The sequence below is a fragment of the Natator depressus genome, chromosome 8 (genome assembly GCF_965152275.1).
Source record: "Natator depressus isolate rNatDep1 chromosome 8, rNatDep2.hap1, whole genome shotgun sequence".
In the NCBI taxonomy this organism is placed as follows: Eukaryota; Metazoa; Chordata; order Testudines; family Cheloniidae; genus Natator; species Natator depressus.
The window spans coordinates 1689102-1805175 of NC_134241.1; the positions used below are offsets into that span (position 1 = coordinate 1689102).

Here is a 116074-nt window from a genome sequence, read left to right on the forward strand (position 1 = left end):
TGGCCCCGGGGGGGGGGGGGAGAGGGGAGGAGACTGCTCCCCGTGGGAACCTGGCCCCGGGGGGGGGGAGAGGGGAGGAGACTGCTCTCCGTGGGAACGTGGCCCCGGGGGGGGGGGGGGAGAGGGGAGGAGACTGCTCCCCGTGGGAACGTGGCCCCGGGGGGGGGGGGGAGAGGGGAGGAGACTGCTCCCCGTGGGAACGTGGCCCCGGGGGGGGGAGGGGAGGAGACTGCTCCCGTGGGAACGTGGCCCCGGGGGGGGGGAGGGGAGGAGACTGCTCCCCGTGGGAACGTGGCCCCGGGGGGGGGGAGGGGAGGAGACTGCTCCCCGTGGGAACGTGGCCCCGGGGGGGGGGAGGGGAGGAGACTGCTCCCCGTGTGAACGTGGCCCCGGGGGGGGGAGAGGGGAGGAGACTGCTCCCCGTGGGAACGTGGCCCCGGGGGGGGGAGGGGAGGAGACTGCTCCCCGTGGGAACGTGGCCCCGGGGGGGGGAGAGGGGAGGAGACTGCTCCCCGTGGGAACGTGGCCCCGGGGGGGGGGAGAGGGGAGGAGACTGCTCCCCGTGGGAACGTGGCCCTGGGGGGGGGGAGGGGAGGAGACTGCTCCCCGTGGGAACGTGGCCCCGGGGGGGGAGGGGAGGAGACTGCCCCCCGACGGGGGGACCGGGCTGTCCTCAACGGGCAGACACCGGGAAGGGCAAGGCGAAGGGCAGTGGCTCCAGCAGATGTTACTGAGCATGCTCAGTTCCTGTGCGCATGCGCAGCACACCCCGCCGAGCGCATCCCCGCGGCGAGCCGCTGCCTGCACTGCGCGGCCGGGCCGCCGGGGCGCTCGGAGGGCGGCGGGGTCCCCCGAGGCGGGCGGTCCGGAGCTGACCCCTCCCGGCCGCCATCCCCTCGTCCCGCCCGCGGCCGGAAGCGCCGCCATCTTCGCGCCCGCCCGGCCGGCCGGGTAATGGGGCTCGCGGTGACTCACCGCGAGTCCCGGCCGGCCGCGCTGGGGCCGCCGCCGCCTCTTCCGGCGGGGCGGGGAGCGGCCCCCCTCCGAGCCCGAGTCGCTGACGAGGATGACGCCCTCGGCCATTGCCTGCTCCCCAGGCTCCGCCCCCGCCGGGCCGATGGGCGGGGCCCGCGCTCGCTCCTCCCTCCGCGCGCGCCCCCGGCGGCTGGGGCCCCTCGGGCGCGCGCCTGCCCCGGCAGCGAGCCGCGGGCGCGCGGCCCAGGGCTGTGTGAAGGAGACACCGGGGTTCCTGCACGGGGGGGGGGGGCACCACGCTCAGCTGTTTGCAGTGGGGCACTTTGGGGTCGTCCCCCCGCTAAACACACCCCGCGCCTGGGGCTTCAGCCCTGCAAGCGCCGGGCGTGCACAGGCCGAAGGGGCGTGCGCGGGGGTAGGGACAGGGCTGGGACACCCTGGCCAGGCCCTCTGCCTCCTTTCCTCTGCTGACCACCGCAGCCCCCCGGCTCCCTGGCTGGGGCAGACCGGGCATGCGTGTTTCGGTACCTCTTCCAGCCCAGCAATGCTAACCCGCTCCCTGGGACCCGCACCAGTGAGCCGTGGGTGGCTGGCTGCCGAATGCTTCTCCGGATCCCTTGTCATACGGCCCCTGGGAGCAATCCCCTTGAGCGTCCCCCCATCGCTTCGGATTGCACCTCGGAGCCTTCTGCATGCCTGCCTTTCCCCCTGGGCCCCCTCAGGGAGTCCACGCACTCTCTGGCCCCCCGGGACCGCCACAACCAGCGGGAACAATGCAAACCCAATCTCCAGACTGCACGGACTCTCAGCCAGTGTCAAACAGAAGGGTTTACTGAGTGTCTGATCCTAGCACAGGACGGCTTTAGGGCCCTCAAGCCTGGACTGTCCCAGTCCCCGTGGGCTCAGGCTGCTCTCTCTCCCCAGTCCAGCAGCCCCCTCCTTCCAGCTGATCATCCTATATAGACTCACAGGGACTGGAAGGGACCTCAAGAGGTCTTCTAGTCCAGTCCCCTGCACTCCTGGCAGGACGGATTATCTAGCCCGTCCCTAGCAGGTGTTTGTCTAACCTGCTCTTAAAAATCTCCAACAATGGAGATTCCACCACCTCCCTAGGCAATTTATTGCAGTGCTTAACCACCCTGACAGTTTGGAAATTTTTCCTAATCTCCAACCTAAACCTCTCTTGCTGCAGTTTTAGACCATTGCTTCTTGTCCTGTCCTCACAGTTTAAGCAAAACAATTTTTCTTCCTCCGCCTTGTAACAACCCTTTACATACTTGAAAACGTTTATGTCCCCCCTCCGTCTTCTCTTTTCCAGACGAAAGAAACCCAGTTTTTTTATCTTCCCCCAGAAGGTCCTGTTTTCTAGATCTTTCATCATTTTTTATTGCTCTTCTCTGGACTCGCTCTCCAATTTGTCCATATCGTTCCTGAAATATTGCGCCCAGACCTGTACACAATACGCCAGTTGAGGCCTAATCAGAGCAGACTAGAGCAGAAGAACTACTCCTCTGGCTAGGAGCAACTAGCCTTAGTAAAAACAAACCAGCTTTCTGACCTGGAGACTCATGCCAGGCAGCAAACCATGTGCTGGCACCATCCTGAATCTCCTTTGGCTACCAGGGCTGTTGGTATCTGCAGCTGTGTGACCTTTTCTGTAGCTACTTTTCAGGTGTATTCAATTAACAGCGAGTCCAGTGACTCCTCGGTTTCTTCCTTGTCCCCCCCCAGACGGCCCTGGCACCGTGAGGCTGCAGCAGGAAATCGGGGGCTGCAGGCTGGTGGCAGAAACACCGGGGTGGGGCCCTGCACCCCTCCGGGGGGCTGCCTACGCGGGTCTCGGCAGGCACCAGCCGCCCTCTGCGCTTGAAGAGGGGGCTGAATGCCGTGCGGCGCTTCGGCCGGTCCCGGTCCCGGAGCTGGGGGCTGGAGCCCGAACACAGGCCGGAGTCGGTCCTGGTGCGGAGCTGCGGCCGCCCCCGGGAGCCCCGCGCCCCGGGGCGCAGGCGCCAGCACGGGCGGGGGTGGGGCCTAGCGCCGGAGACGGGCGGGGCCCGCGGGCACCTCTGCCAGCCGCCGGCCCCGCCCCCGCGCCGGGAGCGCGCCGCCGCCTCCGTCCCTTCCGGCCCGTGAGCCTGGCCCCGGACGCGCGCAGCGCCCGAGGCGCCCCGGAAGCGGAAGGCGTGGCCCGCGGCCGCTGCCCCGGAAGCGGTTGCCGGGCGCCCGGTTGCCATGGCGCTCTCCCCGTACGTGCTCGCCATGCAGGAGCTGTTCCGGGCGAACACGCGCAGCCGCGAGTTCCCGGCGCACGGGGCCAAGGTGCACTCGGTGGCCTGGAGCTGCTGCGGCCGCCGGCTCGCCTCGGGCTCCTTCGACAAGACGGCGAGCGTCTTCGTGCTGGAGAAGGACCGGCTGGTGAGCGGGCCGGGGCCGGGGCGTTCAATCGGGCTGGGCACAGCGCCGCGGGGGGGTCCCCGTCCCCTGCCCAGGGGAAGCCGCCCCCCGCGCTCGGCCCGGCGAGCCCAGGCCGGGGCTCGGGCGCTGGGAGCGGGGGGATCCCTTCGCTGCGGCTGGGACAGGTCTGCGAGCCGCCGAGCACCCCTCAGAGAGGCCCCCGGGGTTCAAGTGCTAGTCTGGGGCGCGGGAGGGGGGCGTTGGCTTTCCTGATCCCCCGTAGACTCGTGTGCGATCTTGGGCAAGTCGCTTAGTCTCCGTCGGTCTCGGGTCCCCCTCTGTAAAATGGGGACCGTAGTCTTTGTTTAGCTCAGGGGGGCAGTTCTAACACGCCCGTTTCCTGAGTGAGTGGGGCAGCATCCGTACAGGCCTGGTTGTCTGATGGCTTGGGCGGTCATCTCCCTCTAGGTGAAGGAGAACAATTACCGCGGCCACGGGGACAGCGTGGATCAGCTGTGCTGGCACCCGAGTAACCCAGACCTCTTCGTCACTGCATCTGGAGACAAGACCATCCGTATTTGGGATGTCCGCACCACTAAGTGCATTGCTACCGTGAACACCAAAGGTGGGTGATAACATGAGGCGATAAGAGGGACCAGAGTATCTCAGGACAGCTATAAACACTGCTCGCTTTGCACACGCATCCTGCTCCCAACGTGGACTGGAAGCAAATTCAGGAAACCCTGAGACCTCTACGTGTGACAGTTGCATCTTTCTGGCTTTTGCTAGCCAATTGTAAACATACATGACACTACCTCCGGTGAGAATTTGTATCTGTACCTAGCATTAGTCAAGCTCTGAGCTGTGTTAGGTGAAACAGTGTTAAACACCTGAACCCATCTACGTTACCACTGGCACTGTCAGAAACTCTCACTAGCATGCGTGGCTGTAGGGAGAAGGGATAGAGGTTAGGGAGAGAAGTTGAGTCTCCATCACCCATTTCTATTTTTGGTGCACCTTTTCTTCCCAGGTTTAGTTGTCAGTACATAGGTGCAGGAACCAGGGGTGCACTAGCACCTCCTGGCTTGAAGTGTTTTTTATCATATACAAGGTTTACAGTTTGGTTCAATGGCTCTCAGCACCCCCCCACACTTTTCCAGCACCCCTGTGTCAGTACTATGTAAAGATTTGTTGAATGATCTATGTAGCATGGAGCAATGGCTTTGCAGAGAGATTTGGACTGGGAAGAGGCATGCAACAGGAGTAATTGTGATTCTCTGTTTTGAGGCCACAGTTCTGTTGGAGTTAATTTCCCTTAAAACTTGCATAGTTGTGGCACAGCTGGTCAAGCAAAGCTAGGCTGTTAAAATTTAAACTTGGTCATGTCATTGGCCTTCGCCACTTAAGGCAGAGGGTTAGCAGAGCAGACCTGGGGCTTGGGTTAAAAATACAAAAGTCCATCTGTGGCACCTGAGTGATTCTCTTGCCCCTGTTAATGGTGCTGAGGGATGGTAGGATGTGATGCCTTGTCGTCCCTTCCAGGAGAGAACATTAATATCTGCTGGAGTCCTGATGGCCAGACCATTGCGGTGGGGAATAAGGATGATGTGGTCACCTTCATTGATGCCAAAACACATCGCTCCAAAGCCGAGGAGCAGTTTAAATTTGAGGTGAATGAGATTTCCTGGAACAATGATAACAACATGTTCTTCCTCACCAATGGCAACGGCTGCATCAACATCCTCAGGTATGTCCCGGCATGGTCTCCAGTGGCAGGGATGGGATAGGCAGGCTGGCTGCCTCTTACATCTCCTCCCCTGCACCCTCGCTCTGACTCTCTGCACTCAGTTGTGTTTCCTTCGCATGGCTCTTGTGACAGACTGAGAGCCTTGCCAGTAGCTGAGGTTATAGTGTGGTCTGTTTTGGAGCTATGTGCTGAGACAAGTTTCCTGGTAGGCGAGGCTGAGAGCTTCCTAATGATGCTCTATTCTGCTGTCCTGTGATCCCTAACCCCTTTAGGGTCCCTTGATGAGGGGAAGGGGCTAACTCGGGAGAACAGGGAGTTAAAAGCCAGCTCCAAAGTGACTAGAAGAGCTGGCGAACAGGGGAGTTTAGAGAGGCAGATATACCTAACAGTACTCCTAAACCGAAAACCCCGCAAGAGTAAAAATAATGCAGGCAAAGTCCAGCAGTCGAGTGGGGGCTGTCCAGTTTATTGCAATGACTGCACCATGTATGCTTACTGGCCTTGTGGGCAGGTGTGTGCGTGCGTGCACTGAGTTCAAGCAACTCAGGGCCCTCAGAGACCAAGTACGGGCTCTTAAGAGCAGGGTGGCTGAACTGGAGGAGCTAAGGGGGACATGAGGTACCCAGAGGAGACTTTCAGGGATACAGTAGAGTGGTCTGACCGCCTCTGTGCTGCTGAGGAGGAGGAAAGTCTCAGGGAAGAAGAACATCAAGCTCGACCAGAGGGAAACATTCCCATAGTTGGGACCTTCCCTCCAGATGATGATGTGGTGCTCCTCCAGGGCCCCAGTTATTAGGAAGAGACAGGTAACAATAATGGGGGATTTGATCATTAGAAATATAGCTAGTTGGGTTTGTGATGACCAGGAGAACCACATGGTGAATTGCCTGCCAGGTGCAAAGGTTGCAGATCTCTCTAGACTTATGTGCAGTGCTGGGGAGGAGCCGGTGGTCATGGTACAGGTAGGTACCAATGACATAGGAAGGACAGGAGAGAGGTCCTGGAAGCCAAATTTAGGCTGCTAGGTAAGAGATTAAAGTCCAGGACCTCCATGGTAGCATTCTCTGAAATGCTTCCAGTTTCACGCTCCGGGCCAGGGAGATTGGCAGAACTGCAGGGTCTCAATGCGTGGATGAGACGATGGTGTAGGGAGGAGGGGTTTGGGAAAGGAGGAACCTATATAGGAAGGTTAGGCTCCACCTAAACCAAACTGGTACCAGATTGCTTGTGTAATGTTAAAAGGTGGTAGAGAAGTTTTGAAACTAACGGCTGGGAGAAGCCGACAGGTACGGAGGAGCACATGGTTCAGACAGAGACATCCCTTAGGGGAGGATCTCTGAACAGGGATTCTCTATATCCTAGTAAAGGGGAGAGGATAGAAGTTGATAAAGTACAGGTGAATCTCATCTTACGCGCATTTAACATGTGTGAATTCAGCTTTGTGCGGTCGGCAAAAACAAAAACAAAAAAAAGAGAGAAAGATAACAATTTAAATACTGTACCTGTAGTGTGGGCGATTCCGCCCGCCATTACACTCAATGTAATTTTGACTATATGTGATTTTCGCTTTACACGCTGACTGCGGAACGTAACCCCAGTGTAAGAGGAGACTCGCCTGTATAGGTAGGAACTGAGGAGAAACAGTCAAATGAAAAAAGAAAAAAGAAAAGGAGTACTTGTGGCACCTTAGAGACTAACCAGTTTATTTGAGCATGAGCTTTCGTGAGCTACAGCTCACTTCAAATGAAAGAGTCCCATTCAGTTACCTCACATGAAGCAGACAACTAAATCCTGATAACTATAGACATGATAGAAGTGTAAATACTAAGATGCGTGAACTCGAGTGCTTGGTATTAAATGAGGACATTGACATAGTCGGCATCACAGAAACTTGGTGGAATGATGATAATCAATGGGGCACGGTAATACCAGGGTACAAACTATATAGGAATGACAGAGTAGATCGCACTGGTGGGGGAAGTGGCACTGTCTGTGAAAGAAAGCGTGGAGTCAAATATAGAACAAATCTTAAATGAATCAAACTGTCCCATAGAATCTCTCTGGATAGAAATTCCAGGCTTGACTGACAAGAGTATAGCAGCAAGGATATACTACTGACCAGGGTGGTGACGATGATTGTGAAATGCTCCGGGAGAGTAGAGAGGCTACAAAGACAGAAAATAATGGGGGATTTCGACTGTCCCTATATTGACTGCGTACATGTCCCCTCAGGATGGGATGCAGAGATAACATTTCTAGACACCATTAGTGACTGCTTCTTGGAGCAGCTAGTCCTGGAACTCACAAGAGAAGAGGCAATTCTTGATTTAGTCCTCTGTGGAGGACAGGATTTGGTCCAAGAGGTGAATATAATGTAAACGCTTGGCAATAGCAACCATAATGTAATTAAATTCAACATCCTTGTAGGGGGGAAAACGCCAAAGAAACCCACCGCAGTAGCATTTAACTTCACAAAGGGGAACTACACAAAAATGAGGAGGCTAGTGAAACAGAAATGAAAAGAAACGCAAGAGTGAAATGCCTCAAGCTGCATGGAAGATATTTAAAAACACCATAACAGAGGCTCAAACTAAATGTGCACCCCAAATAAAAAAAATAGAAGACCAAAAAGAAAAATACCACTGTGGCTAAACAGCAGAGTATAAGAGGTGGTTAGAAGCAAAAAGGCATTCTTTAAAAATTGGAAGTCAACTCCTGCTGAGGAAAATAGCAAGGAGCATAAACTCTGGCGAGTCAAGTGTAAAAGGATAGTTAGGCAGGCCAAAGAATTTGAAGAGCAGCTAGCAAAAGACAAAAACTAATAGCAAAAAGTTTTTAAGTATATCAGAAGCAGAAAGCCTGCAAAATAGTCAGTGGGGCCACTGGATGATCAAGGTGCTAAAGGAGCACTCAAAGAAGATAAGGCCATTGCAGAGTAGCTAAATGAATTCTTTGCATCAGTCTTCACTGCAGAAGATGTGGGGGAGATTCCCACACTTGAGCCATTCTTTTTAGGTGACAAATCTGAGGAACTGTTCTAGATCGAGGTGTCATTAGAGGAGGTTTTGGAACAAACTGATAAACAGTAATAAGTCATCAGGACCGAAGGTATCACCCAAGAGTTCTGAAGGGACTCAAATGTGAAATTGCTTAATTACCAGCTGTGGCATGTAACCTATGGCTTAAATCAGCTTCTGTACCCGATGGCTGGAGGACAGCTATTGTAAAGCCAATATTTTTTTAAAAGGCTCCAGATATGAGCCTGGCAACTAAAGGCCAGTAAGCCTGACTTCAGTATCAGGCAAACAATAGTAAAGAACAGAATTATCAGACACCTAGATGAACATGGTACGTTGGGAAAGAATCAACATGGCTTTTGTAAAGGGAAGTCATGCCTCGCCAATGTATTAGAATTCTTTGAGGGTTTTAATAAGCATGTGGACAAGGGGTGGTCTAATGGATATAGTGTACTTGAACTTTCAGAAAGCCTTTGACAAGGTCCCTCACCAAAGACTCTTAAGCAAAGTAAACAGTCTTGGGATATGAGGGAAGGTTCTCTCATGGATCCGTAACTGGTTAAAAGATGGGAAACAAAAGGTAGGAATAAATGGTCAACTTTACAATGGAAAGTGGTAAATGGCAGGGTTCCCCAAGGATCTGTACTGGGACCTGTGCTGTTCAGCATCTTCATGAATGACTGGGGGAAAGGGGGTAAACAGTGAGGTGGTGAAGTTTGGAGGTGATACAAAATTACTCAAGATAGTTAAGTCCAAAGCAGACTGGGAAGAGTTACAAAGGGATCTCACAAAACTGGGTGACTGGGCAACGAAATGGCAGATAAAATTCAATGTTGATAAAGGCAAAGTAATGCACATTGGGATGCATCCCAGCGATACATACAAAATGATGGGTCTGAATTAGCTGTTACCACTCAGGAAAGAGATCTTGTGGATAGTTCTCTGAAACATCCACTCAATGTGCAGGGCAGTCAAAAAAGCTAATGGAAGGTTAGCAAATATTAGGACTGGGGTAGATAATAAGACAGAAAATATCATAATGCCACTATATAAATCCATGGTACGCCCACATCTTGAATACTGCGTGCAGATGTGGTTGCCCTATCTCAAAAAAAAAAAAAAAAAAATTAGCCTAGGGAAAGGTACAGACAGAGGCACCAAAAATGATGAGAGGTCTGGAACGTCCGTGTGAGCAGAAATTAATAAGACTGGGACTGCTCAGCTTGGAAAAGAGAGGACTCGGGGAGATGAGAGAGGTCTATAAATCATGGCTGGTGCGAAGAAAGTGACTAGGGATGTGTTATTTACCCCTTCACGTAACACAAGAATCAGGGGTCATCCAAGGAAATTAATAGGCAGCAGGTTTAAAACAAACATAAGGAAGTACTTCATAGATCGCACAGTCAACCTGTGGAACTCACTGCCAGGGGATGTTGTGAAGGCCAAAACTATAACTATGTTTAAAGAATTAGATACGTTCCTGGAGGATAGGTCCATCAATGGCTGTTACATGGTCAGGGATGCAACCCCGTGCTCTGGTGTCTCTAACTTCTGACTGCCAGAAGCTGGGACTGGACAACAGGATGGATCACTCAATAATTGCTCTGTTCTGCTCATTCCCTCTGAAGCACCTGGCATTGGCCACCGTCAGAAGATAGGATACTGGGCTAGATGGACCTTTGGTCTGACTCAGTCTGGCCGTTCTTATGTTGCCGCACTGTTCTGGGCCAGACACCCTCAGAAGCGATCCAGCTGCTGTAGCCCACTTAAACTGATGCTAGGTGCATGAGGTCTTGGATCTCTGCAGCCCAGCTGCATGCGGATGTGTTGGTCAGGGCACACGGCGTCCCTCTGTAGCGGGCACTTGGACCCTGCAGTGTTGGTGAATTGGCTCTTTCACCCGCTCTGCTCTCTCCCATCTGTCTGCAGCTACCCGGAGCTGAAGCCCATCCAGTCTATCAATGCTCACCCTTCAAACTGCATCTGCATCAAGTTTGACCCCATGGGGAAGTACTTTGCCACGGGAAGCGCAGATGCTCTGGTCAGCCTGTGGGATGTGGACGAGCTGGTGTGTGTGAGGTGCTTCTCCAGGTAGGTGACCCTACCCCGTGTGCAGTTCCCACCCCCGGCACTGAGACAGGAAATCCCTCACTGTGTCCTCGCCCTGTGCTGCAGGCTGGACTGGCCCGTGAGAACCTTGAGTTTTAGCCATGATGGGAAGATGCTGGCGTCCGCGTCTGAGGATCACTTCATCGACATTGCCGAGGTGGAGACAGGTAACTGCTCATGCCCATGGCTCAGGGGTTCAGTGGCCCGAGGAGGAATGGTGGGTGTGGGCTGTGGCTCTGGATGGAGGGGCAGTGGCAGGACTGTGGGGGGGGTGTAGGTTGGGAGGGAGGGGTAGTGAGCGGTGTGCCGGGGAGCTCAGGACTGGAGCAGCAGGGGCGGGCCACAGGAGAGATTCTGGCGATTGCATCTATTTTAGGAATCTGTACAGTGTCTCTCGCCTTGTCTCGGAGCACTGAACGAAAGGAGCATGAAAGGTGGTGTTCTCGCTCCTCCTGCACAGGGTGGAGGGAGGGGGGCATTCCCTCAGTCTCTCCCCCTGCAGCTGCTTCTGGGCCTGGCTCATCTGATGCTGTCTTTCCTGCAGGGGAGAAGCTGTGGGAGGTGCAGTGTGAGTCCCCCACCTTCACGGTGGCCTGGCACCCAAAGAGACCTTTGCTGGCCTTCGCCTGTGATGACAAAGACGGCAAATATGACAGCAGCCGGGAGGCAGGCACCGTCAAGCTCTTCGGCCTCCCCAATGACGCATAACGGGCTCCCAGTGGGCCCTGGGCTAGGGCCTGGGAAGGGGCAGGGAGGTGGGGCTCCTCCCCAGCCATGTTGTGCACTGCCAAAGTACTTCCCTTGTCCTCTGGCGATAGGGAAGCTCCGTCCTGCTGGCCACTCCCTGGGCTGGGCTTCCTCGCTCCTGGCAGTGCTGTGACCCTCAGCTCAGCTGCCAGCGGCCCCTGCCCTTGGGAGCTTTTGTACCCAGCAGCTGCTGGCCTAGCAAGAACACGGGGGCTGCCACCGGAGTCCCTCCACCCATCTCAGGGCTGCCTTTCTCCCTCATTGCAAGGAGGCGGGTGGCTGTGTTCAGAAGTCTGGTGGCCAGAGAGGAGCAGTCACCAGAATCTGACCACTCAGGATGGCCTCTCTGGGGGAAGGAGCCCTGCCCTGCGGCCATCCCGGTAGGACTCAGCTCGAGGCTGCTGTTGAGCCTCCTGCTGCTAGAACTGTTTGTTGATAAGCTGCATGGTTGTCCCCCCCACCCCCCCACCCCCAGTGGTGTGGCCAACTCCTGGCAGGCTGGGAATTGCCTGGAGGCCCCAGCACATCCCTCCCCTTTGGAAAAGGGTTTTGCGTTAGGCTGTCACCTGCCCAGGCCAGGTGGGCGGCTGTCCCTTGTCCCTTTGCTGCGTGTGCCAGTGGGCAGAGGTGCACCTTCTTGGGCAGGGGTGTGAATTGGGCAGGGAGGCTCTTTTTGTATGACTTTTTGTAATTTTGATAAGTCTCTGTCAGTAAAGGAAGTAAGGCCTGGTTGTCGGGGAGTCTCTGCAGCACATGGTGTGCATGGAGGCAGACGCTGACTGCTCTGCAGGGTGGCTGCACTGCACCCGCAGGGGCGGGTGACTGCTCTGTGTCGGGGTGGGGATGCAGATGGGCTCCTAGAGCTGGCAGAGACCTCACTCCTTTCTAGCCCGTGCCTGCTAGGCTCCGACTGGAGGGGCTGTCAGACTCCTGCTCGGCGCACCCGCCACCTCATTCACCAGCCCTGGACATGCCTCCTCACGTTGGCAGACGGCCTCTCACTGGCTTCCATGGGCAGTTCTGTGCAGGCGGTGCTGAATGGATGTGGAGGAGCTGGAAACGAGGGGGAGAGCCGGCCCCGAGTGCCTGCGGGGGACCTCTGTAGCCCCCCAGCAAGTGCTGCATGAACTGCGGGCCTAACTCTGCTCAGTGGCCTCCCAGTGAATCTCAAAGCACTTCACAAACAGCAAGGACCTGCTGATCAGAGGTGCCGAGCCAGCGGGCGGGGGTGTGCTCAGAACCTGGCCATGACTCTTAACCCCCGCCGTGAGGTAGGTCAGCGTTATCCCCTTCTCCAGAGGCAGGCCTGGACCGCTCACCGTCCCGGAGCTGGGTGTGGACACTGGCTCATGGGTCCATCTCCAACTCCCCCATACCCCCAGCCTGCACAGTCTGAGCCTAGTGCTGGCTGCCTGAGTCTGGGTTGGGCCAAAGCAAACTTGGCCCCTTTCTTCCCCCAGGAATAAACACCCGCTGGGGGAAAGCCTCTTCCCCCACCCCCAAAGGTCAAAACCCAGGCTGCCTGGCTTCCTGGTGCCTTGCACAGGCCTGTCCCGGTGCCGTGTTTCCACCAGAGGGCAGTGTGCCCCCAGCCGTGCTCTCTGTGCCGGCTGGCCTCCCTGTCCCTATTGCATGGCTGGCTGGTGGCCAGTCTCCCCAGCCTTGTTCGCTCCTAACGAGGAGCATGTCCCTGGGTCGTCTGCTTCAGGCCCTCTTCCAGAGCAGCGCATTTCCCTTGGGCCAGAGCCGGGAGCGCAGGTGGCTGTGTCCTGCAGGGGCAGGGGGCAGAGACACAGCGGCTAATGGCAGTGCTGTTGGAAGGCTAACAAGCCGTGGGCCTTGTCCCTGTGGGTCCCTGCAGCATCTGAGCAGCAAAGCTAGAGCTTAAACTCTCCAGGCCTTCGCTCCAGTCAGGCCCCTCTGCCGCCATCCTTCCCCAGCTCCCCTGCTCAGAGCAGCTGGGCTGTGTGCACTGCCTCCTGTACTGCGCTCGTCGCTGGCCAGGGCTTCCAGCAGCTCTGTTCATAGCACCCAGGGGACCCCCGTGGGAGTGGGGAGGGGCAGTACTGCAGCCAGCTGTGCAGCCACCCTTGTTCAGGGGCCTGTCCCCTACAGACTGCCCTCCCCACTGGCTGAGTGGTCAGCTGCCCTGGGTGGGCAGCGCTGGCACCGATCTCTGTGGCCCCCTGTGCCAAGAGCTACCAATGGGCAGGAGCTGGGCCGCTGGCCAAGGGCCAGACAAGCAGCACCTCTGGGGGATGTGTTCTGTTCTTCCAGCCCAGCTCCATGCTGCCCCATCCAGCGCACTTGCCATCTGCAGCATCCCTCCCTGCTGCTGTCACAGGCTCAGGGGCAGGAGTGCCGGGAGCTCCCAGGCACTTGGCAGCTCGCAGCAGCCTGCTGGATGCCCTGGGCCTTTCCCTCTAGCCTTGGGGGTTAAATGCTCTGGAGCCTCAGCTATTGTTAGAGCTGAGCGGGGCTGAGGCCGCTCCTAGCGAGTGGAACTGCAGCCTGGGTGAGGAGTGACAGCAGCTGCATTTCTCTGAATGCTAATGGCCCCGAGCCCCGCGTACCCGGCAGCCGCCTCCACCCACCCCCCCACCCACGCTGCCCTCTGCAGCAGCGGGCACCTGCTGCCAGCAGTGACAAGTGAGTGGCAGTGCCGCTCCCACAGTTGTCCCTACCCCACCCTGCGTCCTGGAAACAAGCACTGCCTGGTTGTCATGGTTCCCAAGGAAGGTGGCTTGTCTCTGGCCCTCCACCCGCGAGGAGAGCGTGGCTGGGGTGGGCCGGAGTCCAGCAGCCACCGCTGGTGGGGCCCTCTGCCCAGGCCTATTTGCAGCAGCTGCCCCAGAGAAAAGTCGGAAGCCAGTGAGGCTGCAGGAGCTTGTCCCTGGGGCAGCGAACGCTTGCAGTGCAGGGACAGAGGCTGGGACACCTCCCCCAGGCGGCACTCCTGCCCCGCTCACCACAGTGCCCCCTGCCAGGGGACGCAGGCTGCTGGGAGTGGGGCGAGGCCAGGCAGGCCTCTGGGGGGAAGCCCCAGTGTAGGAGCGAGGAGCAGCAGCGCTGGCCACCCTACTGCCTACCCAGGGTTTGGCCCCCACAGCCCCTCCCTGGGAGGAGCTGCAGCCCCTGTGCACCAGGTCACAGCACCACTCGCTTCGTTGGGGTCCCACTGCTCCCCAGGCCCACGCAGGATTTGCAAGTGCAGGGGGCAGCATGCTCCCAGCAGTCATGGCCATGCCAGCCTGGAACTCGTGGCTCTGAGTAGGATGGTGCCATCACAGTGCAGCCTGCCACTGCCCTCGGGGTAAGTACAAGCCCTGAAAACCACAGCTTCCAGCATGCAATGCTCCGTATCTACCCCCAGCCTGGCCACTGAAGTCTGTAGTCACCCCGGCCGTGCCCCTAGCAGCGGGAAGCTGCTAGGCCTTGTCCCAGGCCTGGTGAGCAGCCAACAGCCCTGGGCCCTGGCAGGCTCGGTAATTGCAGTGGGAGCAGGATTGCTGGGCACGGATCTCACTGCACTGGTACCTGTCCTGGACCCCGGGGAGGGGAGCGTAATTCGGTTTGTGCTTAAAGGCCTGGGGAGCAGGTGAGGGGCTTGCAGCCCTCTGGGGCCTCTCGATACAGTTAATAATAAACTGGAAGGGAGCAGGCCTAGAGGTCGGTGGCGGGGGGGGGAGGAGTGGGATCTGCAAGCCAGGAAACCAGGGGTCTGGTCCTGGCTCTGCCACTTAGTGTGTGACCTCAGGAGAGTGGCTTTGCTGCTCTGTGCCTCAGTTTCCCCTCTGCCCATTGGGTTGAGGGGCCACTGAAGATTTGTACAGTGCTTTGGCTGCCTGGGATGGAGGGGATGGGGATGGGCACAATGCAATTGGAAACAGCTAGCCAAGCGGCGTGCCAGCTGGCTTGTTTTTAGAAGCTGGGCTGGGCTGGATTTGCGTGTGTTGCACCTGGGTGCCGTGTCCCTGCGTGTGAGATACAGTGCGTGTGCATGTCACACCTGCCTGTGCCCTTGCGGCCGTGTGTGTACTGGCCCAGCGCGCTGCAGAGGCAGCCGTGACAGCGGCACGTGCGGTGGCCATGCGTGTTCCTGGAACACCAGCTATTCCAGCACTTCCAGGAACGCCGTGACCCTGCCCCACTGATGGGACTGTGTGCGAGGTCATGCCGTACAGGGGCGTGACATTTTGAAGAGTCCTGCCCTGTCCATCTCCCTCCCGCCCCCATGCATGGTGCAAGGTCATGCCAGCAGGGGGGAGCGTTGCACTTTTCAAAATAGCGTCCCCCCATCTGATACCGGACAAAACCACATCCCGTTTTGGCTCAGTTCCAGCCAGGGGATGAGCCTGGACGAGTGGCGGTAACACTGAGCGGTGGCCAGAAGTGGCAGAGGTGTTGGCAGGATAGCTCTCGCCTCCCTGAGGCCCACCCCCCATCTGCGAGGGCTGGAGGTGAAACCCCCTGAGTGCACCCTGGACACTGGGACTTTGCTGACCACGGGCAGTGGGGGCCGTGGAGGAAAAGGGTGCATGTGGGGGGGTGTTAAAAGGACATTTGTCTGTTGGACTGTGGGAAACTGAGGCAGGGGACCCTGCCCAGATATTGAGGGGTGGGTGGTTGCTTTTGAGCCATTGCTGCGGTGTTTTCCCACATTGATGCTGAGTTCCCTTCCCTGGGTTTTGTCAGTGCTGGGAGGGGGTTGAGTGCTGGGAGGGCAAAGAGCTGTTGGAGCTAGAGGTCCGTGCAGGCCCCAGGCCAAATGGGTGTAAAGTGGCCCTGAGGCCAGGCTGGAAATGAGGAGAAGGAGTCTAGCCAGCAGAGGGGTGAGGCTCAGGACCAGCCGCCCCACAGGAGCAGCGGGGGCTAGAAACCTGCCTGGTGTTAACCTGGAGCTTGCTGGGTTTCTGAAGGGGCTGGGGTGCCGGGGGTGCCGTGACAGCAGGCTCTGGACTCCGACCCAGGAGGTCCTTCCAGTCCTGTGTGCCTATGTTCAGGGGCCATTCCCTCAGGGTGCTCCCGCCCTGTGCCTGGGGCAGGAGTCGGCTGCGGGGCCTGGCTGGAGGGGGAGTTCCCTGGGGGGTGAGGGAGGGCATCCTCAGCTCCGCTGGAGACATTCCCTGGCACTCATCGGGCTGGAAGTTCTTGCTGGAGCCCTCCCTGGGCCTTGTGCCTGGAAAGGCTCCTGCCCGGCTGTCGGCCATGTGGAGCTGCATCCAGACACGCTGACAGAGGCCCCAGGCTCCTTATCACAGCTCCCACCCCGAGGTCACAGCAGTCAATTTAATGCACTAAATAGCTTCGTATCGCGCCTGTCAGCCGCGCTGCCGGGCACCGCCAGAGCCACTCGGGCTCCTTCCCTCTCCCGTGCACGGAGGGCTGTCGCTGTGCCGCCTCTGTACTGGGCAGGGCACGATCTCCCCAAGGCGAGGGAGATAGAGAGTCACAAGGGGAAATGAGCTGCTCTGGCTCCTGCAGGGAGGGGAGAAAACGCTGCAAGCCAGGCCCTTGCCTGGGCGTGCTGCAGCCTGGCGTGGGACACTCAGGCACACCATGGCCTGGCCTCCGCCACTCACCTGTGCACGCGGCGCCCAGATGCTCATGGCTTTATTGAGAGCCCTCAGCGGAGGACAGGTGCTGGGCGCAGCCTCCCCTCTGCACAGGGCCCCAGCCTCTTTTGGACAGGAGACCAAGGGTGGGTCAGCCACTGAGCCAGCTGGGTGGGGGCTGGGAGGAGGTGATGGGGAAATTCCCAGAGGGGCAATGCCAAGATCCAAGAGGCGACGGCCAGGATTTGTGCCAGCATCCAGCTGCACCCCGCTTTCCCCTTCACTGGGCCCTGGGCCCCGGTGGGATTTGGTGCAGTTTCTTCCCCAGGGGCTGGCGAGGCAGGGCCCGAGCTGAGCTGTGCCCAGAAGCTAGCAGACAGGCATGAGCCCCAGCCAACGCCCCCAGTTTCTGGGGACTGCATGGCAGGTGCAGAGCCAGCTCCGTGCTTGTCTGCAGCCTCTGCCCAGGGGGGAGTGCAGGCGCAGGGAGGGGCCAGGTGAGCGCTCGTCCCTGGCCGTTGGATGGAGACCTCGCGGGCTGGATCTCTATCATATTCCCAGCTGGATATTTTCTTCCAACAAATGGCTTTTCTTGGTGATTGCTCTGCCATTACCGCATGGATTTTGGCTGGCAGTCAAGCCGAGCTCTGCAGCGAAAGGAGGGCGGATCAATGGGAGGTCTCAGGCCAGCTCACTGGCGGAGAAGCCCATTTGAGGCTGGCAGCCTCCAATCACCGTTAAAGTGACAGTGCTCCCCTGCCCTCCAGCACCCTGCGGGTGGGGCTCACGGGAAGGGGGCTATGCCCAGTGGTCCCCAGGATAGGGGCAGGGGCCTGAATTCCCTGCACTCAGAGACGGGGGGCCTGCTTGTGGGAGGGGGAGGTTTGGGAGTGTCCCTAGTCTCAGGCTCGCCCCCTCCTTCCAGCAACAGGCCAGACAGCCCCGTGGCTGCCCACTGCCCGCCGCCCTCCTAGAGCCCAGACGAGGGCAGCAGGCTCCTTCTGTGTGGTTGGACTCGGGCACCTCATCCTGCCCCAGGGCAGAGGTCATGGTTAGCTCCCATTTCTCTGGTCCTGTGCGGTCTCTGCTCTCGCCTTCCTCCGTGCACTGCGGGCTTGACCAACTCTCTGCTACCCAGGGGGGCTAAGGGCCTGGTTCCCCAGGAGGACAGCTCAGATCTTGGGGTGCCGAGCCCTCCCCGGCCCGGCTCCGGCTCGAACTCGCGGGAGCTGGTAACAGCAAGAGTCGGGGAAGGGGAGTGGTCGCTACGGCTTGCCTGGCATATCTGCCCAGCTCCTTGGCCCCAGCCCCAGGGGCACAACCAGAGGTTTCCAAAGGAGGGGCTGAGAGGTGCATGGGTCCCCCCCTTGGCATTGCTGCGATCTCCCCTCCCACCAGAGAGACCTTGACTGCTGTGACTTCTCACCCCTCCCCTCCCTGTCTATAGCCAAGGAGCAGGGCTGGGCCCTGGCCCCTCCTCGTTGAACCCCTGCCTGACCCTTTGCCCCATCTCAGTGCTAGTCACAGTGCCGACTGGCCGCGCTCGCTCTCTGGACACCCCCCAAAGCCAGTGCATCGCCGTCCCTCCAATAGGCCCCCCAGGCCTTTTCCCTCTCCACGCAGGGATCTGGGGGGAGAGGCCGCAGAGACACCAACAGCCTGGGCCCGGTGCGGGTCACCTACAGTCCCACCCGCCTGGCTGGCGGGACTTGGGAACATTCGATTTTTATTTTCTTGTAATTTTGACAGATAAAATCACTGTTTGTTTGTAAGCCTTGTTTTAACCGGTACCGGTTTTAAATGTTCACAGTTGTGGGAAATTATGGGCAGGGGTGGGGTGGGGGGAAGAGGGGTCATGGCCCTCTCACTTTTGAAAGTGGATGGGCCCAGCCTGGCCCTGCCCCTCCTCTCCCCCTGAGGCCCCACTCCCTGGCCAGGGCAGAAGCTGGAGCCTGGCCCAGGTAAGAGCCACGCAGGCCGTTGTGGGGAGCCAGGGACCTTCCACCGGCTCTGCGCAGGGGGCCCAAGGGGTGGGGACACAGGCCGGGGGCTGCTCTTGACCCCCCCATCCCAGCAGGTGGGGGTTCCACAGCTCCCAGCCTGACTCTGGCTTCTGGCTTGGCCAGGGGGCAGGGCCTTGGGGGCAGAGGAGGGGCAGGGGTGGAGCCACAGAGGGGGCGGAGCCCTGTGGCACCCCCCCACCACTATTAAGAAGAAGCTGTCGCCCCTGATTATAGGGGGAGGTCGGACAATGGGGGGGTCAGACAATAATTATTAAATGACAATAGATGTTGAGATTCAAGAAGTGAAAGCTTTATAGCACTTCATAGAATATCAGGGCTGGAAGGGACCTCATCTAGTCCCACCCCCTGCTCAAAGCAGGACCGATCCCCAATTTTTGCGCTGATCCCTAAATGGCCCCCTCAAGGATTGAACTCACAACCCGGGGTTTAGCAGGCCAACACTCAAACCACTGAGCTATCCATCCCCAAACACAAACTGTTAACATCACGTGTCAAAACATCCCAAGTAAATCTCCTTAACGCCGCCGTTCTCAAGCCGGGTCTGACGCTCGGTGCCTCTCTGCACATTTCACTGTGAGCGATGGAAGGCTTTGCTCCTTGCTTTGCGTGCGTGTGGGGTGCAGGCAGACCAGCAGTGCCTGAGCCGCGGTCTCTGCCCCAAGTGGGCAGACACAGAGCAGCACCCGCCCCACGGCCCAGCGGGCGGAGGGAGCTGAAGGCAGCTGCCCAGCAATGGCAGGCTGAGCCGAGGGCTGTGGTCGAATCCAAGCAGCTCCCAAGGGCCGAGGCCGGGGATGCTCTGTGGCTAGCTCTGCCAGTGTTACTGATTATGGCTATTATGTTAATTTCATTAGGTGAAGGACTAGGCCCTCCAGCCTGGAGAGCTACTATTATCCCCACCCCCATCTAATTGCCGCCTTGGGCTTGCTCGCCTTCGCAGCAGTCAGCAGCGATTGTCTCCGGCTGGTGCCAGCGCGCCCCAGGGATGGGCAGCCAAGCGCTAAGGCAGGATGTCTCGGGTGTCTCCTCCGGATCCTGGGGCAAAGGGCCTGGCTGTCTGGGGTGTACCCGTGGGAGGAGCTGGGGTAGATGCACTCGCTTGGCTCCAAACCTGCCCTTGGGGTTTGGGGGATGCTTCATGCCCGTCGTGGCTCCAGGTCTCAGTGTCTGGCCAGGCTGGGCTGCGATGCTGCCAGGAAAACCTGGGGCTCCCACAGTTCAGTCTCCCCCAAGCTCTGTGCTGCAAACAACAGTGTCCAAACAACGCAACTGAGGCCACTGTGGTCAGGCTGACAGTGCAGGCAGGGGCCTTCCGGAAGAACATGAGAACCGCCAGACTGGGTCAGCCCAATGGCCCACCCAGCCCAGTGTCCTGTCTGCCGCCAGCGGCCCGTGCCAGGTGCTTCAGAGGGAGCGAACAGAACAGGGCAGTTATCGAGTGATCCGTCCCCTGACCTCTGGTCCAAGTTTCTGGCAGTCAGAGGCTTAGGGAAACCTGGAGCATGGGGTTGTGTCCCTGCCCATCCTGGCTAACAGCCATTGATGGACCTGTCCTCCAGGAACTTACCTAGTTCTTTTTTCAACCCTGGTATAGTTTTGGTCTTCACAACATCCCCTGGCAACGAGTTCCGCAGGTTGACTGTGCGTTGTGTGAAGAAACACTTCCTTTGGTTTGCTTGAAACCTGCTGCCTCTTAATTTCCTTGGGTGACCCCTGGTTCTTCTGTTATGGGAAGTGGTAAATAGCACGTCCCTAGTCACTCTCTCCACATCAGCCATGATTTATGGACCTCTCTCATCTCCCCCTGAGTCGTCTCTTTTCCAAGCTGAGCAGTCCCAGGCTTAGTAATCTCTCCTCATACGGAAGCCGTTCCAGACCCCTCATCATTCGTGTTGCTCTTGTCTGCAGCTTTCCCAATTTGAATGTATCTTTTTTTAGATGGGGCAACGAGAACTACACGCAGTATTCAAGGGGTGGGCAGACCATGGATTAACGTCGTGGCAGAATGATATTTTCTGTCCTATTATCTATCCCTTTTCTAACGGTTCCTAATACTCTTTGCTGTTTTGATGGCAGCTGCACGTTGAGTGGATGTTTTCAGAGAACTAGCCACAATGACTCCAAGATCTCTTGCTTGAGTGGTAACAGCCAATTCAGACCCATCATTTTATATACATAGTTGGGATGAAGTTTTCCAATGTGCATTGCTTTGCATTTATCAACGTTGAATTTCATCTGCCATTCTGTTGCCCAGTCACCCAGTTTTGTGAGATCCCTTGTAGCTCTTCGCAGTCTGCCTTGGGATGAACTATCTTGAGTAATTCTGTATCATCTGCAAACTTTGCCACCTCCCTGTTTAGCCCTTTTCCCAGATCATTTATGAATACATTGAACAGCACAGGTCCCAGTACAGATCCTCGGGGGACTCTGCTGTTTACCTCTCTGCACTGTGATAAAGGGGGAACGCCAGCTCCAGCCTTCTCCATCCGTCGGGGGGCAAGTCCCGGGTGATGGGTTAGTGCAGGGGTGGCCAACCTGAGCCTGAGAAAGGAGCCAGAATTTACCAATGTACATTGCTAAAGAGCCCCAGTAATAGGTCAGCAGCCCCCGCATCAGCTCCTGCCCCTGCTCCCAGCGCCTCCCACCCGCTGGCAGCCCCACTGATCAGCACCTCCCCTTCCCTCCCCACGCCTCCCGATCAGCTGTTTCGTGGCGTGCAGGAGGCTGAGGAGGGGGGAGGAGCGAGGGCATGGCAGGCTCAGGGGAGGGCATGGGAAGGGGTGGAGTGGGGGCAGGGCCTGGGGCAGAGCCAGGGGTTGAGCAGGGAGCACCCCCCGGCACATTGGAAAGTTGGTGCCTGTAGCTCCAGCCCCGGAGTTGGTGCCTCGACAGGGAGCTGCATGTTAACGTCTGAGGAGCCGCGTGTGGCTCCGGAGCCCCAGGCTGGGCACCCCTGGGTTAGTGGGCACAGTGCCGGGAGGTGGCCGGGGCCGTGCTGCAGTCAGCACCTGCTCACGGGGAGCACCCCCGCGGGCCGGGTAACTGCTCCATGGGGAGGTGCTGGCAAAGCGAAGGATGCTGAAGGGAGCTGCTTGCCTGGGAGCTCCATGACAATCCTGGAGCCAGGCTGGTGTGCTCCTGGAGCCTGGCTAAGCTTCCTGGTGCAGAATGTCTCTGTGGCTGGAGTGACACGGTTTTAATGAGGAGCTAGTGCTGTCCCCGGCAGGCTCCAGTCCAGGAGGCACAGAAATGCAGGTCCCTTTGGATGCAGGGCAGCAGCGGGGAACCCCGACGTCCTGCTCCCACACAGCTTCCTGGGCAGGGTGAGCCTGGCAATGGCTTGCAGGGATGGAGAATGCCAGGAGCAGCTTGTTGGCACAATGTTGCCGTGCCGGTGCTGAGCACTGGCAGGTTGTGCTCCGCTTGGCCGAATTCACTGAGCTGAGCAGCCCAGGATGCTGGGAACCATCTGCTCTCGAAGAGCCTGCGGGGGCAGCAGGTCGCAGCTCCTGAGCAGAGCTACAAGCCCCACCACGCTGCTTGGCAACGGGTCCCGGTACGTCAGAGCGAGTACAAATGGGGGACTGTGCTGGGGTGGGGGCAGGAGGGAATCCCCCCGGGGGCCCGCCCTCACAGGCCCTGTCTACCCCGCAGTTAAACACCTGCAGCTGGCTTGGCTTGGGCTGCAGATTTGGGGCCTGTGAAACTCGGCCTGCATGAGCCTCATGGGTCGCGGGTCGCAACACTGCGTGCTCTGGGAGTTAGGGGCAATGGCCGAGTCGGGAGAGGCCAGCTGACGTCCATGCACCTGATGGTGTGTGCAGAGTGCTTGGGGCAGGTCTGCAATGGTATTTAGGTGCCTAATGATGCAGCTGGCAGGATTTTCAGAAGTGTCTGGGTGCCTAACTCCCAATGGAAACTCTGCCAGCTCCTCTCCTCTCCCTCCTCTTTCCCCCGCTGGGAGTTGGGCTCCTGGGCATCTAGTGACAGTTTTCAGAAGGGCCTAGCCCCTAGCTGCCATCCCGGGAGTCACGCACCCAGCTTGGGGCGCTAGCTGTCCTGCACCACTAGGCACCTAAACACCTTTAACAGTCTGTCCCTTTGTGCCTACCTGGGTCCATTCACTGCAGGGCACCAGCTGCCAGCTGCAGTCCAAGGGGCTGCTTTTTAAGGCTCCAGCCCTAACAAATGGTGATTTGCACCTCACGTGTGCTGGGGCCGGGCTAGAGTCGCCCTGTATTGCAGATGGAGAAAGGGAGACCAGAGGTGACTTGCTCAAGGTCACGGGGGAGGTGTTTGCGGAGCCAGGAGCACAGCTCCGGAGTCCCTGGCTGCCTGCCCTCTGTGCAGGCCAATAGCTCACAGCTCTAACGACATCAGTTTAAAGGAGATGGGACTGCATGTCCCAGCAGCTGGTCAGCCGATGGGTGCACTGCAGGGCGCGGCGGGCGGCTGTCCCAGAGCCCTGGGCAGCAGTGCCAACGCCCCCTGCCACTTCCCCAGACTGTCAGTTTATGGCAGAAAAGAGCAGGTCGTGTTGATAGAAAAGGCTGCAAAGTTTTCCCTCTCTGGCCAGCCCCTCTGCCCCGCCTCACTGTCCCAGTCCCTCCAGCTGGGTGTCATGGAGATGCAGTCCCCTTCCCCAGGGCCTCCCTAGGTGGAGCCCTGTGATGAGAGCGCAGGCGTCAGCCACCACCTGCCTCCTCCCGCCTCAGCCCTGTAATCGGCCCTTCGTCCCCCACCCCCAGTCCCACCCGTGCTGGAGCTGCTCAGGCTGGAGTCTCTCCCTGACCCCCAGCTCTGCTTTGCTCCCTGTCCTGCTGCCCTACCTTGTGGCCCCTTCGGAAAGGCAGCTCCCCTCTGGATCCGGGTCAGGCCCAAGAACGCTGGGAGCCCTTGGCGCCCCCGGCAGTGCAGACACTGGCCGTACTGATCTGTGCTGAGCCCACCTGGGGGGTGGGGGGGCTGTCCCAGCTTGGGGGCCGCAGCGCACTCAGGGTGGACACAGGGCAATGTACAAATTCCTTTATTTTATTATTTCATCGAAGACTAGTTGGAGTGGGATGGTCACCGCATGGCTGGCAAGGGACCCCTGCCTGGGCCGGCCCCTGCCCCAAGAGCACTTCTCAGGTGGGTGTGAGCACCAGGAGATCAGGGGGCAGGGAAAGGTCAGGGCCCTTCTGTGCCCCATGAGTTTCTGCAGAGAAGCTGGTGGCTGAGGGGGGGTTGGTGGATCAGGAGGGGGTGTATTCTGTGGGTTGGGGGGTCAGTGCAGGGTCACACATCCATCAACTGAAGGAACCCTCCTCCCTGGTGCTCTAGGGTGCTCCCCGGAGCTCTCCCCATCTGGGGGGCCTGTCCCCCTCCTTATGTGGGATGCCAGCCCCCAGGGTGGGTGGGGGGCTGAGCTGGGTTCCGGGGCGCGCTGGGCAGCACTATCAGGGCAGTGCTGTGGCTGTGGAAAGCCCAGGGGGCTGGGCAGGGAAGAATGGATCCAGCAGTCTGATGGGACTTTACATTCCCCATATCGAGCAAGCGAGCTTGGCTCAGCCCCAGGGCTGGTATCGCTGCCAGCAGGTGAGAGCCGCAGCCGCCTTGGGCGAGCACGTGGCTAGCTGGGGGCGCTGGGATGCCCCTGGAGGCTCTGGCGACGCTCTGCCGGCCAGCCGTCCCCAGGGCATGGGCGGGAACACAAGCAAAGCGTGCGCATGCATACACCCACCCACAGGCGCACCTCCAGCTGTGCACACGCACGCGCGCACACACACACTGTCACGCCTACTGTCCCCTTGCTCAGGTGCAAACAGCACACGGTTCGGTGCGCACGCATGCGCTAATGCGCCAAGACAGCCGTATTTGTACACTCATTTGCACACGCACTCAAAGCCACAAACACGCGAGCCACCTCTCTCTCTCTCACACACACACACACAAGATTGGCGCTTCTCTCCTGTCAGTTTCCAGGTGGGGAGGAAAAGCCTGTGACAAGAATCGAGCCCCTTTGAAACGCCCTTGGGCACAGCCAGGAGAAACCCTGCTGCTGTGTCCTGGGCCTGCAGCCCCTTTGGGGAGCGGGGGGGTCCTCACGTACCCACCCTAGCTGCAGGGACTTGGCCTTGTGAGCTGCTGGCCGGCCCCCCGTCTCACCAAGCCGTGAAGTACAGCTGCTTAGGCCAGCAGGACCCCGGGGCAGCCAGATGTGCGGCCGGCTCCAGTCGCCCTCCTCTGCAGAGGGTCGCAGGCCTCTCGGTCTAGTGGTAAAAGTATAAACCAAACGCAGGCCACCCCAGGGGGAGCCCGGGTCTGGCGGATCAGCCCTTTGCCCCATGGTAGAGTTTGTGTTTATTGCAGGTTGCAGACACCAGCCATTCAGCCGTGGGAGCGTCAGACAATGGAAGCAGCTGAAACGAGCTGGGGGGAGCCCTGGGCAGCGCAGCAGGTGACCCCCACCCTCCCTCCTTGCGGGCACGTGGGGAAAATGCACAGCAGCGGTGCTGCAGTGCTCGGTGCTTCGCTGCCCAACACGTGATGGGCAGGCCCATCACACGACATGGGGGGAGGGGGGGTCCTGGAACCACATGGTCACTGCAGCCCCACCCCCTCCCGGTTCACTTTATTTACACAGATGTTACATACATTGTGTGAGTCCCCCCGCCTGGCCTCAGGCCCCCAGCCCAATTGTCCCCCCATTCCCCTGCTCTTGTCAGCCCTGGCTGCGGGTGCCAAAGGGCCAGTGCCATCGCCCCGCGCAGTGCCCTCCCCTCCTAGTCCTGGGCCCCTGGCGCCCCCCCCGTTGCCCCTCCCGGCACTGGGGTCCCTTGGGCCATGTGGTGACCATCTGGTGCAGTGACTAGCAGACAGGATGAGAGGGTTGGGGTGAGTTTACCCTGTTACACAAACACTAATGTGGAAACACATATGGGCCAACGGTGGCCTGAGACGTGGACGCTGGGGGTCGGGGGGTCCCGCCTGGTTCTGCTCCTTTGCACAGGCTTGGAGCGTGGCGGTGCGGCTCGCTGGCATGCGTTGAAGTATTGCAGTCTAACTGATATGGCTTTAACTATCGGAGAAGGACACAGATGCGGAGGGAGACTTTGTGGCTTCTCTCAAACTCAACCCACACGCAAAAACAAAACCCCTGGAAAAGGGAAACCCTGGGATGCAATTGGGAACTCCCACCCCAAGCAAAGAAACCCCTTTGGGAAACAGGAGAAAAGTCCCGGGCCTCTGAACCCGCCTCAGGGCATGGTGGGGACTGTCTCTGCTGGTGAGAGCTAGGGCGGGCAGCTCTCGGCCGCTTCGCTCTGCCTGGCTCGGCACTGCTGCAGCTGGGCAATGAGCTTGCAGCCTGGGCTAGGCGCAGGAGAGGCTGCCTGTGTCCCTGGGCGGGCTGGTGCTGCCGTGGAGGGAAGAGCCAGGGCAGGTTTGCTCTGGTGATGGGGGGAGCTCCCTGTAGCCATGCAGGGGCGGATTGGAGCCCAGAGGCGGGAGCCATGAGCCAGAGATACCAGGAGGGGCCGAGCGTGGCAGAAGGACGGGTCCCTCCAGCCAGGGCTCGGTGTATGTCAGTGGGCATGGGTGCCCAGATACCACAGTGATGGGCAGAGCAGGAATGTGGGCGAGGGCCAGGGTGCGAAGTGTGCTGAGTGGGACCCCCCCGGAGGCTGCTCAGCCTTGCCACGGGCTGCCCGCAGCCAGCTCAGGGCAGCACTGGGGAGACAGGTGCTGGCAGCCTTGCCATAATGGGAATCGCTGGGTAGGGGGCACCCAGAGGGCTAAGTGCTGCGTCCGCCCTCTGGGCTCCAGCCTCGCAACATGCCAGGATCGTCCCCAGACCCAAGACCTCACACACACACTCCTTGTGCTGCGGGACTGGGAGCGGAGGCGGGAACCCCCAGTTCCTTGGGCCCAACTCCGGCCCTTGTTTTTTTATAAATCTCCTCCCCAACCATTTGCCCTAATGGGCAGGGTCTTCAATATGGCAAAGGGTGCTCGGCTTGACCCCCCAAGGGCTGAGCTCGGCCAGGGACGCCCATGCGGGCTGGGCTTGGCTGGAGACAGGCGGGGGACGTGACTCCCAGGGCACAGGCATGGCTGGGGTCGCTCCTGGGCCTGCGGAGGGGTTGGGGGCAGAGGCAGAGTGGTGAGGAAGGCTTCATCTTTCCTTCCGGCCCCCCCAGTCCCACCAACTGCCCTGCTGCCCCAGGGCAGGGTTATCTGGGGAGTCCACGTGCCCCCCTGTGTACCACGGCCCCTGCTCCAGGGCTCTCCCCGGTGCTTGCTGCGGCAGGCGAGGGGCAGCGTGTGGCTGCCCAGCACCAGTGGAGCGGACCCAACAGCCCCTTCCTGAAGCCCAAACAAAATGCAACAGAAATGGGCACAGCAGCGGGGGGGGGGGGGTGGAGAGCTGTGGGGCGGCGCCGCTGGGAGCCAGCCGTGTAGCCCACCATGTCCCCTCCGCGCCAGCCCCCAGGATGGCCCCTGGAACCTGGCCCGGCAGGACATCTACAGCCGCCAGCTGGAGAGCTGGAGCGGGCCAGGGTTGCTTTGCTCCATGGGCTGATTCCAGGCAGGGCCGGGGTTGTGGGGGGCACAGCCGCCAGCCTGCGGGTGCTCTCCTGATGCCAGCACATCCCTAACCCCTGGCAGTAGGCAGGCAGTGTGGGATTGAGGAATGTCTGAAGTTAGTGAAGGGCAGGGAGGGGGCATGGAGAGCGGGCAGAGCCGTGCCTTTCCCTGCCGTCTGCCCCACCCTCCGCCCGACATGAGGTTACTGCAGTGAATTTGGTCCCAGTTCGCCCCCCACGCCCGGGGGGATTTGCCAAGCAACCGGCTGGCACTTTGGCACAACAGAACTCTGACTCCGTATGGCTGAGGGGTGAGGGAGGAAGGCGGAGCCCTGGGCTCCTGGCAGTGCCCGGCCTGGGGCTCTGGCTGCCCGGAGCTCAGCAGGCGGGGGGTGGGTTTTGGTCTGGTTGCCTCGTCCGCCCCACTGGAGCAGCGAGGGGTTCTGGGCACAGGGGACACATCTGGGATCTTCCCTTCGAAACTGAGTTGGAACAAAAACCAAATGAAATAAAAGAAATGAAAATCCCCCCCCCCCCGTCCAGTGCGCCCCAGTGTGTGGGGGTGGGCCCGGGCGGGCGGGTGGCGCGGGGCTGTTACTTCTTGAACATGTCCTGGAGGGGCCCGGGCAGGTACTTGAGCACCGTGTCCAGGATGCTCTCCTCCTCCTCCTCCTCCTCGTCCCCGCAGCCCGCCGGGATGGCTTTCTTGGGGCGCGTCAGGCTGCCCTCGCACGGCTGCTCCATCGCCGCCTTCTCCTCTGCCTCCTTCTCCTCTTTCTTCTTCAGGCCGTACTGTGGGGCAGAGACAGACTGGGCCTCTGAGTGCCTGGGGCGCCCCTCTCCTCTGGGGCCAGGTCTGCAGCCACTGGCCTGCCCCAGCATGTGCAGTGCTGTGAGTGTGCAGACACGTGTGCAAATGCACGCACACCTCTCTGCGGGTCTGAACACATGCCAGCCCAGCAGAGAGCAGCCTTCCCGTCCATTGCTGATACCCTCAGCGAGCCCCTCCCTGTGAGCCCGCGGCGGGTAACAGCCAGAGCCTAGCACAGCAAGGGGGGCTGGCACTGCCATGATGCCAGCCTTGGGCATGTGTCTGGTCAGGCCCACGTTCCTTCACCATCCAGCCAACTACCCTGCCTGCCTCTCTGGGGCAGGCTGGGGGATGCGCTTTGGTCTTTCATGTTTCTAATGTCCACCACTGTGGCATCTAGGTGCTGCTGTCTCCATAAGAAAAAAGCCCATGAGCAGCGATGCCCAGAGCGTTGCCCGGGCCGTGCAGGCCGCCTGCCAGGCTCCCGGGGTGAGTGTGGGCCGAAGCCCATCACAGCCACTCATCCTTTCCTCATTTTCCTCCCACAGGCGAGACCGGGGCAGACGGCCAGGCCCAGCTTGCAAAGCGACCAGGCTCCCCGTCCCCAGCTGCCCTGGGGCGCCTCCGGCCACGCGAAGGACACGGTGCAGCTCCCCCCACTCCCGCACGGCCTAAAGGAGGAACCGGCTGGCCGAGCCCCGCTGCCTGAAATCGCCTGTTCCCATCTGTCTCGGCTCACAGGATATTGGAGGCATCTGTGATTAGAGTCAGGCTTCCCCAGCGTCTGGGCCGAGGCAGCTCCTGGCGCGATGCGGCCACGTTATCTGCTCCTCAGCGGGTTATTAAAGATGGCAGATAGCGAGCGACAATTCCAGGCTGTCATGCGGCCGCTTGCAGCAGGCGGGGGGGATAAGGACTCCCCCCCGTTCCAAGCTAATCCCCTGCTGCGGCGGCAGGAGGGGCGCGTAGCGAGGGTGGGGCAGAGTTTCGGAGCGGTTGCGAAGGGGGAGAATCTCTGGGGCAGCGTTTCCCCAGTCAGGCCTTGCTGCCACTCACAGTGTCACCAGTGAGAAAGGGGCCAAGCCTCGGCTGTGTCCAAATCCAGGCTCAAGGGCAGCAGCGCCCAGGGCTCCTGCTCCAAGGGCTGGCCAGGCCAGGGAGGGGGCCATGGGCAGGTGGGTTTTGTGTGTGCCAGAGGGGCTCTGTGGGAGCAAGTGTGTAGCTGTGTGCGCAGCAGCGGGTGTGTCACAGACACAGCAGCTCTGGGTGTGAGAAGGTGCGGGGGGCACTCTGGGGATGCGTACGGAGGGGTGTGTGAGACCCTGGATGTGCCAAGGGGTGTGTGCGCTGGAGCAGGGTCCCGCTCCATGCAGAGGAGGGCAGGGGTGTTACACCAGGGCGGGTAACACGTGCACTGTGCCTGCCCCAGGGAACTGTCATTAATTTACCAGCATTTCACTGCCGCTCAGGTGCTTTGGGCCAGGGACATGCTCTGCATGCGGCTCCCACGGGCCCGGGTTTGACGGGCTCTAGGACGCCAGAGCCCCAGCTCCGCCCTGCTCCCCGCAGCGAGCTCAGCAAGGGCCTCCCCTGCCGTGCAGAGAACAGGCCCAGGGAGGTCAGTGGCTCGCTTCTCCCAGCCCGAGACGGGAACTGTGTCTCCATGGCCTAGTCTGTCCTCCCCCTCTCTGCTCAGGCTGCCACTTAATGCCAATGGGGATGTGGCTCTTCAGTGATGGGGACCCTGTCCTACTAAGCACCAGGCTAAGACCCACCAAGCTCATTGCATACATGGGCCACCCATGGGAGTAACACTCCCTGCCCACCTGGGGCAGGTTGGATCCCGCAGCATAGAGGGGAAATGACCCATTTGACCTCCCCCGCCCGAGTCCCCAGCCTCCTCCCCTTCCTGACTTCCCAGAAGAGGAGCTGTGCAGAGCTCCCCCCCACGCCCGGAGCAATGCTGGAGAATGTGCGGCTTGTCGCCAGGGCACCTGCCCTGGCTGCAGCCAGCTGAGAAACCATGCAAGAATCCCTAGGCCTGGACATTGGCCATGGCACAGAGACCCCAACCCTAAACCTGGGCAGTGTGCCCGGCACAGGGATCCGTGGCAGCGAGCACAGGACAGGACACTGACCTCCCCTTGGAGCTCAGCACACTGGCGAAGAGACGAGCCGGGATCAGGCAGGCCCCCGGGCAGGGAGTCAGTGGTCCAGTGCACAGAACTCTGCACCCCACGGCCTCCCCGATGCCGTGTGTGCAGGACACACCGTCTCCTTCATTGACATGGGACCTGCTGCCCTTCTCGTTACAGGTGGAAGTCGCGGCCCTTGGGACGCAGAGGGCTGGCGGTTGCATGGGAGCTACGCAGTCAGAGAGCGGTCAGATGAAATCCCTGCAGCCACAAGCCCTCCCCTCTGTGCCTATTGAAAAACGCTATTGCTCCCACCCCGTCCGGCGGGGCAGAGCACCAGGTGCCTGGGGGCCAGTTCTGCCCCACCCCACAGAGCTCAGAGAGCAGTTCCTTTGCTTTTTGCACTTCGAAACTAGCCTGGTCAGTTCCCCTGCCTGGCTCCGGGCTCAGTTCCACTCGCTGGTGGAGCCCAGATGCCCTAAACCACCACCCTCTGCACCACAAGCCTACCGGTCTCAGAGCCCAGGAGGACGGGGAGGCAGAACAGGGCCAGGAGCAGCGTGGGCAGCATGCTCAGCACAGGGCCAGGAGGGGCGAACGAGGCGAGCAGCGTTCAGGGGTGTCGTATGGGAGGTTCCTGCAGAACTGCTGCATGTCTGGCTGAGCCGGAGTCACTCGAGCCCCGCCCCATGGGGCTGTCCAGAGTCTGGCACTGGGAGGGGGCAGAGGGGTGCTGAGCCAGCTCCGGGGTGTTTGCAGCGGCGGAAGGGAGCAGCAGCTGCCGGGGTGGCCCCGTGACTGCCCAGAGCAGGGAGTCCCTCTCTACTCAGCCCTGCTATGGCCCCAGCTTGAGCACAGCTCCAGCCCCCCAGCCATCTCCGCACAGGGCTCCCCCCACTCCCGCATGGGCCCATCAGGCTGTGGCTGGGCACCGTCTGTGTGACACAGCCACACTCCAGCCCCGCCGCCCCGCCTCACCCACCTTATCCCGGATCTGTTGCCGAACCTTCTCCCTCTCGGCTTCCATCCTGGCATGCTTGGCCTTCCGCTCCTCTTCCTGCTGGCGAAGGGCTTCTTGCCGCTCCTCCTCCTTCTTCTGAGCATCGGGATCCTTCTCTTCCTCTCCACCCAGCATCTTCCCCATGTCCTTGGTGGCCCCTGCACAGGACACACCAGGCAGCATGGGAAGGGGAGCAAGGCTGCGGCCGGGGCTCGGGGCTCCCCAAGCAGATGCCCCCCTCCAATAGCTGCCTGGCGCCATCCCCTGCCGCCCCCCGCCTGGCCGCAGCCAGGAGGGGCAGAACTGGGCGAGGCAGGAAGGCGACTAGGGAATGAGATGCGGCTGCAGCTCACCAGCGGCCTGGGGCTGCCCTGCCCCCCCTCCAGTGCAGTCATTTACACCAGTGCGAGTGAGCGTGTCACAGGCGGGACTGACGTATCTCCCTGTCTGTCCCTCTTTCCTGTCTGCCCAACAGCCGCACTGTATTTCTCCCACAATGCCCCTGGGGGCCAGGCAGGGCTGTACCCCATCCAGCAGCTGGGGCAGGGAGGCCCAGAGAACAGGATCTACCCAGGGCGTCTGGGGCTGGGTCTCCCTGCACTCACGGGGCCTGGCCTGGAGACCAGCAGGAGCCCTGACTCGTAGCTGGACTGTCAGGACCCCGCATACTGGCACCCGAGGGGCTTGGGGCACAGAGTAACCCTGGAGTGAGCCTGGGAAGTGCCAGCTAAGGCTGCGTGCCCAGCACCGGGGCCAGGCATTCAGCAGCGCAGGCTGGTGGGCTGGGAACCCAGATCTCTCCTGTCATTGAGGCGCAGCTGCAGGGCGGCGGGGTGCCAGCGAGGCTCCCAAGACAGCGTCTCGGGGAATCCCCCTCTGCTACGCAGGGGGCAGTGCCTGCACCCGGCGCCTGCTGATTGGTTTCCAAACTGGCTGCAGCATGGCTCTGAACAAAGAGCCCTGCTCCGCGGCAGAGCCAGGCTGCGGGACGGACGGGGCTCTGCGCCAGGCTGGGTCTGGCCCTTGCCCTTCAGCCAAGGAATTACAGGCGCGTCAATGGAGGGAGGGAGGCTCCGCCAAGAGCAGGAGGGCAGGCAAGGGTGACACAGAGCCTGGAAAGGCCGGGAAGATCCGTGGGGGATTCTGCACAGGCCTCTGCCCCTGAGACATCCCAAGGCCGCAGCCTGCCACACAGACACCCCCTCCCCTGGGAAGCAGTAGCCAGGAGAAAGGACTCGGGGGCGATTGTGGGCAGCACGTTCGCTGGCTCCCGGGTTGCAATGAGCCCTGGCAGGGCACCCAGCCGGTGCAGTTTGGGGGCTGCATGGGCAGGGGGGGGCTGTGTGCAGGCCTCGGCTGGGACCACCCCTTCCTAGCTGGGCTCCCCTTCGAGGAGCTGAACTGGGGACACGATTGCAAAGCAGCCCCCACGTGCAGACACAGCCCGTTTGGCGGGGGGCGGGGAGCCTCAGGGCCTGGCAAAGGCAGTCCAGCCTGGACAAACGGTAAGGAAATGTCCAGGAGGGAACAGTCTTACCCTGGGCAGGGCTAGAGGGGCTCCCTCGGGGTGCGTCCCACAGCCTCGGAGCTGGGCAGGGCCAGCGAGGAGGCAGCCAGACGTGGGTGATGGCAAAGGGACAACGTGGCCAAGCATCAGTGGCAGCTAATGCCAAAGGAGCGGGGATGCAGGGAGCCGGGCCGGGGGCAGCCAGAGGGGAGGGGCAGCCAGGCTGTGGCCCAAGGAGCAGCTCCCCTCGCCCCTCCCTGCTCTGATGGGAGGCAGATTGATGTGTTTTGGCAGCGGAGACGGCGAGTTTACAGGTTAGCAATGGGAGCAGCGAGCAAACAGGCGACCCACGGCTCAGCTCAAGCGCCTTCTCCCGGGAGGGGCCGCGGCAGGTCTGGCCCGGTGCCGGGCAGAGACGTGAGCCACAGAGCTGTGCAAGTCACTCAGCATGGAACCCCGGAGCCGCAGGTCACGAGTGGAGACCCCCCAGGTGGGGAGAGACCCCCCACACCTCTCTGGATGGGAACGTGGACCCCCCCGGGAGCTTCTGGGTGGGCGCCCAGGTGCACTGCCAGACCCTCCCTGCAAAGCCCACGGAGCTGGTGGTGAAGTTTTGTCCCCCACGAATGCAAAGGCAAGAACCTGAGCAGACCAGTCGTGAGCTAGCGAGATGCCGAGGCAGACGGGTCCCCGGACGCGCAGCCAGATCCCTGTCCTGGGCCCAGCACGGCCTCAGAGCGAGCAGGCCCCCTGGGGCCTTTCCTGCCACCTTCTATGCCAGGGCCAGGCTGCGGGGCTCCCCCTTCCACAGTGGAGCTGCCCAGCGGCTGCAGATGCCAGGCTCCCCTGGACCCAGCCAGTGAGGACCAGCACAGAGACCGCTGGGGGGCTACTGCCCGCAGTGCTGGGCAAGGGGGCGAGGCTGTGCTGCAGACCCACAGTGCGGCGTGGGGCGTACCTGGGAGAGGGCAGGCCCAGGGCCCAGCGGGAGGTGGGGCAGCCAGTGCCCGTGCCGGGGAGTGCCCGGGGGCACCAGGCTGGAAGCAGCAGCAGAAGGCTGGGGTGTGACCATGTCTCGCGAGGCCCCATCAGGCTAGGCAACCCTGGCAACATGCCACCCACTGCTGATACAGAGCTGCCCCGCCCCCCTCCGGCCCCACACACATACAGCATCAGGCCTGGGGCTGGGGAGCAGACAGAGCGGAGCTGGGGCACCCCCTGTGATGAAGTGGGACTGTTCTTAATGTTTCCTCTGAATAGTGTGGGGGTGCCTCAGTTTCCCCTAGGCAGTTCTTAAGTATCTAGGTGGTGGGGTAAGGGTGTATGATCATTGCAGAGCCCTAGAGGGCAGGTGTGTGCAGGGGTCTGGACACAGACAGTGGCCGACACCCTGTTTCCTGGCAACTGATGGCCTGGGCCCTTCCCCCCTGCAAGGTGAGAGCTGAAGGGCTGGAGAACAAAGGAATCCGGTGACCTCCTGGCCCGGGAAAGGGACAAAGCCCAGAGGAGGAGGGGCTGGAGGGAGTTTCAGTTTGGGGCTGGCTGGGACATGGAGTGAAGGGCAGACGTGGTTGTCTGGCTCACTGCCCCCTCAAAATGGACCCAGCTGAGGGGTCCTGTTCTCTGCACCTGCAAACTCTGTTTTAGACCATGTCCCTGTCGTCTAATAAACCTTCTGTTTTACTGGCTGGCTGAGAGTCACATCTGTCTGCGAAGTTGGGGTGCAGGACCCTCTGGCTTCCCCAGGACCCCGCCTGGGCGGACTCGCTGGGGGAAGCGCACGGAGGGGCAGAGGAGGCTGAATGCTCCGAGGTCAGACCCAGGAAGGTGGAAGCTGAGTGAGCTGTGTGTCCTGCAGACAGTCTGCTCACAGAAAGGAGACTTCCCCAGAGTCCTGACTGGCTATGTAGGGAGCAGTTCCAGAGCATCGCCCGGGGACTCCGTGGACAGGCTCCCACTCCTGACCCCAACCTATATGTCTGTGTGGAGTTTCCTTGGGCCAGGCCCCTGCACACACCTGCCCTCTAGGGCTCTGCAATGATCATACCCCCTTACCCCACCACCTAGATACTTAAGAACTGCCTAGGGCAAACTGAGGCACCCCCACACTATTCAGAGGAAACATTAAGAACAGTCCCGCTTCGTCACAACCCCCGCAGAGAGGGCGAGCCCTCGGAGCACCGTGAGCACCCAGCCTGGTGCCCAGCAATCCCTGGTGCAGTGTGCTGGTCCCTGCCTAGCAGCCTCCCCATGCAGGGACCAGCTCTCCCAGCTGGAGCTGCTCCCGGCTGGCCCCTCGGCCAGGACTGAGGCCAGTGGTGCAGCCTAGAGCCAGGAGGGCAGCGCGTGGCAGCGGCCTGGGGGCTGGGCTGGGGCTGAGCTCGCTGTGGGGAGAACAGCAGAGATGCCATGGAGGAAGGTGCTGGGTTCCGGGTGTTCCAGTTCTGCCGGTCCTAGGGAGCTGGGTCTCTGGACTGCCGGCAGGGGGCTTTCCCCGTGGGGCAGGGCAGCAGCGTGGCCGTCTCCTCTCAGACACCCGCGGCCCACCGTCATGACCTGTGGCTCTGCTCTGCCCCTCGGCCGATGCGCCGGGCCGTGCTTGCAGCCCCAGCCCCATTGGCTGCTCTCTCTGCTGTGTCCTGCCCCTCCCCGGCCTCCCCTGTCACTGCACTCTCCTTCAGTGCCAGGTGCCCTGCTGTTCCCCCGGAGAATCCAGGGGGGTTGGGTTATTCTTACATAGCTGCTGCGCTGTCCCCGTGTCGCTGACCATGCCAGGCCCCTGGGCTCTGCGAACCGCCCAGTTTAGTGTCTCCTGTGACTCCACGGGGAAGGGAGCTGCCTCCCCAGGGCCCTTCACATCGCTGTAAAGCTACCATGGCTCAGCCAGACAGCGATTCCCGATCAGCCAGGGGCTGCTCAGGGGAGGGCAGCCCAGTGGGACTGAGGCCAAGTCTCAGCTCTGCCACAAGTCTGTTCAATGGGAATCAAAGCCCCGGCCTGTCTTTCCAGGGGGCTGGGCGGGTCAATCCGTTACAGACTGGGAGGGGCTCAGATACAAGAGTCACGGGGCCAGGCAAGTCCCTTCGCTACGACCCCAACACAAACCAACTCCACTAGCCAGAGTGACAAGGGAAAACGCCAGCCAGTCAGCGAGGCTGGTGGCCCAGGGAACCCTTGTGGCTAACGGCCCCACCTGGCAGCAGGAAAATCAGAACCCCACCGGGTGTTCCCCTCAGTGTGTGATGCCAGAGCTCTGAGTATGAAACAGTTCAGGGATTAAAACAGCTGCCACCTCTGTCCTGCTACAGCTGTTCTCAGCCTGTCGTTATCTAGCCCTTCCGTGTGGCTAGCACCCACCCCCGGCTGCCAGCCTGGGGCTCGCCGGTGAGTTATACCGGGGACTTCCCAGGGTCTCAAAGCTGCGGGCTCCATTCCCAGCAGAGTCGAGCTGCCGGACCCCCAGGCTGAGTGAGCGGGGCTATTGCTGAAGCGGGGGCGGGCTGGGTTGGAGGGTTTGTCAGCTCTCCAGGTATTCCAGGCACTTCCTGGCCCGCCAGCCTGATGCCAGGGGTACAGGATCCCTGCTGCTTCTGGCTCTTTCACGGGACGGGACGCGAGGAAATAGCAGCACCGCCGTTAGAGAGAGACTGGGGAGCTGGTGCATGGGACCACAGCTGGGCTCGGCTCCCCTGGGAGAACTCCCTACACCTGGCTCCTGGCACCCGGGTGGCACGTAGACAGAGAGAAACAATCCACATGGGTCTCCCCCTTTAGCAGCAGCCTTTGAGACAGTCCTAGGCCAAGCTCTCCTCAGTGTGGGGCCCTTTCTCAGACACCCAGCCGGGAGGGCGTGGGGCAGGCAGGCAGGCACGATCCAAATATGAAGAACAGACTTACCCCCTAACGCTTGCTTCATTACAAAGTCCATGCTGCCGGGCTGGATCAGTGCGCTCTAGACCACAGCAGAATTCTCATCCAGTGCTGTGGGGCCGGACTCCTAGGATCAGGTGCCACCTGGCCGGGAAGGAGAGACACAGTGAGATGGGCTGAGAGCCAATGCAGAGGCCTTTGTGATGAAGTGGGACTGTTCTTAATGTTTCCTCTGAATAGTGTGGGGGTGCCTCAGTTTCCCCTAGGCAGTTCTTAAGTATCTAGGGGGTGGGGTAAGGGTGTATGATCGTTGCAGAGCCCTAGAGGGCAGGTGTGTGCAGGGGTGTGGACACAGAGGATGGCTGACACCCTGTTTCCTGGCAACTGATGGCCTGGGCCCTTCCCCCCTGCAAGGTGAGAGCTAAAGGGTTGGAGAACAAAGGAATCAGGTGACCTCCTGGCCCGGGAAAGGAACAAAGCCCAGAGGAGGAGGGGCTGGAGGGAGTTTCAGTTTGGGACTGGCTGGGACATGGAGTGAAGTGCAGACGTGGTTGTCTGGCTCACTGCCCCCCAAAATGGACCCGGCTGAGGGGTCCTGTTCTCTGCACCTACAAGCTCTGTGTTAGACCATGGTCCTGTCGTCTAATAAACCACCTGTTTTACTGGCTGGCTGAGAGTCACGTCTGACTGCAGAGTTGGGGGGCAGGACCCTCTGGCTTCCCCAGGAGCCCCGCCTGAGCGGACTCGCTGTGGGAAGCACACGGAGGGGCAGAGGATGCTGAATGCTCCGAGGTCAGAGCCAGGAAGGTGGAGCCGGGGGAGCTGTGTGTCCTGCAGACAGGCTGCTCCCAGAGAGGAGACTTCCCCAGAATCCTGCCTGGCTTTGTAGGGAGCAGTTCCAGAGCATCGCCCAGGGACTCCTTGACAGCCTTACCCAGCGCCTGGGGCAAGGAGCGTTGGGGTAACCTTGCTCTTGTGATTAGCCCTAGTCTTTGCTGGTGCAGTCAGGCGCGAAAGGGAACCATGTCACACTCACCAGAGGCGGTGATAGGGCGGGGGAAAGGAATTGCTATTGAGATGCAAATCATGGGCCAGATTCTGCTCTCACTTGCACTGCTGTAAATCAGGATTAACTCCACTGACATCACTTTCAGGCCCCAATCTCCCTGCACAATCCCCACGGAAGCCTATGGCGCATACGATGACGGGGTGAGCTTGTCTCCGGGGCCAAAGGGAGATGACTGTAGGGATGAAGTGCAGCAGGCCACGTGGGACTGTGCGGGACACTCCAGTTTGACCCAGATGGATACAGGCCAACACATGCAGAATCCCTGGCAGCCAGAACCAAAAGTGGGTGCCCAGGGCTGTGTTCCTGGCCCCCGCTCACCAGCTGCCTTTGCAGGATTAGTCATGGATCCACTCAGGGAAATAATTAGACTGATAAATACAAGCCGGCTCTTTCTCTCTCCTGCACCTCCCGCACACCTAGTCTACTTCTCACACGCTCACCCCACGCTCAGTGTGCGACTGTGCACACACACACACACACTTTACACCACAGCAGCTTCAGACAGACTTACAACCATCCTGCTTCCCACTTGCTAGAAGGATCCAGGGCTCCTGTCTGCCAACTGCTGGCCAGACAGCCAGAGGGGACAAAGCCAGCTGGCAGCTCGCCCCAGCCTGGCTGGAATAGCCGCATGACACACCGTGGCCACCACCCAGCCACGGTAGAAAAGCCCCCCCATACAATGGAGCCCTGGATGGAACTAAGCTCTTTTCAGTTGGCAGCTGTACAGAGACGTGTGGCTGCTTTTCTGCCTCAGGGACCCACGTGGGGTCTGGGAGGGATACTGGAGTGACCCTGTGTTTGGCTGCTGTGGGTCCATGGTACAATGAGCTGACTGGACTGTGCGGGCACCTCTGCTAACTGGCGGGGGAGCAGATCTGCTCTGGTGCTGCTAAACAGATTTGCTAGGTGCCAGGAAAGAAGCTACAAGCCCAGCTACCACTTAGCAAAGCTGCAGCTTTCAGCCCGGAGGTTTCCTGCTTCACACCTGTCTGCCATTATCACAGTGAGCCACTGGTGCCCCTGCGAGGTCAGGCCGTGCTAGTAGGGTCCTTTTATGGGTGAGGAGCTGAGGCACTAAGTGCCTTGCCCCAAGTTAGTTGGGGAGTCTGTGGCAGGGCAGGTTATTGAGCCCAGGTCTCCTGGGTCCTAGGCCAGTGCCCTGACCACTAGGCCATCCTGCCTCTCCAACCCCAGCTGGGGACAGATTCCCCTCAAACAGCTGAAAGGTGGCTTCCCCTCTCCTTACGCTGTTTCCATTGGAGCATCCTCACTTCCTGTCAATCCCCTGTCCTCTTCTTGTAGTAACCTGACATTGCTCTTTGCATCAGTACTACCTGGGGTACCTTGCTGTAGTGCCTAGGAGCCTAGTCATGGCCTAGGACCCCATCGTGCTAGGTGCTGTACAAGCATAGAGTCCCTGCTCTATCTGAACCAAAACTCCACCTGTGCAAACAGAGCCCCCCAGGACATTGATAAACCTCCGACGCCTCCCTACTGCAGAAGTAGTGCAGAATATTCCCGACAGTCTGCAACTACGGGATGGGTGCAAACCCCACGGAGGGTGTGGCTAGGAGTCACAGGCCCAAAGTGAGAATGGGAACTTTGAGCACTGCTTTAGGCTGCTGCACCCTCTCCCCAGGGCACGGGTGCAAATCCCATCGCTTGGGACATTTAACCCTTGGCTGACTGAAGCACCAGCTGCACTGGTCCCTGGGAGACAGTTCTTGAGGCTCTGCTCCTGCACATCAAGTGGCAGCCTATTGGAGTGGCTGCATTTCCAGATGGGGCTTTACAACAGTGAAAGGCACAAGCTTGACTGGAGGCCCTTCCAGAGATTGCTCATTGCACCCTGCCTTTCTGGAGGACGCCCTCTGGGAGCACCTCGTTCTCGGCTGTGGGGTTAAGTGACTGGAAACAAGCAGGGATTTGATCCTTCGCGGGCCAGCGGAATGTGCCCAGAACCATTTGACGTGAGGGCAGGCAGCACGGCCGTGATGCCAATGACTCATGCACGACCGATCTAACATGCAGATCAGCGCCTTCCTTTCCCTTTCAGAAGGGTTCCGTGTTCCTAACTCCTCTTTGCATATCTCCAGAACCATGCAGGAGACCCCTGGAAGAGCTCCAGCCCATTCCATCCAGTGATGATGGGCAGGTCCTAGACTTAAGGTTGCCTGACATGTCCCATCATAAGACCCAGTATTCAGCTGCTTATAAATTTGACAAAGTTTAACCATTTGGGGCTTTTCTGAATGTTTCAGCAAAAATGATTCAGCCACTTCTCACAAGGAGATCGGGAGTAGCACCCTGGTGTCAGGAACGTGCCTTTTGTCTTCCCCAGGGAAATCTGCCCAAGTTTGGAACTGCTGGAAACGGCTGTTCACACGAGCTCGGTAAAACCTTTTTACGGTTCAGCAGCCAACTTCTCTGCAGAGTCTGTCTGCACTGAGCATGCTGCATCCCCTCGCAGCGTCTACATGCCAACAGGACTGCCCGTGCTCTGTCCCCACAGAGCGACTGCGCATGCTCCCTCCCAGGGCTGAGCAGCTGCCAGGGAACCCTGCTGGCTGCCTGGACGGGGTGGAGCACGGTATGCCCTGGCCAGACAATGGGCCAAATTCAGCCCTCACGTAAATGGAGACCACTCCTATGAGAGTCCGTGGCGAGTGCCCCTGCTTATGCCCAGCTCCTTATTTGCCCCAGTGTATGAATCGATGGCCCCTCATCCCTCCCGCTCTGCAGCAGGAGGCAGCCGGCAGAGGAGACTGCCCTCAGCTGGGTTCTCAGAAGGCTGTTTCCATCGTAATGTGGAAGCCAGCTCAGCATTTTTCATTTCCTTGGGCCCCCTGTGAGCCCCTGGATACAGAGGCCAAGTCTACACGATAGCTTTTGCCAGCTTAGCCGTGTCAGCCAGGGGTGTGTGATGAGGTGTGATCCCTGCTGGCAAAAGCTCCTTGTGTAGACACAGCTATAGCTGCAAAACGGCATTTTTGCCACTACAGAGTATTTTGCTTGAGGGGCTGACACAAGCCCTGCTCGCACAAACCAGGGAATCAGCTGCATCCAGGCTGGAGTGCTTTGCTGGTGTAACGTGCCTGGATAGCTAACCTGGCAGAGTGCTCCGAGTATAGTCCTGGCCAGCACATGTGGAGAACAGAGGGACTCCCTTCGGTACCAAGCCCTAGGCCTACACTCGCTCGTTGAACCGGAGGGCCAGCTCTGAGGTAAACACTGGAGGGCAGCACGGCCCCATTAGCCCTGCTGCTCTGGGATAGGGGTTATTGCAGTTCCACCCAATTTCTGTTCTACACGGGAACATCTGAAGCTGGAATGAAGCCTGCAGCTTTGGGGAGTGTCCAGGGAGGTTTGTCTCAAGCGGTGCTTCCAGCAGCCGAGGGAGCGGGTGTTACGGTTGCAGTCACACATTTGCACTCTTACCATGGCCTGGCCTGGGCCCTGGGGCCTGGCCGCTGGAAGGTTTGGGGAACTCCTGGGGTCTACACACACCGATTCCCTGCTTAGTCCTGCTGGCCTTGCAGCCAATTTAATAGCTGATTAAAGCAGAAACAGTTCGATCCGTCCCCACTCTCCGACAGCAGGATCTCCCAGCCGGCCCTGCTTCTGGGAGTGAGTGGAGCAGGTGGGGATTGGTACCCAGAGGGCCATGCGAATGAAATGGATTCAGACGGTGGGCCACCTCAGCATGGCTTAAACCGGTCAATTACAAACGGCTCACGTCTCTAGTGGAGACGCAGCCTGGATTTAGATTAGAGCTTGCTTCCCAAGCCAGGCACTTGCCGGCTGAACACTGCTGCCTTAGATCCCCTGCACCTGTATCATCATTCACTAGCATCAGTCCCTGGCCTGTGGCTGCTGGAGGGCAGAGGGGGAGACCCCTTCAACCACATTGCTTCAAACACAAACACAGGTCGGCCACTACAAACCGCAGCAAGCCCCATGTCGAGGGGATGAGGGTTCTCCTGCTGCTCCCGGGGAAGCAGGCAGCCTCCCCACTCAATTGATTTTAGCCCTGCCTCATATGAATTAGCCACTGTAGGTTCTTGATAATTAAGTTCATTTTTGCAAGGCAGAGAACGCTTCTCGGTCGAGGTCGTGGGAGCTAATGGCTCGTTAGCAGGATGCAGGCAGGCTCTCAACTCAGCACTTAGCACCAGTCTGTCCCTCCCCACCGGGCCGGGCCGGCTGCTGACGGAGCATTTGTAGTCATTTTGCATCCTCCCCTCAGCTTTGATTTAATGCTTTGATACGGCATCATCATCAGGAAGACGATTCCTTTTGCGAGCGCTGCGGCTAATACTTGGGAGAGTGGCTCTCCCCTCTCACGTCTCATGCCACCCCCCCCCCCCAGGCGAACCCGGCCTTCTGGGTCTGGAATTGGGGAGCAGAAAATTAAGTAGCATAATTTGGGGGTGGGATGGGGCTTCTGGGAGGGCTGTTCTCCATAAAGGCCACACATGGGGGGACGGGGACAGGACGCCAGCTCCCTGGGGGAAGCAGGAGGTTCTGAATGAACGAGGTTTGGACAAGTGAGGCTGTTGGCAAGTCGCCATAGAGCCACAAGGAAGAGAAATCTTAGCAATAATCATAAATAACAGAATCACAGCTGCTAGAGAGAGGAAAGACCTATGACATCACCCAGGCAGTCTCCCTGCCAATGCAGGATTGATCTGGGCTGGCCATTTCCTGGAATAGGGTCCAATCTAGGTGTAAACCCCCCAGGCAATCGGACGTCTGCCACGGCCCCCAGGAAACGGTTCTGTTGCCTAACCCAGCGCTGCCAGTCATCGCGCCAGCAGCGCCCGCGCTGGGGAGGATGGGACGGTGGCGTATTTACACAGTGCTGTGAACTCAGCCAGCCCTGCCCCTGCCCCCCTGTCAGCGCTGCGCCATGTAGGGGGGCCGGGCAGGGAAGAGGTTTCAGACAAACACGGATTTTTGCACACGAGCTGCAGCTCCTCACCGATTGCAAGGCCAGAAGGGATCGCTGTGATTGTCTAGTCTGACCTCCTGCATAACACAGGACAGAGACCTGCCGCAGGCGAATTCCTAGAGCAGAGCAGTTAGAAAAACCTCCCCTCTGGATTTAACGATGTTAAGTGATGGAGGATCCACCAGGACCCTGGGGAAGTTCTTCCACTGATTCATCACCCTCACGGTTAAAAAGTTACACCTTATTTCCAGTCTGGTGCATGCAGCCCCTAGTCTGGGATCAGAGCCAGCCCAGAACAATCCCAGCAAGCACACCCATCCACTCAGCCCGGACTGTGTCCCCGACCCTTCCTGAACCCTGAGGGCTCTGCCCGCTCCCTGGGCTCACAGAGTCACCTTGCGCCTGGCCTGGCTGTTGCAGGACCTTGGGGCTTGGAGGGAACCTGGCTCTGGAGCCTCAGTGTATCACAAGGGGAGCAGGGTGCGGGGCAGGAGCTGGACTGCAGGGGCGACCCACAGCCTCCAGGCTGCCCCTTCTAGCTCTGGGCCCCTTGGGGAGCCCTTGACCCCCCCATTGCTCCTGCAGAAAAAAGTCACCAAGGAAGACTCTGCTCAGCCCAGTCAGGGCCTGCATCACTGCTCCAGGCCCGAGGTGGTGGGGATGGGCATGGCCATGCTCTCCCTATGGCCAGTGCCCAGCTGGAGTTGGCCACAGGGACTTCCCATGGGGCAGTGTGGGAGGAGAGCCTGGGGCCTGGAGTGCAGGGTGGGCACTGAGCTCTGAGACATAGACAGCCCCCAGTGTAACAGGATCATGATGGTCTCACAGAGCCCCTCCGCCCCTGCACGACAGGACACCTGCTCCACCTGATTGTCTCCCTTGTTCGCAGCTGCTGAGGGTGAGGAGTTGTGAGCCCACAAGGATGGACAGATCTGGAGAGATGGACGCGCTGTCCAGCCCCCCAGAGCCCCTTCCCAGCACTGCCCCAGGAACAGGTCTCACGCCAATTCTGGCTGGCATCTCTGCATGTGAAGGGAGGCACAGGCGAGGTGCCTGCTGTGTACAATGTGCCGTGGGGTGTACGTGCCATGTCGGGGGGTGGGCGAGGTGCCCGGGGCGTACAGTGTGCCGTGGGGTGTACGTGCCGTGTCGGCGGGCGGGCGAGGTGCCCGGGGCGTACAATGTGCCGTGGGGTGTACGTGCCGTGTTGGCGGGTGGGCGAGGTGCCTGGGGCGTACAATGTGCCGTGGGGTGTACGTGCCATGTCGGGGGGTGGGCGAGGTGCCCGGGGCGTACAATGTGCGGTGGGGTGTACGTGCCGTATCGGCGGGTGGGCGAGGTGCCCGGGGCGTACAATGTGCGGTGGGGTGTACGTGCCGTGTCGGGGGCTGGGCGAGGTGCCCGGGGCGTACAATGTGCGGTGGGGTGTACGTGCCGTGTCGGGGGCTGGGCGAGGTGCCCGGGGCGTACAATGTGCCGTGGGGTGTACGTGCCGTGTCGGGGGGTGGGCGAGGTGCCCGGGGCGTACAATGTGCCGTGGGGTGTACGTGCCGTGTCGGCGGGTGGGCGAGGTGCCCGGGGCGTACAATGTGCCGTGGGGTGTACGTGCCGTGTCGGGGGGTGGGCGAGGTGCCCGGGGCGTACAATGTGCCGTGGGGTGTACGTGCCGTGTCGGCGGGTGGGCGAGGTGCCCGGGGCGTACAATGTGCCGTGGGGTGTACGTGCCGTGTCGGGGGGTGGGCGAGGTGCCCGGGGCGTACAATGTGCCGTGGGGTGTACGTGCCGTGTCGGCGGGTGGGCGAGGTGCCCGGGGCGTACAATGTGCCGTGGGGTGTACGTGCCGTGTCGGGGGGTGGGCGAGGTGCCCGGGGCGTACAATGTGCCGTGGGGTGTACGTGCCGTGTCGGGGGGTGGGCGAGGTGCCCGGGGCGTACAATGTGCCGTGGGGTGTACGTGCCGTGTCGGCGGGTGGGCGAGGTGCCCGGGATGTACAATGTGCCGTGGGGTGTACGTGCCGTGTCGGGGGCTGGGCGAGGTGCCTGGGGCGTACAATGTGCCGTGGGGTGTACGTGCCGTGTCGGGGGCTGGGCGAGGTGCCCGGGGCGTACAATGTGCCGTGGGGTGTACGTGCCGTGTCGGGGGCTGGGCGAGGTGCCCGGGGTGTCTTTGCTGTTGCAGGGCGTGTCTGTGAATACACCCCGGGGGGGTTTCCCGAGCAGGGAATGTGCAGGGGCTCTAGCTGTGGGGTGCCAGCTTGCTGCGCTGCCTGCAAGGTCCGGTTGTGGGGAGATGTGGCGTGCAGGGGGCGCCGGTGCCTTTCCCGGGACAGCGCTGACAGGGGATCCGAGCAGAGCTGGGGGATGTGCCCGGAGCGCCCGGCCATGGCCAGGGGCAGGCAAGCGGCAGGCGGGGGGGGGGGGGGAGCCCCGAGCCGCCCAGGGAGGGACGCATTAGCGGGGCAGAGGGTCCAGCAGGCAGCCCGCCCCCCTCCCCCGGCGGTTTTCTTGTGATTCTGGCACATGCAGAGGACAGGAGACCCCCAAGGCAAATGCCGCCTGGCGCAGCGGGTCTGCAGCCCGGAGCCCCAGCTCCCCTCGCCGCTCCGGGGTGCAAACACAGGCTCTGCCCAGCTGCCCCCCGCGCGGCGGAGCTGGGGCGTCCTTCTGCCGGGGCTCGGCCGCGGGCAGCCGCTGGGGAACGTGTCCCGGATCTGTCTCCAGCCCGGGCAGGCGGGCTGGGCTGTGCGGGGCTCCGGGCACTGGGAGCTGAGCCCCGCTGGCTGCAGGGAGAGGGGGCGGGTCGCCAGCCCAGGATGGGGCTCCCGAGGGGCTCTGCGGCTCCCTAGTTCTGGCTGAGCCCCGCGTGCCCTGTCCCAGCCCCGCACCCGCAGGAGAGGCACGTTCCCCGGCTCGGCCCCAGCGCCTCGCGTGTGTCCCGGCCGCTGGCCGCAGCCGCGAGGGGACGGTGAGGGGCCGGCCTCGCTTCCCTGCTGTAGTGGGCAGGGGCCGGAGCAGCGCAGCGGGGACACACAGCGGGAGTTGCACGGGCGCAGCTTGGCCCGGAGTAACCCGAGTGCGCCAGGCGGGCGAGCGGCTGCGGGGATCAGGGGGATCCCGGACTCGCTTTGCCAATAGCCCGGGGCGCTGCCGGCGGGTCCATGCGCCCGGAGGCAGCGCCCAGCGCCGTGCACAACCCAACGGGGCACGCAGGGACCCCGGCACCCCCATCCCCACCACCAGGGGCACCTGCCGGGCCGAGGAGCCCCGCACCGGCCGCTCGGCTCCTGCCTGAGCCCGAGCCCGGACAGACGGGGCCCCCGGGGCAGCCTCTGGCTTTGCGGGGTGGGGGGAAGGGGGAGGATCGGAGCGCCCCGGTTTGCTCCCCCCGCGCCGGGACGCGAACCCGCGCTTCCTCTGCGCAAAAGTTCCTTCCCCTGCCAACAGCGACCGGCGGTCGGGTGCGGGGGGCTGCGGGACGCGCCGGGCGCCTCGCCCCCCGGACCCGGAGCCCTGGATGGGGCCTGTCCCCATGCGCCCCCATCTTCCAGCAGGCCCGGGGCGGGTGTGCTGCGCGCCCGGACCCATGCGCCAGGGCCGCGGTGCCAAGCCCCGTCCCCTCCCGCTCCCGCTCCGGGGCTGCCCGCGGGACCCACTCACCCGGGACGCTCCAGCAGCCCGTGGCCGGCGGGGAGTGAGCGCTCCCCAGCCCTGCGCGCAGAGCCCGCCTCCCTCCGCTCCGCAGCCTGCCGGTGCCTCCCCCCAGCCCCTGACGCGCCTGCCTCTCTCCTCCCCGAGCGAGTGGGCAGCTGCCGGCTCCCCCCGCCAGCCCGGGGCGCCTCTGCCCAGCCCCGGGGCCGGCTCGCTCCGCTGCGCCCCGCCTGCCAGCGGCCCCAGCGCGGCCACGGGGCCGCCCGGGGGGCAGGGGGCCGGAGCCCTGCGGGGCTGCTCCGTCCTCAGCACCCTGGTTAGCGCCCTGCCTGCCCGCCAGCCGGGTCATCCGCCGCCTCCCGGCGCCTGCTGGTAGCCAAGGGGGCCCCGCGCCCTTCTCCAGCGCCCAGCCAGAGCCCTGAACACCGCGGTGGGGGCCGGGGCTGGATCTTGCGCGGCCTCCGGCCGGCGGGGCTGCAGGATGGAAGGGGCGGGGAGGGGTCTGACTGCTCCAGCTCACACTGGGTGAATCCGGAGTAACTCCACGGAAGTCACCGCTGAGGTGACAGCAGGATCGGGACCCGCCGGTTTCCGCGCTTTAGCGCTGACCCCAGCGCAGCGCCCTGTAAACACGAGGGAGAGACACACACAGCAGCCGGGTAATTATTCTGGGCTGCCGGTTTGGAGAGCGGGTCTGGCTCCTACTCCCTTCTCTTCCGCTCCAAACCGAAGCAGACAACCCCCTCCCCGCCCCCCAGCCCATGAATTAACCGACCCCCCCCTCCTTTCACTTGGCCTTTCCCCTTTTCTTTTACATTTCCAGCTCTGCTGATCCCACTGAAAACACACAGCTGGAGTTTACACGGCAATCCGGCCTCACACCCGACCCAGCAGAGAGTCCGGACAAGGCCAGATCCACGTGCTTAGAAATGATTTATAGCCAATATCCCCGCCTTTGCTGCGTGTTTGCTAGCGGGACTAAGTGAGGGCTGGCTGGGGGGCCCCTACCTCTGCGCCTGTCATGAGCCGTGGCTGGGGCCGAGAGCTCATCGGGGAAGCTAAGGGCAGTGGTTTGTGTGCGGCTCTGAGAAAAAACAACGTGGAAAGAATTAAAATGTCAAAGGAGGAAAATCTGTTGACAAGTGGGGATTTCCTTTACACTCCCCGGCTGTGTCTCCATCTGCCAAGTAAGGTGCTATCCTCGAAAGAGATCAAATGCTTCGGGAGGCAGCCAAGGTGAGGGGGGGACCTGTGCGCTGGTATCGAAGAGCGAGCAAGTGGGCCCTGCAACCCAGGGGCCTGGTGGCGCAAGGCCTGGCCGTGGGCGTAGCTGTGTTTGCATTTCCGTAGCCAGGCATGTGGGCGCCTCTGCACGTGTGCCTGTCCCTGCGGGGCACACCTCTGTGCACGCCTGTGTCCTGGGGGGTGTGGGCACGTCTCTGGGTGTCCGCGTGCCCAGGGTTAGAACGCAGGGCTCCGGGCGTGCATCTGTGCATATTGGCAGGCATCTGCGTGTGTGTGCGTGTGTTCCCCGCTACGATAATAACTTCCCCCACATGCTTTTTTCAAACCCCAGGGGCCCAGCCGTGCAAAACGGGCATGAACATTTATCAGCTCAAGCACCACATCTACTCACCCGCCCTTTGTCATGACTGAGGGTAATGGGGGGAAACAGATATTTCACTCCCCCGTGAAAAGATGTCTGGACTCAGCAAGTGGGTGACCAGAGCCCGGCAGTCACCTTTCCCGGGAGTTCCCAGGGAGGGGTAGCGAAGGGCTGTATGGACACTCGGTAGACAGTGTGGCAATGCGTGTGTGTTCGGGGGGGATGAATGGTAACGTGTACTGAGTGCTAGGTGTGCCCATCAATCTGTATGGTGTGGAGGTGTCACGATACTCATGTTGGTGCATGTGGGTGTGAGAGAGATTTCCAGGGATTTATCCATGGCAGAGAGATGGTGGTGCCTTGAGTGTACATGGGACAGTGAGAGGGTGTCATTGGGTGACATCCCTGGGAGTGGTGGTTTCCTACACCAGGGACAAATTTGGCCCCAGGAGTGTTGAAGACTGAGCTAGCTGGAATTAAATAAGGGCGGGAGGTGTCCCCTCTTTGATACCCTCTTGTGAAGTGCTTCTTCTGTGACACTTCCCTTCCCCTCCCTGCCTCCCCGGGTGGAAGTGACCTACCCACGCTGGCTCTAGAATCCACACACAATGTAGTCGGAACTGTCTTTGTTCAGCGTTAACAACACAGTCGTGAAGGACAGAGCAGAGTTCACCTAGGAACTCTTCCCCTGGCTTGGCTGTCCCTGGGGCTCCTCGCTCAGCACTGCTCAGCCCACACCCAACATCCTCTTTCTGAGCCACCTGCCTCACTGACCCCGCAGAGCCCCTATGATTAATTATGATCAGACCAGGGCCTTGTCGTACTAGGTGCCTCACAAACACGCCATAAGGAGAGAATTCCCTCCCAGTGGAGTTTCCTTCAGTGGGGTCAACCCTGAAGACACTGGTGGCCTGTCACACGCTCTGACACACCCAGAGCACACCCCGATCGAGGCCAGTTACACCATACTACCACGTACACCTGCTTTCCTCCCCTTGTTAGGTCACTGATGAATTTAGCCCAGAGACTCCACGGGGACCTGCTCCCCCTTTTTCCAGGCTGCATTTGGCCCTTGCAGCTCGGAGTGACGGTGCTGAGACGGTGGGGCACCTGCTACTCATCATTTCATTTCTTAGAGGAGGCGAACAGAGGTGTGGACCCCTCTCCCCCACCATGGGGTCTGGCTTGGTGCAGCAGCTCTACACCTGTGTCCCAGCAGCGGGTCCCAGGTCACTGTAGGGATCTAAACTGCACCTGTGCAGTGGCCCCCTCGCTCCCAGCAAGCCAGGTCAACCCCCCTCCCTCACTGCAAAACAACAGACATGCTGCCACGCTTGGCTAGACACACTGCTCACAACCCACTGCCTTACCCTGCCAGCCAGGTGTGGCAGCATGCAAGTGCCCGTGGCCAGTGTGAGGACCAGAGGTGCCCAGCCCAGGACCAGTGGCAGGGGATGAGGGTGAGGGAGGAAGGGTTGGCGCAGTTACTCGGTACCCAGTGCGGGCCGGAGGATGGCTGGAGGTGGGTAAGTCTGCCAGGCCTTTTGCTCAGCTCCCGATGCACACAGCAGTCACACGAGCGACAGCTCAGTGCAAGCGTCTCCCCCAAGGGGCACCCAGGAAACCCCAGGCGAGGGCTGGAGCTGTACCCTCCGGAGCTATTGGAAATGACAGGATTGCTAAAGCGGGGGAGGGACTTCATGAGGTGCCACCTCCGAGCCTCACTGAGCCGGGGCTAAGTACCTGGGCTCCCAGCACAGCCCAGCTGACCAGTCGGAAAGCGTCAGCTTAACGAAGGCTCAGGTCCTGTGAACGAGTGAATGGGGGTCAGCCCACCGAGCGCGCAAAGGGAACCGGAGCTGCTAGGAGCGAGAGCAGGGGGAGGGCTGCATCCATTCTGCAGGCACGGAGGAGTCCAGGAATCGCTCGTCGTGGGTCGGAGTGGGTGCTGGCCTTGCAATGGCCTCCTCGCAGATTCCTAGGCACTTTGGGGGCTTGACAGAAGTGGCACCCCCAATGCATGGAGGGATCCCAGCTTTTCCTGCTTCCTCTCCCTCCTCTGTCCCCGCCACGGGCTCCTCCTGCCGATTGCTTTGCCCGGGGAAGATGCCCTGGGCGAGCTGGAGGCCAGTCGCCCAGGGCAGGAGGGAGCAGGGAGGGCTACCTTGCTTGTTGCCGCAGTGCTCTCCAGGGCAGGGGCTGTGCCCAGGACCCAGGCCAGCGGGGCCCCGACCCACCATCCTCTGGTGCAGAGAGCCACTGCCTGTGGGGACTTCCAGGCCCCATGAGGCCACTTGGCCAGGTGGCTCAAGTGAAGACAGAGCATGGCATGCTGGGACCTGCAGTTTCTTCCAGCTAGCTGTGGCCTGCAGAAGCATAGCAAGCTGCCAACGGAGCCCTGGGCTGGACAAAGCCCAGTTTGCCTCTGATCTACTTGCGCCATTGTGACGGCTCGAGCCGGTGCAATTTTAACCCCAGAGGACGGAGAGAGCGCCCGCTGGAGGGAACATTTCTAAGCAGTGCTCAGCCAGCCAGAACCACGAACGCACAGGGAGAGATGCGACGAAATAGTGGATTTACGCATATCACGAGAAGTAATGACCTTAGAGGCATCAAAACCGACTGAAGAGTAGTAGAGCACCAGGCCCTGGTAGGAGAGGTGCTGAAATGCCGAGGAAGGGCTGTGAATGACATGGCACATTGTACAGAATGGTCTAGGAAAGGGAGATCTGTCCTGAGGAGCAGAGAAGAGGAGTTATCTGCAAAATCCCCGCAAAGGGGGACCAGGTTATTTGTGATAATTGCAGAGGCGGGACACTCCTGTCTACTTGAAAAAGTGTTTTACATTAGCATTTGAACAGGATGAAAAGTGCTTTTGATAAAGTTCCTAGGGAAGAACAGGCTGGATTTTGATTTGGTAGGTCGTGTTCAGACCAGAATTTTGCCTGGAGGAGACTTATTGAGACAGGCTTAGAATACAAGCAGGAGATAGTTTTTAACTTCCTTGATTGTACGAACGCTGTGTCTGCAGAGAAGCCCTGTGGAAGATCCTGGGGCACTCTGGAATTCCAGAACAGACTGTTCACCAGCGCAGGGGCTGAAGAGTGACCATTTCAGGAGCCGTTTGGCAACCATCCGTTGGCCTGTTCCTGCCCGGCGGACGAGTCACTGCCTCAACTTTTTGTTTCAGCCCAAATGCTTCTAAAAGGAGCAAAGTTCCCACCTTTGGGCTTGTTGGTGCATGAAGGGCGATCTTAGTGACTAGACACGATGGTGATGGGCACACTAGAAACTTCTGCAATAGAGCGAGAGCTGCAGGAGCATTTTCCCCCCCGGTGCTCGGCGGCAGGCATAGACCCCAGTGCTTTATCCCAGGGCCTGGGATTGTGGGGGCTTGAGTAACTCGACGCACGTGTGCAAGGTGTGTGTGCGTGTGCACATACAGCTGTGTGCATTGGCAAACACCCCTCCCCCCAGTACATGTGCATGGGAGGCTTGGCAGGCCTAGGCCATGACCCGGCCTCTGGCCTGTGCCTTCCAGGAGCTGACCTCTGGGGCTCTCTTTTCAGCAAACGGCCTGAGTTGGTTCCAAGTGTGTTTTTCATTCAGGTGTATAAGAGTCCTTCACACCCAGCTCCAGACCTTTAGGGGCCCAAAGTCTGAAGGTCTCCGGGCTGGAGCACCAGGCTTGGACAGCTTTTAAGGATGAGCTTCCTGGCCGATTGCTGACCTGTCCAGCAGACAGCCCGGCCTCCTCTCCTGTCAGGGGAGTCCCTAAACTCGACGCTAGTGGGCCTGTCACGGAGTGTGGGGGAGTCCAGGCCCTGCACCCCTCTTCCTGGGATTCACTGAGACTCTCAGCCAGCCAGTAAAACAGAAGGTTTATTGGACAACAGGAACACAGTCCAAAACAGAGCTTGTGGGTACACCCAGGACCCCTCAGTGAAGTCCTTCTGGGGGAGCAGGGAGCTTAGACCCCAGCCCTGGGGTTCCCTGTGTTCCTCCACCCAGCCCCAAACTGAAACTAAACCCACCGAGCAGGTTCCCTGCTGCAGCCTCCGTCCACATTCCTGGGCAGAGGTGTCACCTCCCCCTCCCCCTCCTGGCTCAGGTGACAGGCTCTCAGGTCTCCCGTCCCCAGGGCACATTCCCAGGTCAACACTCCCCCCTCCCTGCTGCGTCACATCGTCACAGGGCCACATTCATCCCTGCGGTCCACAGAACGAGGCCAGGGAGGGATCCGGTGCCGGGCCCCAGACGGCTGCAGAGCAGAGAGCTGCGCGCCGGCAGAGACTGCCTGTCTGTTTTTCTGGGTTCAGTGCCCTGTGCCGGGGTAACGGCCCCTCGGGGGCCAGCAGCGTCTGCCCCATGAAGCAGTTTCATTAGAAACACACAGAATAAATACCATTAAGTAAATTCAGATGCTGAACTAATTCCAGCTGCCAGGCCTCCTGAGGAGCATAACGGCTAATTGACTCTGGCGGAGGACGCCTCCCTCCCCAGCTCCATTCTGCCCCGTGCCATGTGTGGTGCTCGCCAGGCAGTGGTACAGCGCTCAGGCCCAGCTGGGTGGTGCCCCTGGGGCTAACGGGTCATGGGCGCGCCGCGGGTGCCAGCCGCATGCTTTAGTGAGGCGCCCCGGGACGGCCAAGAGAGAATGCCGTCGCTTTATTCCTGCCCGGGTGCCGTAGCACGGTGTCTCCCACGCAGGCGGAGCAAAGCCAGGGAGCGAAGCGTGGAGTGGAATGAGGAGAGATGCCCCTCCTCCCCCCACAAGCGCTCCCCAGGTGGGGGTTTCGGGAGGAGCATGGAGTTTAAGGTTAAAAACCTTCTTTTCCTAGCACATGGGGGAAAACCCCTCAACAGCGACCCACTCCAACAGTGGCAACCCCATGCTTGTAACCCATCCCTCCGATCACGGTGCTTGGGTGACCCCGCCTGTCTGCCCAGCCCTGGATCTGTCCTGCCTAGGAAGATGTCAGGGCCTGGCTCTGCAGAGCTACTGCCGTTTATCCAGCCCATGTCTCACCGCACTCAGCCCAATGGCTCTGTGCTCTCCAGCTGGTTCCAAGGCAAGACTGTGGTCCACACACTGAATAATCGAAATGCCAACATCCACTGGCTCCAAGCCCTGAGCCACACCAAGGTGCCAGTCAGCCTGGGAGGGTGCTGAGCCCGCTCAGCCATATGCCAGTTACAGCCCCATGCCGCTGAGCCAGTAGCAGCTTCTCACTGTTTCATGCCCAGAGAGATCGCAAGGTGCCAGGGACCCCAGTGCACCAGGGCAGCTACGCATCTGTCTTCTCCTCCAGCTCTGCTGGCTCCACGCTGTCCCGCTGCCTGGCAGAAACAGGCAACGGGCGTAGGGCATTTGTCTCGGACTGCGCAGGAAAGGCAGGGATGTGCCGGTGGGAAGGGCGCCCAGAGAGCGCCCCACGGATGGCCGTGCTCCACAGTGACTGTGGCTGGAAGGACACAGCCTGAGTCTGGGGGGCAGAGGAGGGGGCAGCCCCAAGGGGTGGAGTTCGGCTACTTCTGCCTGGAGGAGTCCGAGGAGAAGCCCTGGGACGTTTCACTCCAATGCAGCGGCCGGCAGAATGGACAAGCTCCACGGGAAAGCCCAGGAGAGATGCCCCAGGGCTTCCGGTGTCCGGGGCCAGGGCTGCAGCATGCACCCAGCGTAACAGCAGATCCCCTATGCCTCTGTGCCCTGCCCCCCAGCTCTGCCATGCCCCCTCATGCCTCTGTGCCCTGCCCCCTGGCTCTACATCCTACCCCCCAGCTCTGCCCTGCTCCTGGCTCTACCCTGCCCTGCTCCCCATCCCTCTGTGCCCTGCCCCCCAGCTTTACCCTGCCCCCTCATGCCTCTGTGCCCTGCCCCTGGCTGTGCCCTGCTCCGCCCCCGGGGCCGTGCCCTGCAGTCAGGCGGGGGTTTCCCTCTCCCCCTTGGAGCATGGGAGCTACAGAGCACTGTCCCATGTTCTAAAGGTGCTAAAAACTGGGCCGTGCCTCACTCTGTGCCCAGGCTCCCTTCTGCGCACTAGCGTGAGCGACACAGGCCTCCGGCGGGGGAAGGGAGCACTCCCCGCGGCACTGCTGGGCAGGGGGAAGCTGCCAGCTTGGCCTGCATGGGAGCAGCCACCGTCACACCATGTGGCACCTGCGCTCTCCGGTTTCGGGGCCTGAGCCGCCCTGCCCCGGGTTAGGGGGCCCGGCCTGCCCCTTTGCCCAGGGATTCCAAATGGCCCCCAGGGGATTCTGGTGCCTTCCTCTGTGCAGAGGGGCCTGTGGCTTCCCCCAGGGCAGCAGCGCCATCCCCACCTGGTGCTTTCCCCACCCCCTGGGGCAGGCAGCCCGTCTCCCCAGCAGGGGGCGCCCCGGCACAGCCAGGCAGCCCCCCCCCCCGTGTCACAGCCGCGCTGCCAAGGGCTGCACCGGCGGCCAGGCTTCCTGGCTATGATAATTATTGTTGTTCTCCCCACTCGGCTGCTTGTTGGGTGGGAAATTACAGGCCTCTTCTCATCTGGTGCAGCGAGGCTCCCTTCCCGCACCAACCGCTTCCTTCCCCTTCTCCCCAGGGGGGCCAATGAGCGGTGGGGGGGACAGACACCCCCTAACTTACAGGCTGTGCGGTGGTGCAGAGCTTCAAAGGCAGGGCCAGCCCCATGCAGCACAGTCCCCTCCACCCCCCAGGGCTGCCGGTGCTGGCATCGCTCCCAGCTACCTGCCTTTCTGCTGAAAAATGCACTTTGTTCCCCCCACTTACTCCCCCCCCGCCATGCAGAGATCTCAGCGATGGGCAGACAGGCCTGGGCACCTCCCCGTCCCCTCCCCCCAGACGTGGAGAGATATCACCATTCCTATTTTACAAATGAAGAAACTGAGGCACGAGGGAGGAGGGATTTTTTCTCAAGGTCATGCAGTGAGGAGTCAGTGGTGGGGCAGGTAACAGGACCCAGGAGTCCTGACCCCCAGTCCACTGCCCTGAGCAGTATGTCGAGCCTCCTTCCAGGGCCAGGCGTAGAGCCGGAGAGTCCTGGTCCCCCGTTCTCTGGTGATGGGTAACAGCTCCCCCTCCCTGAAGGCCCTGGCCAGCGGGGTCCCGCAGGGATCCAGACTCTCCTCACTTCCCCTCAATAGCTACCCGAGACCACTGCAGGGAGAGGGAGACACCACAGGCTTGGCTGCCAGGCCACGCACCCGTCTCAGTCTCAACCAACCCAACCACTGGCCCTACCAAACGGCCAGGCAGCCGTGGCCGGCAGGAGAGCAGCTCCTGGAGGGAGAGCAGCTAGTGCCCGCCGAACCCAGCCAAGACCAAAGCAGTGCTGGTCGGAGAGGGGGCATGCGCGTCTCTGCCTTCCATCAGGGCTCACGGCCCCGGTCATCAGGTGGCACGAAGCCGCGGGGGCCCACTGGACTCCTCGCTAAGCTTGGATGACCAGGCTGCATCAGTTTCCAAAAATGTCTTTCGCCTCTAGCTCGCCAGGGAGGGTCATCCCTTCCTCCTGGGTGAGCATGTGGCCACAGGGATCCCTGCGCTCCTCTGAGAGTGGGCAGAGCCCAAATGCAGGATGGAGCGCGAGAGCCGGGGACAAAGCTGCCTCTCCCCAGGGAGCCGGCTGGGGGACGATTTTCCAGCCGTGGCCAGGGGAACCCTGAAGCTGGCCAGCTTCAGGAAATGTTGCAAAAACCTTCCCCTTTGGAAATGCCTTTCTACCATGGATAACACTGGCACTAGGAACCCCCCTTTGAGTCCTACACCCCGCTCACCCCCCAAAACAAAACACCAATGAGCCAACTGAAAAAACCCAACAACCCTAGCCCAAGCTGACAAGGGAGATGTGCCAGAGACTCCAGGAAGTCCACTAGGTTTCTGATTGTACATGGAAGGCCCGCAGATACCATGGGGGTGGGAGCAGCATAAAGCCCCAAGACAGATGGCTCGAGTGTCCCCTCCCCACCGCTCACTCTGCTCTCCTGGCAGCTTGGCGTTCCCTTAGATTCCCTGTGTTTCTGGTTGCCAGACGCTGATAGCCACCCCCAACACCTTTCCGGAACCAGCTCGTTTGCTTCCTTTACACGGCACTGCCAGTAGAGGGAGCTCACGAGTGCCACGCACTGTTTTTGTGTAGGTCCTGCACAAATGTATTGTTCTCAGCAATGGCAGCCCTTCTGGACGAGGGGGGAAATTCAGGTCTGTTGTGAGTGGGAGAACGGGAGGAAAGGAGGTCAAGGAACCCCCTGCCCCTGTGCACCCACACTGGATCAGAGCGGATCTGGGAGCCAGTGCTCCCACAGATACTAGCCGGGGGCTGGTCTAATGCATTAGGTGGCCCTCCATGGCCCAAGTCGGACGGGGGTATGGTTAAGTCCCTTTGGAAGCACATGGCGGGAGGAGTGCCGCTGTCTCCAGGTGACCCCCCCACACTTCCTCCCAGCACGGTCAGCATTTGGCCAGGCTCTGTTTAGAGTCTAGGTGGGGTTTGCTTCAACCCCCTCCTGATTCTTCAGGGCTGAAAGGAGAAAACTGTGCAGTTTGGTCTCGGCACAGAGCCTGCCTGGGGCTGAAGGGTGCCTGGTTAGAAGTTACCTCGACAATGGCTCCAATTAGCAGCCGCCACTGATTGCCATCCCCACTCCCTGCTGCGGCCAGTGTTCTGTTCCTGTTTTAATTCTAATCAGCAGGAGAAATGGATTTAAAAGAAGGGGCCATTTAATCGGCATGTAGCAGCTGTGTGCACGCCAGCTGGAGAGGGGCCTCCGCAACACCGGCAGGTTGTTCCTGAAAGCCACCTGCCTTTGCCGGGCATGGGGTGTGCATGGGGCCGCCTTTGTGCTGCTGTGTGGTGAGGGCTTTGTGTGTGCGCACGCCTCTCCCACGTGTGTGCGCATGCCTCGCCTGTACGTGTGTGTGCGCACGCCTCTCCCACACATGTGCACACCTCTCCCTGGGTGTGTGTGTGTGTGTGCCTACGCCTCTCCTTGCATGCGTGAGCGAGTGTGCTCACACCTCTCCCGCGTGCGCGTGTCTGACAAGGCTACAGCCGACTAACCTGGGGTGGTTGGAGGAAGCTGGAATTCAGCCCCGGCTCCGTAATGGGGTGGGGGAAGAGAGCAGCAGCTCAGTCTGCGAGACGGGATGAGGGCCAAGGGGGCTGGAGCAGAGGGTGGGACAGGGGCACCCAGCCCATAGACCCCGTGCTCTGTGGCTCCCCCCGCCCCGCCTGGCTGCCCAGTGGGAGCCACGCCCAGGGCCCAGCCCCAGGCAACCTATAGGGCTCGGCAGCCTGAGGCAGCCCGGCTCTTCCTGTGCCCCTGGGGCTGGCTCCAGATGCCAGATCCTTTCAGCACGAAGCTGCCCCGCCCACCCTTTCACCTCAAACGGATCCATCTCCGGACCCCTCCCTGGTCCTGGGGGCTCCTCCCCCCGCTGCCTGCTGGCTTCTCGCTCACGTGCTGCTCAGCATTCGCCGCGCTGACACTTAGCAACTGAACGAGGCATTCGCTTGCCTGCCCGGCGTGGCCCCCTGCAGTGCTTCCTCCACGCGGTGCCCAGGGCGGCAGGGCGGGGCGCAGGCTGCAGAGCTAAGGACCCCCCAGGAGGGACCGGCCGTGCCCCCAGAGAGCCCCAGGCTCAGCTCTGCACAGGAGCAGGGCAGAGCCCACGGATGGGTCCCTCCGGGGCCAGCCAGAGCAGGGAAGTCACGGCCCGGCCTTCAGCTGCCCCCAAGACCAGCTGGGTTACTCCCAGCAGACGCTCGGACACTCGCCCGTGACCCGGGCACTCCCACCTACGTGTGCACACACAGGTGTGCTCCCAGCCCCCTGCTCGCAGAGTCTCCTACCCCCTGGACACACCCCAGCCCCTTGCACTGCACTCTGCTGCTCCCCAGCGGCTCCCGCTCCTGCTGCGAGCTTGGCCCCCGCATGGTGCTGCGTGACCAGCACATCGCTTCCTGGGACACGGGGCGCAGACAGCTGGTTAGGTCAGTGCTGATCCGGTCCCAGCACTTATGGGGCTCCAAAGGCAGAGGCAGGGAACCGAGGTGTGAGTGCTCTGGGGGGCAGAGGGGGGCTCCAGCAGCCAGCACTCCGGGAGTGGCGGGGTAAGTGGGGGTGCAGGGTGTTGCAGGGGCCTCGGCTGGCTAAGGAGCCAGGAGGGGAGCGATGAGGCTTTGCCATTCATCGGCCTGGGCTCAGCACTGAGGACTCGTTGGCTGAGGATGGATGGGCGCCCCCCATCCCGGCACTGGGCAAGGAGAGCGACAAGGCAGGTTGGGTGGCTGGATGAAGGAAGAGTCAAGGATTTTGGTTTCTTCATTCCCCCCTCACCTGGCATACACCTGTCTGCTGCCCCCCTTTGCCTGGTATATATGTGAATGGCAGCCCCTTACTGAACCCCTGCCTGGAATATACCTGTCTGCCAGCTCCCCTTCCCCCGCCTGGCATACACCTGCCTGCCAGTCCCTTCCTGAGCCCCTGCCTGCAATACACCTGTCTGCCAGCTCCCCTTCCCCTGCCTGGCATACACCTGCCTGCCAGCCCCTTCCTGAGCCCCTGCCTGGAATACACCTGTCTGCCAGCTCCCTTGCCCTGGCCTCTCCCCCCTGCCACCTGAGCATCATGCTCTGTTTTCCATGTGCTTTATTTTGGGCCAATGCTTTGGAGCATGAATCTGTAGTCCCAGGCTGAGCCCCGATACCCAACGCATTTGGGGGACCTCCCCCGCAGGGCACCCTCCTGTGTTGGGGCAATGCCCTGACCAGGAGATCAGCATGAGGGGACAATGGGGACGACTCCTGGTCCCAGCTCCCCACAACCCCTGCCCAGCGTCGGGCAGAACCTGCCCAGGAAGGCAATGGCTGGGAGTGCCAGCAGCACTGCTCAGGCCGTGTGATCACTGGATCTCTTGGGCTCCTCTGGACTGTTCTGCCCCAAGGCCAGGGCAGGACCCGGAGCACGAGCCAATCCCATGTCCTCTGCACAGCACAGCTTGCTCCTCCTGGCACCCAACCCAGAACACACCTCTCTGGGGAGCCTTCCCTGACGCCACGGGGCACGGGGCTGAGCTGGCTCCAGGGGCGTCTGCAATGGACTCTGAAACAAGTCCCCTTGCTGAGCCCCTGGAGACTTGCTGGCACAGGTGGGCCCATGCCAAGGGCCCTTTCCATCCCCTCCAAGGCAAGTCACAGTGCGGAGGGAGCAGGATTGGCGCTGTGATGCCCTGTCTCTGCCAGCAGCCGGGGCGGGCCGGGGGGCGGCTGGCACCAGCCCTCTTCACAGCTCCCTTCCTACTTCCCAGGCCAGACAAACGGCGCCTTCTCCTCCATGCACGAGGAAGCAGATGAAGTCAGATGCCAACATGCACAGCCTCTGCCCCTCGCCCTGCACAGCAGCCGCCTTCCCTCGCCAGACGGCTGCCGCTGGTGCCCAGGGACTGTGTCCTGTCTCACTGTAGCATGCCCGGATGCACCATGCCCCTGGCAAACTACACCCTGGTTGCACCAGCAGCCTCTGCCTCGTCTCCAGCCTGCATGGCCTCATGCAGGGCCCCGTCACTGACTCATCAGCGCTGCTCCGCTGGCCGCTCAGGAGCTTTCCCAGAGAAAGAGCTAACGGGCACGAAGGCGTCTGCATGCTCCGGGGCTGAAGGCTTGGTCAGCAGTGTCGGGCACTTACTGGGCTGGGCACCTGACCCTCCCATGCACAGGTGCTCAGGGGCGCTGGAGCCTGTAAGCACCCAAATCACCTAGGCCAAGCATGCCTGGAAAGTCACCTGCAACGTACTACCTCCCCCGTTTCCCCTCTTTTCAATGCCACAGCTTCTCTAGGAACACGAGGGCTGCATCTCAGCCGCTCCGCAGAGGCGCGGGACATAGGGGTGCAGGGGTGCTGCAGCCCCCCCCGGTTTTATATGGGGCTGCCGGCCCCACGCCCAGGGCTCCAGTCCCTGGCTTCAGTCTCAGGGGCTGGCCCTGCACCCCAGCTGCTGGCTCTGCGCCTGGGTCTTTGCTCCTGGCCCTCTGCCTGGGGCTCCGCGGCCACTGGTCCTGCGCCCCGCACTCCGCTCCCCAACCCCGCATGTGGGGCTCGGGACCTGGCCGCTGGCCCCACACCCCTGCTGCTGGTCCTGTGCCCCGGGCCCATGCCGAGAGCCCCACTCCCAGCCCCTGGACTCGCTCCAGAGAGCTGCTGTGAGAAGACAGGTGCTGGAGCCTGAAGGTCCAGTCTTGGAGTGGGCAGGAGGGGGAGTCACCCTTGTGAAAAAGTGGGGTCCTTTGGGGTCTGGCACACTGAAGGGGTTACTCCTGGGAGCCTGTTTAAAGGCCAGGGCATCGCACGGACCCTGTAGATCCTCCGCAGAGCAGCACGACTCTCAGGAACTTTGCCCTCAACCTGCCTCCAGCGAGCGGAGCGGAGCCCTGGTATGAAGACATGTCCCTGTGTGTGCACGAGCCAGGAGAGGCCCGTCCAGTGTGACAGCCAGGCAGAAAGCGCAGCTTGCCAGGCCTCCACAGAGAGCTCCCAATTTGGAGCAAGAGCCTGGTTTGCTTTGCTGGCCCCAGATTGGAAAAGAGAGAACAGACTAACCCCTCCCCCACCTCCTGGCAACACGCCAAGCCCCAGGTCTCTGGTGTCTTGTCCCGGTGCCCTCAGGGGAAGGCAGGGGCTGGTGAGAGTGAGCGGCGATACCCCCAGGGCACGGGTCCTTCATTTCATCTGCCAAACTGCTCAAAGGACAGGAACAGGTGGGCTCAAAACTGGGTGACGGACCCAGGAGGGTTTTTCTGCTTTTGATCCCCCTCTTTATTGCTCAGAACATTACTCCCCCACCCCCGACTCCCCCCAGCATAAACCACAAAGTGCTTCATCTGTTGGAATGGGAGGCCAAACTGTGCCCAGCCCTTGTGAAAGCGATAGTGTGCCAGGACCAGTGCACCAGTACGCTCCCCAGGAGTCACGTGGCGCTCTCAAGACTCGTACCACCCCAGGGTGACAAACACCTACCCGGGTGGCCGGTAGGTTACCCTGCCTGGTAACTGGGCTGGGCCCTGCCTTAGCCGCTCCCAGCGTCAGTCCTGACCTTTCACTTGGAAGCAAAGAGCTTCTTTCTGCCATTCAACATTCGTTGGGCCAGATCCTCAGCAGGCGTAACCCGGCAGTTCTGTTAAATGGAGCGACAGTGATTGACGCCCAATGGGGAACCTGGCCCTTGCTTTCCATTTTCTCATAGTCTGCCTCCAGATCTGGTCATCGGTGCATCCCAGGTGTGACATCTTGAGTCCCTGGAGACTTTCCCTGGCCGTCACAGCTTTAGGGAGTATGTAGGTATTTGGCAATGTCAAGCACTTTACGTCCTCCCCATACTTTACATCCTCCCCTCTGTGTGCACACAGGGTTGGCACTAGGGTGTCTTACGTACATTACCATGTTCTCCGTATAGACATGGGGCCAGATCCAAAGCCACGGAAGTCACTGGGTTTGTCTACTGACTTCACTGGGCTTTGGGTCAGGTCCCCAGAACTAAGAGACAGATTCACTGGCTAGTCACTCGACTCTAGTTCTACAAAGTAGTGTGAATCTGGTCCAGTGACGGCAGTAACTGTGCTCCCCGAGCAGCAATCTACCCACCAGCTCACTAACGGGAATGAAATGATTCCAGCAACCTACTGTTAGAAAAACAGCTTCCAGGTCTGTTCTAGCCACTCTTTGTAATGGGTGCCAGGCTGCTTTAGGGCTTCGTCCTTTCCCATTTGGCAAACACCGAGAGCTTCAAATGGGGTCCCGTCCCGTGGAAAAAAACACTAGGTGATTGTGTAATGAAAGACTCTCATAATGCATACACACTGGGGGGCATGTGTTCAGATTGCACAGGGAACTTTAATGGTGGCATTTCCTAACTTCTGAGTGCTTGACTTTGTAAACTTAATCTTTTAATTTGTTTTTTTGCATGTTTTACACAAAACATTATAGATTCAAGCCCTCGTGGATGGAAAGAAAAACTTGAAAAGGTGACCCAAGCGTAACTGATGCCTACCATGGCCTGAAACAACAGCTCCAGAAGGTGGAAAAAGCTACATTCATCTTAACTCTGAAACAAACTACCACCCAAATGGGGGAGGGGATACAGTGTGGGTCAGGCCCAATGGGAACCCCAAGAATGCTTTAATTCAGCCCTACTTGCATGACTAGGGACCCAAACCCAGCAGCACTCAACTAGTGAACCATGAATGGGAAGTGAAATTGACTATAAACAGGATGTGAAACTGACCAGTCCAAGTTCCATGTTCCTAAGATAAGTGAAGTGTAAAGCACAAACAAACTGCCTGGGGGGTGAAAAGTATGAATGGATTTTCATCTTCTTGCTTGTTTAATGAGCTGAGGGGTCCTCTGAAAGCCAGAAGAGGAACTGAGAGGATTGAGGATTTTTCTCTTGACATTGTCCCTTTAACTTTTATGTTCTGCCAGAATATTTGTCCCTGCCAGGAGCATTGCTGAGGAGTCAGAGAAACTCCAGGGGCTAGAATGTGCATTGAACCCATCAAAGCCAAGGGGGCGCCATGGCTATACATCAGGAGTCAGTGCCAGATGGGGAGGGGGAATCTCCTATGTCAGAGCCAGGTGGGGAGGGGGGAATCTTGGGCCAAATTTGTAACAATTCCAGGGAAACTAATGGAGTTACACCATTGTCCCTATGTGTTTATATAGAGCCTACACAGTTAAATTCAATTCACTAAATTGGGGCTCAAGGTTTTTAAAAACATATTAACATTTTCTGGCCAGGGGTGAGCGGCTTGTCAAGAGTGGAACTTGGAGGACCTTCCTCATCAGCCTGCCATGACTTTAATGTGAGGCCCGTTCAGGCTCTGAAATCCAGACGCTCCTCCCCTGGGTGGACAAGCAGGATGGGGCTCAAAGCTAGCAGCCCACAGCACAGACCAGGCTGGGCCAGCAGAGAGAACAGCCCTTGACCTCCCCGGCTAATGTTACACTTGAGCGTGTGTGGATGCAGGAGGGAGAAACCATGAGACACAAACGTCCTGCTGACTACAAATTAAACTCAAGGCTCTTTTATGCCTTTCTGGAGCTTATCGGAGCATTTTAAGGCTCCAGCAGTGTTCTCAGAAGGTATTAACGTGATTGCTTTCAGCGCACACAATTAGGGTTCTGCTGGGCTTTGACAACAGCAGCAGCTCCCCCGCTCCACGGTGGCACCTTCTTACAGCAGCCACGTGGAGGAGCTTTTAGAGGAGGTTAAATTATTGCAGGGCAGAGGTGACAGGGAAAGCAAGGAGCAGTGTTGCTTACGGGGCGGAGCGTAAGAGGCTGCAAACTCCTGAGTGCCCTGGCTTTGCCACCAACTCTGGGTGACCACAGGCAAGAGGGTGCCTAGCCAGCTCCAGCGTGCCGGGGGGAGAGAGGGGCACGGGGAGCATGCCCATCTCTTGTGCACTTGTCCAGGGCCCAGGCATCATGCCCCACCACAGCTCCTAGAACTAGATAAATTCAGGGAGGAGAGGTCCATCAATGGCTATTAGCCAGGATGGGCAGGGATGGTGTCCCTAGCCTCTGTTAGCCAGAAGCTGGGAGTGGGCGGCAGGGGCTGGATCACTTGGCGATGACCTGGTCTGTTCATTCCCTCTGGGGCACCTGGCATTGGCCACTGCCGGAAGACAGGATACGGGGCTAGATGGACCTTTGGTCTGACCCAGCCTGGCCGCTCTTATGCTGCACAAGGCAAGTGTCACTGCCAGGGAAGGCCTCTCCAGAGGGTGTGGGGAAGGCGCTTTTCCCAGTATGCCCAGATCCGGCAGGACGCAGAGGAGAGTGCTGATGCAAAGGGCTCCCTGAAGAATCCTCAGGCCTGCTTCAAGCACAAGCCCTCAGGAACAGGGCCCCTGTGTACCTCCCCCAAAAGGGGGTCACCTTTTCCCAGGTTCTTGCCAAGCTGGGTGAGGGCAACAGCCTCTTTGCGGGGGACCGGGCACCTCCCTTAGCCCAGCGGCCGCGTGCGCACAACGGTGCTGCTCTCACCTCAGCTGTGCGGCCCCTTGCTCCAGGCTGGCTCCTGCCTTCCCAGGGGAGGGGCTGACGCTGATGAGGAGGCTTTGCAGCCGGGCTGGTTCAGATCCAGGGTATCAGGCCAACTACAGGGGTGGTTTGCAAACTCTGCATCTGGACACTAATCCCTCCCCCCTTCCTCCAGACGGGAGGCTGTTCAGATCTGGCCAGTGTGGAGGTGGCGGCTTAGGACTCATCTCCAGGTTGAGAGAAATCCAGGATCCTGAGCAGCCGCACAGACTTGCCTGCCCTGAGGACCGGAATTTTTACCCTGTGCCACATGGCATGGCACCTTCTGGTGGACCCTGCAGGTATCTCCTGGGAAGCCGGTGAGAGAGACAGACAGGCTGGAGGGGTGCTCAGACGCTGAATTCAGTTTCACCCCTTATGCTGATGTCAGGAGGGATTTTCAAAAGCATCCAGGTTAGGAGCCCAAACCCCAGGGAAAGTCAGTGGGAAAGTCCTGTGCTCCTAACTCACCTAGGAGCTTTGGAAAATCTCCCCTGTAACTCTTAAATACAAACATCTTGCTGGTTCTGGTCTAGGTAGCTCCATGGCTGGGAGGTCTTTGTCTCCCCCAAGCTCCCGTGCTGCCTCACTATTGCCCCCCCACCTCAAACCCCAGCAGGGACAATCCCGAGCCCCTAAACTCTCCCTGATTCTTCAGGCCACTTGGATGCTGGTGACAGTGGTCTGTTAGAGCTGCCATAAAGCGAAGGCGTCCCGCAGCCAGAGCGGGGACTTTGGGTTCACTCCAGCTGCAGGGGGAGGGAGACGCAGACCCACTGCCTGGCACTCGTCCCCGACATGGTGTTAAGCAGATTTCATGACAATAGAACAGTGAATTTCAAAGCTGCTCCAGAGCCCAGCTGGACCTGGACAAGCCAGATTTAGCCTTGGCGTCCTCCCTTGGCAACTGATTTGTTTTTCAGTGTGCTGGTTCCTCGGGGTATTTTTTATTAGACTCAAATGGTGCTGACAAGGTGCATGGAACAGGCTAAACCAGAGAACAATCTGGTGAGTTTTGGAGCGAACCCAACAGCAGCAAAACAAAACAAAACCCGCCACGCAAAACAAACAGCAAAACCCAACATCAAACCGCCCCCCATGCTGACTAGCTGGAGAATAGCGAGAAGAGTTGTCCCAGAACAACGGGCCCTTTGAAAGCCATTTCCCGGTCTCTGCTGCAGGAATGCACCTGACGACTCGGCCTGGCCCGAGTCCATTTCATGCAGGCTTCCGAGCACAGCTCTCCTCCCAAGGTCCCGCACCCTGGGAGATCCGGACAGCTTTTAACCGCTGAAAGCTCTAAAAGCTGCTGTTTACTGGGGACTGCAACAAACGGGGAGAGCTCATTCTCAGCTCAGGAGAGAGGGGTTAGAAAGGCGTCCTTTAATCAAAGGGAGAGAAATCAGTTCAGGCAAATCTGGATTTGCCAGTTTATCTTTCCCCAATAGGACACTGCCCCCACGGATCAGGGCTGGGCTGGTACCTGCAGACACTAGTGCCGAGCTGAGGCCAGGGCAGGAGAAAATGGATGTGCTCCCCCCTGCTTGGCCCAAATTCAATCACAGTGACCATCTCTGGGATCTGCTGAGTCACCCTTTGAAGAGCATGGAGAGGAGTCCATGGGGCTGAAAATGCATTCCCGGGAGGGGGTCCTCCCGAGCCGCTCAGCTTCTGGAGTGGGTGATCGTCAGTAAAAGCCTCTGGAATAGTCTCCAGAGTATCTGACCCAGGGCAGCCTGGCACCCTGCAGGGACTCTGTTCTGCTGATGACAAAGGCAGGAGCGGGACCAGCTCAAACGCCTCGGGGGTGGGCGACTTTAGACTGAACCTGGCTACCTATTCCTGCTGTCCATCTACCCCTCCAGCATTCTAGTTCACGCTCTGCTGTGTGGTGGGGAGAGCCCGGGACACACTCAGTGACGTGCCCCGACAGCTGTTCCATGTTCTGCCCTCTCCTGCAGATCCTCTCCCTGCTTTCCACTGTAAGGGTTTGGGGCAGGGACTTCTGGCCTCTCCTTGGATTCTCTGTTTGCAGAGTGCCCGGCGCGATGGGGCCCAGCGAGGCCCTCCGAGCCCGTCCGGGACAGAAATATACAGGTTACAAGGGGCCAAATCCTCACCTGCTGTAAATTGGTGCCACTGGAGTTCACAGCAGCGGGGAATTTGACCCCAGACCTGTCCTAATTTGGGACAACAATTGTCTTCAGCAGCAGTTTCCTGGAGTAACAGATCTTGAAAGAGACAGTGTCAATTACATTACAACTAACACTGCCTGCTAGCATCAGCGGCCTTCGAGGCCCTGTTGGGCCGGGTGCCGCACAGACAGCTAGTGAGGGACAGTCCTTGCCCCACACAGACATGACAGAAGGAGGCTGGGAGGGAAAACAGAGGCAGAGAGGGAAACTGATTTTCCCCCGCTCACACAGCCAGTTTGTGGGACAGCCAGGACTAGACCAGGTCCCCTGCCAGCCCAGTGCCCTACCCCGGGCCTGGAGACACTGAGAAACGTTTTCACACTTGGGGGTGGGAGAGGAGAGTCATGGCCTGCTGGGAATCGAACCAGCCCCAGCGCTGCCCCTGTGGCTCCAGGGCCCTGCACAAGAGCCAGGGAGTGAAAGTGACTCACCGGGCTTTGCCCACCAAACTGATCAAACTGCAGGATGCAAACCCACAGCAGAAGCAGGGAAAAGCAAGGGAGGCTGCGAGCGGCTTGGCGCTAACGATCCGAGGGGTTATTAATAACACAGCCATGGGAGTTATTTTCAAGTAGGTTTTTCATCTTGACAGTGTTGCTTTGAAGGGAGCCCGTTTCTAAGTGCAAACTATTAGCATACGGTGGGCAGCTCAGACACCGGATCCCTTTTATTTCGGCAAAAGCATCAGGAAGAAAAACAAAGGTTCTGTTGGCAGATAAAAGGGCTGTTTCCCCCCTTCCCCTTTCTCCAGTTCTGCCACAAAGGGCATGGCGCCCGGAGAGTGCCACGGCAGGAACACGTGAGCACAGAGCCGATACCCTTCCCAGTGCCACTTGGGGGTCGTTAGATGGTCGTTGCTAATATCAGTGGAGGTTGGAAGGCTAAATAAATCTCTTTCCTTTGGGTGTAAACTGGGCAGGAGGGTCCCGGGACCCACCAACGCACCCTCCTGGAGCACAGCTACCCCCCTGCACTGTGTGGGGCGGGGGGGGGAACAAGGGCCCCCACCCTGCTGGCAGCTGTGGGGATCCTGCCAGTGGGTTTCTGCTGATCCGTGGGGCAGGTTAGACCACAGCCTGAGTACAAGGGAGGGGTGGCTGAAGCATTGGGCTGGGACTCAGCAGATCTAGATCGGTTCCCAGCTGGTGACACAGACTCCCTCTGTGACCTTAGACTAGTCACTTCACCCCTCCGTGCCTCAGTTTCCCCACTTGTAAAGTGGGGCGAATGATACTTCTATATCTCCTGGGGGTGGGTGCCAGGCGCTCAGACACTGGACGCCACAAAAAACCCAATGCACAAAATAAATGGCTCGCCCCATCCAGTATCGTGCAGAGGGGCAAATACGCAGGTAGATAAGGCGGCAGGTTAGGGATAGGGCCAAGGACCTGATCTTCTGAGCCATTCACCCTCAGGAGAGTCCAACCCCCAGGCCCCAGCTCCCCGCCGGAGGGCAGCACTTTCCATGACTGTTCCGGGGAGGATGGGGAATTGACAGCCACGTTCCCCATCATTGTCTTAAATTAGAGAAAAGAGTTGGGGCCATTTGTGTAATTAACAAGGGTCACGGCAAAGCTAACAGGGCCCAGAAGAGGGACACCGTTAGCATCTCCTAATTAATCTGACTCGAGAATATTAAAAACAAAATAATCAACTTTTCCAAATGGGATGGACTCCGCTCGAGCAAGGCTGCTGGCAAATATGGATTAGCTCAGATTCCGGTTACTGGAGGCTCAGCCCCATGAAGGGGACATCCTTCAGCGACTACATTAAGTCTGGACTGAGGAGCTGGAACGTGCCCAGATCTTGGCTTATTTCTCAGCTCTCTCTAGCCATGTGAAAAAGCCCCGGCCTCGCAGAGCCCTGGGAAATCTGGAACACGGGAGCATAGCTGGGCCAGGCCTTTGCTGCATTATTGAGGCTCTTCAAGCAATTGTGGCTTTTCCTTCCTTCCCAAACTTCCTTCCTGACCGTAGGCAGGATGCCGGCAGTCCCCAGCACCGAGCGATGACCAGCGAGGCTCAATGAGAGTCCTGCACTAGCTCCCGGGGGGCTGCAGGTCCGGCCCTAGGGGAGGCGGGCAGGATCAGGGTTGCCCATGCAGAGCACACTAGGAACGCAGGGCTCTTGCTAAGGTCACCTGCTTTAGCTGCATCTTTAGCACCCAGCAACGCTCTTACCAGCTCTGCCGGAGCACGCGCCGTGGGGAGCACGCGCTGCGACATGGCGCTGAAACGCTTCACTTCCTAATGCCGGCCGAGACCAGGCAGGGCCAGGGGGCTTCGGGCTCGCGGAGCTTTACACAGTAGGGCCAGCCCTGAGCCTCGCACATGGCACGCTGGAGCCAGGGGAGCTGGGACGGGTTCTGGTGCAGCAGAGTGTGACCCCGTTCCAGCTGCCATTGCCTGGGATGGTGACAAGCAAACGAGGACTGGAGCCCAGGTCCCCGCACACTTGCTCCCCAGGCTGGGCTAGTCTCCCGTCTCCTTGCTGGCCCTGGCACGGCTTCTCCAGGTGCCCCACACAGTCACCACCTCCCCAACAGCCTCAGAGACCAATCGTTCCGACCATCCCCGGCCCCAGCTCTCCCAGCCGCCCCGGCCGTGCGGTTCAATGGGGCCGCTGCGGTGCTGGGGGGGAGCGAGCCCTCTCTCTGCAACCTCACTGCCAGCACCGCTGTGCGGCTCCCCCAGCAGCCGGGCGGCGGGCGGGAGAGAGACTTCGCTGCCTGTTGTATTAAAAATAATCCAGCCGAGTGGAAATTCATTACAGATCAGTGTGACAGCCGGGGGAATGAAAGAGCCCATCTATCAGCGCCTGACAAGCGCCTCCTTTGTTCCTGGGCTGGGTCCTTAAGCCTTTCCCGAGGCACTACGGCAGCATCCCAGCCTGGCCAGGTGCTGGGGCCAGTCTAACCAGACACAGGCTGGGCAGCGCCACCCGCCATGTGCCAGCTCTCAGCTGGCTGGGTGAGCGCCCGGCTACTGCCCAGAGTCAGCACTGCAGGCAGGCCGCGTTCCCTCGGCTCTGAGTGTGGGCAGCTTGGTACCCACAGTGCCCGGTAGGCTCGGCCCTGGAACTCGCTGCCAGTGTGGGGAGGGGAAGCCCCAAGCACCACTCACGAACGCCAGGAGCTGCCGGGTGCGTTAGGAACTGCTGCCCTGATACACCAACCCTGTGCCCGCTGTACAGCTCCCATCAGGGCGTAGCTTTCCTCCCGACCCAGGGCCAGCCGATGGCATGTGCGGGGAACCCTTCAGCAGGGCAGGTAAGTGTTTCCCCAGCCAGATCTCCCAACTGGGCTTTGCAGCATGTTGCGAGGGGGAGGGAGAAGTTGTTCTGGTGACAGATCAACATCCCCTGCCCTCCACCAGCCGCCTCAGGGAGCCTCTTCCGAGGGGGCCGTCTCCCTTGCACACCAGGGGGCTCATCGTACGAAATTCTGCACATGGAACAAGAGCGGGGGAGGAGGGGACAGACTGAGGCCCTGCGTGCTGCCCCCACCCTTTCAGCAACACCCCCACAGCTGAGAGTTAATGCCCGGTCAATATAGCAACGGCTTAGGAAAGGCCCCAGTGCTTTAGCTCCTGCTACCAAACGAGCAACGAGGACAGAAATCAAACCACGCTGAGCCGAACACCCCCAGCCGCTGCCATTCCGTGCCTTGCAGCAGAATGGATCTAGGCGGGCGGATCCCAGGAGAAAGTTGGGTTTATTGACTTATTTCAGTTTCTTTCCAGCTCCCTGCTAGGCCTGGCACTACAGCTGTTCTAAAGAAAGCCTGAATGCAACACGGCCATCTCGCTGCTTTGCCCAACTTTTATCCACATGGGGCGAGCGCAACACAAAGCGCCCCGGGCATCTGGCCTCAACTCCCCCCGCCCCCAACAAAACAGCCTCCTAGGCCCGAAACGCTCTGCAACACGCAGCAGGCCAGAGCCCCCCCAGGATTTCAGTTCAGCACCAGCAGCGCATGGGCCAGCTCAGGGCAACATCACAGGATACAACAAATCCCACGAGAATGCCGGGGGTTGGGGCGGGTCACAGGCTAACGCGAGTCGGCCCCAGTCTATCACAGCACGCTGAGTTTGCTCCCCGACAATAACCAGGGCCTGAGTCTTTCCCTGGGAGTTCCTGGGTGGAAGGGGGATATGGGCAGTAACGGGCTGGTGCAGCCCCTGGGAAGTTATCTCCTCGCACTCTAAAGCAGGAAGGGGAGGTTTGGTGCTTACCTTGATCTCCACCCTGGGGTCGGGGCAGCAGTGAGAGCCTGGGGAGAGAACAGAAAAGAGTGAAAATCCAAAGGCAAACTCTGTGCTTAGGAGGGGAACGGGGGCTCCTACGGGGTTTGGGATGACAGACCCCAGGGCTGCCTGGCTGAGTATCCGACAGTGGCAGGACTGGGTGCTGCAGAGGAAGGTGTAGGGACCCTGCAGGGGAAGATGGGGGATCTGGCCCCAAGAAGGTCTCCTCCCAACCCCCAATGATTAGAGATTGCACCTGTGACGCTCCATGGCAGGAGAGTTCAGGGAAAGTGACTGTACCGGGGGGCTCGGATACCTGGGGGATGGGCCCGACGCAGAACAGGTTAGAAGAACAAGATGACGCCAACTTTCTCATGCATATTCATGAGCTTCCTCTTACATTTTGCTCAGCCCTGTTCTGGATGATGAGAGACCCTCCGCCACCCCCCGCTCCTGGCTTCCACACGGACATGGTCTCTCATATGCGGTCAGCCCCTGGCTACGCAGGCCGACAAGCACAGAGACTCCTCCAGCACCAGCAGGGAGAAGGAGATGGGGGAAACCAGCATCATGCCCCTGGAGCCAGCACGCTTCCAGCTCAGTGACAAACAGGGTCCCTAGGGAGCATGGCCAAGCCCTGGAGGGCTGCCCTGACGCTGACAATCCGGCTGACTGGCTACTCCCCTTCCCAAAGTAACGGTCCTGACAGCCCTTGATGACGGACCCTGTCAGTTTCCCCGAGGCCAGGCTCCGTTCCCTCCCCAGCCCTGCTGCAGTATGCCTTTCTGGCTCTAGCCAAGGGCCGAAGGACATTCATGCTCCAGCCTGGTTTAATCGCAGACCCTGTGCCAGCTGGGGAGTTGGCACTGATGGATCGTCTCATCTCAGTGTGACAGCAGAAGGGAGAACTAGACCCCGCGCACCCTCCAGAACCTTGCTCCTGCCCTCTGGAGCCCCTGGCAGCACATGGCCGAGTGACTGACCGGGCTCCCTGCTCGGCAGGGCGCGGGTGCAGCAGATCTGCCAGGTGGGGAAGGTTCTCAGCGCTGCCAAGTTCACAACATGGACTCCTCCCCACTCCCAGCCCCACAGCCGGGGGGAGAGTGCACAGGGCTGGAGGCTGAATGCTAGCGCTCTTCGCCCCTTTAAACGGAGCCCAGAGCAGCCCCTCGGGGGCGGGGGGGGGCAGCGCCAGCAGCTCCTGCCGGACAAAGGCTGTGGAAGTTCTGGCTGCAGCGTGCCCACCGGCACATCCCCTCCCTCCTGGCTGCCTGCCCTGCGGATGGATGCCGGCACACGCCGCCACCAGCCTGACAGACCCTGGACGTGGGTCGCTACAGGAACGTGGCGGCCGCTCCCCCACAGCGCTGATATGACTCCGGCCCCACACAGCATCCCTCAGCCAGAGCCCCACACTCCCCAGGTCTGCCCAGCTCTTGTGTATTCCTCTGTCTCCGTGAGCAGTGAGCACCACGGACTCGGCCAATGGCGGACATTCATGGCTAGCCCCCAGCCCTGCTCCGGGGTCCCTCCTGCCTCCCCCTTCCCTTCAGCAGATCCCAGCCAGCGGGGCTCCTGTCCTTGTCCCTCTCGCTCCGCGTTCGACTCCCCCCCCGGCGCAGCTGTGCTCTCGTCCTCGCTCTCCGGCCCAGCCCACGGCTTTGAGCTCTGGTGCAGGCACCAGCAGCTGGCTATTGTTACTCCTTTGGTTTCCTTATGGTCCCCTTCCGATCTCCAGCCCCAGCTGCATGGACCGCAGGCATTACCTGCGTAACGCGGACCCGGCCCTGAAAGGACTCCCCAGAGGCACAGTGAGACCCGAGCCACCCCCCCACCCCCTGAGCTTTGCTCGCAGCAGCAGACGAGCCGGGGTGCCCAGCCATCCAGCCCGGGCACAGAGCGAGGAGGCCCAGGAAGGTTACCTGAAAGGCCAGGGTCCAGGGAGCAGGAAGCTGCGGATTGACTTAGGATTGCGGTGGAGGAACAGGGGAATGGTCTGGCATCACCACGGCCGGCACAAGCCACAAGCTGTCCAAGCCGGCCTTCCCCAGAGAGTGGAGAGGTGGGAGAGGCAGCGTGTAACAGAGAACAATTCAACGTGGCTACACGGCCGTTGAACTCCAGGCCTGCCGCAGCCCATTGGTGCAGGGCAGTTATTTATCCTCCCCCCCCCCCCCCGCCCTGACAGCGGCTGCAGAAAATAATTATCAGCTCTCCTCATCTGTAAAGAGGATTAAAAGCGGTTAACTCAATTTACAGAGGCTTTGTTGTGTCGGTTTTCCCCAGGCTGCTGCGCAGGGAGATTTCCACACAGCCACTTACGCCACTTTTACCCGGCTGTCTTCTGGAGGTAATTGGGTTTTGGAAGAGCCTGTTTAAAATGCGTAACCCGGCCTTGTAAACAAAACCAACCCAGCACCCGCGGAGCAGAGCAAACACCGGCACCGCGCCATGCTGACCCCTTGGCAGATGTGTGGGGCTGGGCCGTCGAGAGCTCCAGGGGTTTTGCCGCCGGGCCCGGAGGCACCTCACCCCCGTCCTGGGAAATGCCAGGGGACAAGTCCTGGAAATCCAAAGTCAGTCCCTTGGCGTCCGGGGAGTGGAGTGACGCTGGAGTGGCTGGGAGCAGAGCCCGGCCCAGCGTCTTTTAGAGCCTTTGCCAGGCTCGGTGGGTGAGCTGCTTTGGGGTATTATCCTGGCCCCAGCACCCGACTGGGCGAGGGAGTGTGGGGGGCCCTTCACTAATCAGTGCCTGGGTACGGGTACCAGTGCAAGCTGGCGGCCCGGGGACTGCGGTGACCTCTGTCTGCAAATGGGCTCGGCATTGGCAGGGCTGCCACCCCCAGCTGCTCTGCACCAACCCCGGCCTGGAGGGTCCCCCCTCCTTGGACGGCAGGGCAGGCCTGGGCCTCCGGTACCACCGGTGCGGACTCATACACGACCTCCAACCCCCTGCCCTGTTCACGAGGCGTCGGAGCCTTTCCCTGCACTCGGCACGAGCGACTGGCGGCCGGCCCTGCCCTAGGCCGCCCGTTCTGAGCTCAGGCGCTAGAGATGCCACCATTGTCCTGTCCCCTCATCCAGCTGGGGAGGAAAGCCAGCATGCCCCCCCGATGCACCAGAACACACACGCTTCAAACCAGGGGCAGCCCCCTGGAGATTAACTGCCCCCTCCCCCCGACACCCCGGAGGCTGATCTGCTTTTATTCTCCTTGAGGCCAGTGCTCAGAATTGACCCCCCCACCCCATTGCAGCCCATTCTCCTGCCAGCACAAACAGGGGGAGGCGCGTTTCATTCCCCAGCCCCACACCGTGTGCGCCAGCGCGCCCCACGGGTAGCAGACACCCTAAAGAAGCTGCTGAAGCCAGAGCTGGATGCCCAGAAAACGAAGTGACCCAGATCAGTGCAGACTGTGGCTGCCCCAGGGACTTAATGACCCAGCTGGGAAGAGCCTCCCTGAGTCTGACTCTTGGGGTCTGTAAGAAGCACTGGCCACTCTCCATCTGTCTGCTGCAGTGACCCCTCCCAGAGCCCTGACTGATTGCACATGGCTGGCAGCACAGGGAAACGCCCAGCCTGGGCAGCCGTGCTGGACGAGCTCCTCTTGCTGGCACTTTGCTGTTGCAGTGGGCCGGGACATTGTGATGCTAACTCTACTGAGGTCCAGGAGGCTGCTCAGCCAGGACGTGTGTGTGAATCTCCTGCTTCTTCTATACTGAGGCCTGACAAGAAATGCCAAGCCCCCGGCGGGAGACGCCAGCTGTGCTGCTGAGGGCGACGCTCCTAATTGGGGCTGTACACGTGGGCTGGACCAGTCACAGAGGGGCGGGGGCTAGTCGGGGCCCAGCCTGGGGACGTACCTGACCCATACAGATCAGGAACCATCCCCCAGGGCCAAGGTCACACCACTGCCCAGCACAATCCACAGAGCTACTTGGGTAAGCAACAGGCCATGGGCCTACCTGGGTGGCATCAAGGCACTCTGGTACGTGCACGGGTTATTTGGTCCCACAGCTGGTCTGGACGGGGTTATAGAAGCACAGGGGAAGGGGGCAGAGGGGGCTACCCTAGGGAAAAGGTGTACAGCCTCCCCATTCCCCAGCTAGAGGGGACATGGCGGGCGAGCGGAGTAGTTACCCAGTAGCTTGAGTTGATTTGTTCTGCATTTGAATTGGTTGCAGGAAACAAGGCCAGCCCCTGGCAAAGGGACGGGGTGAGACCAGCTGCAGGGACTTTGTGTTTACTTCCCCAGTGGGTGAATCTGGGGCACACCCTCAGGGCACCTCTGCCACCCCTCCAGCCTGGCACTCAGCAACCAGGGCACCTGCCCAAACTTCCAACTGCACAAAAGCGTAGACCACACAAGCACCTTCCTCTGAACAGGTGTTCACGCACGCACCGCCCACCCGCGTGTGCTCATCTTCAGGGAAACAAACAGCTACCCTCTTGCACGCGCGCGTGCACACACACACACACACACACATACATGAGCGCATCAGACACCAGCATCTACTCTATTTTGGAACACCAAAGCACTTCACGGGGCTGTAAAAAAAGCAAGCTCCAGAATTAGCATCCAAAAGAGCCTGTCTTCTAATGCAAACTCCTTCGCAGTGCAGGCCGCAGGGAGAGGGGGGCTTGCGCACCCTGAAGATTTGGGGAAAGGCCCTGGTCGGGGGGGAGCTCAGCAGGGCTTGCAATGCCCAGGAGTGCTGCTAAAAGCAACACTGAGCAGCCTTTGCACGAGGGGGATGGGAGGTGGTGAAGGGATCTTACTGTTCCTGGAATATGAGGGCAGGACTGAGGTGGCTGAGTCAGGAACTAGCCCCCCATGCAAGCTGCCTCCATTGGACCCTGACCCTCTGCTATCCCAGCCGTGGGCTCCCTACACACAGCTCGGCTGATGCCCTCCTGGCTCACAACTCCCCCCTAGTCCAGTGCTGGACCCCCAAACACAACTCTGCCGACACCCCTTGGTCCCAACCTGCAGCCTCCCCCCACTATTCCAGTGCCTAGGGCTGCCCCCTGGTCCCCACCCGTGTGGATGCCTGGAGCTTTCCCACTCTATACAGCTCTGCCATTGTGCACCCAGGGAAGGCTGGCACTCACAGCAATCATTAGCTCATCTCAGATGGGCACTTTTTATTCCTCTTTGCTTTGCCCCAGGAGTCCCCATTCGAAGTTTTACTCTCCTGTTCTTAGCACAAGTCAAATCCACTGCAATGCTTGAGATTAACCCAAAGTTAGTGGACTCGAAGCTCCGACAACAGCACCTGGCTGCATTGCTGGGTGCACGACAAAGCTGAAACAGTTGCCGAACAATTAAAAGAGCAGCAGTAATGAGGTGAAGCTGCTACCCAAGTACCTCCCCTGGCTTCCCAAAGGGATTTCTATCCCCCCCACTGCAGACAGGGAAACAAATTCCAAAAGTGTAAATGGCTTGTCCCAGTTCACACACAACTCCTGGGCCAAGCTGGGCAATGAAACCAAGAATCTTGTTATCCAAACTTTCTGTAGCTACACAGCAACTCCTGATCACAGCTCTAAAGCCATGCAGACAGCTGGCTGTTGGGAGCCGCTCTTCCCATGCAGAGGGAACACCAATTCGCAAGTTGTCAGCACGTAATGCCTTCCATCCAACCACAGCTGTTCCAGCACATGCTTTGCCTTCCCAGGGATGTTTGCAGGCTTGCAAAGTAAACACAGGCAACCTGGGCAACCAGATTTCCCAAGTATGTGGCTATTATTACCCAGAATACACTGGGACACATATGCAAATTGTCTGATGCACAAATTGTCCATTGGCCACCAGGAATTGCAGTCCTCTGTATAATGAGTTGCGCCACAACCTGCTGCTTGACTTTCCTTGGCTTTCCGGAGGAGACAATGCATGGACCGGTCATCCCAGGAACTCTGCACTGGTGCAGCTTTCTCAGTGGCAGTAGTGGGGGAGGCTGTAGTGTAGACAGGGCTCAGGGAGTTTCACTTCCCTGTTGTTGGCTCCAGTTACCAAAGCCCTTTCTACATTCCTGCCTCCACCATTGTTACCAGCAGGAGACTGCTGGGCCTGGGTAGACGGGAAACGCTTACAGCCAACCTGAAAATGCATCGGGCATTAGTCATGTGACGCTAATCCCTGGATCTCTAAAATGTCCCCAAGAGGAAACGTTTCCCCAGGCTTGGTCACTGTCCTATTTCAAATGGAAACAGATGGTTCTACACAGGCATAGCCCTTCCCCTGCAGGGTTTGCCAGTGCAGGGCCCAGGGCTTCATTTTCAATGAAACAGGTGCCGGGGCTCAAGCATTTACATTCCAGGGTTCAAGCAATTTTTTTACATTCATAACTGATGCAGCAAGGCCAGAGGTGCCGGGCTCCGAATTGCTGAGCCCATAGGTGCCGGGCTCTGAACTGCCAGGCCTGGGGGTGCCGGGCTCTGACCTGCCAGGCCCAGAGGTGCCGACTTCTGAACTGCTGAGCCCAGAGGTGCCAGGCTGTGAACTGCCAGGCCCAGAGGTGCCGGGCTCTGACCTGCCAGGCCCAGAGGTGCTGGGGGTCAGCCCTGCCAAACCCTGGCACAAATTCCGCGCTGGCTGGGCCATGCGTGCGAGTACGCACAGAGGGTTGATGAGAGGTGAAAGCAAAATGGTGCGACTGGGCCAGACCCATTGTCGCAGTGGCAAGAGCACAGAGCTCAGACCGGGAACTCACTTCACTCAACGCAGGTCTCTCTGCCAGCCAGGCCCAACCCTGAGGGCCCTTCCCCCCGGCAGAGATCTCACTGATCTCAGTACAGAGACCCTCGTCCTGCCATGCAACCTCCGGGGCAGATCGCTGCATTCTAGTGGCGCCGCCCCGGCAGGTCCAGCTTCAGGACCGGGGCGTAGTAGGGACGGCAGGGTGAGAACGAGACAGACGCTTGCTCTCCGTGTAATATACAGAGCCAGGCCTGGCCCCGCGAGCTGCTCTGGGCTGGGTGCTGCTCAGCCTCATGGCAGGAACTGGCTGCTGGTGTTTAACCTGGTGGTTGCCCCTTTCATAGATTCCAAGGCCAGAGGGGAGCATGGTGCTGAGTCTGACCCCCCGGACGGCACTGGCCACAGTTCTGCCCCCAATTATCCGCAATAGCAAATGTCTATCACCATGGAAAGACACAACCCACCCTCTGCCTTTGCTTTGCTGCCAGCTCCTGTTTCCCAGGGTGCAGGAGGTGTGCTCCTGGGTGCTGGGCGGGGCTCCCCTTCCCTGCAGTCATGTTTCTCTTGCCCAGGTGCCTGGGCTGGCAGTCGGCTCGGGTTTTCTGCTGCTTGGCTTGTTGCTGCCAGGCCTACGGCAGAGGAAGACCAGGCCACGGGGAGAGCAGCAGCACCATATGGCACCCTGCTCAATTATTGCTGTGTGTGTTTCCTGAGATGCTGTTCGCAGGCACGGTTTGTAAATTGTTGTCAGAACAGCCTGGACAATTGTTTGGCTGATTCTAGGGGGTTCCCGTTTCTGAGACACAGGAGAACTTGCTGGGGAAGGGAGGGGCACGCTTGTGAGGGGTGAGCAGGCAGGGGAGACCACCAGCTTAATTCCTAGTTAGGGGTTGTCAAAAATATAAAGGGAAGGCTAACCACCTTTAAATCCCTCCTGGCCAGAGGAAAAACCCTTTCACCTGTAAAGGGTTAAGAAGCTAGGATAACCTTGCTGGCACCTGACCAAAATGACCAATGAGGAGACAAGATACTTTCAAAGCTGGAGGGGGGAGAAACAAAGGCTCTCTCGGTCTGTGTGTTGCTTTTGCCGGGACCAGAGCAGGAATGCAGGTCAGAACTCCTGTAAAGGGCTAATAAGCAATCTAGCTAGATATGCGTTAGAGTCTGTTTTGTTTAAATGGCTGATAAAATAAGCTGTGCTGAATGGAATGGATATTCCTGTTTTTGTGTCTTTTTGTAACTTAAGGTTTTGCCTAGAGGGATTCTCTATGTTTTGAATCTGATTACCTTGTAAGGTATTTACCATCCTGATTTTATAGAGGTGATTCTTTTACTTTTTCTTCAATTAAAATTCTTCTTTTAAGAACCTGATTGCTTTTTCATTGTTCTTAAGATCCAAGGGTTTGGGTCTGTGTTCACCTATGCAAATTGGTGAGGATTTTTATCAAGCCTTCCCCAGGAAAGGGGGTGTAGGGTTTGGGAGGATTTTGGGGGGAAAGATGTTTCCAAGCGGGCTCTTTCCCTGTTCTATATCTGTTACACGTTTTGTGGTGGCAGCAATAAAGTCCAAGGGCAAAAGGTAAAATAGTTTGTACCTTGGGGAAGTTTTAACCTAAGCTGGTAAAAATAAGTTTAGGGGGTTTTTCATGCACGTCCCCATGTCTGTACTCTAGAGTTTCATAGATTCATAGATACTAAGGTCAGAAGGGACCATTATGATCATCTAGTCTGACCTCCTGCACAACGCAGGCCACAGAAGCTCACCCACCCACTCCTGCAAAAAACCTCATCTATGTTCAGAGTGGGGAAGGAACCTTGACATGGTGGCAGAGTGGTGGGATTAACTTGAAATCATTTTGAGATCAATTTGAGATTTTTTGAACCAGAAGCACAGATTTTTTTAAAAGGAAATATGTTTTTTTTTCCTTTGTGCTGCTGGAAAGCAGGTTTTAAGCTGAAAGCAGTTAGAGCTTTTTTGTCTCTGCTTGGGGGCCAGAGCAGAGACAAAAGGGAATTCTCTTTCGTGAGCTGGAGTTTTCTCTACCTAAAGGCAGGGTAGTTAACCTCCTGCAGGGAAATTCACAAGTCTTCACAGACCTGAAGTTGTTTTGACCTAAGAGCAACTCGAGGGGTTTTCTGTCTATTTGCCTGGAGACAAAGGTGTTAGGGTTTTTTTTAAGGATTTTTCTGTAGGCTGACAGTCACGATCTGAGAACATCGGTATCCGGTTACAGCACAACCTCTCTATATATGTATATATATTTGAGAACCCAAGTTTTTTTTTTGTTTGTTTGTTTTTATTTCTAACTCTCGGGTGTAAAGTTAGTTAAAAACAGAGAGGCAAACATGACAGAGCCCAAGGCAGAAACAGCCAAAGAGGCTGCCCACAGGAGAGAACTGGAGACAGAAAAAAACCAAGAGGCTGCCCACAGGAGATCTATGGAGGCAGCGAAAGAGGCAGAAAAACACCAAGAGGCTGCTCACAGGAGAGCTATGGAGGCAAAGGAAAAAGAAATGGAGGAGAGGGAAAAGGAGAGGAAGCATGAACTGGAGTTGGAGAAGGTAAGGGCTGAGCGGAATCTACTGGATAACCCTAATAATCCTTCCCCAACAATCCACAAATGGGAGCAACTATGTCCACAGTATGATGAATCCAGTAATACTGCTGAATATTTTCTCACCTTTGAGAGTCTGTGCACTCTCCATAAAATTTCTGAAGCTCACAAGATGACCACATTGGTCGCAAAATTAACTGGAAGAGCTCTGGACATATTCAATAAGATGCCTATTGATGAGGCTTCTGACTATAATAAGTTCAAGGATTTGGTTTTAAAGCAATTTCAAATTACATCTGAAACGTACAGAGTAAAATTTCGAACCCTTAAGAGAGGGCCTGGACTAAGTAATGGGGCTTATCTAAACCAGATGAGGGATCTGTTAGATAAATGGGTCCAAGGAAGGGGTGTCACTAGCTTTGACGGAATGTGTGATTTGATAGCTCAGGAGCAATTCCTGAATATGTCCAAGGAGGAAATAAAACAGTGTTTATGGGATAAGGAAATGGACTCAGCAGAAAGTCTTGCTTCTTATGCTGATCGATACGAGCAGTCCCAGACCGCCAGAGAGGCAGGGCGAGCTGGTTAGCCTTCCCTTTATATTTATGACAGGGGTCATAAAGAATCACCCAGCTGCTCTGTTCCAATCTGAGCCGGTGATTTGTCAGCGAGAGACAGAGAGACCTGGCAGCAGCAGCAACGTAATTGACTCTAATAGAGATTTTGTGGAGTGACACCCCAGCTGGAGCCAGAGCCGAGTTTTGTTTGCACACAGTGCTGGGCATGTCAGACACCCGCAGAGGCCATTAGTCAGACTCGGCCACCCTGGGCTGTCGGCTGTGTACAGTGTTTCAGGTGTTGGGACACGTGAAAAGATGCCTGATTTGTCTGGCAAGGCAAGCGAACAGCCAGGTGAGAAGCTGAGCCAGCGACCTGATCAGGTGAACAACCTGGTCAACCGTCCAATCAGGTAAACAACTGGGTTAGCAAACGAATCTCAGTGCTAGCCAGGAAAGTGTTTAGACAAGATAAATAATGAATCGCTTTGTAACAATGTAGTTAAGGCAGCACCTGAACGAGGGGGTGCACTTGCGTTTAACCCTGTGCTGGGCCCTGTTTCAGGGAACTGGTCGCTCACTGAAGCAGTGAATACACGACATACTTCTTCAGCTCCAGAATCTGTCTGTAAACCTGGGCGATTCGGACAATCCTGCAGCAGCCGAAATGGGTGTGCAGGTCCTTTCTTTTGGGAGAACCTTGCCACCCTGCTGCTGCTGGCCCATTTTCTGAACTGATGCTAAAGCAGAGGGTTCGGCACCCCTGGGGCAGGGTCTCTGGCCTGAGCTATGCAGGAGGTGGGGCTAGATGCTCAGGCTGCTTCCTTCTGGCCTGGAGTCTGAATCCGTGCAATGTTTGGGGGCAGGTTTCCTCCCTTCGCTGTGTGATTTCAGGATCGTCAGAAGGTCTGATGTACCTGGGCCTGCCCTTTGGGGATTCACAGCCCGACTGGAAGCAGGAAGCACCAAACATCTCCTGGGAATCCCAGGCATGGGGTGTAGATTTACAGCCACTGGAGGGGTCCATATTTCACTCCCCTTCTCAGAGCCACTCAGTTCTGCTCCCCTGAATACGATCTCTCAGGTTGCAACACTGGTAGCAGCCAGGAGGAAGCTGCTTTGCCCCCTGGGATACTTGGTGTCTGGGGTCACCAGCAACACCATCTATCTGCAGTGAGGCCCTGAAAGGCTGATCAGACACAAACACTCATTTGCTTTTTAGATCTAGGTTTTGTCCCATGATGCCATTAGAACAGAGAAGTGGAAGTCAGGACTCCTGGGTTCTATTCCCAGCTGTCCCTCACAAGCCTGCTCCCTGGCGTGAGTCACATGACCTCTATGCCTTTGATTCCCCATGTATACAATAATACCCGGCCATGGGCACTCACACACTAGGGTTGCCAATTTTGATTGGATGTATTCCTGGAGATTTCGTCACATGACATAATCTTTAATTGAGCCTCCAGGCCAATCCTGGAGGCTTGGCAACCCTATCACACACTCCTCTGTTGTGATGCCTGCAAACCAAAGTCAGTGGCTTGGCAGCTGGTGCATTGTGCCTGCTGCTGCTCATTGTCTCACTATTCCCTTCTGCTCCTCCAATCCGCTAGATCGACCTTTGATCTTTAGGTGGAAGCTCTTTGGGGTAGGGGCTCCTGGGTCTGTGGATGCGCAGTGCCTGGCGCCGAGGGACCCTGCTCCCTGACTGGGGCTGCTGGGCACTACCACAATAGTGTCACTGACCCCAGGTGGAAGGTACTGGTGTTATCTTTAGACTGTAAGCTCAGTGGGGCAGAGCCCGTGTCTCTATTTGCCTTTGCACAGAATCCAGCACCGTACAGCTCTGACCCTGACTGGAGTCCCCGACTGCTGCTGTCAGACACGTGCGGAATTAAGAATCGTTATTCTCATTAATACTCCCTATTAATAATACTTTTTCTCCTTGAAACCCATGGGCAGGTTCCATGGTGCTCAGTGAAGCAAACCCTGTCATTACTGTGTCACCTGTAATCGCTGTGTAATTGATTCCCTCAGATTTGCCGCATATGCTCTGGGCTGTCCCCACACCATAGAAATGAGAGATTTCTGCCTGCCTGGCATCACCCTTTTGCAAACTCTTTCCTTGCGGGGTAAAGGCGAGAGTCATCAGGGACCTCTGCACACTGCTCCAGGGGAATCAGCCATATCGGTGCCGACCCTAGGAAGTTACCTGGGTTTGACTGGCACACACACCTAGATTGCCCTGTGATACGCATGGCCGTGCACTGCCCTGGGAATATCTGCATGCAGGCTGGACTCTGTTGGAGGGGAGACTTCTCGTCCTCATGGTTTTTACAGAGCAGCATGCGCCTTGCCTGTCTGTGCCATGCATTATTAAACAGATATACTGCAGCCCCTCTGTGTTTTTCCTGCCTGGGCTTTGCTGCACAGGAAGTGGGTTCTCTGAGCAGATATTTATCTCTGAAAGTCCCTGCTAAGCTCAGGCTGTGTATCTGGAATTGCTGCAGGTACGGATGATTCTCTTAACGGGTTTCTGACTTTGCAGATTTCTTCTAGGTTCTTTCCTTATTCCTCCCCCCATGGTATAAATTCCGTTTTCCATTAAAGAGCCGTAACGCTTTCAGCCCCGATGCTAGCACCAATGCCATGGCTTCTCCTGGCCTTACCCACACAGCAGGTTCTTATGGCATTTACCTACCTAATGTGGTATATAAATGCACACTTACCCCTCGGCCAGCCCATCAATATTTATGGCAGGCACACAAATGCACAAAGCCTTGCAGAGGAGTCAGAGAAGGAGCTGTGAGCAGAATACCAGGAGCCACTTAGTTATCGCTCTGCATCAGACAAAGGGTTTCTCTGGAGACCTCGTACTGCAGAGCTCCTCTCCCACCCCCCGTCCTACCCCTCTGGTCCCCAGAACAGCCCTGAGATGCTTCAAACACCCACCGACATCAACAGCAAGGCTTTGAGATCTGTGGGAAAGCAACAATCCAGAAGGCTCCTCGGGTATGGATGGGGATAAAGTGCCTGGTTGACCTAGCTCACCGTGGCCCGGATCTCCAAGGGCTTTGCAAACACTACTCATAACTCAGGCTGAGACTGTCCTGCTGGGAGGCAGGTGCACGGTTTCTGCTCGATTTTCGTTGCCAGGGGGCACCCAAATGGTAATGGGGCCGCCACATGCCCTGGCCAGCTTCCGCCTCACCCTTGTGGGAACCTCACGGGGCTGCTGCAATTGTCCCTGTTTTACAGGTGACGAAATGGAGGTGCAGAAAGACAGGCAGTGACTTGCCGGGGATCATATGGCAAATTGCCAGCAGAGCCAGGAATGGTCACTGCCAGGCCCTTCTTGTCTTATCCAGGGCCAACCCCCCTGCTCTGTCAGAGAACTGTCCCTGAATCTGAGTGACCGTCTGAGCTGAACGCTGGGAGCTGAGCTTTGGGTTGGGACACACTTTGGTTTTGATGCCACCAGAAGCCATGTCCTGCCAGTGTTTTCCCCCACGGGCAGTGCAGGTAGCACAGAGCCCCCTCAGGATGGCTTCCGCCACATGACAAGGCATGGCAAGTCTGCCAGGAGGACTGGCCCCAGGCTGCCAGCTGCACGGAAAGGAAGGCTGGCCCAATGCTCAGCATGCTAGCTTGCGGCCCGGAGCCTAACTGCTATGGGAATCAGTGGAAGTTAGGAGCCTAAGCTGACATTAGGAACCTAGCATCCAGCCCTTAGTCTTTCTCGACTTCTGTGGAAATGGGGATGATAGCAAGGCCAGACCCTTGGGGGGTGCCAGGAGAAATACACAAAGGGTTGTGCTCTCAGACACTCGGGGAATGGGGCCTGCTAAATACCAGGTACATGGGGGCCGCGGGAGCAGAATGGTGTGGGAGGAATGGCACAGTTTGCAAAGGCAGTAGCAGGACCATGGGAGGGATGGTCAGATACTACAATGATGGGCACAGTACCATACCTAGATGGAGAAAGGGAGACCCACGTACAAGGGAAGGGGAAGGCAGGCAGGTAAATGCCGAGCTCACTGGAGGCCAAGAACTTAACAAGATCCCAAAAGGGACTGGCCGTTTCTATGGGTATCACAACGCAGGACAACAAGCATCCTGACAGGGCGATTAGATCACCTGCTTCAGGGGGTGTCATTCTTCAACTCTTGGAGACCTGAATGAGGGCAGGTTATCCCCCTCCGCTGGGGTGGGTTCTTAGACCTTCCTCTGCAACTCTCAGTTTCACTTCCCTTGAAAATCACTGACTATGTCAGAAAACTGCCCTTCCCCCCTTTAGTTTTGTTTCGTTTTTGGTTTTCAGCAGTTTTGGGCCCCAAATATTTCAGTTTGGGGGTTTTCAATGTCAAAAATGTTTTCAGTCAAAAATGTCCAGGGGAACCCGGCCCTTTCTGACCAGCCCTCGTGCTGCGCGAATAGAAAACACTCTAATTCTGGGGTGAGGTTCCATCACCAGGAGAGGAGAAGGGAGCCCAGGGTTCCTAGGGGCCCAGAGGCCGAGCACGGATTTCGGCCGGGACGCCTGCTTTGTTGTTTTCTTGCTGAGCTCTGCGGTTCCCGCCAGCCCCTGGGGCACTGCGCTCGCCCTGGCAGCCGACTGCACCTCGCTTCCTGGCATTTGTGCTTGTTGGTTCATTACCGGGAACAATGTTTGCAGGGAGAAGGATGGCTCAGGAGCTGGCTGGTTCCCCCGAGCCCGAGGGAGCGCGAGCGAGGTGCCAGCGACAGGCCGGAGAGGTGCATGCAGTGCAGGGGAGCACACAGGGGATTGGGGAAGCTGCCATGCCTACCTTTCCGTGTCTCTCCAGCCAGGCGTCCGTTTGTCTTCGGGGCACTAACACGATGGCTCCTTGCTGGGGCAGAGCATGTCAGGGGCAGCCTGTGCCCTAGAGAGGAGAGAAGAGGAGGCCAGAGTAAGGGGAGCTGGGCAGCTTCTCCCAACCCTCCATCTCCGGGACGGATCCGTCAGCCCCACACCACGGCAGGAGTGTAATTCACACTGCGTGCAAAGCGGTCCCAGGTACAGCAGCAGGCTGCAGAGCACATGTGACTCCCACTTCGTGCTGTCTCCCTCAGGATGGCATCTCGTTATTTCCCAAAGCCACCCCCTCCAGCCTCTCTGCCTCAGCCACCCTACCAGGCACAGGGCCCCGACTTTTGGTGGACCCCCCCCCAGTTTATGTTGAGCCCCCTCCTTCTCCTAGGTCCATATCCGTGCCTTCCTAGCGATGGGAACTTGGCTCTCCCTATGCTAGGGATCTACTGCCAGGAGCCCCCACCCCACTCTCTCTCCCTCTCTCTGAGGGAAAGTCCCCAGCCCCAGAGCACTCTGCTAAGCCGGAGTTAAAGCCTAGAGCCCGGCAGGTCTACAAAATAGCAGGAAGTGGAGAACGCTGGAGTTCAGATTCCATTCCGAAGGAAGCAGAGCCTTTGACGTCTGGAGCGGCTGTGTTCAGATGGCTGCCCTCCCCGCTTGGCCCCGGCAGTAACAGTGGCCGCCCCGCCCCGCATTGCTCCCCTTCAGACTCCTTGGAAGGCCGGGTGAGTTCTGGACCAAGGGCTTTCTCCGAGGCCTTGAAGAAGGGGCAGCGCATCCTCAGCGTGGCAGGGTGGCTGCTCTTGCAGGGATGGCACCGCTGCCAACCTCACCTCTGCTCACCCTCTGCTTTCTCCGGGACCGAGCCATGCCCTGCATGTTACAAGAGCTGCAGCATCGCACGGCTTGTGGGCGGGGCACTGAGAAGGGGCACCCCCCCCAGCTCTTAGAGCGTTTACAGACTCTACGAAGGGTGCCCGGCACTGGGAGCTTGGCACTGGGTTTGCTTCACCAGTTTCAAGCTAGGTAAGCTGCCTGGCTGTAAGTCTCACTGTCTCCCATTGCAACTGGGGATCTCCCTGCCCTGGCCCAAATATCCCCCATGGCGAGCACTAGGAATGATGCTGGATCACTGCACAGACTTCGCTCTTCTCTGGTTACATTCTCTAATTTAATGGCCTGGACCTAGGAGAATTGCATTTGCTGTTATTACTAGTTCTGTGTCCAATTACACTTGTCTAACTGGTGGCACTGGGGACCTGACTGATGTGTAAGGAAGGATGGCTGTCAGGAGGCGACACGGCTGAGCAGGGATTGGTAAAAAGCCACCACAACCATGCTATGGTTGAGCAGAAAGCAGCCTGACTTTTCTCTCAGTGATGAAGAGAAACAATCTTTAGTGATGGCCTTGGGTTTCACCCCATTTCTGGTTCTCCCTAGGGCAGAGTTAAATCCGTTTGGGCGCTTTAACCATGTATTTACAGACTCTCAAATGCTTGGGTTTCTTTGACATTTAATAAAAAGAAAAGGAGTACTTGTGGCACCTTAGAGACTAACCAATTTATTTGAGCATGAGCTTTCGTGAGCTACAGCTCACTTCATCGGATGCATACTGTGGAAACTGCAGAAGACATTATATACACAGAGACCTTTTTTTGTGAATACAGACTAACACGGCTGTTACTCTGAAACCTGACATTTAATATTAACTCTGACTTTCCTGGCTTTCTAAACATCGTTTTTTAAATAATAACGTTCTTGTTAGTTTAAAAAAATAACAAGAATGTTATTGCTTTTTAAAAAATAAAAACAACCCCCTGTATGTCACTGATGGGTCCTTCCAACTCTAATGCCAACTTCATGCAGTTTTTTGTCTGTGAATTTCCTTAGGGCTTTCAGTGTTTGTGACAGGAAGACGAGTCTTCACTGATAGGGATCTACAAACAGGCACCAAGATCCTGGTTTACAAGGCAGTTGTCATGCCCACCCTTCTCTGTGGGTGTGAGACCTGGGTAACCTTTGGACGACATCTCAAGAGGCTGGAGCGGTTCCAGCAGCCGTTGCCTCAGGAGGATTCTCAGGATCAGCTGGGGAGACCGACGCACTGACATCCGCGTTCTCTCTGCAGCCAACACCGGCAGTACAGACGCGCAGGTCATGAAACACCAACTCCGCTGGGCTGGCCGCTGTGTACGTATGCCTGACACTCGCCTCCCGAAGCAAGTGCTCTTCTCTCCAGTAAGTCAGGGAAGAAGGGCTCGCGGAGGGCAGCGGAAGAGTTTCAAAGACGTACAGAAAGTACATCTTACAAAGGGAAGCATCAGCCCAACACTCTGGGAGGACTCGGCGCAGAACAGAACATGGTGGCCCCGCACCAGACCCAAGCCACAGCTCACTTTGAGGAGAACAGACGCGCTCATGAGACAGAGACGCAATGAAGGAGGAAAGAAAGGGCACAACGCTCCAGCCACCAACTATGTCTCCTCCAAGATTACACCTGTCACTTCTGTGGGAAAATCTGCAGGGCACGAATTGAGCTCCTCAGCCACTTAAAAACCCAGCAATGAACCCCCTTGGCAGACACCATCCTCGCATCGAGGGACAGCCGAAGAAGAAGAGGCGTTTGTGACAAGCAGTGGGAGACAGGTGCGACAAAATGGGAATTTTCTGGAACTACTTTTTATGAATCCTGTGTGTGTCACGGGGCAAGTCTCCACGGAAAACACTGCAGTGGCTAGGTGAAGAGGCTCCTATGCCGGCAGGAGAGCTCTCCTGTCCGGGTAGCTAAGGCACCCCCCGAGAGGCGGTTGCTATGGCGACAGGAGAAGCCCTCCTGCTGACACAGCGCTGGCCACCCGGGGGGTGAGGTCAGTGCCGCTCCGTGGCTCAGCGGTCGGGATTTTTCACACCCCGGAGCAATAACTTGAGCGTAGACCTGGCCTGAATTTGCTTGTGGGGAAGTGCAAGGGACATGGGGTGGGGGTGTCACTAATTGTCTGGGGAGGACCGAATGGGTCATTACAGCACTGGCGGAGGCCCACCCAGAGCAATGGAAAATCCGAGAAGACACTGAAAACCATGAGGGGCAGAACGCCAAGCAACCAAGGACCGAGAGGAAGGAGGTTTCCCCACCTCTCAGGAGGGAAGGTGAGCGGATGCCAGACTGGGAGGTGTCAGGGCACCGGCATCAGAGTGGGCTTTTGGAAGAGGCTCGACTGCTCTCACCTTGGTCTGACAACGGGACGGAGCCTGCATTAGAGTCTCCTGCAGTGTGGCTGGCGGGTTGCTCTGGTTTGGCCAGCTGGACTCTGTCCTCACCTGTGTTTCTCTGTGCTAACCTACACTTCCAGTGCTGCCTTCCAGCTGACTCATAAACCCTCCTCTGTTTTGAAGCCGCTGCCTGTTGCCACTATAGACACTTGCTGAGGTGCCCAAAGAGTGTAACAATCTCTGCCTGGGGGCCTGTCTCACTTGGGCTTGTGGGTCAGAGCTCATGGGGTGAAGCAGGAGGCGGCTCAGTCTGAGTGGTGAGGCCATGAGGCCTACCCTGAAGGAAGAGTGGGACCCCTTGGGGGTCTGCTCCACAGCTGGGGCTCCTCCAAGGGACTGTTTAAAAGCTGGGGCATAGCACAGATCTTCTGGCTCCATGACAACAGGCAGGAGGCTAGGCCCGGGGGGAGCTCTGTTGGCACAAGGACTAAATCAGGGGGTTGACAATGTCTCCTGCTGGCACAGCCACGGCAGCTCAGAGCAGGTATTTGGGGCAATCGTTTTGTGTCTGCTCCTATCTGTGTGACATTTGTTATGACATGATGCTAAGAAGCAAGGCCAAGCTCTCCGCAGGGCAGCTCCCTGGTAGGGGGGATGGAGCGACTCAAGACACCAAAGGGGCCATCTGCTGCAGCCGGTGGTGGAAGATAAGCGAGGAGCCTCAGCCTACGCATTCATGTATCGCCAGTGAGACTGCTTAGCGGGGCTTGATTTCCCAAGGGCAGATGCTCAGCGCTGTCTGAGGATCAGACCCCTTTGTGGTGTGCCAGGCCCCATGGGCCCCCAAAATGGAGGTGCCTTAGATCACTAGGAACTCGGCCCTGGAGTGTAAGTGACCCAGAAGCCACTGGCCCCTTTTCTGCTGAGTGACAATATGCACAAGCACCGAGCAGCAGCCCACGAGCGGTAAGAGCAGCATGACTGCATGGCCCCGGGGACCTGCACCGTCACAGCAGCCTTTGCTCTGCACGGTGACAGAGCCGCATTAAACGCCTGCCAGCGCTGATGGGCTTTTTAGCACCAGGAAAGTGGTAGGTGTCTTCACGTAAATGGGATAGTGGTTCCTGGAGCAGGGTTTTCAGCCCCAAGGTGTCTATGGGCTGTTGCTTTCACAGGCTCCCTGGGGTGGCAGGGCTGTAGGCACTGCAGATACAGTGCTCAGTCCCTTAAGAGGAGAGAGGATCTTATGTTATCCAGGTGGGACTCTGGCTGATGGGGAGATGGGCGGGGAGGGGCAGCAGGTGCTGATGGGAATGGAAATGAGTCACACTCAGCTGACGAGAAGGGAGGCTGTGGTCTGTCGGGGTTCATGGTGGGGAGTGCGGACAGGGAGAACTGCAGGGAGCCCATTCACATGGGATGCCTTGGCCGGGAAGGGAGCCCTGAATGGGATGAAGGAGGGGGGCTGATGGGGACTCCGGGATGGAAGTGGTGCCACTGACTGGCCCCCTCTCTGGCAGAAGCAGCCAAGAGGCCAAGAACAGAATGGGTGAGGGAGTCCCCCATTGCCCCTCTCACCCCAGAAAAGGCCCTTCCAGGGCAGAGCCAAGGTAGATTCCTGGGAGGTGGGGTGTGTGTGTGAACCTCGCCCTGGTGCTGCCTGGGTTGGGGACAAACAACGGGACTCAGTCGCCAGGGCTGGCAATCCGCCACCTTCAGCCAGGACGAAAGTCAGCTTTAAGGAAAAGGGGAGGAGTTTGTGGGTCTCCAGGACCAATCCGGAGCTGGTTCCTCTCTTCCTTCATCGCTTTGTTGCAAAAGCGCATCATCACTGTGTCCTAGCAACATCACCGCCATTACCGCGGCAACGCACTGTGACATCACCCGCCAACTGGTTCCCTGAATGCTATGGAGAAATCTCCCAGGGCAAAACACTGGCTTTTAGCAACTCAAAGCAGCCGAAAGAGGGCAGAGAAACAGCAAATGCCCAGAGTGGGGGGCCAGGCCGATGTTTCCACAGGGTTAGCCAGGTTCCCCGGGAAATGAAATATTCATCTGTAATACAGCAACAGAGTCTTCTCCCCAAACGGGGGAAGGAGGGAGATGCAGCAAATTGTAGATAAACAAATGACCCAAGGGAGCAGAGGGAAAACACGTCTCAGAAGCTACTTCAGAGGAGCAATGGCTCTAATGGATAGGAGGCCGCACTTTTAAGAGCACTAAGGAGCAGGGAAGAGGTGTTACACTCCCACAGGCAGGAGACACCACTAACGAGCCAGGCACAGCCAGGGGTTTGGTTACTGAGAAGACTCCATTGCAGCTCCCTGCACTTTCATCCGCAGGAGGTCAAATTACTGTGTATGTAGCCATGCTACAGAAGATGCTACCTCCCTCCTAGGCTCCTTTCATTGTCCCTAGGGACCTGCTGGCTGCTGCCTCCTCCCACCCCCAGGGCATCCGCACTTCAAAGCAGGGTGCGTTTGTCTTTTAAAACCTCTGCATTTTTAAAAAACTGCAGCTCAGGAAGATGTGAGCGAGGAAAAGAGGCGAACGAACCACACAGGCAGGAAAACTTTGCACAGGATCTTTCATGCCAATCATCTCCACAAAACGCTTCCCCCGGCAGCAGAACAAAGCTCTCCCAGCGCGCAGCATCAGCTGTGAGTTCCACAACAGCTGGAGCGTTCGGGTGTGGGAAAGAGGGTCACAGATCAGCTAAGTTCTGGGGAAATGGCTTCCAATTAAAACACACCATCTGCCCGCCCCATATCCAGCCATCCGGGGCCTGAAATCTGCCCCCATTTGCAGCCGGGCTTTGATGTCAAGGGGCTGAATGGAGAGTGTCAGAGAGAGGGTCAAACAGTTCTCACAGGCATTTGTGATAGGGTGCATACGCTTATATGAACCTATCACATTTCTCTAGTCCCTTTCGTCTGGAGGGATCTCAAAGCACTTTATAAACTTTATACGTTCAGCACCGCTTAAATGCAGCCACCTCTGGGGCCGAGCAGCGACCATAAAATTCGCAGAGCAGCAATGGCAGGGAGATGAAATTTTGGACAAAGACAATGGGCCAGCAGCAAGTCATATGAAAACGTGCCCTGGGATCATGAACGGCCACAGACAGCAGACCAAAGCTACGGGGTAAGGTCTCATCTGAGAGACTCCCAGGCAATGAAGTGCCCGGGAGTCAGGCTAGGATTTCCCCTCTCTCGGGTGTCGGGGAACATATAGATCAAGGAAAGTGGGTGGCACAGAGGCAGTTTCCATTACTAATGAAAGTTCCAAACTGTGCGGACGCTCTGAACAGCTGCCACTGATATGGCACTCACCATATCAGTGCAGCTCCACTGAGTTCAATGGGAACAGAGGTAGGCCAATGCTGAGCACTTTTAAAAAGCCAACAAAAGGGACATGAAGCAGCAGAGACAAATATCCTTTCAGCTCCCTGCGTCTCTCCCAAGGACACTTCCGGGAGCAGTCATTCCATTTGCCTGACTTCTCATCTGTGCTGATAACTCTGACTTTAAACCCCTGCTTGTACCTGAAGTTCTCAGGACTTTTTTTTCTTCTTAAAAAGGTTTGTGTTGTCTATACACTAGGAAATGAGGGGAGGAAGCTAAGTGATCCGTCTGGCTGATAAGAATCCCAAGTCACCTTCATTCTTATTTCATATTGATAATGTGGTAGCGCCCAAGAGACCTGTTGAGGACAAGGACCTGGATGCGCTAGGTGCTGTACAAACATCAAGCTAGACACAATCCCTGCTTGAGGAGCTCACGGCAGTAACACAAAATAACGCATTGCAACAAGAAATTGAAGGGATTGGTTCCTCCTGAACGTTTTGCTGCTTTCTACAGAATATAAAACTTCCCTGGAGGCAGTCTGGCCTTGTGGCTAGGCACTGGCCTGGGGATCAGAGGACCTGGCCTCCACTCCTGCCACTGACCTGCTGCATGCCTTGGGCAAGTCCCTTCACCTCTATTTGTCTCCTGCCTTTGTCTGTTTAAACTGGGAGCTCTTTGGACTGTCTCTTACTCTGCCCACCATTCCTACCACACGGGAGCCCTGATCTCCGCTGAGGCTTCTCATGATTTGAAACTGTGATGCCATTTCTTTTCCTTCCCTGTGTAGAGATCCTTGACAAAGAGCACTGGGTCTGCTCAATCAGTGTGGCTGCCAGGGGCTCCAAATCAACACCAGGAGTAGTTAAGGCGTGAACTGCATTTCTCATCCCCCTCTGGGAGGTGTTAATAGCTGTGTCTAGTTGGGATCATTTCAGTACTAATGCTATCGCACAAGGCAATCGAAGAAACAAACACTCAGCCCCAGCCAAGGCTGACTTTGAAACATGTTGTTGTGTCAGGTTTCAGAGTAACAGCCGAGTTAGTCTGTATTTGCAAAAAGAAAAGGAGGACTTGTGGCACCTTAGAGACTAACCAATTGATTTGAGCATAAGCTTTCGTGAGCTACAGCTCACTTCATCGGATGCATGCAGTGGAAACTGCAGAAGACATTATATACACACAGAGACCATGAAACAATACCTCCTCCCACCCCACTCTCCTGCTGGTAATAGCTTATCTAAAGTGATCACTCTCCTTACAATGTGTATGATAATCAAGTTGGGCCATTTCCAGCACAAATCCAGGTTTTCTCATCCTCTGCCCCCCCTCCCCCCACAAACTCACTCTCCTGCTGGTAATAGCCCATCCAAAGTGACCACGCTCTTTACAATGTGTATGATAATCAAGTTGGGCCATTTCCAGCACAAATCCAGGTTTTCTCACCCCCCCGCCCTCCAAAAACCACACACACAAACTTCTTATGTGTTGTTATGTGTCAATCTGTCTTCAGTGAACTTTCTCTGGCCTCTGCTACACAGGTAAATGAGCCCCTGGATTCCAGCACTGGCCCAGCTATACTGGGGATAGCACTGTGAGCAAGCTTTCAACGCACACGAGTTCAAATATTACACCAGGGCTTAGCACTGACACAGCTGCTGGTGTACAGTACGGGGGCTGATCTCTGTTCGTAGACATGCACTGTTCTGCAAGCAGGAATGGGCTGATGCCCCGCCAACCCAGAGAACTTGCACTGGTTCTTGACACCTCTGTCCTGGAGGATGGGCAACTGGCTCCTTCTTTTAACCTGAGTTAACAGCCTGCACCCTACGTCTTAAGCTCCAGCAGATAGCTCTGAAAAACCCAGCATCAGGCGCCCTCCCCAGGCCACCCATTCTGAAACTCAGAGCCAAATCCTGGTTGCCTTATTCAGGCAAGTCAGTCCACCAATACCGATGGGCCTTCTCATGTGCGTTAGGTGGGCAGCTTACCTGCCTAAAGCACTTTGTGTTCACACAACCTGCTTCTAAGGCCAGATGCTGCGACTTGGCTCCCAATGTGCACCCTGCTCCTCACTTCACAGAGGGGACTGGGGGAAGTGCAATGGAATGATTAGGGGTTTGGATGGACTGGTTCGTGAGGTACAAAGGCTTAAAAGGGCTAAACAGCTGCAGCTTGGCTAGGAGACGGACAGTGGAGGGGCAGGATGAGTGTCTAGTAGTATTTGAAGATGTTAAATAAGGAGGGAGAGGAATACCATGGGAGGCACAGGAGGGCGGGCGGGTCAGCGAGACAGCACTAAGAGAAATGGGGTGAACTAAGGAAAAGGAGAATGTAGTCTGCATACCAGGGAACTGCCTAAGAATGGGGCCAGTGGAGACGTCTTGTAAGGTGCGAGGTCCATCAGCGGGGTGTTTAGGACGGACTGGCTGGGCCAAGGAACTGTAGATGCCTGTGCCAAGAACCCGAGCAGTGATGGGAGACGTGTGATGGAGCAGGGGACAGACGACTCGCTTCCCTTTGACTGCTCTGCTCACGAGGGACCTGGTTTTTAGAAATGCCGGAAGTGTGTAGAGAGCCCCCAGCTGCACTTCCCCAGTGTGTAAAGGCCTAATGCAAAACACACTGACTTCAGTGGGAGTCTGTCTATTCAGCCCAATGGGCTTTCGATCAGGCCACGATCTTATCACTGCTGGAGTGGCGTGCAGCATTCATGGCCTGCCTGTTCTTGGCTTGGCAAGAGCCATTCATCAGATGGCCTTTGCCAGCCACCCCTTCTAATTGCAATAGGCACATTTGAATTGCACTTTCCTCTCCTTAGCCATGGGACAGGCCCATTGCCTGCCTGGGCCCCTTCCACCTTGCAGTGCATACACCTGGCTTTATTGGGCAGCAGGAGCCATCCCTCCAAAGCCCCACACCTAGTTTCAGGAGGGTTTTTTTTTTTGGGGGGGGAGCTTCCCCTCGCGGCTCTGCAGTGCCCCAGGCCTCTTTGCATGGAGCGGACAAGGATTTCCCCTGCTTTCCCTGTTCTCGGGTCTGCAATCCTGCTGGAAGCAGGCCCGTAAGCAAGCCCTGGCTGCAGAGGGAGGAAGCAGCTGTGCTGCCCTGGGGGTGGAGGGCGGGTTCCTGGGGGAATCCCGCATCATCTCCCCCCACCCCCAGGACGCAGCTCGTCCTCCTCTCGCTGCTATTCTTCACCTTGCTTACATAAGAGGGCGGTGGGCGGGAGCCCCTTTTATTCATTGTTTCAGCTCCACGGCCCTGCAGGCTCGGGAGCCATGGGATAATTAAAGGCTCACACACACAATAACCCGCCCTGCTATGAAGAGGCGCGGGGAGTGGAGGCAGGGAGATCCGCGCCGTGACTGGGGGGCTCCTGCGCCCCGGGGTAGCCGGAGAGCAGCCCCGAGCCGGCGCGGGGAGCCCTGCGGGCTGGGGGCACGGGGGAGCCGGGCCCCAACCCGGACCGAGCAGGCCCCTTCCCGCCGCCGCTGCGGGGCTGCTGCTGCGGAAGAGGCCGGGGGCCGGGCCCGGTCCCCGCGGGGATCTCGCCCCGCTGGCTGGCGAGGCGCGGCGCGCCCGGGGCGCAGGGAGCTGTCCGCGCCCGCGGTGCTGAAGCCCGCGGCGGCGGCAGGCCGGGGCGCGGAGCCGGGCCTAGGCGGGCAGGAGGCCGGGCCGGGGGACGGAGGAGAAGCGGCGGACAAAGGGCGGTACGAACCTGGACGCCGGGCGGGGAGGCTGCGCTGGCGGCCGGCGGGGCTGGGCGGAGTGCGCGCTGCCGGAGTCCGAGCCACCCCGCGCCCCGCCTGCAAACAGCCGCCGCCCGCCCTCCGCGGGGCACGGGCGGCCCGCGGGGCAGCGCTCCCCGGGCGCGGGACGGGAGGCAGAGGCGGCTGGAGGCGGCCGGGGGAGCCGCGGGTTCACGGCGCTGGCGGGCTGCGGCGCCGGGGCTGGCTGAAGTTTCGCCCGCGATGGGTTGAGCGCGGAGCTGCCTGGAGACCCGCCCCCTCCCTGGGACCTGCGGAGCGCACGGGGGGGTGGAGGGGGGAAGGGGCTCAGCCCCCCCAAAGCACGGGTGGGCCGCCTCAGCCAGCGGGGGTGTCACTTCCCCCCCTGGGCGGATAAGGTGAGCGGGGACCTTCCCCTGCCGGTCTCTCTCCACAGCCCCCTTTGGCGCAGTCAGAGTGGGGAGCTCTGGTTTGGGGAGCATTGCTGGGGCTGGGAAAGTGCGATGCAGAACAGCTGGGAGCGGAGGGCTAAGCCCCTCTTATTACCGGCACATTAATCAATAGACAAGGAGGAAATTTGATCCAGACTCTGAAAGGAAACGTTTGTGCCCAACAGCTGGGAGAAGAAGCTTGGGAAGAGGTTCCTAGCTCTCAAAGCCAGCAGGGACCGTTGTGATCATCTGGGCTGACCCCGCTGCAGAGCACAGGCCAGAGACCCACCCCCAAATAATTCCTAGAGCAGAGCTTTTAGCAAACCATACCACCCCCATTTGAAAATGGCCAGTGATGGCAAATCTACCAGGCCCCTGGGGAAGTTGTTCCAGTGGTTAATTACTCTCACCATTATCATTTGCTGTTGAGTTCTTTTTTGACTGTTGATAGCTGTGGCCAAAGGGCCTCTCTACAGGGGGACTGCCTGGCAATACAACTGTTTGCAGTGTTGTTGCCAATGGGGATCACATCCTGAAAAAAATCTTTCCTGAACCCCCTTCTTCTGGCCTTCAAACAATCCCCCAACCTTGCCAAGCTCGTCATCAGAAGTAAGCTCCCCACAGACCAGGACCACTGCTACAGTGATCAACACCCCCCGCAACACACCTTTCAAGATCCCTGGGCCAACACGTGCCTATCACAACACAGTGTCCCTCATCCAGTGCATCAAATGGCCCAATAACAGCTATGTGGGTGAAACCAGACAATCGTGACACTCTCAAATGAACTCAAACAGAAAATGATAAAAGACAAAATCACACTGTCGCCCATGGGCGAGCACTTTTCACAAAGAGATCACTCTCTAGCTGATCTTTCAATACTTGTCCTCAAAGGAAACCTGCAAAACATCTGCAAAAGGCAGATCTGCCAACTTGAATTCATAACTTTGCTGGACACCATGGACTTAACAGGGACCCTGGTTTTATGGCTCATTTGTAACACACCACACTGCCCGCTACCCTTAATTGCCTGCTTCAAACCCTTTCTACATAACAATCTAACCCACAACTGACCACTTCATTTCAAATGACCACCTCCAACATGCGGTTCCCCTTCTGCTGGACAATCTGTCCCTACGTGTATTTAGCTCTTCTTCCTTCCCCAGATGGGAAGCAGAGCTCAGTGTAGCTCGAAAGCGTGTACCTTCCACCAACAGATGCTGGGCTAATACAAGATGTGACCTCGCCCACCTCCTGTCTAGCAATACAGTGACTGTTTAATTAAACCAGGCCCTGTTAACTCCAACTTCACTACTGTCCTAAGGTCTCCCTTCCATGGCATCCGAGGAACGGGCTGAGCATACAACTCTCAACCAATATTAGAAGCCACCCCAGCAAAAAAACGTTTGGCAAAACTTCAAAGGGCCACTGCTGTCACGGAGGGAGGAGGGGAGAGGGTCTTGACTTCAAGAATTGATGGGTTCTGAGCCTCCTTCAGAAGGGAGCGGAAAGGCTCTCTCCTCAAAACTGCTTAAGAGCCAGCTGCTGCCACCTTTACTCATGCAGAGTAGCACTGGACTAGGTGAGTAGTCCCACTGAAATGGATGGGGCTCCTCAAGGAGCAAGGCCCAACTCACGGTGAGTAGGAGTGGCAGAATCTGATCCTATGCGATTACATGCGGAGATTTAAAAGTAAGAAATATATTCAAAACAAAATCCTCTTTTCTGTACCCATCAAGGCTGGAGATCAGAGTCAGCATTTCCCTTGCTACGGGTTATGATCTTGCTAATGTCTAAACCAGAGTAAGGAGCAAAGCTCCCGGCATGGCTTCAGATACTAAGGATGCCACCAAATAACACAGTACAGGTCAGCAGCCTTTCACTTCACCTGAGGAAGAGCAGGAAGGACAGTGACAGGCACGTGTCACCCCGGGGCCAAAGCAGAGTGTGGATGCTTAAAGAAGATCTGCATTAGCTACTTAGTCTGCTGGAGTCCACAGTGTGACACCAAGGACTGGTCAAAGTTGGGAGTTGGGAACCAAGGTTATAAGCACATGAAACAAGGACAATGGTACCAGCCCGGGATGGTGTTCGATCCCACCCGATCTTCTCTTGGTTATTGCTGTCGTTCCTAGGTGACAATGAATCAAAACCAATCCATTGCAGTGCAGTGTCAGACTATTCCCAAGACCTCTGCTCTGTCACTGGCTGTGATTCTGATTTCAGTCATTATCGCTATTAAAGTAAATCAGAGCCCCATTGTGCTAGGTGCTGCATAGACACTAAGGGGGAGACAGTTCCTGCCCCCGGGCTCACAGTTAAGCAGATAAGACAGATAAAAGGTGGGAGAAAGAAAGGACAGTCACCCCCATTTCACAGATGGGGCACTGAGGTGCCAGTCTCAGTTCTAAATTGGCTGTAACCGAGCAAGAGATCATGGAGTCATTGCGGATAGTTCTCTGAAAACATCCACTCAATGTGCAGCGGCAGTCAAAACAGTGAACAGCATGTTGGGAATCATTAGGAAAGGGATAGATAATAAGACAGAAAATATCATATTGCCTCTTGTGACAGGGTCAGGCCAGTTGGCTACAGGAGAGTGATCCTATTGGGATCCAGGAATGGGCCGGCAGAAGCCCACCCACTGATAAAGGGCCCACCCGCAGGCTAAGGGGAGGATCCACAGGACCTGGAAGCCAAGTGATTCCGGGGGACAACTAATGAAATAACAGGGACAGGAGTGTGGATAGAAGGCAGATATATTAGCCCCAGGTTAAGCAGGTCCCTTTCCCCTGGGTAAGGTAAAAAGGGCAGTTCCAGAATAATCAGGAACTTGCTGGAACCAACAATTAAGGCAGACAGGCTAATTAGGACACCTGGAACCAATTAAGAAGCTGCTAGAATCAATTAAGACAGTCAGGCTAATCAGGGCACCTGGTTTAAAAAGGACCTCACTCCAGTCAGTGAGGGATGCGCAAGGAGCTGAGAGTGAGAGGGCTTGCTGCTGGAGGACTGAGGAGTACAAATGCTATCTGGCATCAGGAGGAAGGTCCTGTGGTGAGGATACAGAAGGTGTTGGGAGGAGGCCATGGGGAAGTAGCCCAGGGAGTTGTAGCTGTTACACAGGTGTTACACGAAACACTATAGACAGCTGTGATCCACAGGGCCCTGGGCTAGAACCTGGAGTAGAGGGTGGGCCCGGGTTCCCCCCAACTCCCTATTGGAGGAATTGACCTGGACTCTGGGTCCCACCAGAGGGGAAGGTCCCTGGCCTGTCCCCTGACCCACTAGGTGGACCAGCAGAGACTGTGGGGATTGTTCTCCTTTCTTTTCCCCATGCTGGCCAGCGATGAGGTTAGCTGAGTGAATGGCAGGTTTGAGCCATTAGCACAAGTGGCCAAACTGAGGGCTGCCGTGAATCTCTGAGGTGAGCAAATCCACCAATAAGCGCAGGACCCACCAAGGCAGAGGAGGAACTTTGTCACACTCTATATAAATCCATGGAACGCCCACGTCTTGAATCCTGCATACAGATGTGGTCGCCCCATCTCAAAAAAGATCTATTGGACTTGGAAAAGGTTCAGAAAAGGGCAACAAAAATGATTAGGGGGATGGATCGGCTTCCATATGAGGAGAGATTAATAAGACTGGGACTTTTCAGCTAGGAAAAGAGATGACTAAGGGGGGATATGATAGAGGTCTATAAAATCATGACTGGTGTCGAGAAAGTAAATAAGGAAGTGTTATTTACTCCTCATAAAACAAGAACTAGGGGTCATCAAATTAAATTAAGAGGCAGCAGGTTTAAAACAAACAAAAGGAAGTATTTCTTCACACAACGCACAGTCAACCTGCGGAACTCTTTGCCAGAGGATGTTGTGAAGGCCAAGACTATAACAGGGTTCAAAAAAGAACTAATGTTAATGGCGGATAGGCCCATCAATGGCTGTTAGCCAGGATGGGCAGGGATGGTGTCCCTAGCCTCTGTTTGCCAGAAGCTGGGAATGGGCGACAGGGGATGGATCACTGGATGATTCCCTGTTCTGTTCATTCCCTCTGGGGCACCTGGCACTGGCCACTGTCGGCAGACGGGACACTGGGCTAGATGGAGCTTTGGTCTGACCCAGCGTGGCCGCTCTTATGTGAACTGCACACCCCTGGGAGGAAGAAATTCAGAATCTGGATTAGCCAGATGAAGGCCACGTCTACACTGCCACTTATGGCGGTATAATGTATGTCGCTCAGGCGTGTGAACAAGAGGTGACGTATGCTACACTGACCCGAGCGCCGGTGCAGCCGCGCTATGTCGGCGCTCGATGGGGTGGGTCGATTCAGGTGGTGGGACCCGTCTCTCTCCTGCTGACGCGGAGCGGCTACACTCGACAGCTTACAGCAGCGTGGCTGCATTGGTGCTGTAAGCCCTCCCGTGTTGTCACCGCCCAAGTGACGCACCCAAGGCACCTGTGGCAGAGCCAGGAAGGAAGGCCAGGTTCCTTGAGCCCCAGGCCAGTGCCTGAGCATGGGGCCAGGTCATCTCTTGAGGAGGAGATCAGAGTCGGGGGAGAGGGAATGGTGCCAGACACGCTGCGGGCTCCCCCTCTGCGGGAGGGCCTGCTCTAAGCGGTGAGGCTGGCATTGTGCTTCAGGGAAAGAAGCTGTTCACTCATCACATCGATTATTAGACTGTCAGCTCTTTGGGACACGCACACGTTCTTTTCACCTGAGACGGGGCAGCACCTTGCACGCTGCTGGCTGCCGGGAAAAGTAACCAGCCGCCGTAGCATCCAGTGTGTGAGTCCCAGGCCTAGACAGCATGTAAATCCTGCCACAGCAAAGGGCCCTTCACTGAACATGCCCAGCCCCTCTTGCCTCAGGAATTCCACATCCCGAAGGTGAGTCACAGCACGGGGACAGCCCGTGGAGCACAGAGCAGCTTGAGGACAACACATGGAGGCTGCTTTTGTCTCCCCAGAGCGATGGCTTGTTGGTTACATTGCTCGCTGTGCCGGAAGAGGATTCTGCATCCTACCGTAGAGGTCTGTGACCCGTTGGCTATTACACTGCGGAACTGGCATCTCTTCAGTGGCAATAACATCAGTCGAGCAGGCGGCTGTGCTGGTGCCATGTATTATAAGACAATTAGGTGCTAATGGAATTAATCCTTGTTGCCCAGCTGGCATGAGACCTGCTCTGGGTCCTCCCAGACACCAATTCCTCCAGTAGATGAAGGCACATTTGGTGTCTTTCCTCCTAATGGGGGAAGCCCTTAAATCAAATGAGGTCACTGGTCGGGTAACGGACAGTGTAAGCCAGGCTGCCTCCTGGAGACTATCTTTCAGAAACCAGCCATTTTCCCTTCCCAGCACACTACTCCCAGGCCAGCAAGCCTGTGCGTCTACTGTCCTGTGCGTCTTTGGTGACAGGGATTTGCTGATATTTCCTCACTGCTGCCTGCCTGGGTTTAGCTTCAGGTTTCCTGCACAACTAGTCATGCAGAAATGCTGATCTTCTGGTGAAGGCCCTGCCCTGGGACTCTGAATTCCTAGCTTTGCTGTGCACTCCTTGGGAAAGTCATCTGATCTCTCTGGGTCAGCTCCCCTTCTGGTACACCAGGGTAGTAAGCTACCCCTGCCTCACTGGGTGTTGTGAGGATGAATTCATTAATGCTGGGGGCTGCTCCCTTACGGGGGTGTTGGGAGCCAGCTGGGGACTGAAGCAGATACTATCAGTGGGAGAATTTACTACTCAGATTTCACAGACATCGGGCGGGCCTTGCAAAACCCTATTGTAACCAGAGGATCCTAGCTAATGGGGCCAGGAAAACAACTGGCAGCTGGGTCACCAGCTCTGATTCCCCTGCATTCCGCGACTCTCCCGCTAACATCTCATCCAGCTGCTCTCGGCGCCCTGCAGTGATGGGGCACGACGGACGGGCTGCTGAATTAACGAATCCCCACCAGCGCTGGGGCAGCAAAACCTGGATGCAAATACAGGCACATTCTAATCAGTGCAAGAGGGGCCTGGGTCTTTGAGCTGGCAGAACTGGTTTTTGTAAATTTCCCCAGTGTAGACGCAGCCCGAGCACCAAGAGCCGCCCAGAGCCAAGTGGGCAGCACTGGTTTCTTTAAAACCATGTTTTATTTATGACATTCAATATGCAGATTGACTTTCTCTGCTCTTAGGGGTTCACCAGCCTGGAAACGGGAACAGAAGCTTTGCTGAAAGGACGGAGAGCTTTGCCGGGTTTCCTTTTTGGTTCTGTCGGTAACTGCCCCGGCGCCTCTGCTGAAATGCTGTCTTGTAACTCTTTGGTGCTGTCTTTTAATACAGGATTGACTCAATATACCAGGGCTAGCCGCCATTCCTATGCCTGCCACAGGCAGAGGATGCTGGAGGGACGATTTCCCTTTTTCTCTGGAAGTGGAAGAAGACGCTTACATCACGGAAAGCTGTGGAATCAGATTCTGATCAATAGCAGTCCACCTCTCAGTACTTCTCTGGGGCTTCCTCTGTACTACTGAGCACCTGGTCCTTCAGCAGGTGACTAGTGGGAGGGACACAAGGGGGCACCAGCTAAAGGGGGGCACATGACCCCCCCTTGTGACTCATCCCTGTCCCCCACGTGACCCCCTCACGTGAGTCCGTCCCGCTCCCCATGTGAGCCCCCCCCATGTGACTCATCCCCACCCTGCCCCTGCGCTCTCCCCATCCCCTCCCCATTCCACATTACCTGGCGGCGGGGGGGGAGGGCTCTGCTCCAGTTCCCCCTAGCATGTGGAACCCCTAATGCACGTCCCAGGCAGCCTCCAGCCATACTGTCTGCCGGGGGCACTGCCCGGTGCGGCACACAGCGTCTGCACTCTATGGGATGTTCCAGGCAGGCAGCGTGGCTGGAAGAGGGCAAGCTCTGGCCCTGCCCCTTCATCTCCCCAGCTGCCGGCCTTGTCCCCCCTCAGGTGTTTTGGGGAGAGTCATGTGACCCTTCGGGGGCCCCCCTCCCCCACGGGTTGCCTTTGGCAGGGCCAGTCCATAATGTTGATCCAACCAGTGGGATGATGTTAAGCACATGTGGCAAACAGAGGCTGAGCCCCACTAAGGATGACCACGACCCTTGGTGTTGGTTCTAACCAGTCTCTGATCAACTCCAGTGAAAATGAAACGTTTCAGGGTTTTTTTTTAAATGTAAATAGACTCATTCATATTGTGAACAAACCAACTAACAAAATAAATAGGGAACCCAACCTGAAGGTAATTTCCACAACCCACTGCCTGTCTGTGCCAGAATGAGAGAAAGGATATTCTAGAGTGGCAAAATGGGCAGCTTTTCTTTTCTTTTCTTTTCTTTTCTTTTCAACTCCTTTGGGGAGATTCTGCTCTTGCTTTACGATTTCACACAAGCTTCTTCATTGTACCTGGTGTGAAAGCAATGAGAAGCATAACAATACACATTTCTAGAGCCTCTTTCATCTGAGGAGCTCAGAGCACTTTGCAAGGAAGGGAGTTTTCTTAGCTCCATTTTACAGATGAAGCAGTTGAGGCACAGAGAGTTCGAGGGTGTCTCCCCACTGCAGGAAGTCCCATCTGCCAGCTGGCTTCTCTGCCATGGCTGGTGGCATCTGTGTTCTAATCTAGGCTATATCACTATTCCCAAGCATGGTACAGAACTACTGCACTGGCCATAACAAAGCATACAGGCCTCTCTAACTACAGTAGAGGACTGGACTAACTCAAGGGTCTTCTTGCTTTAAGCACATGCACTGGATGATTTGCCCCAGGTTATGCTGGGAGCTGGAGACAGAGCTGGGGGTAAGGTTCAGGTTTTAACTCCTAACTCCGCACTCTACGAACTAATCAATGGTTTCAGAGTAACAGCCGTGTTAGTCTGTATTCGCAAAAAGAAAAGGAGGACTTGTGGCACCTTAGAGACTAACCAATTTATTTGAGCATGAGCTTTAGTGAGCTACAGCTCACTTCATCGGATGCAGCTAATCAATGTCTCCTCTTGCCTATAGTGGGGACAGATGCATTTCTGTCCCTTCCCCTCTTGCCTCTACTCTGCCCTGGCACAAATAAATGCGATCATGTCACCTCAACCGCAGTCGTTTTAAAGCCAAAGAAATACTGGCTGATTCTTCAACTGAAACATCCACGTTTGGGTCCCAATCCAGCAAAGACTCTTAAGCATGTGCTTAGCTTTAACCTTGGGGTCTAAAACAGGAGCTGAAGTGCATTCCTGAATCGGGGCTTGGTCTCCCCTGGGCTGGGGTTTGTCCTGGGAGCTCAGGTAGGAATGGCAGTGACAGAAAGAAACACAGCAAGACAAAATACCTCTCCTGCAACTACAAATCTCAGCAGTGAGCTGTGTACAAATTGTTGATGACCTGTGAAGGGCGATAGATAATCATCTTTCTTCCTAGTCTTTACCGTGCTAATGGGAGCCACTGGCCCTTTCATTTCTCTTTGTGGAGTGGAATTAGCAGGAACAGTCAGTCGGCTTCATTGTCTGGAGCGGTTTCTGCGTCTCGCTCTCTTGTTCATTCTCAAGGTTACTATCTGCAATAGCTGGTGGGTTCCAGATACTGACCACCTGCGGGACAGAAGGCAGGAGAATTTTTCCTGACCTGTTTCGGGCAGCAGTGGAAGTGGCGGTGGGCTCATAGTCTAGCCCCCACTGCATGGAAACACCCAGAGCAGGACTCTCTGGCTCAGTTCAAGGGGACTGGCAGACTCTGCTCAGCAGAGGCCCAGGACTAGAACAGCTGCAGGTGTTTGTAAAGGAATACCTCGGCCTGGGAGCGCAGGTTGTGGGGTCTGTGGCTTATGGGAAATGTGTTAATCAGCTGGGCGGGTTTCTGATTTGTGTGTGAGCCTGATAAACGATGTTCTGCTCAGCATCCTCCTGAATCTTCCAGGCCCTGCTACAGTCATCCCATAAGCACGGCCACGCTGCTGGATCGCCCCGTGGTCCCCAGCCCAGGGTCCTGTCTGCCGCCAGCGGCTGGTGCCACGTGCTTCAGAGGGAATGAACAGAACAGGGCGATTGATCTGCTGTCAACCAGCTGGCAGGAAGAAGCTCTTTGCAAGTCTAGATGCCCTGGCTTGGCCAAACTGAGTGCCATGATGTGAACTTTAGCCTTCCCCAGGTGAACTGGGAGGGAAGCCCAGGGTGTCTGTTTCTGCCAAAGTGGCCCTGTTTAACTTTCAATGGGTAGCACTGGAGCTGAGTACAGGGCTCCAGGGGACTGGCTGGGAGAGGACTGAGTGTTTTCCAGGACTGGCCAGAGGAGGGCTTGAACAAACCGGCTTTTTCATCGTAGGCTAAATGCTCCAGGGGCAGGGCACGCGCGACTTGTACACAGGCTCTCTTGCTCCGAGAGCCAGTGCCTCGGAGAAGGCTCTGGGGCAGGAGCAGGCTGGGCAGCTCAGGGGATCGGGATGTGGAGCGTTTCACCCTAAGGCTGTCGAATCCACTCTAGCCCAAGTGGACAGTGAGTGTGAGCAATGTCTGGGGGGGAGCGTCAGGTGGGTCCCAGCCTAGCTCCTCCAGGATGGGCACCCACATCCCGGAAAACCACTGCCACAATGGGCATTGACTGGCCCCCTCATGGGCAGTCCGGGCAGAAAGTTGAGGAACGAATGGGGCACGGAGACTGAGTTCTACTTTGCCCAGGCAAGGCTGGAGCACGTGGGCTGGGCGGCATGGGGAAGCTTGCCCTGCTGTTGCCCATGTCGTATCTATGCTGTGGATAAGGCTCAGACTTTGGGTGCTACTACGGTAGCTGGGCTAGTACCCGCAATAAATTCACCTAAACACCCAGACCAGCCAGCTGTCAGGCCCGACCTCCGCTTCGGTGCTTGGGACCGACCTCAGTCCTGGCCCAGCCTCACGGGCCCCTCTGAGCAAAGCTACCTCACTAAGGACACCTCCACCAGGTTCTCCGTGTAGCAAGGCCAGAGCTGTGGGGTGCGGCCCAGGAGACAGGGAGATGCAACTGCCCTGTCGGTTAAAATGGCTTGTGATTGATCCTGCTCCTGGATTTTTCCAGCAGCAGCAGCCCGGAGAAAGTGAGAAAGAGGCAAAGGAATAAAAATCCCCCAATGGAGTGTAAGAAAGAAGCTATTTAAATGTTATCTCTGCAGCCTGGAGCTTGTGCAATGGGGACTTTATCAGAAGAGGAAAGGCAGATAAACCAGCCAGTCCCTTTAGGCAGATGAGCTTATAATAATCACATGGCACTAAAACCTTGCAGGAGAAAAAGACTTGTTCAGAGTGGAAGAATGGTGGGGGGAACATCTAAGAAGACAAAGCAGGAGCCCAGGGGGGATCGCTGGTCTGCTGGGTGCTGCAGTGATAATATTTAAGTAGCTCCTTTCTGAGGCAGGATGGCTTTGCCATGCAGATTGCAGTCCCTGGAGAAACGGGCAGGAGAGACTCTGACCATGCAAGTGGGTACCGGGTCAGGACATGAAGATTCATAACATGGTGGATTAAGGGGGTGGATCCATGTATCCAGCCCTCCGTGCACTGAAAGGCCCCCCCCAGTATTTCCATGGCATGGATGTGGACAAGTCCCCCAGGGCAAGGGGGATAGAGGAGGCAAGGAAAAGAGGAAGAGAAAGGAGGAGGTGGCAGGGAAGTCGTGGGCAAAGCTCACTTGGGATCCCATCAGCTCTGCTTTTCATGCCCCGGGCAGGGATCAGAGACAGGGTCCAACTGCTGTTAACAGGATGCTTTGATCCGATTTTCAGGCTGGTGCTTCTGCTCAGACTCACAGCACAGCAATAAGCGCTATCCCTGTACTGCGCCAACAGCCGAGCTTGCTAACAAGGGGAAAATAACAGGGGTAGTCCAGGGACAAGGTGGGTGAGGTAATATCTCTGACTGGGCTCATTTCTGCTGGTGAGAGAGAGCGACACAGAGTTCTCCTGCAGGTCTGGGAATGGTCCTCAGTGTCACAGCTAGATACAAGGTGGAACAGATGGTTTAACATAAGTAGTTAGCACCTACTCTAAGGGTCCAGAGTAACAGCCGTGTTAGTCTGTATTCGTAAAAAGAAAAAAGAAAAGGAGTACTTGTGGCACCTTAGAGACTAACCAGTTTATTTGAGCATGAGCTTTCGTGAGCTACAGCTCACTTCATCGGATGCATAGCATATCGTGGAAACTGCAGAAGACATTATATACACACAGAGACCATGAAACAAAACTTCCTCCCACCCCACTGTCCTGCTGCTAACAGCTTATCTAAAGTGATCATCAAGTGATCATCAAGGAAGGCCATTCTGAAGTCATAGGACAAACAAGGGAGGACAGTGGGTTGCAGATCCTTGTATGGGAAGGTTTTGCTCTTTGAAAGACCTGGATACACACTTTAACACATATAAAACCGCCTTCACCAAACAAGGACAGGTCACCAGAGAAGTAGATCGCCTCATGGAACAGGTCACCCAAATGCCCCCAGAGAACCTGCTTCAACACAGAAAAAATAGCCCCGCCGAGTTGTCACCTACCACTTCTCACTAAAACCCACATGTAATGGTCTCCACTCAGGGTCTGGTTGGAAGCGTGACCTACTGGCTATGGCCAAAACCCTGGATTGCCAAGAGGGTTGTGGGGAGGGGAGCCCGGACCCTTCCACTCCACTGGGCTCTGGCCCAGGGCCCTTTTAGCTACCAGTAACCTGGCAATCAAGACTACTTAAGGCTGTTGTCCCTGGGCCTCTTCCTCTCGTCTCCCCCCCGGGGTCACCTCAGTCCAAGGCCTTCGCCTGATGGGAAAATCCAAATCCTGAGGAAGCAAGAGGGAGTCACCACTGTCCAGGGCCACAGGACACTTCCCTCTCTGCTTGTCTCTGCGGAGGGTCCTCTGTTTCCTCACGTCAGAGCCTTTCGGTTTCCCTTTGCTCTGCTCTGCTCTGCTGGAGCTGTGGGCTGCAGGGCTGCTCACCTTCAGCGTTGCTCGCCAGCTGAGCTAATTTGCTGCCTTTTAATTCCTCCAGCAGATGGAGCATCTGCTGCAAGTGTGGTGGGGTGGGTCTGGCTGAGCCCCAAATGAGCCCTTGAGCCCTTCTTGCTCAGTGTGGGGTATGTACACCCCATCACACCATACTTGACGAGCACTGTATCCTGAAAGAAATCTTTCCCAACCCCGCTCTTCTGGTTCAAACAACCCCCAAACCTTTCCAGGCTCATCATCAGAAGCCAGCTCCCCACAGACCAGGACCCCCCAGCTCAAAGGGGCACCAGAGGCTGCCAGAACGACAGATGGAAAACCTGCAGACACATCTCCACTGCTACGATGACCAGTAACGCACCCCCCCACCCCAACATGCCTTTCAGGATCCATGGTGAGACGCTGTATGAAATCTGGGGGACACTTTAGAGTATTACGAATGCCAATATTGTAAAATTGCAGTGGGTTGTGCCAGATATGCCACGTGAGGTGTCTGCCAAGCTGTTATAATTTCCCAAGTACGATAATCTTGTTTCTATGTTTGTATCACCTTTGTTTTGTGAGTTATAGATATGTAGGGCATGTCTGTATTTCCAAACTTGTGCTGTGCATCTGGGTGACACCCCCAGACAGATTGGCACCAGCACTGCCTAGCCTGCTTGGTGGCCCATCAAGGGACATCAGCTGTACAGTGAACCCATTGAGAGACCAGGGACTGCCCCTGATAAGTCAGCAAGCCATGCAGGGGCTGTCTATGGACAGAATGCTACGGCTTTTCCAGACCATGTGCTGTGAAGCTTGTGTTTGGGGGACAGGAAGTAAAAGCCACATGGCAAAAGACTATAAAAGGCAACTGCATCATCTCCATTTTGTCTTCATTCCTGCTTCTTATCTCTGGAGCAACTTCTCTACAAACGAAGCTCTGAACAAAGGACCCTTTACACTTCCCTCCTGGGTCAGTCCCTCCAGCCCCTTCACCATGTCTGGGGCCTCTCTCTGGGCTGCTCCAGCTTGGAGGAGATTTCGCTGGGGCTGTGGACGTCTCACAGAGTTAACCCTGTTGCAGGTGGAGAGCCCATGGCTTGCTAGCTGCCCTCGCAGGCTAAGCCAGAGAAAGCCCCAGGACTGTGCCCGAGCTTGGAGAAGTGGGTTTCCCTTGCTCCTGGCTGTATGTGGCTTTGTCAATAAAATGCTCAGAAGGAGGCTGGTGTTTGCATTGTAATTAATTTGCTGATTAAAAAAAGGGAAATGACAATGGTAACGCTGTGACTGCAATAAACAGTTCATAAAAATTGTAAAAACAACTTGTAAAACCCCAGCCATTGGAATGGCCACTGTGAGGCTCAGGGCTGCAGGCTGGGCTGGGGGCAGGCTCTGGGGGCTACCCTGACCTAAGTCAAGAGCAGGGAGAGACACAAACATTTCCTCTCCCCCGCCCCCCGGCCCAGCACTGCACTCAGCCCCCCCGGAGAGCAGGATCTTCCCTCTGGTGCACTGTGGAAATGGAGGTGAGTGGGGGAAGCTGGCGGGATCTGGACTCTGGGCTGGGGATCTGACCCGGAGGGGGGGGAGCGGATTCTGCTGATCCGTTCTCTGAATTCCTCTTCTGCCAAGCCTTTGGCGAAATCCCCCTGGGCTGCTGGGTGGCAGCCTCACCCTCCCCGGGCTGGGACTGGAGGAGCAACTCTTTGAATCCCCTCGATTTCAACGCCTGGCTCCTTGGGGAGACAACATGGTCTCCCTGCCAGACATGCAGGCACCTTAAATGGCACCGCTCGCAGCCACTCTTCTCCATGGAAACCAGCAACTTCTCAAGCCCACCGTGGCCCTCCCCCGGTGCAGAAAGTTCCCTCTGCCCCACATCTGTGGTGGGGTTTTCCTGAGATTTGCCATGCAGGAGTGACAGTCTGTTCTGCAGTGGGGAGCATCCTGGGGAACACTGCTGGGAGCTCTCCATGCAAGCGTTGACCCCAAGCCCTCAGCGAATCACAAGCTGCTTCTCTGGGGGTCTCTGCCCTTGGCTGTCCCTGCCTCACGTGGCTCCTTGCACTAACCTCCTGGAGCCTTGGCAAAGCTCCTCGTGCTGCCCAGCCCGAATCGGCCGCACTGCGCTTGGGACCAGGGTTTCATAGAACCATAGAATCATAGGACTGGCAGGACCTCGAGAGGTCATCTAGTCCAGTCGCCTGCCTCCTGGCAGGACTCAGTATTATCTAGACCATCCCTGACAGGTGTTTGTCCAACCTGCTCTTAAACATCTCCAGTGATGGAGATTCCACCACCTCCCTCGGCAATTTATTCCAGTGCTTAACCACCCTGACAGGAAGCTTTTCCTAATGTCCAACCTAAACCACCCTTGCTGCAATGTAAGCCCATTGCTTCTTGTCCTGTCCTCAGAGGTTAAGGAGAACAATTCTTCTCCCTCCTCCTTGTAACAAACTTTTATGTACTTGAAAACTGTTACCATGTCCCCTCTCAGTCTTCTCTTCTCCAGACTAAACAAACTCAGTTTTTTCGAGCTTCCCTCATAGGTCCTGTTTGCTAGACCTTTCATCATTTTTGTTGCTCTTCTCTGGACTTTCTCCAATTTGTCCGCATCTTTCCTGAAATGTGGCACCCAGAACTGGATACAATACTCCCGTTGAGGCCTAATCAGCGCAGAGTAGAAGGGAAGAATTACTTCTCATGTCTTGCTTACAACACTCCTGCTAATACAGCCCAGTATGAAGTTCGCTTTTTTTGCAACTGCGTTACACTGTTGACTCATATTTAGCTTGTGATCCACTAGGACCTCCAGATCCCTTTCCGCAGGACTCCTTCCTAGGCAGTCATTTCCCATTGTGTGTGTGCAACGGATTGTTCCTTCCTCAGTGGAGTACTTTGCATTTGTCATTATTGAATTTCATCCTATTTACTTCAGACCATTTCTCCAGTTTGTCCAGATCATTCTGAATTTTAATCCTATCCTCCAAGCATGTGCAACCCCTCCCAGCTTGGTATCGTCCGCAAACTTTAGAAGTGTTCTCTCTATGCCATTATCTAAATCGCTGATGAAGATATTGAACAGAACCAGACCCAGAACTGATCCCTGTGGGACCCCACTCGTTATGCCCTTCCAGCATGCACCAGTCTTAACCAGGCAGCTCCCCAGACTGCTGCTCATTCCCATGGATAATTCTGCCATGCATTCTGTAGCAGCTCTCATTGGAGGCTCTCCAAGCTGGTTATATCATTAGCTAATTAAGCCTCACCACACTCCCAGGGACGTGTCTGGATCGCTGAAGTCACCCCTGAAATGCAGCAGCTGCTGAACGGAGCCCAGCACTGTTAAGCAACATCTGGCAGCAAAAGCCACGTCCCCAGCTGTTAGGGAGGCAGGATGTAATTACCCGTGTGGATGGTGTGGCCAGCAGCCTGGCGCTGAGGAGATTGGCCATGAGTGAGCACAGCTGCTCAGCACCTCTGAGGTAGGCCTCTCCTCTTAGACTAGACCTCCACAGTGCCCCCCGCAGCACTCTGGGGCATGGGCTCAGGGTGGGTCTGCTGGGAAGAGTGCCCCTTGAATCACAAAGCTTGCCTCCTGCTGCTCCGTGGTAGCCAAAGCCCCAGCCCCGCCTGTCACCAGGAGCCCAGCACCAGCGGGCATGCTCTAGCTGGAGCCCTGGGACCCTGAGCGCCTGTGTACACCAGGGGGTTCTTTTGCTAAAATCTCCCGCTGCTTTTCCCAGCACAGCGGCTCCAGGGCTGGCAGCAGAGGCGAGGGCGCCAGAGCAGGGAGGTGCTGGGGCTTCACCCACCACAAAGAGGTCCGGCTGACATGGTGGTAAAAGCGCTACCCAGGTGCTCCTGGCATTGCCATCCACTGGGCAGCTGCATTAGCACCTGTGCAATGGCAGGAGCGTGCCGCCCGACACCGGGCAGACAGGTGTGTGCTGGCACTGGCCCTGTCACGGAGCCCGTGGGGTGCCAGAGCCTAGTCCGTGCTCGAAGGTCCCAGCGCTGCTGAGCTACTGCTGCACTGGGAGACCGTAGCTGAGCCCCGCCTCTGCCCCTGCCTCGGTTTCCCCTTCTGTGACTTGGGGCGAGATGTCTGGGTGAAAAGGGCTATATAAGTGCTAATTATTACCCAGGTAATCAACCCACCATGAAGAACTAATAGGCCAGTGCTGTGGAAGGGCAGAAGGATGAAGAGGTACAGAACGGTAGGGAGTGGGAGGAGCTGGGGCCAAACGGGCCCCAAAGAACGGGGCAGCGTCTCCCTCAGAGCTCTGGGGGTCACGAAAGCGTCTGGCAGGAAGCGTCTGTCCTGGCTGCAGATTAAGGGCACCGGGCATGGCGTGGGATTTCAATGGGCCCAACAGGGCTGTAATGTAGTCGGTTTCAGTTAGGCCCCTAATAGCATTAGCCAAAGGTTGGCCGCTCTCTGCAGTAAAGTGTCACCTCGCGGTACGGGAATTATAGATCCTTATTACCCTTGACAGATGAAACTGGTTCCGCGGCTCCCGGCTTGGCTGCAGAGCTCTCCCTTTGCCAGGGCTCGCCATGCCGAGCCATTAGAGTGGCCAGTCTAGCCCCAGGGCTAACGCGAAGCCCGAGATCGGAGTATCTCTTAGTGCAGGGGCCCGGCCTCCTCCTTCCACACTGGCATGATGCCCCAAGCTGTTTGTGCCATCGGGCGCACTAGCCCCGCCCCATGGAAAGGAGCTCGGCCCATGGCAAGTAACTTAGCCTGCCAACACTGAGCATGACCCTGCCGCTGCATATAAAATGCATGCTGATGCGTGTGACTCTGGTGCACGTAAACTCTGCCTCGGAGACCCACATGGGTAACACCAAAGTGGTTCTCACTTATTTGCCCTTTGCTGTGCTCAGACCTCGTCTGCGTCCTACAGACCCAGCCTGCTCTCCTCTTTATTGCAATCCTTCCTCTGCCAGCTCACATTAACCTATCCTGCTCTGAGCCAAAACCTCCACCGGCCCTGCAGCATTAGCCATGCTCCCTGCCTCGCTATCACCCCCCTTGCAGTTCGGCTGCCTCACCTGGCTAATAAGGAAATTCCAAGGGACAGCCTATGGCCTCTCATTTATTCTCAACAGCCTAGCACCCCGCACTGCGGTCGGTACCTGTGGAGTTTAACTTTTCTGGAGGAAAAAAAAGCAAATCAAAGAAATCAGGGCTTTGATTTTCATGTTTTTAATTTGTGGCTTCGGTGAGACAGGCAGGTGAGTTCTTGGCCAGTACAGCACAGGGATCCGCAGTGCAAGCGGCGCTGTCCGGGATGGAAGGGAGAGAGCCCAGTAGCTCCAGGAGGGGGCTGGCAGTCAGGACTCCTGGGTTCTGTTCCTGGCTTGCCCGCTGATCCGTCAGGTAGCCTCAGACAGGTCACTCCACCGCTCAGTGCGTCTGTTTTCCCAGCTGCAAAGCGGACTAAGAGTATTTACTTACGCCACAGGTGTGTTTGTGAGGCTGAGTTAATGGATGTTTGCAAAGTGCTTTGGGGATCTCAGATACATGAGCAGGGCAAAGTGTCATTAGCTGCTATTATTGTTATTGAGTCCTACCGTTGTTATGACCGATCCACTGTGATCACCCACCGGAAGGCCCTGATTCACTGTCCAGAGAGAAGGTGGCCTAAGACTCCACCCTGTCTCAGAAAAGAACCAGTAAGGTCACCGTGTTTGTCACGAATCTGATCAATCACAAAACGATGCGACAGCTCCCAGGACTTGAGCAGTGGGCCCTATGGGAGGGCAGGGTGGGAGTGGAGCGTGCTCAGCAGCGCCCTCTACCTGCAGTGCTTCAAAGAGCAGGGCAGCTCCCTACACCCGGGGCAATTTATTCTGCTCCAGGGCCCCCAGGCGCTGGGGCAATGGAAGGGGGCATGCTGCCCGGGGAGGGAACTCGTTTCTCTGGTCAGAGGAGCTGCCAGAGGAAGCCTTCAAAGGCTGGCTCTGCACTGTGGGTTCAGGCAGGCTCTGCCGTTAATGACACACTGCTCTTATCCCCACCCCAGGGAGCAGCTGGCGCTGGCGGAGAAGGCAGGGTTACTCAGAGCAGGAGGGGGAAAGAGACACTTCTCCCTCTGCCTGGCAATGGCTCACTCACCGTGTGTAATCAACCTAGCAGCTTCCTGCTAGACTAGGGGCCAGATCCTCAGCTAATGTCGGAGCTCCTGCAGTCTGACCCCGGGACGTCTGGCTGGCCCATGAGGGGCAGCGTTTGCCCGTCCCGAGTGGGAAGCCTGGATGGGGCAAGCCCAGAATGTCACCAAGCGGAGCAGGAACAGCTGCCTGCAAACCGGACCCCTGGGCGCTCAGATCCCCCGGGGAGGAAGCAGAAGGGATGGTGCTTCTAGCTGAGCCCCGGTACTGTGGGATGCCTCCTGCTGCTGGAGACAGAGCTTGTGCGGCTCCTTTTCAGTTGGGCTGAAAAGCCGAGGGGCCTTGAGCCAGTCTGGTGGGTTGGTTCGAGGCGCATCCTTGGGAGGCTCTTAGGGCAGTGCTGACGGGAGGCGCCTGGTGGATTCAAGGATGATCATTACAAATCTCACCCTGGGGAAGTGACTCCAGCTGCTGGCCCAGCCCCGCTACTGCCCCCCAGTCCGTCAGGGAGGTTCTTGTGCGCGGGATCAGACAGGGCTGGGCTTGCGAAGCATCGGCAGCAAAGCCGTCTCAGTGCCTCTCCCCCCCGATAGGGAATGGACAGCAGGGCGCATTTAACCTCAGGTGGAAACGTTGCCAGTTTCATATGCGAGCATGTCTCCCCACTAGCCAGGGGTTGAATGAAGGAGCTTCCCTGGGTCCTGAGGCAGGCTGCCTATAGTATCTACCCAGACACATCTCCCATATACAATGACCATCTTCCCAGCAGTTAGGGATTCAGTCTCATACCCCCCCACCACCTGGGAGTGGAGCGAGTTGGCCAGCTCAGGGAGCTGAGCCAGAGGGGAGACTAAGTGACTTGCCCAAGATCCCCCAGCAAGTCTGTGGCAGAGCAGGGAACAGAACCTGGATCGCTGGCAGCCTGGCCTAGCACCATAACCCCATGGCACCTCCCTCCCGCTTGGTGCCCATTCAAGAGCCTTCCAACCCTGCTCTTGAGATGCTGCTCCTGTCCACACCTGGCAGCGGAGGGGAGAAATCAGGGCCCCTTTAATTTTTCTTCATCACTAATCACATGTTAGATCATCACAGCGGAAGGCAGGGTACAAACCGCGCTGGCTCTTGAGGCTGGCTGTGTACTTCCAGTGAGAGCAGGCTGGTCAGTTTCCTTCTCTGTCTCTGGTTCATTTCCCCTCTGGGCTCAGTGCCTTGGTGTGAGGGTTCCCAGTGCTGCTGGGGAGAGTTAAACAGCTACAAAACCAGCCAACACCCTGTGAGCAGCTTCCCCTGGGCTTTACCAGCCTGTCCCAGCGGCTTCTCCCTGCTAGTCAGACTGAAAACCGGATTTGAGTCTTTTGAACCAAACCTACATTTTGGCCCTGAAGCCGATCAGGAACATCCCTTTCCTTGAAGTTTGACAGCATGAGGTACAGGGCTGGGAGCTGAGACTCGGCTTCTTCCATCGCATCTGCCCTTTGGGGATGCACCAGCCCTTTAAAAAACCCCAGGCAAAGCAGCCACTAAAGGATCTGCAATGTGACATCCTGTCTCCAACCTGTAATTGCCTGCAGTGTGCTCTGTCTATCACCAGGCTGGGGAGCGGAGGTGGCTGAGGCTGAGCAGATGTGCAGCTGGCACCTGCCGGGCTTGGGGGCCTGGCAAGACTGGAACAAATGCCATGGGTGGATTTGAAAGCCATGAAGGGTGCATGAGCTGAGGGGACAAAGAAGTCTGCTGGGAGGCCGCCAGGAGTGGGAGGCTGATTTCAGTAGCAAGGCCTCAGTGTGTTCTCAGTAGCTATGTCAGCGGTGCTCTCATTGGTGTCGCATACCCTGCATCGCCTGGGGCGGAATTCACCAGGTCCTGTATTATTGATGGCACATAATGGCCAGCTGCAGGGCGTGGGTGTGCGTGTGTGTGTGGTGCGTGTGTGTGTAGTGGTGCTGGGGACACAAGTGGGGTTTAACCGCCTTTATATCACCCCCAATCTTGCAACTGGCTGACTGCTGGGCTGGTCCCAGGGACAAAGTGGAGCAGCCTTGGGGCTGCTCTATGCTGCACCATCTACCCCAAATCCCTAACCACCAGTCCGGCCGTGGGCGACGGCTGGGACATCCAGATGCCTTGACCACACACCTTACAGTAGGAGGGAGGTGGTGTACGTGCAGCTACGGCTGCTATATGCCACCTCAGGGTTCCTCCATGGAGGACTGGATCCACGGGCTTTCTGGCTTCTTTGGGCCAGGATCCTGACCCCTGCCCAGCAGATACTCTCTGCAATGTTATGTGAGTGGAGACAATAAACATCCGACTTGCCAGGCATGAAATGGACAATATGCAAAGCTCCAGGATTCCTCAGCACTCACCTGCAGCAGCTCTAGCCTGCTTCACACCGTGCGCCAGGACCCTGGTCCTG

The 116074-nt window shown here is 57.9% G+C and overlaps 3 protein-coding genes across 7 annotated transcripts in view; 1 reads left to right on the forward strand and 2 right to left on the reverse strand.

Moving 5' to 3' along the window:
• SIMC1 (SUMO interacting motifs containing 1) overlaps positions 1-2981 on the reverse strand; it is a 15809-nt gene extending 12828 nt beyond the window's left edge. For 2 of the 4 annotated variants that reach the window (XM_074960188.1, XM_074960190.1), the window contains exon 1: positions 976-1109. In XM_074960188.1, coding sequence (XP_074816289.1) covers positions 976-1083 — 108 coding nt within the window. In that variant the 5' untranslated portion in view covers positions 1084-1109. Of the gene's footprint in view, positions 1-975; positions 1110-2252; positions 2441-2533 lie in introns of those variants that run through there. The other 2 variants (XM_074960192.1, XM_074960189.1) reach the window with 2 other exon arrangements.
• Positions 2982-3154: 173 nt separating this feature from the next.
• THOC3 (THO complex subunit 3) lies at positions 3155-11711 on the forward strand. The gene is made up of 6 exons (XM_074962036.1): positions 3155-3390; positions 3838-3994; positions 4912-5116; positions 10063-10224; positions 10309-10409; positions 10787-11711. The coding sequence occupies exons 1-6, from the start codon at positions 3208-3210 to the stop codon at positions 10948-10950; spliced, it is 972 nt and encodes a 323-aa protein (XP_074818137.1). The 5' UTR covers positions 3155-3207; the 3' UTR covers positions 10951-11711.
• A 16003-nt stretch (positions 11712-27714) lies between these two features.
• Positions 27715-95267, reverse strand: CPLX2 (complexin 2). Of its 2 annotated transcripts, XM_074960195.1 has the most exons (6): positions 95164-95267; positions 84863-84958; positions 70236-70273; positions 36486-36602; positions 31064-31239; positions 27715-27927 (listed from the first exon to the last, which is right to left on the reverse strand). In XM_074960195.1, the coding sequence occupies exons 4-6, from the start codon at positions 36514-36516 to the stop codon at positions 27730-27732; spliced, it is 405 nt and encodes a 134-aa protein (XP_074816296.1). In that variant the 5' UTR covers positions 36517-36602; positions 70236-70273; positions 84863-84958; positions 95164-95267; the 3' UTR covers positions 27715-27729. The 2 variants fall into 2 exon arrangements, with proteins under 2 accessions (XP_074816296.1, XP_074816297.1); XM_074960196.1 differs by lacking the exons at positions 70236-70273; positions 84863-84958; positions 95164-95267 and adding an exon at positions 46138-46276.
• Positions 95268-116074: the final 20807 nt, after the last annotated feature.

Bases quoted from the DNA above. Each gene is read 5' to 3' on its own strand.
- THOC3 (XM_074962036.1), top strand. From the start codon at position 3,208: ATGGCGCTCTCCCCGTACGTGCTCGCCATGCAGGAGCTGTTCCGGGCG. The intron at 3,391-3,837 runs GTGAGCGGGCCG...ATCTCCCTCTAG, and splicing joins TGCTGGAGAAGGACCGGCTG to GTGAAGGAGAACAATTACCG. The intron at 10,410-10,786 runs GTAACTGCTCAT...TCTTTCCTGCAG, and splicing joins CATTGCCGAGGTGGAGACAG to GGGAGAAGCTGTGGGAGGTG.
- CPLX2 (XM_074960195.1), bottom strand. From the start codon at position 36,516: ATGGACTTTGTAATGAAGCAAGCGTTAGGGG. The intron at 31,240-36,485 runs GTAAGTCTGTTC...TGTCCTGTGCAG, and splicing joins AATGAAGCAAGCGTTAGGGG to GGGCCACCAAGGACATGGGG. The intron at 27,928-31,063 runs GTGGGTGAGGCG...TCTGCCCCACAG, and splicing joins GGCAACAGATCCGGGATAAG to TACGGCCTGAAGAAGAAAGA.